The following is a 144179-nucleotide window of genomic DNA, read 5'->3' as shown; positions in this document are numbered from 1 at the left end:
ATAAAATAGCAGGAGTTAACTTTTCCGGGCCAGTCCTGGATCCTGGGAAAAACTGTCAGCTTCAGGGCCATCTGCTTTTTGTCTGATCAGTTGACTGCTCTGGATAACTTTAATCTGAAGTCTCTGATAGGCTGGGATATTCAGTCAGGTGAATGAGGTGCAAGTGTGAGAGATTTTTAAAATGAGAAACATAAATCCTTTTAATTTTGCAGCACAGGGATTAGCTCTTAATACCCAGTATGGTCTTTCAGCAAATCTGGAAGGAATCCTTGTGGAGATAACATTTTCAATGGACCATAGGGCCAGGTTGTAGGTCATGATGTCTGATGCCTTCATCTCCTGGGAGTGCACTATGAAAAAATTGTTCTACAAGTTTTAATTAATTTCATGAGATTGTTATAAATTCTTTGCAATAAGTCAGAAGGTCTCCTTAGTACATTTGTGCATTCTCTGATCCAGCCTCATAGGTCTTCTGATAATGATTTTAAAAGGGACAATGAATGTTTACCACAGGGAGTGGATCTCAAGTTAAGCAATACCAAGGGAAAGGCTTTAGACTAAGGCAGACCAAAAGGTTCAACAATTTTTTCCAATTAAATTTTAACTACTTCTTCAGTTCTTTAAAACCAAAGGACTAGGGATTATAAATGCAATAGGGACGCTGCAACATTGGCCAGGTCTTGCATACCTGGTGTAGAATTTGTCTTGTAAAGTGGGTCCCCCAATTGCGGAGTAGGGGTGATTCTTTCTCAAAGTAGTTTTATAGCTGTTGTGGCTGTAGCTTTTCAACATGGGAATGCTTCTACCCAATGAGAATACATACAAATCATCACTAAGATATTTTTATCCTTGAAATGTAGGCCAATTGGATAAAAATCACTTTCTAAATCTCTAATAGGCCTAACTAGTTTTATTTCTCCCTTGTGTGAAGAGGTTCCCTTACTTTATCCATTTAATTATAGTGACAAAGACTTCACAAGCAGCTACAGAAATTCAAATACTTAAAAGCAAAACTTAGCTCTTTCAAAATTAAGATGGTTTGGTTTACCTAAGCAATCCAATATTTGATGATGTAGAGCACAGGAAATAATTTTAAATAAACATAAATCTTTCTTTTTCCCTTTATAATTTCTTACCAAGAGCACATCAGTAATACAGCAACATATGTCAATTTAACAGAGAGAGAAACCCAGATTTGAATTCTGTATCAGCATACTTTAAAAATTAAGTAAATCTTCGCCCTGGCTGGTACAGCTCAGTGGATTGAGCTCGTCTGAATCGAACCGCGATCGTCTGGGCCTGTGAACCAGGTGATTGTGGTTCGATTCAGGGCACGTGCCTGGGTTGCAGGCCAGCTCCCAGCAGGGGACTTACGAGAGGCAACTGTACATTGATATTTCTCTCCTTCTCTCCTTCCCTTCCCCTCTAAAAATAAATAAATAAATAAAATTAAAAAAAACTTAGGTAAATCTTCTAATTTTGTTAGTTTGACCATACATAAGATTTGTTTCTCAAGTTTTTTGTCTCTATTAAAGTTCTGCAACACACACAAACCTGCAATTTTCTTTTTTTTAAAAAAAATATTTTATTTATTTATTTTAGAGAGGGGAAGGCAGGGAGAAAGAGGGAGAGAAACATCAATGTGTGGTTGCCTCTCATATGCCCCTTGTTGGGGACCTGGCCTGCAACCCAGGCATGTGCCCTGACTGGGGATCGAACCGGTGACTCTCTGGTTTGCAGGCCAGTGCTCAGTCCACTGAGCCACACCAGCCAGGGCCAAGCCTGCAATTTTCATAGAACTTTCAGCTTTTGTCCTTTCTTATTCGAGAACAATTATTTTACTTTAGGACAAAATCACTCTCTTTTCCTTTAACAAAATGTGTTTCCTTTTCTTATACCTTCTTTTATCAAGCATACATATTGTATTCTTTATATGCAATGATCTTCAGTCACTGTAACATCCTAGTCAGGCTTTATCACAAGTACAGTAATCCCTTGGTACTTGTTTATTCATTCCAGAACTCATGATGAGTGCCAAAACCGATGAGTACTGAACAATGAAATATTTTCTCTTGCAGGATGGCATTGTAACTCATACAAGTTCTAGCAAGTGCAGTAAGTCTGGAGCAAGTGCTGAGTGCTTGCGACCAGTACAATGTTCCATGAGTTCTGGAGCCAATAAGTACCAAAATATGAGTGTACCTGGTTCTTAATAGCAGAATTTAAGGTTTCAAGGAACCGAAGGACTTTGGAAACTGTTTGCCAGAAGTTCACCTAGAAACCTTTATCCCATTTATTTCCACAATCAATTTTAGGTAACTTTTAGTAAATAATTTTAGATAATTTCCTAAAGGTTTCACAAGACTGAAAAGTGATTAGCTATTATCTCTAAAGATATACCTGTTGTAATTAAGCCAGCAACCTTAAACCAGCTTTTAGTCACTGAAGATTGATCCTAGATCATGTGCACTTAAAAACAACTGGCTTAACTTCTGTTATCACTCTAATTCATATAAGCATTCATTTATTTTAAGCCCATTGAATAGAGTTTTTTTATAACCTATTTTTAAAATTTCAAACCAATTTTTAGCAATACTAACCAGCAACAGAAATATACCATATCTGTAACACAAATACATAGATATAAATATGCAAATAAACATAGATCTCTTAGCTTTTTTATTTTTTAAAGGTTTTTAAAAATATTATTTATCTTTATAGAGGAAGATAAATATCAATGTATGGTTGCCTCTCATGCTTTCCCTCTTGGGAACTGGCCTGCAACCCAGGCATATGCCCTGACTGGGAATTGAACTGTGATCCTCTGGTTCACAGGCCCACACTCAATCCACTGAACTACACCAGCCAGGGCAGATATCTTAGCTTTTAATTAAAAGGTGCTAGCTTTTTGTGTCCCAGGTAGAATAATACAAAACTCAAAAGAAAAATGATCCAAATGATCCATATTTTACGGCCAAAGCTTTTTATACTGTAAGAATTTCTTTAAAGCTGTTTTTTTAAAAAATTAATTTATAGTCAAAGGATACATTTCATTGTGTCTGAAAAGTTTGAGATCCCAAGGTAAACTTGTTGAAAAACACAAATAAAAGAATATGGAAAGAAAGTGCACACAATAAAGTTGGAAATTTCAGAAATCAAAGAGAGAGGCTGCACAAGGCTTGAGTTTAAAGGGGTCAGACTTTCCCAGAGAGGGAAAGGAAGGTGGTACTGGAGGCAGATCCTGAACACAAAACAGCTGTTACCTGCCTCCCCATCATGGGACAGAGAAGATGGGGAAAGGAAAAAGAGGCCTCAAATGCCATTTAAAATAGAAAGGGGACTGGCTAGCATGAGAATTATTGAGCATGGGTTATCGGTCTAACTTCTTTGGGACTCCCTGTGCTTCTGGACTTCCTTTGCCAGACTGGGGAAGTTCTCCTTTATTATTTTTTCAAATAAGTTTTCACTTTCTTGCTCTTCCTCTTCTCCTTCTGGTACCCCTATGATTTGGATGTTGGAACATTTAAAGATGTCCTGGAGGTTTCTAAGCCTCTCCTCACTTTTTTGAATTCTTGTTTCTTCATTTTTTTCTGTTTGGTTGTTTCTTTCTTCCTTCTGGTCCACACCATTGATTTAAGTCCCAGTTTCCTTCCCACCACTGTTGGTTCCCTGTACATTTTCCTTTATTTCACTTAGCATAGCCTTAATTTTTTTCATCTAATTGGTGACCATATTCAACCAATTCTGTGAGCATCCTGATCACTAGTATTTTGAACTGTGCATCTGATAGGTTGGCTATCTCTTCATTGCTTAGTTGTATTTTTTCTGAAGCTTTGATTTGTTCTTACAGTTGGGCCGTTTTTTTTCTTCTCAGCACTCCTGTCACATAGTAAGGGGTGGAGCCTTAGGTGTTCACCAGGGTGGGGCAACTCATGTAGATGTGTTGTGATGCTGTATGTGGGTCTGAGAGAAAACAATGGTGCTTGCTCTGCTCTCTGTCAGATTTCAGTCACTTATCCCACTTCCCACAAGCAAATTGGGCCCTTCTGGTGCTGATTCCCAGGTGGGTGGGTTTGTGTATGTTCTAGGACCCTGTGGGTCTCTCCAATGAACTCTCCTGTGGGGCTGGGAGTTTTTCCCACTACTGTGTCAACCCCCACAGGTGTTTTCAATCAGTGGTTTGAGGCTTATTTCCCTGCACTGGAGCCCTGGGTTGTGTGATTTGTCTCACTCCCCAGTTGTTCCTCTTGGTTTATCTGCATGCAAATGTGGGACCACCCAGTCCTCAATTCGCCACTTCACCAGGTCCACCAGCCACCACGTTCTCGTGAGTCCTCTCTGCACAGCTGCCCGTGTCCACCCCTCCTACTGGATGAATGTTTCTTATTTGATTCAGTTGTTGGATTTCCATACAGTTCAATTTTCTGTCAGTTGTTTTTTTTTAATTTGTTGTTGTCGTCCTTCTTTTGGTTGTGCGTGGAGGCACAGTGTGTCTACCTACACATCCATCTAAGCCAAAATTCCTATTTCAGTTTTTAGCACTGTAGCATCTACCAACTCCCCAAATCCCATGTCAAGACGCTGTATGTGCATTTCAAGAGAAGTTCGCACGCAGCTTTCAGAAGCCAGAGTGGGCAGTAAAAACCCCATCCCCAAAATATTGGAGATTAGTGCTCTCTGGATTGCAACTTTTGGTCTTAGGGGTCCAAGCACAGAGACAAGCAGCCATTGTTGCTTCACCCCACTGTCAAAGCCCTTTCACCTGTGGCTGAAGCAATTTCCAGGCAATTTAGAGGGCTGGTGAATTCCTCCCCACATCTTTATTTTTCTCTGTTTTCCCTTTTGGGAGCCATACATTAAAGACCTAGGATATTCAAAGCAACAGCACACACAAGAAGTTAAAAAGTAACCACAAATGCCCTAAGATTTTAAGATCTTAAGATCTCAAGTTGATCAGAGACAGCCTATAATAAATTTTAAAAACAAGTAAAGCAAAACAGAACTAATAACAGCAAACCCTGGAGAAAGGGAAGACTCTGGTTTTCAGAATTACTATATTATTAGATTCAAATGTCTAGTTTTCAACCAAAACAAAACACAAGGTATGCAAAGAAACATAAAATTATGGACCATTGAGCCCTGGCTGGTATAGCTCCGTGGATCAAGTGTGGGCCTATAAATCAAAGTGATGCTGATTTGATTCTAAATTAGGGCACATGCCTGGGTTGTAGGCCAGGTCCACAGTAGGGGGAATGTGAGAGGCAACCACACATTGATGTTTCTTTCCTTCTCTTTCTCCTTCCCTTCCCCTCTCTCTAAAAATAAATAAATAAAATCTTTTTTAGAAAGAAAAAAATATGTGGACTATTCAAAGGAAAAAATAAGAAGACAACCTTCCAATGAAAGACCAGATAGCAGACCTACTAGACAAAAGTCTTTGAAAACTCTCTCTCTCTCTGTCTCCTCAAATAGCTAAAGGAAGACATTGAGAATGTCAAGAAAATTATGTATGAACAAAATAGAAATATCAATAAAGAGAATACCTAAAAAATAAATTCTAGAGCTGAAAATTACATGAACTGAAATGAAAAAATTCACTAGAGTCTTTCTAGTATGCAGAACATTCACAGAAATGGCACCTCACAAAGAAGGAAGAACAAGTCAACAGCCTCAAAACTCAGGTGGCTGAAAAAGAAAATGTACCTGCATCCTTGAATGACACTTCTGTCCACATTACCAATCTTTATGGTAAGGCTACCACATGCCATGTGACTGGTGGGATGAAGGTAAATGTTGACTCCTCGATACACTGCCCTCCACATCTAACTCTGGGCCACAGGAGGAAATAGGACCAAGACCCTTGGCCCAGTCAGCTCTCAGAGCCCTTCCCAGCTAAGGAATGAAGATTGGACAGATTGAGGATATCATCCTCAACCCCTCCAACAGAGCCTGCAGGAAAGGGAGTCACCATGGTTGCTATCTGTGAGCAGACTCCTCAAATTATTGTATTCTGTTAATAAATTGCCTTTGCATGAGCATAAAATAATTTTTTACTAGAGAGATCCAAAGGCAGATTTGACCATGCAGAAAAGTGAATCAGAAAACTTGAACAAACTGACAGTAACCAGAGGGGCAGGAGGAGACAAATAATGGGGGAAAATAGGGGAAGGTCCATCAAGGAACATGGATAAAGCCAAAGGAGATAGGTTTCAGGGTGGGAGGCAGGGATGGGTGCGGCGGGGGGCCAAGGTGGGGTGAAAATGGAGACAACTGTATTTGAATAACAATAAAAAAGGCTAGTGCAAAATAAACAAACAACAAAAAAAGAAAACTTGAAGATAGAACAACTGAAGTTACTGAGTCTAAGAAATAGGAAATAAAGATTAAAGAAAAGTGAAGAGCCTAAGGAGACTGTGGGACATCATCAAGCAGACTAACCTATACATTGTGGGAGTATCAGGAGAAAGAGGGGGAAAAGTGTCAAAAATATTTGAAAAAAGAATGTTTTTCATAAAATTTGAAAAATTTTCAGCCATAAGTATAAATGTTGCACAACCTCAATAAACTCCAGGTAAGATAAATTCAAAGAGACCAACACATATGATGATCAAACCATCAAAAGAGAAAGACAAAGAGAATCTTGAAAGTAGCAAGAAAAAAGTGAATCTTCCCATTTAAGGGATCATCTATCATATTTCTCATCAGAAACTTTGGAGGCCAGGAGACAATGGGCTAATACATTCCAAGTGCTAAAAGAAATAAGTGACAACCAATGATCCTGTACATTGCAAAATTATCCTTCAAAACTGAGGGAGAAATCAAGATATCCCCAGATAAATAAAAGCTGAGTGGGTTCATTACCTTAAATTTGCCCTGAAAGAAATGCTAAAGGGGGGAATTCCAGCCAAGATGGAGGCATAGGTGGAAACACTGTACCTCCTTGCACAACCAAGTTTATGAACAACAAATATTTAAAAACCAGAATGCAAGCAAAACAGAGAGAAAATTAAACTGTACTGAAGTCCGACAACAATGAACCATTTATCCAGATCAGTAAGAGGGGCGGAGTCGGCGGGTTGTGCAAGAAAAAGTGGCCAGACCAACCCAGGTGCACAGGCAGCAGTTGGCAGATCTCAGGCATGGGGTGGCAATGGGCAGACTCAGTGAGAGCGCAAGGCGGCTGGCTGACCATGGTCACACATTCATGTGCAGATAAACTAGGTGAAAAAATGAGCAACGAAGGACCCCAGAAAGTATGGCAGACACTGAATGACCAGAGGTTGAGGAGAGGAGATGACCACAGATCAACAAGGTACGAGGGAACAGCGCAGAGGCTGCAGGTCCTCCCCTGGGCCGCACCAGGGCCCTGGCCAGGCTGCCTTGGTCTCTGAGAGCTGAGGGTGGGCAACAATGACCCTGGGAGAGAGCCAGTCACTGGCACCCTCCCTATCCAGCAGGGCACAGATTGGAAAACACCAGGAGAGATCGGTTTGCCTGTAGTGGCAGAGAGAGGAGTGGGCATTGGGAAGCAAACCAGAGAGCTCTGATAACCTGTGGAGTCAGGCTATGGTTGTCGGTTTGGGGAACTGAGTGGCCCTGGCATTCCCAGTAGCCTGAGCCGGTGCTCCCACAGTCTCAGGGAGCTTCGGGATACTGGCAGGGCCCCTGGAAGAGTGACAGTCACCAGCTCCCTCCCCACCTAGCCAGGCACAGCCTGAGAAGCACCGGGAGTCCGGTTGTGGTTACCGGCTTGGAGATCTAGGAGTCACCGTGCATTCCCGGTAGCGTGCATTCCCGATAGCAGGGGACTCAAGCCAGGGCTCCCACAGTCTCAGAGAGCTGTGGGCTACTGGCAGACTGAGAAGCACTGGGAGTCAGGCTGTTACTGCTGGTTTGGAGAACTGAGAGTGCAGGACTTGAGCCTGCGCTCCCACCGTCTCAGGGAGCGTGGGCTACTGGCAGTGCCCCTAAAAGAGCGCCAGTCACCAGCTCCATCCCTGCCCAGCTGGGCTCAGACTGAGAAGCACCAGGAGTCAGGCTGTGGCTGCTGGCTTGAAAGAACTGTGAGTCGCCCTGTGTGTGCAGCCACAGCACTGGGAAAGGTCCAAGCCCAAGTCTGCGAGACCAGGAAAGCCTGGCTGGGAGCGTGTGCCCTCACACCAGGCCAGGGCTGGGAAGCCTGGGGAAAAACCTGCTCTCAGTGGGACATCGGAGAGCGGCGCCAGTCTGGATCTTGGGAGGGCACTGGGGAGACGAGCTGAGTTCACCGAGAAGAGAGAAAGGCCACACTAACAGCCCCTCAGGCTGCTGCAGTTAGTGAGACCAGAAGAAAAGGTTTGACCAGCTGGAAACCAACAAGAGGAGTAGGTGGAAGTGGAGAACACCAAGATACCTGCAGGAGACTGCACCACTGAATCTCACAGGCATCTTACCACAGAAGTTCACACCATAAACCCAGGAACCCAGAACAGACCACTTTAAGAAGCTGAAGCCAACAAGAAGAGCAACACAAACAATGGGAAGACAAAGAAACAACCCCCAAATGAAAGAAAAGGAGGAAGTCTCAGAAAGAACGTTAGATGAAATAGAGGCAAGCCAACTATGAGATATTGAATTCAAAGCACTGGTTATCAGGAAATTCAAAGAGCTCACAATGAGCTACCAAGAAACTACAGGGGAGCTACAATGAACTCTCTGCAAACTATACCAACATGAAAAAGGAAATAGAAACCATCAGTAAAGGCCAAGAGGAAATGAAGAATATAATTTCTGATCAGAGAAGAAAAGGAAATAAAAGGCATCCAAATCGGAAAGAAGGAAACAAAGCTGGCACTGTTTGCAGATGACATGATAGTGTACATGGAAAACCCTATAGCCTCTACCAAAAAACTGCTCAAACTAATAAATGAATTTGGCAGAACAGCAGGATACAAAGTCAATATCCAGAAATCAAAGGCATTTTTGTATGTCAACAATGAAGCAGCAGAAGCAGAAAACAAAGAAAAAATCCCATTAGATATAGCAAAAACAAAAATAAAATATCTGGGAATAAACCTAATCAAGGAGGTAAAAGACCTGTATGCAGAAAACTACACAACACTGAAGAAAGAAATCAAGGAAGACACAAATAAATGGAAACATATACCGTGTTCAAGGATTGGAAGAATTAACATCATTAAAATGTCCATACTACCCAAAGCAATTTACAGATTCAATGCAATACCTATTAAAGTACCAATGGCATATTTCACAGACATAGAACAAACACTTCAAAAATTTATATGGAACCATAAAAGACCCCAAATAGCAGCTGCAATTTTGAGAAAGAAGAACAAAGTAGGAGGGATCACAATACCTGATATCAAACTGTATTACAAGGCCACTGTAATCAAAACAGCCTGGTACTGGCACAAAAACAGGCACATAGACCAATAGAATAGAACAGAGAGCCCAGAAATAAACCCAACTCTCTACAGTCAATTAATATTTGACAAAGGGGGCAATAACATAAAATGGAGTAAAGACAGCCTCTTCAACAAATGGTGTTGGGAGAACTGGACAGCTACATGCAAAAAAAATGAAACTTGAGCACCAACTTACACCATACACCAAAATAAATTCAAGGTGGATAAAAGACTTAAATATAAGCCATGACACCATTAAAGTCCTAGAAAAGAACATTGGCAGGAAATTCTCAGCTACTTCACGCAGCAACATTTTTACTGATGTGTCCCCTAGAGCAAGGGATATAAAGGAAAGAATAAACAAATGGGATCTCATAAAAATTAAAAGCTTCTGCATGGCTAAGGAAAACAGTATCAAGATACAAAGAGAAGCAACAGCTTCTTGGGAAAACATATTTGCCAATGATACCTCAGACAAAGGTTTAATCTCCAAAATATACAAAGAACTCACTCGACTCCACTCAAAGAAGACAAGCAACCCGATTAAAAAATGGGCAAAGGACTTGAACAGACATTTCTCCAAGGAGGACATACAGAGAATCCAGAGACACATGAAAAGATGCTTGATATTGCTAGCTATCAGAGAGAGGCAAATTAAAACCACAATGAGATACCACTTAACACCAGTCAGAATGGCTATCATAAACAAAGTAACAAACAACAAGTGTTGGAGAGGTTGTGGGGGAAAGGGGACTCTAGTTCACTGTTGGTGGGATTGCAGACTGGTACAACCACTATGGAAAACAGTATGGAATTTCTAAGAAAACTAAAAATGAACGTGCCTTTTTACCCAGCAATTCCACTATTAGGAGTATATCCTAAGAACCCTGAAACACCAATCCAAAAGAACCTGGACATATATTGAACCTGGATGTATATTGAACCATCCTATGCACCCCGATGTTCATAGCAGCACAATTCACGATAGCCAAGAGTTGGAAGCAACCTAGATGCCCATTGGTCAATGACTAGATCAAAAAACTATGGTACATTTACACAATGGAATTCTATGCTGCAGAAAGGAAGAAGGAACTACTACCCTTTGCAACATCATGGATGGAACTGGAAAGCATTATGCTGAGTGAAACAAGCCAGGCGGTGAAAGACAAATACCATATGATATCACCGTTAACAGGAATCTAAACAAAACAAACAAGCAAGCAAAATATGACCAATGACACTCAAATACGGAACAGGCTGACAGGGTCCAGAGGGGAGAGGGGAGAGAATCATTGGGGAAAAGGGGATGGACTCACATGAAAAAGTATAAAGGACACATGGACAATAACTAAGGGTCGGGGGCGGAAGTGGGAGGGAGGCGGGGAGCACGGGGGGGCGGTGGGCAGGGTTGGGAATATAAGACAGATAGTTGTACTTGAACAAGAATTAAATAAAAAAATTATTAAAAAAATGAGCAATGACACAGACCACACAAACCAGGGACCCTGTGCCAGGAAATAAAGCCTAAAAGAACCAATTGGAAAAACTTTCAGGGGTCGAGGTGCTGGGAGAGGCTCCCAGGCTCACAGAGAGTTTGTTGGAAAGACCCACAGGGTCCTGGAGGGTGCACAAGCCCACACATCTGGGAACTAGCACCGGAAGGGACCAATTTGCTGGTGGGAAGCAGCAGAGGGAACCGAAATCCAAGAGAGCAGAAAAAAAAAATGCCATTGTCCCTGTCTGACCCCACCCCCACATACAGCGTCACAACCCAGCCACCTGGGTTGCCCCACACTGGTGAACACCTAAGGCTCCCCGCCTCTTACCTAACAGGCGAGAACAGACCAAAACATTATGGCTCCAGCAGAAGAACAGCTCAAAGTCCCAGGGCCAATACTTCTAAATGACCAAGAGATAACTAACCTATCAGATGCACAGTTCAAAATACTGGTGATCAGGATGTTCACAGAACTGGTTGATTTTAGTCACAAATTGGATGAACAAATGAAGGCTTCACTGAAATGAAGTGAATTGAAGTGAAATGAAGCAAAATGCACAGGGAAACAACAGTGATGGGAAGGAAGCTTGGACTCAAATCAATCTAGTGAATTTGAGTCCCAGCTTCCTTCCCATCACTGAATCAGAAGAAAAAAATGACCAGGACTTCCGGCCAAGATGGAGGCATAGGTGGAAACACTGTGCCCCCTTCCACAACTAAATTTAAAGACAGCAAAGTTTTAGAAACAAAAACACAGCCAAAACAGGGGCTGTACAGAAATTGAAAATTGAATTGTATGTATGGAAGTCCGACAACAACAAACCACTCAGCCACACCAGTAAGAGGGGCAGAGTCAGTGGTGGAGTGGGATCAGGCTGGAAAGACCTTTGGTCCCACTGACCCAGGAGTGGAGTCAGAGGCGGTTGGTGAATCCCAGGTGTGGGGTGGCGACAGGCAGACCCAGTGAGGGCGCAGGGCAGCTGGCTGACTGTGGTCACACATTTGCGTGCAGATAAACCAAGCGAAAGAGCGAACAGTGAGACAGACTGCTCAGGCTAGGGCCCCAGGGATGGGGATTAGAGCCTGAAAATGTCAATTGGAAACCATTTTGGGGTCAAGGTGCCGGGAGAGGCTCCCAGGCTCACAGAGAGTTTGTTGGAGAGACCCACAGGGTCCTGGAGAGTACACGGGCCCACATACCCAGGATCCAGAACCAGAGGGACCCAATTTACTTGTGGGAAGCCGCAGAGGGTAGAGAAATCTGAGAGAGAGTGGAGCAGAGCAAAACGCCATTTCTTTCCTTCTCTGACCCCGCCCCCACATACAGCATCACAACCCGGCAACTTGGGTTACCCCACCCTTGTGAACACCTAAGGCTCCGCCCCTCATACATAACAGGTGCAAACAGACCAAACATTATGACTCGAGAACAGCTCAAACCCCAGAGCCTATAATTCTAAATGACCAAGAAATAGCCAAACTTTCAGATGCACAGTTCAAAATACTGGTGATCAGGATGCTCACAGAATTGGTTGATTTTAGCCACAAATTAGAGGAACATATGAAGGCTAAACTGACTGAAATGAACGGAAAAGCACAGGAAACCAATAGTGATGGAAAGGAAACTGGGACTAAAATCAAGGAGTGGACCAGAAGGAAGAAAGAAACAACCAAACAGAAAAGAAGAAACAAGAATTCAAAAAAATGAGGGGAGGCTTAGGAACCTCCAGGACATCTTTAAACGTTCCAATATCCGAATTATAGGGGTATCAGAAGGGGAAGAGGAACAGCCACGAGTGGAAAACTTATTTCAACAAATAATAAAGGAGAACTTCCCCAGTCTGGCAAAGGAAATAGACTTCCAGGAAATCCAGGAAGCTGAGAGTCCCAAAGAAGTTGGACCCAAGAAGGCACATACCAAGGCACATCATAATTGCATTAGCCAAGATTAAAATGAAGGAGAGAATTCTAGAAGCAGCAAGAGATAAGGGGACAGTCACCTACAAAAGACTTCCCATCAGACTGTCAGTGGATTTCTCAAAAGAGACCTTCCAGGCAAGAAGGGGCTGGAAAGAAGTATTCCAAATCATGAAATCCAAAGACCTGCAGCCAAGATTTCTCTATCCAGCAAAGCTTTCATTCAGAATGGAAGGGCAGATAAAGTGCTTCTCAGATAAGATCAAATTCAAGGAGTTCATGATCACCAAGCCCTTACTAAATGTTAAAAGGACTTATCTAGGAAAAAGAAGGTAAAAAATATGAACAGTGAAAGGACAGCAAACTCACAGTTATTAACAACCACACCTAAAACAAAAGCAAACTAAGAGGACAGCTACATCAGGAGCAGAACCATAGAAATGGAGATCACATGGAGAGTTAGCAACAGGGGAGTGGGAGGAGGAGAAGGGGTGAGAAGGTACAGAGACTAAGTGGCATAGACAGTAGGTAGAAAATAGACAGGGGGAGGACAAAAGTAGTATGGAAAATTAGTTATAGTATGGAATATTAGTTATAGTATGGAAAATTAGTTATAGTATGGAATATTAGTTATTTATAGTATAAATAACTAATCACATCACTTTGACTTATAGGCGCACACTCGATCCACTGAGCTATACCAGCCAGGGCTCAATGGTCCATAATTTTATGTTTCTTTGCATGCCTTGTGTTTTGTTTTGGTTGAAAACTAGGCATTTGAATCTAATAATACAGTAATTCTGAAAATATAGAATCTAAAGAACTTGTGACACATTGACATGAACTAAAGGGGGGAAATAGGGGGAGTGGGTGTGCAGGATGGTGGGGAATGAAGGGGGGAAATGGGACAACTGTAATGGCATAATCAATAAAACATATTTAAAAAAAGAAAACATAAATAAAAAGAAATGCCTAAGGGAGTGCTACAGGTTGAAATGAAAGAATGCTAGATAATAACTTGAAGTCAGATGAAGAAATGAAGATCTCAGTATAGGTAAATGCATGCAATTATAAAGCTAGTATTATTGTAATAATGTTATGTAAGTCTTCTTTTTGTTTTTTTCCTTTTTGTATTCCACATGATTTAAGAGACTAATGCATTTTTAAACTATTAGTCTAAAAGCTAGTATTATTGTAGCTTTGGTTTGAAACTCCACATTTTGTTTTCAAAATAACATTGTTTTCAATGTTATTTAAGAGATTAATGCACTTTAAAAATAATTATTTACCTATGGTTTTGGTCACACAATGTGTAAAGATGTAATTTTGTGGCATAAATAACTGATATTGGATGGGGGTGGAGGTATATAGAAGCAGAGTTTTGTATGTTATTAAAGCTGGTATAAATTCATTTTGAATGTTATAACTTTAATCCGTTAAATATAGTTCCCATGGTAATTATTAAGAAAATAGCTAAGCAAAACACAAAAATGGAAGTGAAAAAGTAATTAAAATGTTTCATTGCAAAAAAAGTATTACCTAAACACAAAAGAAGGTAGTAATGCAGGAAATGAAGGATAAAAAAGTTATAAAGCATATAGGCAACACATAGCAAAATGACAGAAGCAAATCTGTACCTATCAGTAACTACTTTAAATGTAAATGGATTAGACTATTTAATCAAAGGACAAAGTTTAAAAAAAAGAGAAGACAGAGTCTGGAAGAATGAATTAAAAAGAACCATAATCCCAATAGACAGCCAAATATGCTGCCTATAAGAGACTAACGTTAAATCCAAATAAACAAGTTGAAAGTGAAAAAAATTTTTCCCCATCATTTATCCCCCATACTCTCTTCCACCTCCATCCACCCCTCCCTCAAGAAAAAAGTCTTTTGCTTCATTCATGATTGTACATATTGAGGAGTTATAGTTATATATGGAGTTATAGTTATATAGTTATATATGGAGTTCTAGTTATATATGGAGATCATACCTATGTAGTACAAAGACATATATCAGATTTAAAGTACAACAAAGTATTTTTAGATATCTACAATTGACTAAAGGGAAATAAAAAACATATATGCACAATTTACAGACAACAGTGTGATATGGCCAGAGGGAAGGGGGTTGGAGATTGAGCAGAAACAGGCAAAGGGGAAGAAAAAAAGAAAGTGAAATATGAAAAAGCAGGTAAAAGGGGAAGAGATATGAAAAAGATATTTCATGCAAATAGTAACTAGAAAAGAACAGGGTGGTTATATTACCATCAGACAAAAATGAGCTTTATGTTTTTTAATGTTTTATTTATTTATTTTTAGACAGAGGGAAGGGAGGGAGAAAAAGAGGGAGCAAAACATCAATGCACGGTTGCCTCTCACAGACCCCTTACTAGGGACCTGGCTGCAACCCAGGCATGTGCCCTGACTGAGAATCAAACCAGCAACCCTTTGGTTCACAGGCCAGCACTTGATTCACTGAGCCACACCAGCCAGGGCACAAAATAAACTTTAAATAAAATTTAAAAAGGTTACAAGAGGAAAAGAGGGGCATTATATATTAATACAAGGTTCAATACAACAAGAAACAACAGTTATAAACATTTATACACTTAATAATAGACCATTAAAATATACAAACCAAAACTTGGAAGAACTTAAAGGAGAAATAGACATTTCTATAGTAATAGTTGGAGATTGAAATACACCACTTCTTTTACCTGATAGAAAAACCAGGCAGAAGTTCAGTAAGGAAAGAGAGGACTTGAACAATACAATAAAGTAACTAGATCAAACAGATATATACAGAGCACTCTACCCAACAATAACAAAATATAGATTTTTCTCATGGGTACATGGGATGCTTTCTAAAACAGAACATATGTTAGGCCACAAATTAATTCTCAATACATTTTTAAAAGATTATAAAAAGTATCTTTCCTGACTACAATGGGATAAAGTTAGAATCAATAATAGAGGGAAAACTAAAAAATTTACAAATGTGTGGAAATTAAACAACACACTTGAATAGGTCAAAAAAGAAATCACAAGGGAAATTAGAAGGGCTCAGGAATGAATAAAAACAAGAATATAACACACCACAATTTCAGGGATGCAGTGAAAGCAGTGGTAGGGGGAAATTTTACAGCTAAAAGCCTATTAAAATAAAAAGAAAATCTCAAATCAACATTGTAACTTTACAATTTAAGGAACTAGAAATTCAGGTGGATTTTCCCATTCAGACTATAAATTTTTGTATCAGCAAGGACAGGGTAGGATATACTGCAATGACAAACAATACCAAAATCTCAGTGCCTAGTATTTTAAAAGGTTATTTCTTGTTTGTCCAAAATTCACTTCAAGTCTGAGAAACTCTCTCAACTCTCATATTTTATATCCGAAATCCAGTCTACTTTGAAAGCATCAATACTCTACATCAACCTGTGCCTCCATGATCATCAAGACAGAAGAAAAAGTGTGAAGAACTGTGCACAGGTTTTTAAATGCTTCTACCTGACAGTGACATATATTACTTCTGGTCACATTTCTTTGGCTATAAAGAAGTCATACATCTACTCCCATTTTCAGTGAGCACAGAAGTAAAATTGTCTTTTGTACCTGTAAAGAGAGGAAAAAAATATTAGTGATCACTAGTGAAGCCTATCATGAAACCCTAACTATAAAATCATTAAAACTTGAAATAATCTGAGTGAACCTGTGTTTCTAACACCAAATCCACCTAAAGAGAATATAATGCACCTCACTGGAAGATTCAAAGGTAAAAACAATGACCATTTGACTCATACTTTACAAGTCACTTTCACAAACATAATCTTTTCCAATACTCATACTCAAACCATGAGTTATACGCTATTATTAATTATAATCATTATTTGTCTTGGGCGGAATTTCTTATGTGTAATATAGCCAGGTTTATTATGAGGCTTTTCTGAGACTTGCTTAAAAAATCTCAAAAGTTAGAAAAGCTTTATTCACATCCTGACTTCCGCCAAGATGGAGGCATAGGTGGAAACACTGTGCCTTCTCCCACAACCAAGTGTGAATACAACAAAGGTTTGGAGAACAAAGACACAGCCAAAAAACAAAATGAACTATATGGAAGTCCGACCACAACTAATCGTTCCACGGGGATGGTAAGAGGGGTGGAGCCAGCAGTGGAGCAGGGTCAGGCAGGAAAGATCCCCCGACCTAGGTGCATAAGTGGCCCGGACCCAGGATGTGGGGCAGACTGACCGTGGTTGCACATTCATGCACAGTGAGACGGACCACGCAGGCCCCAGGGGGCGAGGGCTGATGGTGGTGGCACACTCACGTGCAGTGGGACGAAACACGTGGGCCTGGTGATGGTGGCAGCTGCCGCACCTGTGGGGGCCTCAGCAGGAGACGGCAGACTGGATGCCAGTGCTCCTCTTTGACCCTGCCCCCACATACAGCATCACAACCCAGTGACTGAGTTGCCCTGCTCAGGTGAAGACCTAGGGCTCTGATCCTGATATGTAACAGGCATGAACAGCCCAAAAGATGGCACAAGAAGAACTCAAAGTCCCAGAGCCAATAACTCTCAGCGACCGAGAAATTTCCAGCCTCTCAGAAGCACAATTCAAAACACTGTTTATCAGGATGCTAACAGAACTGGTTGATTATAGTCACAAATTAGAGGAACATATGAAGGCTAAACTAATTGAAATGAAGGGAGATGCACAGGAAACCAATAGCGATGGAAAGGAAACTGAGACTCAAATCAATGGAATGGACCAGAAGGAAGAACAAAACATCCAACCAGAAAGGAATGAAGAAATGAGAATTCAAAAAAATGAGGAGAGGCTTAGGAACCTCCAGGACATCTTTAAACATTCCAACATCCGGATTATAGGGGTACCAGAAGGGGGAAAGAAACAACCACTAGTGGAAAACTTATTTGAACAAATAATAAAGGAGAACTTCCCCAGTCTGGCAAAGGAAATAGACTTCCAGGAAATCCAGGAAGCTCAGAGAGTCCCAAAGAAGGTGGACCCAAGAAGGAACACACCAAGGCACATCATAATTACATTGGCCAAGATTAAAATGAAGGAGAGAATTCTAGAAGCAGCAAGAGATAAGGGGACAGTCACCTACAAAGTAGTGACCATCAGACTGTCAGCGGATTTCTCAAAAGAGACCTTCCAGGCAAGAAGGGGCTGGAAAGAAGTATTCCAAGTCATGAAATCCAAAGACCTATAGCCAAGATTTCTCTATCCAGCAAAGCTTTCATTTATAATGGAAGGACAGATAAAGTGCTTCTCAGATAAGGTCAAGTTCAAGGAGTTCATCATCACCAAGCCCTTATTATATGAAATGCTAAAGGGACTTATATAAGAAAAAGAAGATGAAAAATATGAACAGTGAAAGGACAGCAAACTCACAGTTACTAACAACCACACCTAAAACAAAAGCAAACCAAGAGGACAGCTAGATGAGGGGTGGAACCATAGAAATGAAGATCACATGGAGCATTAGCAACAGGGGAGTGGGAGGAGGAGAAGGGGGGAGAAGGTACAGAAAATAGCATAGACAGTAGGTAGAAAATAGATAAGGGGGGCCGGCAAGAATAGTAGGGGAAATACAGAATCTAAAGAACTTGAGACACGTGGTTATAAACTAAGGGGGGCGGAGAATGGTGGCGGAGGGAGTGTGCAGGTGGAGGAGAATGAAGGGGGGAATAGAACAACTGTAATGGTATAATCAATAAAATATATTAAAAACAAGGCACATCCTTAGGTAGAGATAATAAAGTGGGTATTAAAACATCTAAAAAAAAGAAAAGCTTTATTCATGAATATAGTCTTCTCAAATATTTGTTACTTTGTTTATTTAATTTCTGACTTCATGTAGAGTTGTGTCTGCATGCATGTGTATATGTGTAAGGTGTGAAATATGGAATCCAATTTCATTTTTGTCCATATAAACAAATAATTTTCTAGTTCCATTTACTGAAAAGATTTTAAAATAAACTTTTTTTAAAGATTTTATTTATTTATTTATCTTTAGAGGGGAAGGAGAGAGGGAGAGAAACACCAATGTATGGTTGCCTTTTGTGTGTCCCCTGCTGGTAGTTAGCCTGCAAGGAACTAGCCTGCAACCCAGGCATGTGCCCTGACTGGGAATTGAACCGCGATCGTCTGGTTCGCAGGCCCGCGCTCAATCCACTGAGCTACACCAGCCAGGGCCTTAAAATATACTTTTAAAAAGAAATTTTACTTCTCTATATTTGTCAATTGTTTTTACTGCTCATCTATTCTCTACCTAAGTCAATATAAAGCAGATTCCAGGAGGAAAGCTAAGAGGGTGGCATAGGTAATCACGGCTCACCTCCTCACATAACCACATCAAAATTACAACTAGTCATGGCAGGTGTGGCTCAGTGAATTGAGCACCAGCCTGAAAATTGAAAGGGTGCTAGTTCCATTCCCAGTCAGGGTATATGCCCGGGTTACAGGCCAGGTCCCTGGTTATGGTCATGCAGGAGGCAAGCAATCCATGGTTTTCTCCCATGTCAATGTTTTCTTCCATCTCTTTCTCCCTTCCTTCCCCTCTCTAAAAATAAATTAATGAATGAAATCTTTTAAAAAATTACAACTAAACCACAGAACTGTTATTCAGACCTGCCAGAAATCGAGCTACATGGAAGGTCTACAATTACAGAATTAAAGAAGAAAACACATCTAGACTGGTAGGAGGGGTGGATATGTGAACAGGCTGGTCTTGGACCTATATGTGGTGGGTGAAAATTAGAAGAGATATCTCAGGAGCAAGCAGTCCCAACCCCAAAACAGTCCCCCTAGCCCAGGGTTCCAGTGCCAGGAAAAGAAATCAGCATAACTTCTGGCTGTGCAAATCAGTGGGAATTGAGGCTGTGGAAGACAGAAACTGCTGTGTTCCATGGATATTCCTCTTCAATGGCCCACACATGTACTTACTCAGACTTATTCTCTCTGAGCTCTAGCACTGGGGCAGCAGCTTGAAAGGCACCAGAGGCATACAAGGAGGAACTGAAGTGTCTGGCATCAGGGAGAGAGCTGGGGGCCAGCTTTCTCCCAGACAGAACTGCTAGCAGAGCCCATTGTTACTTTTCTGGACCCTCCTTCAGTAGAGATGGCAAGTTGATACCATATCAATCAACCTGGCTCACATTGTTTGCCCACCCTGGTAATCCCTGAAGTTCCACCCCATCCAACTTTTGGTCCCACCAAAGTAGTTTCCAGTGGCTTTTCCATATAAATGACTTGTCTTGACTCATGCTTCACGTTTTTCTAAATCCTCTAAAAAAATCACAATCTGGCCCCAGCAAGCCCCATATCTCTTGTTAAGTGGCCACAGGCCTCACACTAGCAGTAGCTTGCCTCAGTTCATAGGTTGGCCTCTCTTGAGCACCTCCTAGCTCAGCACAAGTAGTAGCCATCTGCAGATCGCCTTGTAGCTTAAGCCAAGTGGCCCCAGACAGAACACAGGCAGTGGCTGACCTTAGTGTGGACCTATCAGGAAGCCCCAGAGCCTGTGCACACAGTGGACACCTACAGACAACATCAGAGCACCATACCCAACCACTCCACAAGCAACATACTCAAAAGGTAATGTCAGCAAGGACCAGAGTGCTGCTGAAATAAGTCCTGCTCTGTGGAGTGGACTGATCCTCCACAGTTGTCAGAGGTTGGTGGTTAGTGATCACAGCCATCCCTTGCAGCTGACTGGCCTGGGTAAATTCCTCCCACTGACCTGCCAACAGCAATCATGGCTCAACTATAAGAGGAGGGTGTGCACAGCTCAGCCAGTGGATGCACCTCGAGTACCCAGCTTGGTGATAGAGGAGGCTATGCCACTGGACCCTACAGGACACCTACTACATTAGGTCACTTTACCATGTCAGGGAGTCATATCAGCTCAACCTAATACATAAAAACAAACACAGGGAGGCTGCCAAAATGAGAAGACAAAGAAACATAACCCAAATTAAAGAACAGAACAAAAGTCCAGAAAAAGAACTAAACAAAGTGGAGACAAGCAACCTACTAGCTGCAGAGTTCAAAATATAGGTTATAAGGATATTCAACAAACTTAGGGGAAGAGCAGATGAATTCACATGAATCTTCAACAGCATAAAAAAAGACATAGAAACCACAAAAAAGAACCAATCAGAAATGAAGAATAAACTATCTGAAGTGAAGAACAACTTATAGGGAGTCAACAATGGAGTGGATGAAGCTGAGAATCAAGTCAGTGATTTGGAATACAAGAAAGCAAAACACACCCAATCAAAGTAACAACAAGAAAAAAACAATAAAAAAATGAGCATAGTATAAAGAGCCCCTGGGACACCTTCAAGCATGCCAACATTTACATCATAGAGGTGCCAGAAAAAGAAGAGAGCAAGACATTGAAAAACTATTTGAAAAAAATGATGATAGAAAACTTCCCTAACTTGGTGAAGAAAATAGACATACAAGTCCAGGAAGCACAGAGTCCCAAATAAAGTGAACCCAAAGAGGCCCACACCAAGACACACAATAAGTAAAATGCCAAATGTTAAAGACAAACAGAGAATTTTAAAAAGACAAGCAGAATCTTAAAAGAATAAGAGAAAAGCAGTTAGTAACCTACATGGGAGTTCCCATAAGATTGTCAGATGACTTCTCAAAAGAAACTTTGCAGGCTAGAAGGGATTGGCAAGAAATTTTCAAAGCGATGAAAAGCAAGGACCTATAACCAAGATTACTCTATCCAGTAAAGCTATCATTTAGAATTGAAGGGCAGATAAAGAGCTCTGCAGACAAGAAAAACTAAAGGAATTCACGATCACCAAACCATTATTATATAAAATGTTAAAGAGACTTATTTAAGAAAGAGATGAATATTAAAATGTTGAACAATAATATGGCAATAAATACATATCTATCAACAACTGAATCTAAAAAACAAGAGCAAACAAGCAGAACAGAAATAGAATCATAGATACAAGGAACATTTTGATAGTTTTCAGATAGGAGGAGGGTTGGGAGATGGGCAAAAATATGTGAAGGGATTAAGAAGTACAAATGGAGTAATTACTTCTTAGGCTTCCGGCCAAGATGGAGGCATAGGTAGACACACTGTGCCTCCTCACACAACCAAAATAAGGACAACAAAAAATTGAAAAACAAAAAACAACCAGAACTGACAGAAAATTGAGCTGTATGGAAGTCTGACAACCAAGGAGTTAAAGAAGAAACATTCATCCAGAGTGGTATGAGGGGCAGAGATGGGCAGCCATGTGGAGAGGACTCACAGCAAGGCGGTGGCTGGAGGACCAGGGCAGGCAAGGCAGAAGCTGGCTGACGCAACAAGGTGGTGGCTGGTGGAGTGGGCGGTGCTAGATTTGAGTGCAGATAAACAAGGAGGAACAAGGGGGGAGTGAGAGAAATCACACAACCCAGGGCTCCAGTGCAGAAAAATAAAGCCTCAAACCACCTATTGAAAACACCTGTGGGGGTTGACACAGCAGTGGGAAAAACTCCCAGCCCCACAGGAGAGTTCATTGGAGAGACCCACAGGGTCCTAGAACACACACAAACCCACCCACCTGGGAATCAGCACCAGAAGGGCCCAATTTGCTTGTGGGGAGCAGGGGAAATGACTGAACACCAGCAGAAAGCAGAGCAAGCACCATTGTTCCCTCTCGGACTCCTCCCCAGCATACAGCATCACAACACATTTACATGGGTTGCCCCACCCTGGTGAACACCTAAGGCTCCACCCCTTACAGGTGTGTGACAGGTGTGCTGAGACAAAAAAAATGGCCCAATTGGAAGAACAAACCCAAGCTTCAGAAAAATACAACTAAGCAATGAAGAGATAGCCAACCTATCAGATGCACAGTTCAAAACACTGGTGATCAGGATGCTCACAGAATTGGTTAAATGTGGTCACAAATTAGATGAAAAAATCAGGGCTATGCTAAGTGAAATAAAGGAAAACGTACAGGGAACCAATAATGATGGGGAGGAAACTGGGACTCAAATCAATGATGTGGACCAGAAGGAAGGAAGAAACATCCAACCAGAAAAGAATAAAGAAACAAGAATTCAAAAAAGTGAGGAGAGGCTTAGAAACCTCCAGGACATCTTTAAACGTTCCAACATCTGAATCATAGGGGTACCAGAAGGAGAAGAGGAAGAGCAAGAAATCGAAAACTTATTTGAATAAATAATGGAGAACTCCCCAGTCTGGCAAAGGAAATAGACTTCCAGGAAGTCCAGGAAGCTCAGAGAGTCCCAAAGAAGTTGGACCCAAGGAGGAACACACCAAGGCACATCATAATTACACTAGCCAAGCTTAAAGATAAGGAGAGAATCTTAGAGGTAGCAAGAAAAAAGGAGACAGTTACCTTCAAAGGAGTTTCCACGACTGTCAGCTCATTTCTCAAAAGAGACCTTACAGGCTAGAAGGGGTTGGAAAGAAGTATTGCAAGTCATGAAAGGCAAGGACCTACATCCAAGATTACTCTATCCAGCAAAGTTTTCACTTAGAATGGAAGGGCAGATAAAGTGCTTCTCAAATAAGGTCAAGTTCAAGGAGTTCATCATCACCAAGCCCTTGTTATATGAAATGATAAAGGGCCTTATCTAAGAAGAAGAAGATAAAAAATATGAACAGTAAAATGACAACAAACTCACAGTTGTTAACAATCAAACCTAAAACAAAAACAAAAACCAATTAAGCAAACAACTAGAACAGGAACAGAATCACAGAAATGGAGATCACATGGAGGGTTATCAGCAGGGGAGTGGGTGGGGAGAGAAGGGGAAAAGGTGCAGAAAATAAGTAGCATAAATGGTAGGTGGAAAATAGACAGAAGGAGGTTAAGAATAGTATAGGAAATGTAGGAGCCAAAGAACTTATATAAAAGTTCACGACTCATGGACATGAGCTGAAGGGAGGAATGGGGTGGGAGGCGGTGCACAAGATGGAAGGGAATAAAGGGAAAATTGGACAACTGTAATAGCATAATCAATAAAATATATTTTTAAAAACTGAAATAGACTGAAACTAATTTTGAATACACTCCAGAGCTCCTAAATAATTACATCAGACAGATTCTGCTGGTACAATTGCTGTCTAGGTGGGAAGAAGGATTTCTGGTCCTTCCCAGTATTCCTGGGATGTTCTGTCTAAGTCAGTTATTCATTTGTTTTTTGCTGGGAGGTCTTTATTATGAACCAAACTCTGTCCTGTGCACTGGAAATAGGGTGATGAGCAAGAGACAGAACTCTCTGCTTTCATAGAGATTATATACTCTTAGGGGAACCAGACAATAGAAAAACTAAATAAATACATAATATCACTTTTTCAGAGAGCAAACATTTATTTGCTTTGGTTATAAGAAACTAGATCTAACCCTGACCTGTGTGGCTCAGTTGGTTGGGTGTCATCCTGCAAAGAGAATGGTTGCTGGTTCGATTCCCAGTCAGTGTACATGCTTGGATTTTGGATTTGGTCCGGGTCAGGGCACATGTATGAAGCAGCTGGCCGATATTTCTCTCTCACATTGATGTTTTTCTCTCTTTCTTTCTCCCTCTCTTCCCCTCTTTCTATAAATAAATAAAATCTTAAAAAAAGAAAGTAGGACTAGGGGCAGGAGAAAATGTGTCAGAATGAAAAAATCATTGTCTTGGGTAATTACAATAAGTCAAATACAAGGTACAGTTTAGCATTCTATGTATTTCATGAAAGTATACTTCTGTGCATTTAAAAAATTGTTATTATTTTAAATTCTCACCTGAGGGGCTATGTTCACTGATTTCAGGGAGAGAGGAAGGGAGGAGAGAGAGATACAGATAGATATTGGCTGCCTTCTATAAGTGCCCTGACAAGAGATCAAACCCATAATCTAGTTATGTGCCTGACCTGGAATCGAATCCACACCCTTTTGTTGCACAGCGTGATGCTCCAACCAACTGAACTACCTGGCCAGGGCACTCCCGTGTCTTTAAAACAGATGTAGAAAAGTCTAGATGGAATGTAAGGATGTATCACAGACTGAGACATCATTCAACCATTGCTCTGTTGAATGGTTGGACATTGGTATCTTCTATTGGATATTTAGGCTGTTCTAGTGTTTCACTATTAAGAACAATGCTGCATTGCGCAAGCTCATACATCCATCTTTGACTGTACTTTTCAGCTATTTATTTAGGATAAATTCTTGGAAGTGAAAATTTCTGGGCAAAGGGTTTGATGCTTTTTTTGAAAAAATAAAATAATATTCTAAAAGCACCAGGTCTCTCTGTATCTGCGTTGTCCTTATTGTTGGCTACAAAGGAGCACAAGTCTGGCTGATGGGTATTCCGGTTTCCTTGGGCAGAAGGGAAGGACATTTTGCAAAGTGTGCTTTCAGGGCGACACAGAGGGCAACCTCCCACACTTTCACGGCTTGTATTAATGTTTAGAACACACATTCCAGGAGTCAGGTCCTACGCCTATTCAGCTTGCTTTTCATAGTGCTTTAGCCAACACTAGAAAACAACACCTTTGAAATAGGGATCTTTCTGGTTGGGCTAGGAAGCTGTGTAGGGTGGGAGCAGAGACTCTGTGCAGCCTCAAGAGGAAGGCTAAGCAAGCCTGTGTGCTTACTGAGCTCCACCCTCTTCCTCTGAGTCTCTAAGAGATTTCTGCTCCTACTACTTCTCTTTTCATGCTTTTCCTGGCTTTGGTGGTTCGTGAGGCTACAGGGTTCTTGCTGCCTCCAGCCATGGCTCACAGAGTTCTTCTATTAACAGGTGCGCTAGAACCTGGGATGGGCAGTGGAGCAGGGGAGCTTGTGATGAGGAGGAGGGGAACTTTTGAGTCTGTGAGTAGAGAGGGGTGCAGAAAATCTAGGAGTTAGGTTGGAGAGAGACAAAAGGCATTTGGGAAAGTATACGAAATTCATGAGGAAGCAGAGAGTAGACCTAGGCCCAGACAGGGTAATCGTAGAATCTTTCATGAATAACTAAATTTATAGATTTTGCAAGGGGGATTGGCTGGCCCCTTCATTCACAGATGAGGAAACTGAGACCTAGAGAGGTGAAATGACTGCTAAAGGGCGCACCACTCCCACTTTACCTCCAGTTCTATTTTCCAAGGACCTAGGTATAAATGTTTATTGAATGGCAGATGATCAAATGATTTAACTTTGTTTCCTTTTATGCCCATGTTTTGTGGCAAAACAAATGAGCCAAATGAGCCAAAAAAGGGAAAGAAATGCTAGAATCATATAGGAAGGAAGTTGCCAATGGAGAGGCTTTAGGAACTTGGTTATTGGGTCAATCAGCAGGGTGAGAACATAGGGTGGGTCTCAAAGAGAAGCTGAAAGCACCCCACATTGATGGTCATGGGACAGGGGTCAACAAACTATGGCCTATGGGCATAAGGCAAGTGTTCCACCACTGACTTTTGTATAGTGTGTGAGCCTCAGGTCACAGATGAATATTTGAAATAGATTCATGATTGGGAACACTAATTTTGAATCCCAATGAAGGGAAATGTTATCTCCTCCAAAGAATTCCATTTGTGTCATTAGCAAATTTGCATTTAAAAAGTATACTCAATGATTATATTTTGAATTTCCAAAAGGAAAAATTTGTGGAAATGCATTTGCTCTCTTGTTATGTTAAGTACCTATGTAATATACTCTATCTGCCAGTTGGCCCACAAAACCTCAAATATTTACTATCTGGACTTTTACAGAAAAAGTGTGCTGACCTTCAGGCTATCAGAGCTGAGTCTTGAAGGCAGACATCTCCATACTGGTTTAGGGCGAATCCTGGCAGGAAGATGCACACTGCAGGAGGACAAACTGCTTTTTTAGCTATGTTCTTATCTCCTCCTGACACTCACCCCTTTGTTTTCTCCCCAGCCTTAGCCTTATGTCATGGGTTCAACTTGGACACTGAAAATGCAGTGATCTTTCAAGAGAATGAAAGGAGCTTTGGGCAGAGTGTGGTCCAGCTTGAGGGATCCCGGTAAGGGTCACAAGTGGATCTCCTTGTAACATAGGCTTTCCCTCTAAGACCTTACACCTGAAAAAATTGCAATTTCCTTTTTAAATTCATTCATTCACTCATTCATTTATTTATAGAGAGGGGAAGAGAAAGAGGAAGAGAGAGAGAGAAGCATCAATGTGTAGGTTGCCTCTGGCGAGCTCCCCACTGGGGACCTGGCCTGCAACCCAGACGTGTGCCCTAACTGGGAATCAAGCTGGTGACCCTTTGGTTTGCAGGCCAAAGGCATTCAATCCATGTAGCCACACTAACCAGGGCCTTTCCCTCCTTCTTTAATTTTGTTTTGTTTTTCTTGATTTATTTTTGAATAGTTAATACAATTACAAGGTTCTAAATTCAAAAGATACCAGAGTGTGATAGTGAAAAATTCTCCACACTTCGTTCCCCAGTACCCATCCCAGGAGGGTTTTTAAATTTAAAATTTGATTATTATTATTTTTAAAGTATATTTGATTGATTATGCTATTACAGTTGTCCCATTTTCCTCCCCTCTATCCCCCTCCACCCTGTACCCCCATCCGTCTAGCATTCTGCCCCATTAGTTCATGTCCATGGGCACTCCCTTGTAGGTAAATACTGCTTTTCTCTTGCTGCTTTAAGATTCTCTCTTTTGTTTAACCTTTAGCATTTTAATTATGATGTGTCTTGGAGTGGGCCTCTTTGCATCCATCTTGTTTGAGACTCTCTGTTCTTCCTGAAATTGTATGTCTATTTCTTCAGCAAATTAAGGACATTTTCTTTCATTACGTTTTTTCAAATAGATTTTCAATTTCTTGCTCTTTCGCTTCTCCTTCTGGCACCCTTAAGATGTGACTGTTGGAAAACTTGAAGTTGTCCCAGAAGCTGCCTACACTATTGGGTTTTTTTTTTGAAAGATTTTATTTATTTTTAGAGAGGGGAAGGGAGGTAGAAAGAGAGGGAGAGAAACATCACGTGTGGTTGCCTGTTGCATAACCTCTACTGGGGACCTGGCCTGCAATCCAGGCATGTGCCCTAGACTGGAAATCAAATGAGCAACCCTTTGCTTCACAAGCCAGTGCTCAACCCACTGAGCCACACTGGCCAGGGCATATCCTCAATTTTTGAGTCTTTTTCCTTCGTGTTGTTCTGATTGGTTGTTTTTTGCTCCCTTATGTTCCAAATCATTGATTTGATTCTCAGCTTCATCCACTCTCCTGCTGTTTGCCTGTAAATTGTTCTTTCAATTAATGTATCCTTTTTTCTGCTGTTGAAGTCCTCAATATATTCCTTGAGCATCCTTATAAACAGTGTTTTGAGCTCTGCATCTAACAGATTGCTTAGATTCCATTTTGTTTAGCTCTTTTTCTGGAGTTTTGATCTGTTCTTTCATTTGTGTCATGCTTCTTTTTCTCCTCATTTTGGCAGCCTCCCTATGTGTTTTTTTAATGTATTAGGTAGGGCTCCTAATGTGTGTTATGACTCCTTGTCTTGGTAGCATGGTAATATAGTAGGTGTCCTGTGGACTCCAGTGGCACAGCCTCCCCTATCACCAAGCTGGGTAGGAAAGGTGTGCCCTCTGTGTGGGACGAGTACACTCTCCTCTTGTAGTTGAGCCTTGGTTGCTGTTGGAAGGTCAATGGGAGGGATTTACCCAGTTCATTCAGCTCAAGGACTGTCTGTGCCCACTGACCACCAACCTCTGCCCTCTGTGGAGGATGAGCTGTATAAGGGCTGGGTGGTGGTGCTCTGCTGTGGTCTGTAGCTGTCCACTGGTTGCACAGGCTCTGAGGTTTTTCTAGGTCGTTCAGGCCAAGGTCAGCTCTGACCTATGTTTTGCCAGGGTCACCCTGCCTGAGCTAGAAAGCAACCTGAGATGGCTGCTATTTGTGCTGAGCTTGGAGATTCCCATGCAAAACCAAACTGTGAATCTAGGCTGGGTGTTGCTAGTGCCCTGCCTGGGGCCACTTAGAAAGAGGTGCTGGGGCTGGGGAATCAATGAGGTTGGCTATTCCTTGTTTGAGAGAATTTAGGAAGTTGTGAAGCATGAGCCAAGACCAGCCACTCGTATGGAAAAGTCTCTTTTAACAACTTGAGTGGGCCTGTAATTTGGGTGGGATGGAGTCTGAGAAGATCTCCAGGGCAGAGCAGTGTTAGTAGCCAGGTTCATGGAATCTCAGATATGGCACCCGTCTGCCAGCTCTGTGGCTCATGTGGGGAGGGTTCAGAAAAGAGGCAATGACCTTTCTGCCTGGAGAAAACTCTTCCCCAGCTCTTACCTTGATGCCAGATGTTCACTTCTGCCATGTATAATACTGGTGCATTTCAAGCTGCTACTGCAGTGCTAGAGCTCAGAGGGAGTGAGTCGGAGTAGGTGAGTTTGTGTGCAGGTTCTTAAAGAGGAACTGCTTGGGACTCCAGAAGTTTTATTCACTATCTGTGTCCCTACTGGTTTTTGCAGCCAGAAGTTTTTGGGGACTTATCTTCTTGTCACAGGAACCCTGGGCTGGGGGCCCTGGTGTGGGGCTGGGATTCTTGCTCTCGAGATGTCCCTCCCTAATTTTTTTCCACCACACATCGGTGTGACCAGTCTATTCCACATATCTGTCACTCCTACCAGTTTGGATGGATGTGGTTTCTTTTTTAAAAAATATATATTTTATTGATTATGCTATTAAAGTTGTCCCATTTCCCCCCCTTCATTCCCCTCCACCCTGCACACCCTCTCCCACTCACATTCCCCCCTTTAGTTCATGTCCTTGTGTCTTAAGTTCTCTAGCTTTTACATTTCCCATACTTTTCTTTCCCTCCCCTGTCTATTTTCTGCCTGCCATCTATGCTACTTATTCTCCATACCTTTTCCCCCTCTCCCCTCCTCCCACTCCTCTGTTGCTAACCCTCCATGTGATCTCCATTTCTGTGATTCTCTTCCTATTCTAGTTGTTTGCTTAGTTTGTTTTTATTTTAGGCATGGTTGTTAATAATTGTAAGTTTGCTGTCATTTTACTATACATGTTTTTTATCTTCTTTTTCTTAAATAAGTCCCTTTAACATTTCGTAAAAAAATGGGTTTGGTGATGATAAACTCCTTGAACTTGACCTTATCTGAGAAGCACTTTATCTGCCCCTCCATTCTAAATGAAAGGTTTGCTGGATAGAGCAATCTTGAATATAGGTCCCTGCCTTTCATGACTTCAAATACTTCTTTCCATCCCCTTCTTGCCTGCAAGGTCTCTTTTGAGAAATCAGCTGACAGTCGGATGGGAACTCCTTTGTAGGTGACTGTCCCCTTATCTCTTGCTGCTTTTAGGATTCTTTCCTTCATTTTACCTTGGGTAATGTGATGATGATGTGCCTTGGTGTGTTCCTCCTTGGGTCCAACTTCTTTGGGACTGTCTGAGCTTCCTGGACTTCCTGGAAGTCTAATTCCTTTGCCAGACTGGGGAAGTTCTCCTTTATTATTTGCTCAAATAAGTTTTCCACTTGTTGCTCTTCCTCTTCCCCTCCCCCTTCTGGTACCCCTATAATTTGAATGTTGGAATGTTTATAGATGTCCTGGAGGTTCCTAAGCCTCTCCTCAGTTTTTTTTTTTTGAATTCTTCGTTCTTCATTCTGTTCTGGTCGAAAGTTCCTTTCTTCCTTCTTGTCCACTCGATTGATTTGAGTCCCAGTTTCCTTCCCACCACTGTTGGTTTCCTGTGCATTTCCCTTCATTTCATTTAGTTTAGCATTCATTTGTTCCTCTAATTTGTGACTAAAATCAACCAGTTCTGTGAACATCCTGATCACCAGTATTTTGAACTGTGCATCCGATAGGTTGGCTATATTTTTGTTGCTTAGAAGTATTGGCTCTGGGACTTTGAGCTGTTCTTCTGCTGGAGCCATGTTTGGTCTGTTCTCGCCTGTTAGGTATGAGGGGTGGAGCCTTAGGTGTTCACCAGTGTGGGGCCACCCAGGTTGCTGGGTTGTGATGCTGTATGTGGGGGTGGGGTCTGAGAGGGAAGTATCGCACTTTGCTCCACTCTCTGTTGCACCTCAGTCTCTTCTGCAGCTTCCCCCAAGCAAACTGGGCCATTCTGGTGCTCATTCCCATGTGGGTGGGCTTGTGTGCATTCTAGGACTCTGTGGGTCTCTCCAACAAACTTTCCTGTGAGGCTGGGAGTCTCTCCCTGAACCTCAACCCCCACATGTATTTTCAATCAGTGTTTTGAGGCTTTATTTCCCAGCGCTAGGACCCTGGGTTGTGCAATCTGTCTCTGCCCCCAGTTATCTGCATGTGAATGTGGGACAGCTGCCTGGTCAGCCAGCCACCTTTCGCACGGTGCCCTGCTTCTCAATTGCTGCCTCGCTGGGTCTGCCTGTTGCTACCCCACGCCTGGGGTTGGCCAGCCACCACATAGGTGTCCAGGGTCTGCCAGGTGCTGTCTTGCGTGCCCGGGGTGCCTTGTGCGCCCAGTGTCACTGCTTCCAGTGCCTGGACCTCTCTCGCCCAACTCCGCCCCATCAACCGGTCTGGATGGATGTGTCTATTTTAACTCCTTGGTTGTCAGACTTCCATACAGTTCAATTTTCTCTCAGTTTTGGTTGTCATTTTGTTTCTAAATTGTTGTTCTTATTTTGGTTGTTCAAGGAAGTACAGTGTGTCTACCTATGGTTTCTTGGCTGGAAGTCCTGGCTGTGGTTTCTTTGATTCCACAATTGTCCACTCCATTTAACTTGATTTCTGGTGGGTCTAAGTATTTGCTGTTTTATAATTTAGTTGTAATTTGATATGGTTTTGCAAGGAGGGAAGCTGTGGTTTACCTATGCTGCCATCTTGACTACAAATCTGGCTGGTTTGTTCTGAGCCTTGTAAACTTTAAAGACTATGTATTCATTACCAATGCCCTATGTAAATGCTGGAGTTTCTTTCTTATCAGAAGGGGCATTTGCCCAATAAAAGTCATGTTCACCATCTTTACAGTTTCTGGTATCGCGGGTCAGCATGAGTGTACTTCCTACAGTCCTGATAGATCCTCTCGAAAAATTCAGAAGTGTGCTCATCTGGTCTTTGTTGAACAGCCAGTATCACATTCAGACTCTTGCTTGGGGACTGTCTTCTTAAGTCCTTCTAGAATACAATTTCTGTAATGTTCCAGGTGGACTAGGCTCCTACCATTTGGGTTCCAGTCAGGCTGTATCAAGGGAATTGCCAGAGCTGAGTTGGGGATCCTATTGGGATTCTCTTGGTGGATATGTTGGGCCTCATCATTAGTCATCTCTCATCTGCAGTTAACAAGATATTTAGGAGAGCCTGTACATCTGCCCAGTTTGGAAGATGAGTGGCAAAAATGTAGGCGATAAGATCTGCCATTTTTTTGTGGATCTTCCCTATGAGGGGGTGGAATTCTTCCAATTTAGTAAGTCTGAAGTGGAGAACAGATTATGGGCCCAAGTGTAGCTAGTGGGCTGGTCTTCCTGATTTACTACACCTACAGGATATTGCCTCAAGGCAAAATGCCTTGCTCTGGATATGGATGCTTTCTGTCCAAAATGGGTGTCCTGATGGGTCTTTGAGGGGGAGACCAATCCCTCGTCATACTGGGTGGAGCTGTTGGCTCTGTGGTCTTTTACATTAAGGGCAGCTCTCAAAGTCGGTGGTGATGAGGAAGCTCCTCCTGCCAACAACCCTGGGTTCCCTGGGTTCAGAACATTGATGAGGTTTATCTCCTCGGTCTCCTTTTCTTTCTGTGTCTTACTCTCAAGAAGAGGTTTTCAGCCTCCTCTGTTCTCTGTACCATCAAGCAATTTTCTGTCTCTGGCAAAATCTTATGATATGATGACACACATGCATTGACATAATGAATTTCATCCCATCTATTCAACTGTTGGCAATACTGTTTCAACTGAATGATGGTATGATAACTTAGGGAGCCATACATGGGCCACATTTCCTCACAATCCAAAACATAGACAGGCCACACAGTATTACAATAATATATCAGTACCTCCTTGGATATTGTATAATGACAGTACATGCTCCAGTCTGTCTGCCAAAATCCTACCCAGTGGGTTCCCTCTAGGAGCCAGCACAGAACTTTCCTTACAGGCCTGGGCATACAGGCCAAAAGGTATAACCAAAGAAATCCAAGAAACCTGAGAGCATAAAAAGAAAACCAGTATTCATGATGCCATTATTTCAAAGAGTACAAGCAAATCTGCCAACCAGTCTCACAAACTGTGGTCCTCACACAATGGCTTCTCCAAAGCAGTTCTCACCTGGACCTCATTTCATGGCCTTTTCACAGGCCTGTTTCATTTTTCACCAGCCAGGTGTGTTTGGGTGGCCAACACCTTGGGTAGACATGCAGAAAAATTCCTGGAGACTGGGAAACCCCACAGTCCCACTCTGGGTTAACCAGCCACAGGCAGGTAGGATCCCACCAGAGTTACCATTGCTGTTACTGAACAGCAAGTGGGGCCCTGCTGCCCATCATCACCCTGTAGACAAAATTCTGGAGGTAAAGGTTTGGTAATAAAGGAAAGGAGTCTTTATTCAAAAGCTACACAACTGTGGAATAACCACTTTCCACATGCATTAGTCACTTAAGCCTTTGACTTGAGGCTAAACTCTGTAACACTTTAGTTACAGCTTCAATCATTTAAAACTATCATTTAAGACTAAACTATTTAACAACTGAGTTCTATAATTCCCCCTGTAAGTTTTTAGTTATTTTACTTCTATAAGATTAGTTTACCAACTAAAACAACATAAGATACAAAAGCTACCCAATTTTGGAAGAAGAGCCAGGCTTCTGTCTCAGAGCTCATCCCCTCTAGAACACCCAAGGGAGACTAGCCCTGCCACCCTCTGCCAGGCTAGCCCAATCCTAGGCTGTGCCTGGAATTTCTTCTCCCACCCAAATTCCATCCAAAATACCATTAGTTGGGAAACACAGGGAGCTGTAGCATGATCATCCAGGCATCCTTGAGGAAGAGAGCCCGAGAGCCAGTCTCTGCTCTCTTTCTATTTTAAGTCTCTGGCCCAACATTTCATGTGCTCTGGAGGCAATCAGCTTCTCAGTCTCATCCTAGACTGTTTACAGTTGCCTCCTCCTATGGCCCCTCTCTACTCCTCCCCAGAGGTCTGATCAGATTTTTCTGTATCCTCACCCTCCTGCCTGCTCTATGGCTGTATTGCGGGGAGGGCTCAGAAAAGGGGCAATGAATGTCCTCTTCCCACCTTTCTGTCTGGGAGAAAGCTATCCTCCATCTCTTGCCTTAATGCCAGACTCTTCAGTTCCTCTCTGCATGCCACTGGTGCCTTTCAAGCTGCCACCCCTGTGCTAGAGCTCAGAGGGAGTGAGTCTAAGTCTGTGTGTGGGTTCTTTAAGAGGAGCTGCTTGGGACTCCAGGAGTTTCTTCCACTGACTCAATCCCTGCTGGGTTTTTCAGGCAGAAGTTTTGGGGACTTATCTTCTTGGCATTGGGACCCTGGGCTGGGGGGCCTGGTTGAGGCCGAGACTCCTCAGTTCCTCAGTCTCAAGATATCCCTCCTGAATTTTTATCCACCACATGTGGATGTGGGACCAGCCTGTTCTCCATCTTCTCCCCTCCTGTCAGTCTGGATGGATGTGGTTTCTTTAATTCTGTGGTTGTCAGACTTCCATTCAACCTGATTTCTGACAGTTCTGAATGATGGTTTGATATTTTAGTTGTAATTTTGATGTGGTTGTGCTGTGTTTACCTATGCTGCTATCTTGACCTGAAGAGTCAGATCAAAAGTTTTTATCTTTACCTGGCTGGTGTAGCTCAGTGGATTGAGCGCGGGCCTGTGAACCACACGATCTCGGTTCAATTCCCAGTCAGGGCACATGCCTGGGTTGCAGGCCAGTTCCCAGCAGGGGACTCACGAGAGGCAACCATACATTGATATTTCTCTTCTTCTCTTCCTCTATAAAAATAAATAAATAAAATATTAAAAAGTTTTTATCTTTAAATTACAGTTTACGTGTAATATTCTTTTGTATTAGTTTCAGGTGTATAGCAAGTGGGTAGATAATCATATAATCACTTTTACAAAGTCTTCCCCCTGGTATTTCCAGTGCCCACCTAGCACTGTACATAGTTATTACCATATTATTGACTATGTCCCTATGTACTTTACATTTCTGTGACTATTCTGTAACTACCAATTTGTACTTCTTAATCCTTTTGCCTTTTTCTCTCATCTGGTCAATCCCCATCCCCTCTGGCAACCATTAGTTTATTCTCTGTATCTATTAATGAGTCTGTTTCTGTTTTGCTTGTTCATTTATTTTGTTCTTTAGATTCCACATGTAAGTGTAATCATATGGTATTTGTCTTTCTCTGACTGACTTATTTCACTTAGCATAATACCCTCTAGGTCCATCCATGCTGTTGCAAATGTTAAGATTTCATTCTTTTTTATGGACAAATAATATTCTATCGTATGGGCACTTGGGCTACTTTCATATCTTGGCTGTGGTAAGTATATAATGCTGCAATGAGCACAGAGGTGCATATATTCTCTTGAATTAGCATTTTGGGTTTATTCAAATATATATTCAGAAGTAGAATCACTGGGTCATAAGCCAATTCCATTTTTAATTTTTTGAGGACCCTCCATACTGTTTTCAGCAGCTCTATCAATTTACATTCCCACCAATAGTGCACGAGTGTTCTCTTTTCTCCACATCCTCGCTAACACTTGTTTGTTGATTTATTGCATTTCTCTGATGATTAGTGACATTGGGAATCTTTTTCTCTTAGTTTTCCTTTCTAAAAATATTTTATTTATTTATTTTAGACAGAGGGGAAGGGAGGGAGAAAGGGGGAGAGAAACATCAATGTGTGGTTGCCTCTTGCACATCCCCCACTGGGGATATAGCCTGCAACCCAGGCATGTGCTCTGACTGGGAATTGAACCCGTGACCCCATGGTTTGCAGGCCAGTGCGTAATCCGCTGAGCCACACCATCCAGAGGGAGAATCTTTCCATATGTCTATTGGCCATCTATATGTCTTCTTTGGAGAAGTGACTATTCAGGTCCTCTGCTCACTTTTAAATTGGATTTTAATTTTTTTTGGTGTTGAGTTGTATGAGTTCTTTATACATTTTGGATATTAACCCTAGAGATGTACCATTGGCAAGTATATTCTCTCTTTAAGTAGGTTGTCTTTTCGTTTTGCTGACTTTTTAAAAATTTCTTTTAAAAAATTCTCACCTGAAGACATTTTTTCTTTGTTTTTAGAGAAAGGAAGGGAAAGAAAGAGAAACATCTCTCTAACATCTCTAATCAATGTTAGAGAGAAATCTCAGTTGGTTACCTCCTGTATGCACCAAGACCGGGGATTTTGCAAGCCCAGACTAGGGATCAGACCTGCATCCAGTATGTGCCCTGCCTGGGAATTGAACCCACAATCTTTTCATTATAGGATGACACTCCAACCAATTGAGCCACACCAGCCAGGGCTTATTGATGGTTTCCTTTGCTGTGTGAAAAAGTTTTTAATTTGATGTGGTCCCATTTGTTTATATTTTTCTTTTGTTTCCCTTCCCTGAGAACTACATCAGAAAACATACTGCTACAAGAAGTGTTCAAGATTTTACTGCTTATGCCCTGGCTGGTATAGCTCAGTGGATTGTGCACAGGCCTGCGAACCAATCCAATCGTGGATCGATTCCCAGTCAGGGCACATGCCTGGGTTGCAGGCCAGTTCCCGGCAGGGGACTCACAAGAGGCAACCATACATTGATATTTCTCTCCCTCTCTCCTTCCCTTCTCCTCTAAAGATAAATAAATAAAATCTTTAAAAAAAGATTTTACTGCTTATGATTTCTTCTAGGACTTTATGATCTTGAGTCTAACATTTAAATCTTTAATCCATTTTGAGTTTATTCTTGTGTATGGTGAGAATTGGTGGTCTAGTTTCAGTTTTTGCGTGTATGTGTCCAATTTTCCCAATGTGATTTATTGAAGAGATTGTTTTTATCCTTTTGTATGTTCTTGCCTCTTTGTCAAATATTAATTGACTATATAGACATGGGTTTCTGTTCTGTTTTATTGATGTATATATCTGTTTATTTTTAAAGTTAAATTATTTTATTGTTTTTCAATTACAGTTGCCTGTATTTTCTCTCCCCTCCCCCTCCCCCCTCCAAACCCACGTCATATATCTGTTTTTATGCCCGTATCATACTGGTTTTCTTTTTTGCTCTTGTCGAATAATGTTTCATTGAAATTTTTTTTGTATTTATTAAATAGCTGGGTATTCCATTGCACCACTGTTGCTCTCATGAGGGTGGCAGCCCACAGACTGGTCAGTCCTCAGTATCTCTGTAATGGTCCCAGAGAGTTCTCTAGCTGAAGATCAGTGCTGAATCTGTTGGGCAATGTTGACAATCTCATCAAAAGTGATATTTCCATGATTCTTAATGTTCTTTTTGTTTGTTTGGTTTTTGTTTTGCTTCTTTCTATCTCATGGTGGTTCTTTGAGGGCTCTGATGATCAAGGAAGAGCCTGAAGGTACCATCTCAATCTGAGCCTGTCTGTTCTGAATGGTTAGTTTCACTGGTAACCCCCAGGCCCATGTAATCATGGGTTGCTTTGGCAATGTCATCACCAATCTTTTTTGGAGACCAACTCAGGGGGCTGATCTTGGGGTAGACATGGCACCAACTTTCCCACCAGTGCACCTCAGGTATATGACTTTGATCTCAATGGAGTTCAACTTCAGTGGCATGGTGGAGGCCGCTGGTGTTGGATGAACCTGGATTTGGGAAGCCTGAAGAGTTATACCTAAGTTCCTCTGAGCCAAAAGTAGTACCATGCTGTTTTTACTATAGCCTTGTAGTATAGTTTGATAACAGGTACCATGATACCTCTAACTTTGTTCTTCTTAATTGGGGTCTTTTGTGCTTCTATATACATTTTTGGATTATTTATTCTAGTTCTGTGAAATGTGCCACTAGTATTTTTATAGGGTTTCTTGTGTGTTCTTCCAGAGACATTCTATGCTGGATATATCTCCACACTTCCGTAATCCACCTCTTGTACATAATTTGTAGCCCACATTATACTCAAAGTATGGCCTGCTGCCAGTTTTTGTAAATACATTTTATTGATCCCCCCTCCCCAACTCATCGTTTATTGTTTATGGCTGCTTTGGAGCTACAATGACAGAATTGAGAGGCAATGAGAGAGATTATATGGCTTGCAAAACCCAAAATATTTATGTTTACAAAAAACATATTTATGGATATAGTATTCCTTTCAAGTTAGAGTTTGCTGGCCTCTGCTCTATACCAACCATCTTTTGTGTTTTTCTTTTTAAAATTATTTATTTAATCCTTATTGTATTTTTCCATTACAATTTAGTCCCCTTATACCCACCTCCCCACAGCAATCACCACACTGTTGTCCATGTCCATGAGTCCTTTTCAATTTGCTCAGTCTCTCTACCCCTAACCTCCCCCAACTGTGTCCCCAACTCCCCCACTAGATATCATTTGCTCTCCATCATGAGTCTGTCTGTTTTGCTTGTTAGTTCAGTTCATTAGATTCTACGTGAGTGAAATCATATGGTATTTGTGTTTCTCTGACTGGCTTATTTCACTCAGCGTAATGTTCTACAGGTCCATCTGTACTGTTGCAAGGGGTAAAATTATCTTTTTTATGGCCAAGTAGAATTCCAGTGTGTAAATGTCCCATAGTTGTTTTATCCACTCATCTGCTAATGGACACTGGGGCTGCTTCCATACCTTGGTGATTGTAAATAACGCTGCAGTGAACATAGGGATCTTATGTTCTTTCAAATTAGTGTTTTGGGTTTCTTTGGGTATACTCCCAGGAGTGGGAATCACTGGGTCAAAAAGCAGATCCATTTTTAATTTTTCGAGGTATCTCCATACTGCTTTCCACAATGGCTGTACCAGTCTGCCCCCAAAAGTGTAAAAGGGTTCCCCTTTCTCCACATCCTTGCCAACACTTGTTGTTTGTTAATTTATTGATGATAGCCACTTTGATAGGCACGAGAGAGGGTATCTGATTGTGGTTTTAATTTTCTCTGATAATTAGTGATGTTGAGCATTTTTCATATGTCTATTGGCCATTTGTATGTTCTCTTTGGAGAAGTGTCTATTCAGGTTCTTTGCCCATATTTTAATTTTGTTGTTTCTTTTTTGGAGTTGTGTTTGTAAATACTTTATAAATTTTGACAACTGCTTATCAGATGTATCAGTGAATATGTTCTCCCATTCTGTGGGTTGTCTTTTAATTTCGTTGTTTTTCCTTTGCTGCAAAAAAACCTGTTAGTTTGATGTATTCTCATTTGTTTATTTTTCTGTTGTTTCCCTTGCCTGGGGAGATATATTTGACAAAAAATTTGTCTGAGATTTTGCTGCCTCTTTTCTTCTAGAATTTTTATAGTTTCTGATCTAACATTTAAGTCTTTGACTCATTTTGAATTTATTCTTCATGCGTAGTGTAAGAAGGTGGCCTCATTTTATTTTTCTGCAAATATCTGTCCAATTTTCCCAATACCATTTATTGACTAAACTATCTTTAGCCCATTGTATGTGTTTGCTTCCTCTGTCAAATATTAATTAACTATAAAAATGTGGGTATATTTCTGGGCTCTCTATTCAGTACCATTGATCTATGTGTGTGTTTTTATGACAGTACCAGGCTGTTTTAAATAGTATAGTCTTGCCCTGGCTGGTATAGCTCAGTGGATTGAGCACAGGCCTGCGAACCAGAGGATCACGGTTCGATTCCCAGTCAGGGCACATGCATGGGTTGCAGGCCGGTTCCCTGCAGGCCAACTCCCAGCAGGGGACGCACAAAAGGCAACCATACATTGATGTTTCTCTCCCTCTCCCCTTCCCCTCTAAAGGTAAATAAATAAATAAAAATCTTTTAAAAAAACTAAAAAAAAATAGTATGGTCTTGTAGTATGGTTTGATATTAGGTAGTGTGATTCCTCAACTTTTTTCTCTTTTCTCAGGATTGTTGTTGCTATGTGGGGCCTTTTGTGGTTCCATATGAATTTTTGAAATATTTGTTCTAGTTCTATGAAATATATCACTGGAGTCTTGATAAAAAGTGCATTGAATCTATAGATTGCTTTGGGTAGTATGGACATTTTAATGATGTTAATTCTTCCTATCCATGAACATGGTGCTTCTGCTTATTTCTATCTTCTTCAGTTTCTTTGTTCAGTGTCTTATAATTTTACAAGTAGAGGTCTTTTACATCCTTAGTTAGGTTTATTCCTAGGTATTTTATTCTTTCTTAAGCAATTTTGAATGGGATTATTTTCTTTTTTTTTCTCAAGCAAAAATGGATGCTTTTATTTATTTTTTTAAAAATCACTTTATTGTTGTTCATTTACAGTTGTCTGCATTTTCTGCCCACCACTCACCCCTACCTCAGCCAATCCACCTCCCTTCCTTGCTTCCACCCTTCCCTTTGGTTTTGTCCATGTGTTCTTTATAGTAGTTCCTGAAAACCCTTTCCCTTACTGTTCCCTCCCTTCTCCCCTCTGGCTATTGTTAGATTGTTCTTAATTTCAGTGTCTCTGGTTATATTTTGTTTGCTTTTTTCTCTTGTTGATTATGTTCCAGTTAAAGGTGAGATCATATGATATTTGTTTCTCATCACTTGGCTTATTTCACTTAGCATAATGCTCTCCGGTTCCATCCATATTGTCACAAAGGGTAGAAGGAATTGTTTTCTTAATTTCCCTTTCTGTTAGTTCATTATTGGCATACAAAAATGCAAATGATTTCTGGATATTAATTTTGTATCCTGCTACTTTGCTGAATTCATTGATCAGATCTATTAGTTTCTTGGTGGAATCTTTGGGGTTCCCTATGTACAGTATCCTGTCATCTGCAAATAAGGACAGTTTTACTTCTACTTTTCCAATGTGGATTCCTTTGATTTCTTCTTCTTGTCTCTTTGGCTAGGACTTTCAGTACAATGGTGAATAAGAGAAGTGAAAGTGGATATTGCTGTCTTGTTCCTGATATTAAGTGAAATGCCTGTGGTTTTTGCCCATTGAGTATGATGGTGGCAGTGGGTGTGTCATATGTTGCCTTTATTATGTTTAGGTATGTCCCCTCTACCCACCTTGCTGAGAGTTTTTTTCATAAATGAGTGCTAGATTTTATCAAAAGCTTTTTCTTCATCTATTGATGTAATCATGTGGTTTTATCCTTCATTTTGTTTATGTGATGAATAACATCTATTGATTTGTGAATGTTGTACCATCCTTGCATTTCCAGAATAAATTGCACTTGATCATGGTGCATGATCTTTCTCATGCGTTGCTGTATTCAGTTTGCTAATGTGTTGAGGATTTTAGCATCTATGTTCATCAGTGATATTGCCTATGATTTTTTTAAAATAAATATTTATTTATTTATCTTTAGAGGGGAAAGGAAGGAGAGAAAGAGAGAAATATCAATGTATGGTTGCCTCTCATGAGTCCCCCACTGGGAACTGGCCTGCAACCCAGGCATGTGCCCTGACTGGGATATTGCCTATGATTTTTTTCTTTGTAGTGTCTTTATCTGGTTTTGGAATTAGGACAATGCTGGCCTAGTAAAATGAGTTTGGGAGCCTTCTCTCCTCTTGAACTTTATAACTAATTTGAGAGGAGAGGTGTTAGCTCTTCTTGAAATGTTTGGTAAAATTTGCCTGTGAAGTGATCTGGTCCAGGGCTTTTGTTTGTTGGGAGTTTTTTGTACTGCTTCAAATTCATTAGGTGTAATCCATCTATTTAGATTCTCTGATTCTTCCTGGTTTATTGTTGGAAGATTATATGTTTCTAGGAATTTATCCATTTTTTCCAGGTTTTCCCGTTTGTGGGCATGTAATTGTTCATAACATTTCCTTATTTATTTATTTATTTATTTATTTATTTATTTATTTGAATGAAAGTGCTCAGACTTGGCTTTCATTCTTTCTTTTTTTAAAGATTTTATTTATTTATTTTTAGAGGGGAAAGGAAGGCTAGAAAGAGAAATATCAATGTATGGTTGCCTCTGGTGTGTCCCCTGCTGGGAACTGGCCTGCAACCCAGGCATGTGCCCTGACTGGGAATCGAACCTCGAACTTGTGGTTCTCAGGCCCGCACTCAATCCACTGAGCTACACCAGCCAGGGCCCTCTTTTAAAAAGTATATTTTCTTAATTATGGTATTACAGTTTTTCCATATTTTTCTCCTTTTTATCTACCTCTGATAAAGGGGTATCTGTGCTCCCTCCCATCAGCATTCCTCCAACTTAATTCATGTCCATAGGCCATACATATAAATTCTTTGGCTTCTCCATTCCCTATACTATTCTTAACCTTCTACTGTCTATTTCATACTGCCAATTATACTTCTTATCCTCTGTACTCTTCCCCCCTGGCACATCCCACCCTATCCCTGCCAATAACCCTACATGTTATCTCCATATCTGTGATTGTGTTCTAGTTGTTTTCTTAGTTTGTTCTTTGCTTGTTTGTTTGTTTTTTAGGCTCAGTTGTTGATAGTTGTATGTTGCCATTTTACTGCTCATAGTTTTGATCTTCTTCTTTTTCTTAGATAAGTCCCTTTAACATTTCACATAATAAGGGCTTGGTAATGATGGACTCCCTTAACTTGACCTTATTGGGAAGCATTTTATCTGCTCTTCCATTCTAAATGATGGCTTTGCTGGATAGAGTGATCTTAGTGCAGGTTCTTGCTTTTCATCACTTTGAATACTTCTTGCCAGTCCTTTCTTGCATGCAAGGTTTCTTTTGAGAAATCAACTGGTAGTCTCATGGGAACTCCTCTGTAGATAATGCTCTCCTTTTCTTCTCCTGCTTTTAAGATTCTCTCCTTATCTTTAATTTTGGGTAATTTAATTATGATATATCTTCGTGTGTTCTTTCTTGGGTCCAATTTCTTTGGGACTCTCAGCTTCCTAGACTTGTATGTCTATGTCCTTTGCTAGAATGGGGAAGTTTTCCTTTATTATTTTTTCAAATGCATTTTCAATTTCTTGCGCTTCCTCTTCCCTTTCTGGCACCCCTATGATTCTGATGTTGGAATGTTTGAAGTCGTCCCAGAGGTTCCTAAGCTTCTCCTCATTTTTTTGACTTCTTGTTTCTTCATTCTGTTCTGGTTGAATGTTTATTTCTTCCTATTGTTCCAAATCATTGATCTGAGTACCAGCTTCCTTCCCTTCATTGTTTATTCCCTATATATTTTGCTGTATTTCACTTTGTATAGCCTTCACTTCTTCCTTTATTTTTTTATCTATATTCAATCATTTCTTTAAGCAATCTGATTATCACTGTTTTGAACTCTGCATCTGATAGTTTGGCTATCTTCTCATCATTTAGTTCTTTTTCTGGAGTTTTGATCTGTTCTTTCATTTGGGCCACAATTCTTTGTCTCAGTGCACTTGTTATGTTGTAAGGGGCAGAGTCTTAGGTATTCACCAGGGCAGGGCAATCCACTTTGCTGCATTGTGGGGCTGTATGTGAGGGAGACATCAAAGAGGGAACACTGTTGCCTGCTCAGCTCTCACCCTCCTTTCAGTCACTTCCCCTGTTACCCACAGGCAAAATGGGTCCTCTGGTGCTGATTCCCCATGTGGGTGGGTTTGTGTACATTCTAGGAACCTGTGGGCCTCTTCAACAAACTCTCCTGTGAGACTGGGAATTTTTCCCACTGCTGTGACTCCCACAGATTTTTATAGACAGATTTTTATAGGTTTTTGAGGCTTTATTTTCCAGTGCTGGAACCCCAGGGTGTGCAGTCTGTCTTGCTCCCTAGTTATTCCTCCCAACTTATCTGCACACAAATGGGACTACCTGGTCCACCAGCTACTGCCTTGCTGTGTGTCCTCTCTGCCCCTCTTACCAGTCTGGATGAACATTTCTTCTTACTCTTTGGTTGTAGAACTTCTATACAGTTTGATTTTCTGCCAGTTCTGGTTTGTTTTTTTGTTTTTAAATTTGTTGTTGTCCTTCTTTTGCTTGTGCGAGGAAGCAAAGTGTATGTACCTATGTGTCCATCTTTGCCAGAAGTCTGTTCATAATGTTTTCTTATAATCCTTTGCATTTCTTCGGTGTCAGTTATTTTTTCTCCTCTTTCATTTCTGATTTTATTTGTTGGTTCTTATTTCTTTTTCTTCATGAGTCTGGTTAAAGGTTTATTAATCTTGTTTATCTTTCGAAAAACAGCTCTTGGATTCACTGATCTTTTGTATAATTTTTTAAGACTGTGTTTCATTTATTTCTGCTGTGATCTTAATTATTTCTTTTTTCCTATTCACTTTTGGTTTTGTTTTTTGTTCCTTTTCAAGTTCTTTGAAGTGTGAAGTTAGATAGTTTATTTGAGCCTTTTCTTTTTTCTTTTTGGAATAGGCTTGCTTATTGTTTTTTGAGCTCTTTTTTGGTAATGCTATGAATTTCCCTCTTAGTATTGCTTTCCCAGTGTCTCACAGATTTTGAATTGTTGTGTCCTCATTTTCATTTGTTTTAAGGTATATTTTGATTTCTTCCTTGATCTCATTGTTGACCCATTCATTGTTTAATAACATGTTATTTAGCTTCCATGTCTTTGTGTGTTTTTCATTGTTCTTTTTGTGGTTTATTTCTAGTTCATAGCATTGTGGTCAGAGAAGATGCTTGATATGATTTCTTTTTTTAGGATATAATTTCATTAATTTTTATTGTTGTTTAAGTATAGTAGTTTCCATTTTCTCCCCACTACTCCCCCCAATCCCAGCCATCCCCACTTCCCACCCTTGATCCTTGATTTTGTCCATGTGTCCTTTATTGATATTCCTGAAAACCCTTTCCCCCTCCCCCCCATTATCCCCTCCCACTTCTCTTCTGGTTACTGTCAGTTTGTTCTTAATTTCAATGTCTCTGTTTATATTTTGCTTGGATGTTTGTTTTTTTATTAGGTTCTACTTATAGGTGAGATCATATGGTATTTGTCCTTCACCTCCTGGCTTATTTCACTTAGCATAATGCTCTCTAGTTCCATCCATGCATTCAATCTTCTCACATTTATTGAGACTTATTTTGTGTCCTGGCAGGGGTCTTTCCTAGAAAATGTTTCATGTGCACTTGAAAAGTATGTATATTCTGCTGCATTGGGGCGAAATGCTCTGAAGATATCAATTACATTCATTTGACCTATTGTGTTGTTTAAGGCTGCTGTCTCCTTGTTGATTTGCTGCCTGGAAGATCTACCCATTGAAGTCAATGTGGTGTTAAAATCCCCAACTATGACTGTTTTTCTGTTGATCTCTCCTTTTATGTCTATCAAGATTTACTTTACATATGTAGGTGTTCCTATGTTGGGTGCATAAATGTTTACTAGGATCACTGTATTTTACTGTATAATACACTCCCATGAATAATGGGCACCCATGTTTTTGGCCCAAATTTTCAGGAAAGAAAACTTTTGTTTTATTTTTATAATTCAGTTATTTATTTATGTATAGAGAGTTCTTTTTTTGTATTATAAATGAATATTAACATTTATTTTTGAACATATTATGATAAAAGAAATTTTATGTAACAAATAATTACAAAACAAAAGAACAGATACAAGGTGTTTCGGATACTACCCATGTATATATAACACGCATCCTTATTTTTCCCTAAAAAATAGGGAGGAATGTGGGCGAAAAAGTGCGCAGTATACATGGCAAAATATGGTATATCCTCTTGTTGGATTTTTACCTTTATTATTATGTAGTGTTCTTCTTTGTCTCTTACTATAGCGTTGGTTTTACAGTCTATTTTGTTAGATATAAGTACTGCTACCCCAGCTTTTTTTCTTTTCCATTTGCATGAGATTTCTTTTTCCAACTTCTTACTCTTAGTCTGTGTGTATCTTTTGACCTGAGATGGTCTCCTAGAGGTAGCATATATATGAGTCTGGTTTTCTTATTCATTCAGCTACCCTCTGTCTTTTGGTAAGAGCATTTAAGCCATTTACATTTAAGATGATTATCAACAGGTATGTACTTAGTGCCATTTTATTGTTAGACTGTTTTCCTCTTTTTGCTTTCTCGTTTTCTTCTTCTTTTTCTTATAGCAAGCCCTTTAACATTTGTTACAGTACTGGTTTGCTGTTAACAAACTCCTTTAGCTATTTTTTTTTTTTTGGAGTGGGAAGCTCCTTATTCCTCCTTTGATTATAAATGATAGCCTTGTTGGGTAAAGTAGTGTGGGTTGTAGGCCCTTGATTTTCATCACCTTGAATATTTCATGCCACTCCTCTCTGGCCTGAAATGTTTCTGATGAGTAATCAGATGGAAGTCTAATTTGTGCTCCATTGTAGCTAACTACCTGCTTTTCTCTTGTGGCTTTTAGAATTCTCTCCTTACCTCTAAGCTTTGTCATTTTAATTAGGACGTGTCTCAGTGTTGGGCTCTTTGGGTCCAACTTGTTTGGGACTCTTTAACATTCCTAGACCTCTGCAACATTTTCTTCACCAGATTAGGGAAGTTTTCAGTAATTATTTATTCAGATAGGTTCTCAGCCCCTTTCTCACTGTCTTCTTTTGGTGTTCCCATGATGTGGATGTTGTTATGCTTGAAGTTGTCAAAGATGTTTCTTAAGCTCTGCTCATTTTTTTAAAATTCTCTTTTCTTTTTGCTGTTCTGCCTGATTTTTTTTCTACCTTGTCTTCTGAAACACTGATTTGGTCCACTGCTGCATCTAACCTACTGTTTATTCCTGTCAGTGTATTATTAATCAGATATTGCACTCTTTATTTCTAACTGATCCCTTTTTTTAATGGTTTCTATGTCTTTTTTCATGCTGTTGAGTATCCTTATAATCATTGCTCTAAACTCTATCTGATAAATTGCTTACCTCCATTTCATCTAGTTCTTTTGGAAAATTCTCTTGTTCTTTCATTTGGGGCCTGTTTCTTTGTCTTCCCACCTTGGCTGCTTTTTTGTATTTTCTGCCTTATATGTTAAGCTAATCACTCTGTAATCAGCAGTCAGGCAAAAGCACCACAGGATGGGGCAGAGTAATTCTTGTGGGAGGGGCCATTGCTTCTCTTCAGGCAGATGCTGTTCTGAGGCGAGTGCTATGCCTGAGAGATGGCTCCTGCAGCATGGGGGATGATTCAGCACATGGACCCTGGTAGCTGTTACCTCAGTTCTCTCCCCAGAGCCACCAACCCCAGACTCTCCTCAAGCATCTCTAGTCCACTCTGCCCTCCCTTTAACATTACCCAGGATAAGTCGCTGCAAAGGAAATTTTGTGCTTTGGCCCTTCAAGAGGCTCTCTGTGTCTCCAGCCATCTCTCCCTGGCTGCCAGAAACCCTGCTGCTTTTCACAACTGGATGTTATCTGAGTTCATTTCCAGCTCTGGAGCTGGGGAGCCCCAGCCACTGAAATATCCCTCTGCAGCTGCCACCTGTGGGAGCCAAGCCAGCCCTCTCACATCTCCTCTGCACTCCCTACCGGTCACATTGCGGTGAAGCGTTTTCTTCTGTCTGTCTGTGGTTATAGGGCTTTTCTCCAGTTAGTGTTCAGTTGGTTATTCAAGATGATGTCTCTACAATTTAGTTGTAATTCCAGATTGGTTCTAAGAGGAGGTTAGTGTAGCTTCCACTTACTCCTCCACCACCTTGGATCCTCCATTTTTTTCTTAATAGAACATGGCAATTGTACCAGATAAGTACATAAAGAGCTTACTCACTTTTTATGCTTGCATCATATTCTATTATTTGAAAGTACTATAATTCATATTTGTGCAGTATTACCTTTAAATGTCTTCTTAATGGGCATTAGATTGCTTCCACACTTTTTCTATATGAACAGTGCTGTCATTTTACACATGGGTAAATATATTTGGAAGTAATCCCTAGAACTAGGATTGCTAGATCAAAGGGCACATATGTGTATGTAATTTTAGTAGATTTTTCCAGATTTCCCTCTATAGAGGTGGCAACAATTTACACTCACACCAGAAATTTATGGAAACATTTCATGCCCATTTTCCAATCTAACATGTTATCAAACTCACTGATCTTTGCAAATTGAATAAGTGAGAAATGGCATCTCAGTTTAGCTTTAAATTACATTTTTTAATAAATGAGAAATTATTTGCTTTTCTGTGAACACTTCCTTTTTATCTGTTGCTCATTTTTCTATTGGATTATTTTTTTCTTTATTAGTTTGTAGGAGGTATGACTATATTGAGAAAAGTAACCTGGAGTATGAGTTGCTAATCTCTTTCCCACTAGTTTATCATTTGTATTTTAACTTCGCTTATGGTAGTTTTTTGCAGACAGAAATTTATTTAAAATGACTGTGTGATTGAATTTAACCATGTTTATTTATTTACTAATTTTCTTGATGTTTGATCTTATTTATTTGTTACTCTTAGAAAATCTCATTTTTTTCCAATTTTTTAATTTAATTATTTTTCAAGTACAGTTTTCTGTCTATTACTCCCATCCCATCCCACCTCCCATCCTCCCCCCTCCCTCCCATTTCCACCCTTCTCAGTTGTTGTCCATATATCCTTTATATAGGTTCCTCTAAATCCCTCCCTTATTTCCCCTGAAATTCCCTCCCCTCTCCCCTCTGGTCACTGTCAGCCTGTTCTCTATTTCAGTGTCTTTGGTTATATTTTGCTTGCTTGTTTGTTTTGCTGTTTAGCTTCCCATTAGAGGTAGAAAATCTCATTTTTTGTATGTATTTTTAAAATTTAATTATTGTTCAAGTACAGTTTTCTGTCTTATATTCCCAACCCTGCCTCCTAAGTGCTCCCCACCTCCCTCCCGTTTCCACCCCCACCTTAGTTATTGTCCATGTGTCCTTTATACTTGTTCCTGTGAGTCCTCCCCGTTTTCCCCTGTGATTCTCTCCCTTCTCCCCTCTGGTCCCTGTCAGCCTGTTCTGTATTTCAGTGTCTTTGGTCATATTTTGCTTGCTTGTTTGTTTTGTTGGTTAGGTTCCTATTAAAGGTGAGATCATATGGTATTTGTCTTTCACCACCTGGCTTATTTCACTCAGCATAATGCTTTCCAGTTCCATCCATGCTGTTGCAAAGGGTAGTAGCTCCTTCTTTATTTCTGCAGCATAGAATTCCATTGTGTAAATGTACCATAGTTTTTTTATCCATTCATTTACTGATGGGCATCTAGGTTGCTTCCAACTCTTGGCTATTGTAAATTGTGTTGCAATGAACATTGGTGTGCATAGGTTCTTTTGGATTGGTGTTTCAGGGTTCTTAGGATACAGTCCCAGCAGTGGAATTGCTGGGTCAAAAGGCATGTTCATTTTTAGTTTTCTTAGAAAGTTCCATACTGTTTTCCATAATGGTTGTACCAGTCTGCAATCCCACCAACAGTGAACCAGGGTCCCCTTTTTGCCACAACCTCTCCAGCATTTGTTGTTTGTTGCTTTGTTTATGATGGCCATTCTGACTGGTGTAAAGTGGTATCTCATTGTGGTTTTAATTTGCATCTCTCTGATAGCTAGCGATATTAAGCAACTTTTCATGTGTCTCTGGATCCTCTGTATGTCCTCCTTGGAGAAGTGTCTGTTCAAGTTTTTTGCCCATTTTTTAATTGGGTTGTTCATCTTCTTTGAGTGGAGTTGTATGAGTTCTTTGTATATTTTGGAGATTAAACCTTTGTCTAAGGTATCATTGGCAAATATGTTTTCCCAAACAGTTGCTTCTCTTTTTATCTTAATAGTGTTTTCCTTAGCCATGCAGAAGCTTTTAATTTTGATGAGATCCCATTTGTTTATTCTTTCCTTTATATTTCTTGCTCTAGGGGACACATCAGTAAACATATTGCTGCATGAAATATCTGAGATTTGCCTGCCAATGTTCTCCTCGATAAAATCTCATTTTTGACTGTACTCAGACTTAGTTGTGGAAGCTTTTAGAGAGAACAGCTTATGTTCTCTTGGCAATGTGTTTCTGGCATTTTTCTTTGGCTTCTTTCATCCTTTTCACCAGAAATTTATCATATTCAGTGGCCTCTTATTTATTTTTCTTAGTACATTGTTTCTTCACAGCAATTGCTGATGTATGAGTTGCAGGGCACATGAAGTAATAAGATGCTGAATTTTGGGTGTTTTGGTCCAAAGTTTCTTACCTTCTTTGTTTAGGGACTTTCTCAAAATGTATTGGTGGACATCATCTTCTTTAGAGAGATTGACAAGTTTGTGGATTCTGCTAGCTCTTTTGTCCCCCAGACAATGAGGGACAATAATATCAGTGAGACCAGAGATATCTTTCCCTTCAATTTTTTTACACTCACCAAGTTGAGAACACTGAAATTGGCATCCACAATGCAACCCTGAACAGATTTGTGCTTTTTCTCTCTGGTTCTCCTTGGTCTATAACAGAAATTCCCTTTGCTCAGTAGCAGGTAGACATGGTCATGGTCAAAAAACCCTGCTTCATGGTGAAACATTGTTTGTCATTCCTACCACTGATTCAAGTGACATAACCCATTCATTCTCCACCCAAGAGCATGTACAGAAACTTCTGTGGTCATATGCTTGTCATAAAAGGTACAAAGTTTGTATTCATTGTCCACTCCAGTGAGTTTCCAGCAGCCAGTGGCTTCATCCTGAAGCAGCTGACCACCTCTGAGGTATCACAAAAAATAGTAAATTTAATCATTTTTAAATGACCTCTTTGTTTTTGTAACTGAGCAAACTGGGGCTTGGGCACTTGGTGCCTTCAATCTATGTGACTCAACAATTTGTGTGGAAGGAAACAGGTTTTCATTAACAGGGTTCCACCCTTGGGGTGTGGGTGTTGAGTGCACTCTTTCTCAGGTCCCTCCCCTCTCACAAACCCAAAACTTCCCTTGTTCCCTAAAAGGCTGAAAGCAAAAATCATGCCCAGAAGTTCCCCATATCCTTATCTGTCCATCATCCGGTCATGCAAACAGAATTTCATCCTCTCTAAATGTGCACTTGTGGGTTTCAGAGTCACCATCCTATCACAGCAGCTCTCTTCTTCAGGATCTGGGGTACGCTGTTCTCAGCCTCTATGTGGTAGTTCAGGGAAACATGTGCCGTGTTATACTGGGTCATGACAGAGTCCAGAGAGACACATGTCCCAAGAGAGTGACTTCTCTGTATGTTCTTCAGAGAAACAGAAGTCTGCAGCTTAGCATTCCTGGTCACAGTTCAGCTCCAAGTATCTCTCATGTGTCTGTTCTTGGCTTGGTGGTCCCTGCAGCCTCATCTCTGCCACCCTTTTCTGCTTGACACACTTTCAGACAGACTTCCAGGCAGGCAGACGTTGTGGCTGCCTTCTTTCTAGATCTCCTCTGCAGACCTCCTCTGATACTGTGGCTCTCTCTTGACCTTTGCTCCATTCTAATTTAAATGCTCAGCTTGGAACTTCCTTTGTGATCTGATCCTTTCTATGGTGTGTTAGTGTCCACCATTTTTGTCAGTTCTCCAGTGTCTTTGATCCTCTTTTGGCTGCCATCTTTAGTCAGGGCAAGAGTTCCCAGTGATGCACAGGTATCTGGGGAGGACATCTACCCTCTATGCTATGTTACGAGTCACTGCACATTCTCATAGTCATGTATACAACTCTGCAGCTTCTGATATCTTCCTTTCGGGAAGGCATGGCTATTAACTTGCCTTTGTTATGCAATGTTACTTAAACACTGTACCTTCTGCTCTCCCTGCCTGTAATTCCTCCTGTAGGCAGAATTCTGAGGGTGTTCTCCTATTATCAGAAGATCCACGTTCTGTACCCTATTACATTTTGTGTCATTCTTGGAGGGATCCTTTCCACTCTAAGGTTTTAAAATTTCCCCCTTTTTTTTGTTTGTTGAGTTTTCCTCCTGTTTCTTAGAGTTGGAGAGTCTGTGTGAGGTTCTCCCATTTTCCTTTGGGTGGCTGATCTTCTGTAGTCTCCTTTTCTTTCCACATGCCACTTTCTCTTATTCCTGTGCTAATCTGTTCCCACTTCTCTCCATAGGGTGGTGGTTGGAGCTCCCCAGGAGATAAAGGCTGCCAACCAAACAGGAGGCCTCTATGTCTGTGACTATAGCACGGCAACCTGTGGGCCCATCCAACTGCAGGGTGAGTCACTGGCTCTCCCTAACCCAGGGCAAGGGTTCCACTGTGCATATACCTGGACTTGCCAGGCATTCCTTTTGTTCTGTGGAGTCAGTGGTGATGGCTCCAGGGTCCAGCTCCCTAGTCTCTATGTTGTAGGTAGACTCTACCCCAGACACCCTCAGGTACCCCCTTCATGTTCTTTTCCCATGACCTTGGTGCCCTCTTGACCTGTTAGACCGCTGTGTCTCCCAGCTTGAGGTGACCCCAGTTCACCTTTTACATGTGCCTTTTATCTTCCTGAATGTAACTATGCACATATCTGTCCTTTTAGTACCTCCGGAGGCTGTGAACATGTCCTTGGGTCTGTCTCTGGCATTTGCCACCAACCCTTTCCGGTTGCTGGTGAGTTGCTCTTGGCTCATGGGAAAGTCTTAAGGGGAGGCACAGACATCTGGGACTGTTGGGGTTAGGATGGAGAATGGAGATGCTGGGGTAAAAAAGATAAGAAGCAGTGACAGTCCCCCCTACCTACATCCTGCCCTCTAGGCCTGCGGTCCCACCCTACACAAAACTTGCAAGGAGAACGTCTATGCAAATGGCTTATGCTTCCTGTTTGGATCCAACCTACTGCAGCCACCCCAGAGATTCCCAAAGGCCTTCAGAGGTAGGCTGTGTTTGGCATAGAGTACAGATGGGGAGCAGAATACCAGAAGGCAGGGGCAGGCCTGGGCTGGGGACCCCTTAGGTGCAGAAGGTTCTGATAGAGAGAGAGACTTGGGGGAGGTGCTAGGGTCTTGCACTTTAAGAAAAGTCCTGACGTAGCCCATCATCTTTGTGAGATGATGTTTCAACCATTGTCCTTAGAGTAAGTGCCTTAGTCTCCTGACCATAGCCTTTGAAGCTTAAATGATGAAGCCCCTGCCCACCTCTCCAATTTCTCTCCCATCCCTTCTATCTCAGTTGTTGCACTGTAGCCACTCTGGTTGTCTTTCTTCTCCAAGAACTATATAAAACTGTTTCTGCCTCAGGGCCTTTGCACTTATTGTTCCTTCAGTCTGGCATGCTCTTCCTTGAGATCTCAGCTGTCAATGCATTATTGTCATCTCAGCTCAAATGTCTTGTCTTCAAAGAGGCCTTCCCTGAGTGGCCCTTCTAATCATTGCCACCTTTGCTCCCTACCACATTGCCCTACTTTACAATTCTTATATCAACATTTCCATATTTTATATGTTTATTGTCTATCCTTTCTCCTGGAAAGATAGGCTCCATGATAGCAGGAATATTGCCTAGCTTATTCACTGTTCTCTGCTTTTCTACCTATTGCTGCATAATAAACTGCCCCTGAACTTAAGTGCTAAAAACAAGAAGATTAATTATCTTGCAGTTTCCATGAATCAGGAATCTGGGCATGTCTTAGTGGGTACCTCTGTCTCAGGGTCTCTCATGAGATAGAAGTTGTAAGACTAAAGCTGTGGTTTCATCTGAAGGCCAGACTGGGGAAAAATCTACTTCCAAGCTCACTTTCAAGATAGTTGGACCAAGCTTTGGTCCTCACTGGCTGTTGGTTAGAGGCTTTCCTTAGTTGTTTGTCACCTGGGCCTCCCGAGAAAGTAGCTCACACCACAGCAGCCAGCTTCCCTCAGGGTAGGTGAACAAAGAGTGAGAGAGAGGAGAAAGCAGGCATTCAAGACAGAGGTCACAGCCTTTTTATAATCTAATCTCAGAGGTAACAGTTCATTACTTCTGCTTCCTTTAAAGTGAGTCAAAATTCCAGCTAAAACTCAAGAGGAGGGGACTGTGCAAGGGTATTATCTTGATGGTTTTCCCCAAACATTGTTGATTGAAGGAGAGTGAGTGAGTTAATGGATCTTTTTTAAAGCTGCTTTCTGCCAGTGATTTCTTTAACTGATTGGCCCTCTTTTTGCTTGTCTCCAAGTTGGAACTGAGGGCAGAAATGTCTTCCTTTTACAGTTTTTCCCCCCTAAGCTCTGTTCCTTTGCCCTTCACTCTCAACGCATAACTGTATCTCCTTCTTCACAGAGAACACCAGGGTTGCCAGACACAAATTGTCTCCACTTCCAGTGATTCTCTCATCTGGGCTTCAGAGGTTCTCTCACATCAACTCAGCATCAACTCTGGGGCTCATATCTTCAATCACTCATTCTCTTCAGGAGCTCAAACTTCTCTCAATCCTTTAAAATTTTTTTTATTGTTGTTTGAGTATAGTTGTCTCCATTTTCCCTTCACTGCTCTCCCCTGCCCCACCCACCCCCACCTCCCACCCTTAATCCTTACTCCCTTTGGCTTTGTCTATGGGCCCTTTATGCATGTTCCCTTATGACCCTTTCCCTTCTTTCCCTCTTGATCCCCTTCCCCCCTCACCTCTGGTTACTGTCTGTTCTCACACTCCTTTGAATGTAAACTTGATCATGCTACCCGTATCAACCATTAAAATTGATACCAATTGAAATAAACCTCTCTTTTCCTGGTCTCCACTCCATTTTCTGCCATTGCTCCTTCCTTTCACCAAAATTCTTGAAAGAGTTCTCTCCCCTTGACTCCATCTCCCCCATGTCATGATCTTTACCCTTTGACATCTAGCTCCTACCCACCCATTGTACAGACCTGGCTCTTGCAAATGTCACTGTGACCCTGAATGAAGAATATGTTTTATGTCTTCATGTTCACTCACCTTTCAGAGATGACCTGTGGATCTTCCTCCCCAAACACCTCAGCCTTAGATATCTATTTCCTTCCCTTCTTTTTTTAAAATCCTCACCTGAGGATATGTTTATTGATTTTAGAGAGAGGGGGAGGGAGGGTGGAAAGGGGAGAAAGAGAGAGAGGGAGAAAGAGAGAGAGAGAGAGAGATTGATTGTCTCTCATACATGTCTGGAACAGGGATCAAACCCACAACCCAGATATGCGCCCTGACCAGGTATTGAACCTGCAGCCTTTTGGTGTACAGGACAATGCTCCAACCAACCCAGGTACTTGGCCAGGGCCCTTCATTTCTTCTTGCTTTACCCCACTCCAAAGGGCTTCTGCTAAACATCACCATCAGGCCATCCTTCTCTGCCTTCCCTGCCTCCCTAGGGGCACCAGGTTACAACTTCTCTTCTTTCCATATGTTTTTCCTGTCTGATTGCATTCAGTTCTGTGGCTGCAGCTCCCACCCCCACATTTCTCCCTTCAGTCCTCACTCTCAGGAGTTCAAGACTCTTCTTTTAAAAAATATTTTTATGATACAGATCATATATTATAGAATTGTACACCTGAAATCTATGTGATTTTATTGACCAATGTCACCTCAATAAATTCAATAAAAATATTTTTGTTTCTTTTAACCTTTTCTAAAAAGTTTTTTCTTTTATTTATTTTTAGAGAAAGGGGAAGAGGGGGAGAAACAGAGGGAGAAAAACATCAATGTGTGGTTGCCTCTCATGCTCCCCCATATGGGGACTTGGCCAGCAACCCAGGCATGTGCCCTGACTGGGAATTGAACTGACAAGCCTTTGGTTCACAGTTCAGCACTCAATCCACTGAGCCACACCAGCCAGGGCTAATTTTTTTTTTCCTTTTAGATGCACGTGATTCAAAGTTCAATAGACACTAAGAACAGACTATAAAAATCTATCCCCCTTGGGTTCCCCAGCTTTTTGTTTCCTTTCTGGGAGTCAGTTACTGTTACCAGTTTCTTGTGCCTTCTTCTGGAGATACTCCATGTATTAAAAATATATACAAATCTATATTTTTCACTTTGTGCCACATGGTAGCATGCTATACTCACTGTACTGTACCTTGATTATTTTATCATATCTTTGAGATTTAAAAATGCTTCTTCTGGCTAATCTTAATATATTTTTCATATAAACCTTAGAGTCTGATTGTTTATTTTTAAAAAGCCAATACTTTTCTGGGTAATTTTATTTTATTTTTCAATGTCATACAGTGAAATTGGCCATTTTCCTTCTTTTTAAAGATTTTTAAAAAATATTTTATTTATTTATTAAATTTTTAGATTGGGAAAGGGAGAGAAAGAAACATCCATGTGTGGTTGTCTCTTGCTTACCTCGTACTGGGGACCTGGCCCCCAACCCAGGCATGTGCCTGACAGGAATTGAATTAGCGACCCTTTGGTTCACAGTCTGGCATTCAGTTCACTGAGTCACACCAGTCAGAGCCATTTTTCTTTCTTTTTAAAAAAATTTATTTGTTTTTCAGTTACTGTTGATATGAAATATATTAGTTTCAGGTGTACAACATAGTGATTAGGCATTTATATACCTTATGAAGTGGTCACCCCAATAAGTCTATTACCCATTGGACACCGTACATATTTATTGTAACTGTTCCCTTAGTCAAATTATTGACTATGTTTCATCCCCATGATTATTTTTTAGTGTACAGTTTCATGAATTTTAGGATATATATTGATTTGTGTAAGTAACAACATGAATAGGATGCAAAAGAGTTCTATTACCTCCTGCTCTGGCCAGTTGGCTCAGCTGATTGGAGCATCATCCTGTTGCACCAAAATGTTGCAGATTCAATCCCCAGTCAGGGCACACACCTGGGTTGCAGGTTTATCCCTGGTTGGGGTATGTACAGGAGGCAACTGATCAATATTTCTTTTTCTCTCTCATCCTTTCTCTCTCTCCAAAAATCAACAAACCAGGGTAAAGTTTGTTGTCCTCAGGCAAGGGTAAGAAAAAAGGGCTTTATTACCCTTCTAAAAAAAACACCATATACTATGCTTTTATAATCAGTTGCCTCCTTCCTTTCACCCCTAGCCCCTGGCACTTGCTGATCTGTTCTCCATCACTATATAATTTGTCTTTTCAAGAATTCTACATAAGTGAAATTTTAATCTTTTGAGTTTTCATTTGGGATTCATCCATATTGTTATGTGTGTCACTAGTTTTTTTTTTATTGCTGAGTACTATTCCATTGCATGGATTTACTATAGTCTCATTCACCGATTCATCTATTCACCCACTGAAGGATGTTTGGGTTATTTGCAATGTTTCACAATCATGAATAAAGCTGCTAAAAGTCTTCACTGCTATGGAAATCTTTCTAAAATCCAAACAGATTATCTTATTCCCTTTTCTAAGAACCTGCAGTGGCTCCTCACTGCCTAAGGGATAAAGTCAAACTATTTTTTGAGTAGAGAGGCTCTTTCCAACTGTTCCCTGCTTCATGTCATAGCCTTGTCCCCATCACCACATCACCATCCTATGGATTTACCCTGGTCATTTCATTTTCATTCCTGCATTCTACCAGAATTCTTTCAGGCACATCTCCTTTGTATCAGTCAGGGTCTCTACTGGAACAGATGGCACACTCTGTTTAAGATAATTTGAAGATGTTTTATTCACAAAGGGACTAATTATAAAGGTGTGGTAGGGCCTAAGGGAACTACAGGAGACAGAGCAGGAACCCAGGGCCAGCAGCATCAGAGTTGTTACCAACCCTAATCTGATAAGACATGGAGAGGGAAAAGTCAGCAGAATCCAGAGGAGAGAAAGTTGTGTGGAGCAGGCCTCCCTGAGAGGGGTGGTGATCTTCTGTTGAGGGATACAGCTGGCCTAGAACAACCTCTCAGGTAGGAAGCCAAAAAGAGAATACTCTGATCTCACTTTCTCTAGTCTCCTGTTGAGGCTCCTAATTGGGCAAATCCAACTAGAAGCCAGAGGGTGAAAAAGCCATCTTGGTGGGGACCATGTGGGCCAACCTCACAGGCTGCAGAGCAGAGTGGGGAAAGGTAGAAACTGGATTTTCCGAGGGCAGAAGGGAAAATATCCAGCATACCTTTATATGTGATATTCCTTGTTTTCCCTGTAATTTAGTTCTCTCTTTGTACTACTGGCAAATTATTTCTCATTCTTCATGAGGTAGCTCTAATATCACCACATTCCCTGACTCTCTTGGGCAGAATTAACCAATTTTTTTCCATACCAATTTGTCCACCTTTGTATTTAACTTGGAGCGTGGGTTGAATCTGTTTACCTTTTAATTTTATTGTTCAGCAGATAACTGACATGCAAAGCATGAACCTGGAGGCTCTAGTACTTAATCAGTTCATGCTCTTTTTCCTTTCTCCCAGGTTGCCCTCAGCGAGATAGTGACATTGCCTTCTTGATCGATGGCTCTAGTAGCATCATCTCACGTGACTTTCAGAAGATGAAGGAGTTTGTCTCAACTGTGATGAATCAGTTCTCAAAGTCCAAAACCTTGGTGAGGGTCAATGGATAGGTTAGGGAATAGCCCATATAAGGCTGTCAAGGACATAGCAACCAGGCTGCCATTTCTCCCTTCTACTTCAGTTACAGACTTTAACAAGTTACCAGTTGATCATAGTTTTCTTTCATGATTTTCTTTCTTGCTCTGTCTGGATACAGCCACAGTATTCTTCCAGCTCTCTGTAAATTGGGCAGCTCTGACTGATAGCAGTTGGCATGGGAGATGAAACCCAAGTATCATCTCTGAGTTCTAATACTGAGAGGTGAGAGCTGATGGCAGATCTTTTCCTGCTGAGGCAGAAGGAGGGAGGGCAGTGTAGAATATGGAGGAATTTGGAGATTAGAGTGTTTTAAGACTTCTGTAGGTCTTCCTGGGAGATAGCTAAGGGGTTGGAGAAGCATCTTCTTCAGTATAATGCCAGGTGCCTCTTCCCAGTTCTCTTTGATGCAGTACTCTGAAGAGTTCCAGACTCATTTCACCTTTAAAGATTTCAAGGATAACCCTAACCCTAGACAACTGGTGACACCAATAATACAGCTGTATGGGAAGACACACACTGCCACGGGAATCCGTAAAGTTGTGTAAGCTCCTCCCTCTTTGCTTAGGGTATAAGAAGGAAGTAATATTTTTAGCCAGATTTTTGAAGGATGGGGGGAGTTGTTCAGACAGGGATGGAGTAAGGGATATTTCTGGTTGAGGGAATAGCATGAGTAAAGGTGTGGAGGAAGAACTATTCGTGACAAAAGAAATTGTAAGTAAAGGTGGGCATAAAGGGGGTAAGTGAGAATGCTAGAGGGAAGCTAGAACAACCAGTTGAGTCCAGGTCACTGTAAAAAACTTAAAAGCCAGAGGGAATCCACTGAAGGTTTTAAGTAGTAGGGAGATGAAACCACACCTTGTTTTGGAAAGTTCATTCCAATTCCTGCAAATGTTTGTGTAAAGGCAAGGGTCAGGGTTGGGATAAAAGTGCAGGAAGATGAGCTAGACAGCTGTTGTATCAAACCAGGAGAGGTTTGATGAGAGCCCAAGTCAGCTTATTTAAAAATAGATACATATATACTTTTTAATTTAAAAGGAATAATACTCAGTTAAAAAAACCAACCTATGCAAAAGTATATAAAGGCAAAGTGAAGGTGTTTTTCCCCTCCACTCTTCTCCCCTCTCCTGCTGCCTTTCCAGATTTGGGGAAGCCACATCTCAGTGTTCCTCTCTGGGAAGCCCAAGCCTGTCCCAGACAGTGCCCTGCTGCATCTGCATCTGTGACTGCTGACACTCCCTCTACAGCATTAGCAGTATCTCCATCTGCTCCCATTTGACTTTTCCCTTCTCTTCCCTGGACAGAAGAGAACTGTTTAACAGCAACAGTGGAGCCCGGGAGAATGCCTTTAAGATCCTAGTTGTCATCACAGATGGAGAAAAGTATGGTGATCCCTTGCAGTACAAGGATGTCATCCCTGAGGCAGACAGAGAGGGTGTCATTCGCTACGTCATTGGGGTAGGAAATGTGGCTTTCTGGCCTGATGTTTCTGTGGAGGGTTTCTGCTTAGATATACCCTCCCTTTGATTAGCAAATATCAATAAAATCATAGTGAGATGACAGTCACTTCTAGTCCATTTGTGTGTGTATCAGCTAACTATTGTCACAATGATGAGGTATAACAAACTAACCCAAAATTCAGTGGTTTAAAACAATAAGTTTCTGTAGGTCAACTGGGTAATTTTTCTGATCTCAGCTGGGTTCACTTATGCATCTGCAACCAGTGGCAGGTTGGTTGGCAGCCCTGCTTATCCTGATCGGGCTCTCTCCAGTTCTGAGGGTTGCCAGCTCTGTCTGTTGGACAGAAATACTGGGAGCAGCAGGCTTAAGTAACTTTGCTCTTCTGCCCTGTGTCTTCACCATGAGGACATCCCCAGTGGGCTAGCCTGGACATGTCCTCATGGTAAAGGCAGAGGAATAAACGAGCAAGTGGAAGTGTTGCAAGCACTTTTTCAAGCCTCTGTTTGCATCACATTTAATAACATGAGAAACATGTGGCTGAACCCAGAGACAATGAATGGGGTAGGTTACTCTGCCAAGAATAGAAAGGCTTGGGAAAGTTTGGGGGAAATGGCTTGGATACAAGAATGGGTGAAGGGTTGGAGTCAGCAATGTAATCAAACTATCACAGTGCCTTGTGTGACACAGAAAAAGGTGCATTACTTGGCAAGTAGTAAACCCCTTCACATGAAGAAAAAGGCGTCCTTTCCTTTGGAGAAAGGTCAGCCTACACCAGGATACATGGCACAGCAAATGGACCAACAGCTGGATTTCAGTCCCCAGTTGCTCTCTTGACAGAATTCCTTGCACAGCGTATGAACTGCTCTACTATCACTGGCAGCCCTGTCCCAAGGGCCAGACAGTGTCTGATTCAGCCTATGTTCCTTGACAACAGGTGGGAGATGCCTTCAACAGCTTTAAATCCCGAGAAGAGCTTAATACCATTGCATCCAAGCCAGCTCGTGATCATGTGTTCCGGGTGAATAACTTTGAAGCCCTGAAGACCATTCAGAACCAGCTTCAGGAGAAGATCTTTGCAATTGAGGGTGAGCTAAGGTTCTGTACTTCTGAAACAGCCCCAGAGGCAGCTTCTCATTCCAAAACACATATTCCTCTCTAGAAACTAGAACCTCCTAATCCTTAGCATCCTGACCTTCAGCATCAGCTCTCTTACTACTTCTGCCATGTCCCAGGAACTCTGGCTTCACTTGGTCTGTACCTTGGAATAGAAGGATTTAGGCTTTTATCTCTAATTTTGCAACTCTTGGCCACAGGCTGAAAAATTGGAGGGTAGGGAAGCCAAATCCCACACAGTATTTTTCTAAAAATTTGGATATGTTGTCAGCATTGTTTGGTTCACTGCTGTTTTTCTAGGGCCTAGTATAGTACCTGGTGCATAGAGTATCCTTGATAAAAATTTTTTGAATAAAATAATTTTAAAATTGGGGGAAAGTTCATATACAAACTGGATTTATGGCTTCTCTTGACCAGGTGGAAGATTATACACCTTGAGGACCACATTCCTACTGGCAAAAAGTGGCTGGGGCCACAGCCACTATCCCTTTAAAAGGAGCATATGCTTTCTAGTTCAGCATAGCTCTCACCTGAGCCTTCTTTTTGTCTGTCCATCATAACATGTGTATGTGGTTTTTTAAAAGGAATGTGAAACTATTTATTGACTACCATTTACCAATATTTCCAATAAAGTAAAGAATATACAGTTGGGTAACATTTTGTTTATTACAAAGTTATTATTTTTCCTGGCTTCTGCTAAACCAGCACCCTAAATGCTGAGATTGTGCCGACAGGTAAAGAATGAGTTGGGGTAAAGAGAAAACATGCAGGTCAAGACCTTAGATTACAAAGTTTGTGTAGCCATTAATTCCAGCAGGTCTTTTTTAAAAAATATTTTATTTATCTTTAGAGGGGAAGGGAAGGATAGAAATATCAATGTATGGTTGCCTCTCGTGAGTCCCCTGCTGGGGACTGGCCCGCAACCCAGGCATGTGCCCTGACTGGGAATCGAACCATGATGGTGTGGTTCACAGGCCCGCGCTCAATCCACTGAGCTACACCAGCCAGGGCTTAATTCCAGCAGGTCTTAAATTGCCAGTGTCTCTAACCATCTGATTAGGTTTTCATGAACAAATTCTTACACAATTCATGAACCCTGACTTTTTAGTCAACATAGCACAGGGATTTCAAAATCAGTGTCAAAGCCTCTTAGTTTTTTAGCAGCATGTCTTTTCTTCTTTGATGTGCAGTCATCAGATTCACTGTGGATAAAGATTTTCTTTTTTTTTGGACCATCTTTTTCTTTACTAGCTTTCTGAGAATTAAGAAATGCTTCAGTTAACTCTGGACAATCTAAATTTTCTTCAGCTTCTCCAGTATTGTAAGCATCTGTGAATCCCTTCCATTACGTGAAATGTTCCATTCACTAAAGTGTCAGTTCAATACTTTTTCTACTACTAATTCATAGGCTCTGCCTCTCTAACTTTTTAAAACTTTTTCCATTTTGTTTCTTTCCCATTTTTTGCAATGTAGGTTTATTGGAGGCCATTAAAAAAAAAATCCTCACCCGAAGACAAGCTTATTGATTTTAGAGAGAAAGGGAGGCAGAGAGAGAAAGAAACATCATGTGAGAGAGAAACATGGATCTGTTGCCTCCCATAAATGCCACCACTAGGATCAAACCCACAACCTAGGTGTGCACCGTGACCAGTGAACCAATGGTGCAACCTTTCTGTGTACCAGAGGATGAGCCACACTGGCCAGGGCTGCAATGTAGTTTTATTGGAGACCACATTTTTTTTTCTTTTATTGATTCTAGAGAGAGAGGAAGGGAGGGAGAAAGAGAGGAAGAGAAACATGATTGGTTGCTTCTTGCAACCACCGGACCAGGGACTAACTGCACCCATGCATGTGTCATGACTAGAATTGAACTGGATACCTTTCGGTTTGCCGATGTTGCCCTGCCAGATGATCTACACCTATCAGAGCTGGAAGCCATTTATTATGGCACACTTGAAGAGCTACTATTCGCCACCTCTGAGCTGCTTCTGTTCCCATCACGTCTAGGGGTCTGCATGCCTTCAGCTCCAGCCATGTCCGAGGGAGAGGGGGCTAGGGACTGGCCATGGTAGCATTTGAATTTCCAGTGCCTGTTCTAGGCTCTTCTGCCTTCTTTAATGTAGAATGTTCTCCTCCTCACAGGTACTCAAACAGGAAGTACCAGCTCCTTTGAGTATGAAATGTCTCAGGAAGGCTTCAGTGCTTCCATAACTTCTGTGAGTGGTCCTCGTTAAATTGTGGGGGTGGTAAGAAGAAGGGGGAGAAGAGCCACAGGGTTGGAGGTTCTTCTCTGTGATGGGTATTTTTGGGAGGCACATTTTTGGTGGGCATCAATGGCTCTTTCTTGCTTTTTTGTCATTTCTGTTCTCCTTCTTCTTCTTCTTTTTTTTAACTTGCGATATAATGGATGTATGACATGATACTAACTTCAGGTGTACAACATAATGATTTAAAAAATATATATATTCTCTACAGTCAATTAATATTCGACAAAGGGGGCAGTATCATAAAATGGGGTAAAGATAGCCTCTTCAACAAATGGTGTTGGGAGAACTGGACAGCTACATGCAAAAAAATGAAACTCGAGCACCAACTTACATCATACACCAAAATAAATTCAAGGTGGATAAAAGACTTAAATATAAGCCATGACACCATTAAAGTCCTAGAGGAGAACATTGGCAGGAAAATCTCAGATATTTCACGCAGCAACATTTTTACTGATATGTCCCCTAGAGCAAGGACTATAAAGGAAAGAATAAACAAATGGGATCTCATCAAAATAAAAAGCTTCTGCGCAGCTAAAGAAAACAGCATTAAAATAAAAAGACAACCAACTGTATGGGAAAACATATTTGCCAATGATACCTCAGACAAAGGTTTAATCTCCAAAATATACAAAGAACTCACACGACTTCACTCTAAGAAGACAACTAACCCAATTAAAAAATGGGGAAAGGACTTGAACAGACACTTCTGCAAGGAGGACATACAGAGGATCCAGAGACACATGAAAAGATGCTCAATATCACTAGCTATCAGAGAGATGCAAATTAAAACTACAATGAGATACCACTTTACACCGGTGAGAATGGCTATCATAAACAAAGCAATAAACAACAAATGTTGGAGAGGGTGTGGGGAAAAGGGGACTCTGGTCCACTGTTGGTGGGATTGCAGACTGGTACAACCATTATGGAAAACAGTATGGAATTTTCTCAGAAAACTAAAATTGGACTTGCCTTTTGACCCAGCAATTCCACTGCTGGGATTGTATCCTAAGAACCCTAAAACACCAATCCCAAAGAACCTATGCACCCCAATGTTCATAGCAGCACAATTTACAATAGCCAAGAGTTGGAAGCAACCTAGGTGCCCGTCAGTAAATGAATGGATCAAAAAACTATGGTACATATACACAATGGAATTTTATGCTGCAGAAAGAAAGAAGGAGCTCCTACCTTTTGCAACAACATGGATGGAACTGGAAAGCATTATGCTGAGTGAAATAAGCCAGGTGTTGAAGGACAAATACCATATGATCTCACCTCTAACAGGAAGCTAAACAACAAAGCAAACAAGCAAGCAAAATATAACCAAAGACACTGAAATAGAGAACAGGCTGACAGTGACCGGAGGGGAGAGGGGAGGGAATTTCAGGGGAAATAAGGGAGGGATTTAGAGGAACCTATATAAAGGATACATGGACAACAACTGAGAAGGGTGGAAATGGGAGGGAGGGGGGAGGATGGGGGGTGGGATGGGATGGGAGTAATAGACAGAAAACTGTACTTGAAAAATAATTAAATAAAAAAATATATATATATATATATCACCACAGTAAGTCTAGTTAACATCTGTTACCACACATAGTTACAATTGTTTTCTTGGGAGAAGAACTTTTAAGATTTATTCTCTTAGCAATTTTCAAGTATACAATAGAGTATTATTAACTATATTCACCATGCTGTACATTACATTCCCAAGATTTATTTATTTAAAACCAGAAGTTTGTACTTTTTGACAACCTTTACCCATTTGGTCCACTTCCCACCCCTTTCCCTTGGCAACCATCAGTTTGTTCTCTGTATCTATGAGTCTGTTTGTTTGTTTGTTTTATTTTCTGTATAAGTGAGATCTTACAGTATTTGTTTTTGTCTGTCTGATTTATTTCACAAAGAACAATGCCATCAAATTCATCCATGGTTTTGCAAATGACAGGATTTCCTTCTTTTTTATGGTTGAATAATATTCCACCACGTATACCATATTTTCTTTATCCATTCATCCACTGATGGACACTTAGGATGCTTGTGCATCTTGGCTATGGTAAATAATGCTGTAGAAAACATGGGGTACACATATATTTTTTGAGTTAGTGTTTCCATTTCCTTCAGATAAATACCTAGATGTGGAATTGCTAGATCATATGGTAATTCTTTTTAAAATTTTTTGTGAAACCTTGATATAGTTTTTTATAATGGTTGTACCAATACATTCACACAACAGTGCACAAGGGTTTTATTTTCTCCACATCCTCACCAATGTTTGTTGTTGTTGTTTTTTAAGATTTTATTTATTTATTTTTAGACAGAGGAAGGGAGGGAGAGAGGGAGAGAAACATCAATATGTGGTTGCCTCTTGTGCACCCCACTTCTGGGGACCTGGCCTGCAACCCAGGCATGTGCCCTGACTGGAAATAGAACCAGTGACCCTTTGGTTCACAGGCTGGTGCTCAATTCACTGAGCCACACCAGCCAGGGCTTTTTCTTGGTCTTTTTGATGGTAGCTATTCTAAAAGGTATGAGGTGATAGGTCATTGTGGTTTTGATTTTTGTTGAGTGATGTTGAGTACTTCTTTCATGTACCTCTTGGCCATCTGTATGCTTTTTTGGAAAAATGTCTATTCAGCTCCTCTGCCTAATTTTTAATCAGGTTGTTTGTTCTCTTGCTATTGAGTTGTATGAGTCCTTTATGTATTTTGAATATTAACCCATTATCAGACCTATGATTGAAATATATATTCTCCTATTCCATCAGTTGCCTTTTCATTTTGTTGGTTGTTTCCTTTGTTGTGCACAAGCTTTTTAGTTTGATGTATTTCTAGTTGCTTATTTTTGTTTTTGGTGTCAAATCAAAAAAAAAATCATTGCCAAGATTGATGTCAAGCTTACTGCTTATATATTTTCTTCCTGTAGTTTTATAATTTTAGGTCTCATGTTCAAATATCTAATCCATTTCGAATTGATTTTTGTGTATGGTGTAAGATAGTGTGCCAGTTTCTTTCATTCTGTTTTTTTTTTGTGTGTGTGGCTATCCAGTTTTCCCAACACTATTTGTTGAAGAAAGACGCTGTCTTTTTTTTCTATTGAATATTATTGGTGTCTTTGTTGTAAAATAGTTGATCCACCTATGCATGGGTTTATTTCTGGGCTCTCTATTCTGTTCTATTTGTCTATGTGTCTGTTTTTATGTCAATACCATACTATTTCGATTACTATAGCTTTGCAATATAGTTTGAAATCAGGAAGTGTAATGCCTCTAGCTTTGTTCTTCCTTCTCAGAATTGTTTTAAGTTATTTGAGTTTTTCTGTGGTTCCATACAAATTTTAGGATTGTTTGTTCTATTTCTGTAAAAAATGCCATTGCACTTTTGATGGGGATGGCATTGAAACTACAGATTGCTCAATCCTCTTCTATTCTCTTTCCCAGAATGGTCTCTTGCTAGGTGCTGTGGGGAGCTTTGACTGGGCTGGTGGAGCTTTTCTGCAAATGTCAGAAGATAAAATCACCTTCATCAACACAACCGGGGTAGATTCAGACATGAACGATGCTTACTTGGGTAAGTGGTGAGGGCAGGGTTACTCTAAAGAAGGGTCAGGATGTGGTATGACTCAACCAGCCAAGATGTCGTTGGATCTTTCATTGGCCCTTAGGATAGCTTTAAAAACAGAAATTTCAAAATTCCATTTTAACTATGTTAACAAAGAGGAATATAGTATGAGGTCAAATTACTTCAACCTACCAACATAGGGATGCCCCTGCTAAAGGGGCAGGTCTGCTAGAGGGGGGCAGGGTCTGCAGGGAAAAAGCACTTCTCTTGGGTCACCACCTTTAGGTTATGCTGCTGAAGTCATCTTGAAGAAACAGGTCCAAACCCTGGTTCTGGGAGCACCTCGATATCAGCACACTGGCCTTGTTGTGATGTTCAGACAGAAGGCTGGCACCTGGGAGACCAACACTGTTATCAAGGGCAGCCAGGTGAGTGTAGAGCATGTGGATTATAAATGTGCAAATAGAGGCAAGCTGGGGGCTGAGAGACTCCAGGATGGGAATTGTCACGTTTCATGAGTGGCAAAATTTTATAAAGGAGCCTTCAGAGGGCTTTGAGCTGGAGAGTCACAGGCTCAACTTTGCATTTGAGAATATTCTAACAACAGTAAATAATAACACTTGGCCTGTACAAAGCTCTCTATGAATCTACCTGTATATATAGTTGGTACTTGACAGTACATAATCAATATGGACCTGTTAGTTATTAAAATATTGAAATAATTTCATATCTGTCAGTAAATAGCTATTTCCATGAGTTGGCCCCTACCTTGCACACTTGCCTCTTCTCCAGTACTCTGGAATTCCCCAGCAACTATGAAGTCAGGCAGGGCACCCCAGGGGACCTGTATGACCTATTCCAGCTAAGTCCCTGGTCAATGCCCAAGCAATCTTAACAGTTCAATGTTTTAAATATCACCCCTGCAAAAAGCAGTGTGGTTGCATCTTATGTGGGGCATCTTATGTGGTGCGTGAGGAAAAAATATTTGGTCAAAATCATCCTTGTAAATTCCTGAAATAGGACTATTCCCACGATGCTGTGCCTGCAGTTCTCTGTGTGTTCGCTTAATTTTCATCTGTGCTTCTCTTTGGTCTGCAATTAATGAAATGAATCATATGTGGGTGAAACCAGTTTACTCTGATACCTGAACAATCGTGTCATAATTCTTTATCAATAGTCAAATGCTTCATATGCTCTTTAAAGGTTTTGCCAAGACATATTGACAATTGATGGTGTCAGTGCCTGGCACATATAAGGGGTGGGATAGGGGAGAATGTGTAGGGGAATTCCAGAAATTCAAGTGTGGATGTGTTGCTACTTTTTTGTTTTGTGTGTGACCCAGAATCACATGGGGAAGGCTGGCTGGTAAACTTCTCTACCACAAACAAGTATTAAACATGTAAATTATAATCAAGGATGATAAATACTTAAAGTGGAACATTCTGAGTGTCATGAGAGCAAATGGGAGGGGCACCTACATAAGAGCATTAGGGAAGGATTCCTGAAGGAAGTAATAGTTAAGGTGGAAGGACTAGAGAAATAGTGAGGAAAGAAAATGGTCAGAAGAAGGGCAAAATGTGGATTCAGGGTCTTTGTGTATGGGAATGGGGGAGGGTATGGGAGAAAACACTGGAAAGGAGGATAGGAAACAGATTCATCTCGAATTTATCCACTCCCTCCATTTCTATCGCCATTAGCCTGGTCCAGAGCATCATCATCCGTCTTTTCTGTGGATCTAGCTGTAGCCTTCTTACTGGTCTCCCAAAGTCCCAGGTTGCCTGCCTATAATCCACAGAGTGAGCATATACATTCTAAATGACAGTTTAAGGCCCTTTGTTGACTACAGATCCAGCAAAGATTTTAAAAATCTCAACAAAATACAGTTGATTCTTCAACAATATGGGTTTGAACTGCAAAGGTCCACTTTTTTTTTTCTTCAGGGGTGGGCAAAAGCAGGTTTACAGTTGTGAGTACCTGAAACAAGAGTTTATTTTTGTATATTATTTATTAATTATTGTATTATTTTCCATATGAGAAACCGTAGATACTTTTGCTCCATCCCGTATTCTGGAAATTTTTTTGAGATTTGCAACAGTTAAAAAAAATTCACAGATAAACTGCACAGCCTAGAAATATTGAAAAAAATTAAGAAAAAGATGTCATAAATACATATACCATAAAACATATAATGCATGAAATATTTATTAACTGGTTGTGTTATTGGTGAGGCTCTGATCATCAGTAGGCTATTAATAGTTAAGTTGGGGGGAGTCAAAAGTTATATGGGGATTTCATTTACATGGGTGTGGGGTAGATTGAAATCCCTGCCTTGTTCAAGAGTCAACCATATTAACAAATTGACTCTGACAGTCCATAAAAAGGATAATAATACATCATGACCAAGTGTGGTTTATCTTAGGAATGTAGGGCTTGTTCAACAATATTGCAGAAATGAACAAACTGACTCTAAAGTTCAAATGGAAATGCAAGGGACCCAGAATAGCCAAAATAATTTTGAAAGAGAAAAGGATGAAATGGGAGGACTTGCAATTCCCAGTTTCAAAACTTAACTACTGTTGACTTAAAGATAATGTCAGTTAGGTGTTTTGTCACCAAAAAGGACTTATTTGGGAAAAAGAAAGGATTGCAACTCAGCGCAGACATGCAGACATGGCAAGCCATGTGCTTACTCTGGCCTGCCTGACAAGACAGAGGGGTATTTATAGAAGGGAAAAGAAGTTAAGGGAAAGAGAAGTCAAAACCTTTGATCTTTATTATAACCAGAGTTGTTCTAGTCAAGTTCTCATGATTACATAGAGTGCGAGAACTTTCACAAGCCTTAGCTCCTTCCATAGACCCTCCCAGCTGATTATGTTTGCTTAAGGTTTCAATTAGTCTTAATCACTACAAAGTTACAATAATCAAGACCTATGGTACTGGCATGAGGATAGACCTATCGATCAATGGAATGAACTGAGAGTACAGAAATATATGAATGTTTCTGACAAAGATACCAAGTTAATTCAGTGGGGAGTATAATTTTTTCAACATACGATGCTGGGATAATTGGATATCTCATGAAAAAGAATAAATGTGGACTCCTACTTCACAATATACAAAAATTAACTCAAAATGGATGGGAGATCTAAATGTAAGAACTAAACTATAAACCTCTTAGGAGTCATAGAGTCTACTTCTAGGTATATGATTCCCCCATAATGAAAACACGTGTTCAAAGGAAAAGTTATAAACGAATTTTCATAGCAGTATTTTTCACAGTAATCAAAAGGTAGAAAGAGCTCTGGCTACTGTGGCCCAGTGTATTGAATGCCGGACTGCAAACCAAAGGATTGCTGGCTCAATTCCCAGTCAAGGCACATACCTGGGTTGTAGGCCAGGTCCCCAGTAGGGGGGCTGGCGAGAGGCAACCACACATTGATGTTTCTCTCCTTCTCTGTCTCCCTCCCTTCCCTTCTCTAAAAATAAATAAATAAAATCTTTTTTTTGAAAAGATAGAAAGAATCTAAGCATAAACCAACTCATGAATAGATAAACAAAATGTGGTATGCTATATACAATGGAATACCATTTTTAAGTATATTTTATTGATTATATTACCACAATTGCCCCATTTTTTCCTCTTTATCTCCTTTCATACTGTACCCTTCTTCTTTAGGGCATTCCCAGCCCTGCCACTTAGTTCATGTCCATGGATCATACATATGAGTTCTTTGGCGGCTGCTTTTCCTAAACTATTCCTAACCTCATCTATTTTGTATCTACCGATTATGCTTCTTATTTCTTGTACCTTTTCCCCCATTCTCCTCTCCCCTTCCCCTCTGATGACCCTCCATGTAATCTCCATTTCCATGATTCTGTGATCATGCTCTAGTTGTTTGCTTTTTTTTTTTTAGGCTTAGTGGTTGAGAGTTACGAGTTTATTGTCATTTTACTGTTCATAGTTTTGATCTTCTTCTTTTTCTTAGGCAAGTCCCTTTAACATTTTATATAATAATGGTTTGATAATGATGAACTTTTTAAATTTGACCTTATTTGGGAGGCATTTTTTCTGCCCTTCCACTCTAAATGAAAGCTTTGCATAGAGCAATCTTGGATGTAGGTCCTTGACTTTTATGACTGAATACTTCTTTCCAGACCCTTCTTGCCTGCAAGGTTTTTTTTTTTTTGAGAAAACAGCTGATAGTCTTATGGGCACTCCTTTGTAGGTAACTCTCTCCTTTTCTCTTACTGCTTTTAGGATTCTCTCCTTATCTTTAATATTGGGTGATTTAATTATGATAGTATCTTGGTGTATTTCTCCTTGGGTCTAATTTCTTTGGGACTCTCTGAACTTCCTGGATTTCCTGAAAGTCTATTTCCTTTGCCATATTGGGGAAGTTTTCTTTCATTATTTGTTCAAATAAGTTTTCAATATCTTGCTCTTCCTCTTCTCCTGTGGTACTCCTATGATTCAGGTGTTGGAATGTTTAAAGTTGTCCCAGAAGTTCCTAAGCCTCTCCTCATTTTTCTGAATTCTTGTTTCTTCATTCTGTTCTGGTGTAATGTTTATTTCTTCCTATTGTTTCAAATCATTGATTTGAGTCGCAGTTTCCTTCCCTTCACTGTTGGTTCTTTGTATATTTTTCTATATTTCACTTTGTACAGCCTTCCCTTCTTCCTTTATTTTGCATCCATATTAAATCATTTTTGTGAGCATCCTGATTACCACTGTTTTGAACTCTGCATCTGATAGTTTGGCTATCTCCTCATTGCTTAGTTCTTTTTCTGGAGTTTTGATCCGCTTTTTCATTTGGGCCACATTTCTTTGTCTCAGCACACCCGTTCCATTCTAAGGGGAGGAGCCTTAGGTATTTGCCAGGGCAGTGCAACTTACTTCACTGCTTTGTGACACTGTATGTGGGGGAGGGGTCAGGGAGGGAACAATGCCACTTGCTCAGCTCTTGCCCTGCTTTCAGTCACTTTCCCCACTACCCACAGGTGAATTGCACCCATCTGGTGCTGATTCTTGAATGAGTGGGTTTGTGTACATTCTAGGACCCTGTGGACCCCTCCAAAGAACTCTCCTGTGAGGCTGGCAGTTTCTCCCACTTGCTGCAACCACCACAGGTTTTTATAGCCAGAGGTTTTGAGGTGTTATTTTCCAGTGCTGGAACCATGGGTTACACAGTCTGTCTTCCTTCCCAGTTGTTCCTTCCAGTTTATTCACATGCTAATGTGTGACCACCTGGTCTACTAAACACGACTTTGCCATGCATCCTCTCTGCCCTGGCTGCCTGTATCTATCCCTCCTACCAGTCTGAATGAATGTTTCTCCTTTTACTCCTTGGTTGTCAGACTTCCATACAGTTTGATTTTCTGGAAGTTCTGGTTGTTTTTTTGTTTTTAAATTGGTTGTTGTCCTCTTTTGGTTGTGTAAGGAGGTAAAGTGTATCTGCCTATGCCTCCATCTTGGCCGGAAGTCTTCAATCCTTCTGTTATTGATTTTAGAAAGAGAGGACAAGAAAGAGATGAAGAGAGAGAGAGAGAGAGAGAGAGAGAGAGAGAGAGAGAGAGGGAGAAGAGGAAAGTGGGAGAGAGAGAAAGAAGAGAGAGAGAGAAAGAGGAACATTGACATGAGAGAGAAACATCAATTGGTTGCCTCTTGCACACACCCTGACTGTGATCAAACCCACTACCTAGGTATATCTCCTGACTGGGAATCAAACTCACAACTTTTTTGTGTATGAGACGATCCTCCAACTAACTAAGCCACTTGGCCAGGGCTGAATTTTTTCTTGTTTCTTGAAGTAGGCTTGTATTGACATAAATTTCCCTCTTAGAACTGCTTTGGCTGTGTTTCATAAATATTTCGGTTGTTGTGTCTTCATCTTCATTTGTTTCAAAGTGTTTTTTGTTCTTCCTTGATCTCATAGTTAACTCCTTCATTGTTTAGTAACATGTTATTTAAACTCCACGTGTTTGTGTATATTTTAGTTTTCTTTTTGTAATTAATTTCTAGTTTCATGCCATTGCGATAGAAGAAGATGCTTGACATAATTTCAATCTTAAATTTATCAAGTCTTGTCTTGTGGCTTAACATGTGTTCTATCCTGAAAAATGTTCCGTGTTCACCTGAAAAGAATTTATATTCTCCTGCTTCTGGGTTAAATATTCTAAAATGTCTATTAAGACCACCTAGCTTAATATGTCATTTAAGGCCATGGTTTCCCTATTGATTTTCTGCCTGGATGATCCATCCATTGATGTCAGTGGGGTGTTAAAGTCCATTACAATTACTGTGTTACTGTTGATATTTTCCTTTATGTTCATCAATGTTTGCTTTATATATTTTGATGCTCATACATTGGCTGCTTAGAGGTTTATAATAGTTATATCTTCTCACTGGAATTATCTACTTATCATTATGAAAAGTCCTACTTTGTCTATTGCTACAAGCTTTGTTTTAATGTATATTTTTGTTTGATGTAAGTATTTCTACCCCAGCTTTAACAAATTTTATTTTCATGAAGTATCTTTTTCTATACCTTTACTTTGTGTGTCTTTCGATCTGAAGTGGGTCTCTTGTAGGCAGCATATGTATGAGCCTTGTCTTTTTTTTCTGTCTATTCCATCATGCTGTGTATTTTGATCAGGACATTTAGTTCATTTACATTTAAAGTAATTACTGATATGTACACAGTTATTGCCATTTTATTCATTGTTTTCTGATTGTCTTTGTAGTTCTCTGTTCCTTTTCTACTCTCTTGCTTACTTCTTTTGTGTGTTGATAAATTTCTATAGTGTCATGTTTGGATTCCTTTCTCTTATTTTTGTATATTTCTTATAGATTTTTGGTTTGTGGTTATCATGTGGTTTTCACTTATACCAAGCTATATTTATAGCAGTCTTTTTTAAGCTGATGGTCATTGAGGTTCAAACACATTCTCAAATGACTATAATTTTTACTCAACCTTTATGTTTGGCATGAGTTTTAATTTCTTGTGTGTTTATCTCTTAATTTATTGTTGTACATTCACATGATCTTCCTACTTTTATCTTTTAACCTTTGTGCTAGTTTTATAGTTTGTAGATCAACTGCTTTTACTAAATTTTTGCCTTTGTGCATGAGAACTTTTTCATACTTTTGATCTTTTCTTAATGAAGTCCTTTTAATATTTCTTGTAATACTTGGTTGGTTGTGGTGAACTTTTTAAGCTTTTTTTTGCCTGGGAAACTCTTTCTTTCTCCTTTGATTCTAAATGATAGCTTTGTTGGGTAGAGTAACCTTGGTTGTAGGTCCTTGCTTTTCCTTACCTTAAATATTTTGTGCCACTCCCTTCTGGCCTGCAAAGTTAGTTTTGAGAAATCAGTTGACAGTCTTATGGGAGCTTCCTTCAACATGATATTATACATTGAGAACCCTGTAGGTTCCACCAAAAAACTACTAGACCTAATAAATGAATTCAACAAAGTAGCAAGATTCAAAATCAATATTCAGAAATTGATGACATATCTATACACCAATAATGAACTATCAGAAAAAAAAACTAAGAAAACAATCCTACTTACTATTGCAACACAAAAAATGAGGTACATAGGAACAACTTTAACCAAGGAGTTAAAAGACCTGAATTCAGAAAACTATAGGGCATTGAAGAAAGAAACTGAGGAAGACACAAAAAAGTTGAAGCATATACTGTGTTCATGGACTGGAAGAATTAACATCATTAAAATGTTTGTATTACTCAAAGCAATCTATAGATTCAATGCAACTCTTATCAAGATACCAATGGCATATTTCACAGATCTAGAACAGATATTGGCAAAGGATCTAAACAGACACTTCTCCAAGCAGAACATACAGAGGGCCCATACACATATGAAAGGATGCTAAGCATCACTAACCATCAGGTAGATGCAAATTAAAACCACAATGAGATACCACTTCACACCAGTCAGAGTGGCCATCATAAATAAATTAACAAATAATAAGTGTTGGCAAGGATGTAGAGAACTGGGAACCCTAGTCCACTGCTGGTAGGAATGCATATTGATGCAATCACTCTGGGAAACAGTATGGAGTTTCCTCACAAAATTAAAAATGGAACTGCCTTTTGACCCAGCTATTCTACTTCTGGGAATATACCCCCCCAAATCATGAAACACCAATTCAAAAGAACATATGCACCCCTATGTTCATAGCAGCATTATTTACAATAGCAAAGATTTGGAAACAGCCTAGGTGCTCATTGGTAGATGAGTGGATTAAAAAAATGAGGTACATTTACACAGTGGAATACTATATAGTAAAAAAAAGAATTCTACCTTTTATAATAGCATGAATGGAACTGGAGACTAAATGCTAAGTGAAATAAGCCAGTCAATGAAAGACAAATACCATGGACTTCCAACCAAGACGCAGGCATAGGTGGAAACACTGTGCCTCCTTGCACAACCAAAATTAAGGAAACAAAGATTTAGAAACAAAAACACAACCAGAATAGACAGAAAATTGAACTGTATGGAAATCCGACAACCATTCATCCAGACCGGTAAGAGGGGTAGAGTCAGCGGCCTGCAGAGAGGGGCTTCAGCATGAAAAGGCAGTAGCTGGCAGAGCCGGGTGTGCAGGGAGGAAATGAGCAGACCCGATGAGGTGTGCAAGGCGGCTGGCTGACCAAGGTCACACATTCGCATGCACATAAACCAGGCAAAAACAGGCAGCGAGACAGACCTCGCAATCCAAGGCCCCAGCGATGGGAAATAAAGCCTAGAAGCACTGATTGCAAAGGTGCCAGAAGAGACTCCCAGCCTCACAGGAGAATTTGTTGGAGAGATCTACAGGCTCCTAGATTATACACAAGCCCACCCACCTGGTAACCAGCATCAGAAGGACTCAATTTGCTTGTGGGAAGCAGCAGAGGGGACTGAAATCTGAGAGTGGAGCAAGCGCCATTGTTCCCTCTTGGACCCCACTCCCACATACAGCATCACAACCCAGTGACTGGGTTGCCCTGCTCTGGTGAACACCTAAGGTTCTGCCCCTCATACGTAACAAGGATGACCTGACCAAAAAAATTATGGCTTAAAGTGAAGAACAAGTCAAAGCCAATACTTTTAAGTGACCAAGAGAGAGCCAACTTATCAGATGCACAGCTCAAAACACTGGTGATCAGGATGATCACAGAACTGGTTGATTTAGGTTGCAAATTAGATGAAAAAATGAAGGCTACACTAAGTGAAATGAAGGAAAATGCACAGGAAACCGATAGTGATAGAAAGATAACTGGGACTCAAATCAAGGAGTGGATCAGAAAGAAGAAAGAAACAACAAAACAGAAAAGAATGAAGAAACAAGAATTCAAAAAAAATGAGGAGAGGCCTAGGAACCTCTAGGACATCTTTAAACATTTCAACATGCAAATTATAGGGGTACCTGAGGGGGAAGAGGAAGAGCAACAAGTGGAAAACTTATTTGAACAAATAATAAAGGAGAACTCCCCCAATCTGGCAAAGGAAATATACTTCCAGGAAGTCCAGGAAGCTCAGAGAGTCCCAAAGAAGTTGGACCCAAGGAGGAACACACCAAGGCACATCATAATTACATTAGCCAAGGTAAAAATGAAGGAAAGAATCCTAGAAGCAGCAAGAGATAAGGGGATAGTCACCTACAAAGGAGTTCTCATCAGACTGTCAGCTGATTTCTCAAAAGAGACTTTAGAGGCAAGAAGGGGCTGGAAAGAAATATTCCAAGTCATGAAAGGCAAGGACCTACATCCAAAATTATTCTATCCAGCAAAACTTTCATTTAGAATGGAAGAACAGATAAAGTGCTTCTCAGATAAGGTCAAATCCAAGGAGTTCATCATCACCAAGCCCTTATTCTATGAAATGTTAAAGGGACTTATGTAAGAAAAAGAAGAGAAAAGATATGAACGGTGAAAGGATAGCAAACTCACAGTTATTAACAACCACACCTAAAATAAAAGCAAACTAAGCGGACAGCTAGATCAGGAGTGGAGCCACAGAAATGGAGATCACATGGAGGGTTAGTAACAGGGGAGTGGGAGGAGGAGAGAGGGGGAGAAGGTACAGAGACTAAGTAGCATAGATGGTAGGTAGAAAATAGACAGGGGGGAGGGAAAGATTAGTATGGGAAATATAGAATCTAAAGAACTTGTGACACATGGACATAAACTAAAGGGGGGGAATGGTAGGGGAGAGGTGTGCAGGGTGGAGGGGAATGAAGATGGGGGAAATGGGACAACTGTAATAGCATAATCAATAAAATATATAAAAAAAGAAAGACAAATACCATATAGTCTCACTTATAACTGGAATCTAATGAACAAAATAAATGAACAAGCAAAATAGATCAGAGGTACAGAAACATGGAACAGACTGATGGCTGGCTGTAGGAGGGCAGTGGGTTGGTGGGAACTGGTTGAAAGAAGGTGAAGGGATTAGGCAGAGGACACATATGCATGACCCATAAACATGAAAAACAGTGTGGGGATTGACTGTGGGAATGGGGGGTGGGTTGGGGGAGGGGACAAAGGGAAAAATTGGGACAACTGTAATAGCATAAACAATTAAAAAGACTAAAAAAAAGAAACCTTAACTCTCACTTGAAAAAAAATAACACTACAATAGTTGTGGAAGAAAACAGTAGAAAATCTTCATGACCTTGTGTTATACAAAGTATTCTTACATATAGCACTATAAACATGGTCTATAAAGGAAAAAATGATAAATAAGACTTTATGAAAATGAAAAGATTTTTCTCTGTGAAAGCCACTATTAAGAGAATGAACACATGGACAATAACTAAGATGGGGGCGGAGATGGGAGGGGGGTGGGGAGCACTGGGGGGGCAGGGCTGGGAATACAAGAAAGAAAACTGTACTTGAACAAAAGTTAAATAAAAAAAGAGAATGAACAGATAAAGAAAATATTTGTAAATTGCCTTTTTAAAATTATGTATCTGACAAAGAACCTATCTAGAATATATAAAAGACTCTTAAAACTCAACAATAAGAAGCAATCTAAAAAATAATCAAAATATTTGAACAGACACCTCACCAAAAAATATATATGGATGGCAGAAAAGCACATGAGCACATGTTCCATGCTATTAATCATTAAGGAGATTCAATTAAAACTGCAGTAAGATACATGTATTAGAATGGTTGACATAAAAAATAAACTGGCAATATCAAGTACTGCCAAGGACATGTAGGAACTAAAGCTCTCAAACATTGCTTAGAATGGAAAATGGCATGCCTATTTTGGAAAACAGTCTGTCAATATCTTATAAAGTTCAATATGCAGTTACCATACCAATAATCCTTCTCTTAGGTATTTATTATTTACATAGGAGAAATAAGAACAGATGTTTACATGAAAACCTGTATGTGAGTGTTTCTAGTGGCTCTATTCATAATCACCTAAAACTAAAAGCAATTTCAGTGTCACTTGACTGAGGAATGGCTGAACAAACTGTGGTACATAACAATGGAATAAAAAAGAATGGATTACTGATACATACCACGCCATGAATGAATTTTTTTGAAAATCATTTTTAAATGATTTTATTTATTTATTTTAGACAGAGGAGAAGGGAGGGAGAAAGAGAGGGAGAGAAACATCAATGTGAGAGAGAAACATGAATCGGCTCCCCCCTGCATACTCCCCAACCTGGAGCCAAATCTACAACCCAGGCATATGCCCTGACCAAGAATCAGACTGGCAGCCTTTTGCTTTGCAGAATGAAGCCCAAACAACTGAACCACACCAGTCAGGGCACCATGTATGAATCTTAAATGCATTATTCTAGTGAAACAAGCCATACCCAAAAGGCTACATATTCTATAATTCCATTTATATAATGTAATAGAAAAGGCAAAACTATAGGGACAGAAAAGAGATCAGTGGTTTCCATGCGCTGGTGATTGAAGGAAGAGGTTGATTACAGTGAGGCATAAGAATATTTTTGGGTGATGAAATCATTCTATATCTTGGCCATGGTGATTGTAACATGACTATGTGTTTTGTCAAAACTCATAAAACTATAATAAAAATATTAAATTTTTAAAACATATTTATTTATTTATTTATTTATTTATTTATTTATTTTTAGACAGAGGGGGAGGGAGGGAGAAGGAGGAAGAGAAGCATCAATGTGTGATTGCCTCTCACATGCCCCTCACTGGGGACCTGGCCTGCAACTCAGGCATGAGCCCTGACTAGGAATTGAACTGACAACCCCTTGGTTCTCAGGGCAGCACTCAATCTATTGAGCCACACCAGCCAGGGCAGAATATTGAATTTTGCTGTTAAGTAAATTATACCCCAATAAACCTGACCTAAAAACAAAAAAATCCTATTGACTTCAGGATGATGCTTAAATGCTCTTGTTGGCCTGTCAGCGAGGCCTTTCTCAATGCTGTTTGGGGCAGAAGTCAGATTGCAGTGAGCCACGTCTTGACATCCCCTGCAGTTTTCTTTCCTAGATCTTGCCCCAGTTTGAATTTGCTGTAAACATACATCTCCCTGTTTATCTGGTACTGTTCCCTCTGTTCTACCCTGCTGCACCAAGCACCCTGGAAGGCTCTATCTCCAAACCCTTGTCTTTTGAATGAATGAATGAATGACTAAATTCACAAATTCTGTGGGCAAATTCTACATATTGATGTTGAACATAGTTCTGTTTTTTTAACACATCTTTGAAGTTCTTTTAAAAGGTGGACATTAAGCCCTGGCTGGTGTAGCTCAGTGGATTGAGCACGGGCCTGCGAACCACACGATCGCGGTTCGATTCCCAGTCAGGGCACATGCCTGGGTTGCAGGCCAGTTCTCAGCAGGGGACTCATGAGAGGCAACCATACATTGATATTTCTCTCCTTCTCTCCTTCCTTTCCCCTCTAAAGATAAATAAATAAAATCTTTAAAAAAGGTGGACATTATTTTTTCATCACACAAAAATATTTCTGTAGTAATAGTTATTTTTAATCCATGTCAGTTGTTCCTTATTAGCCAGACTGCCAGCTTTGATTTTTTTACCCACCCCCCACCCAAAGACTTTTATGTATTGAAAAGATACCCTGTTAGCTCTTCCAAGGCTTTTCTGTCTGTAGTTTTCAATCCAACTTCTTCTTTGCTATCTTTTTTTAAATGTTTTATTTATTTATTTGTAAAGACAGGGGAAGGGAGGGAGAAAGAGAGGGAGAGAAACATCAATGTGCGGTTGCCTCTCACATGGCCCCTGTGGGGATCTGGCCAGACACCCAGGCATGTGCCCTGACTGGAAATTGAACCGGAGACCCTTTGGTTCACAGCCCACACTCAATCCATGGAGCTACACCAGCCAGGCTCTTCTTTGCTATCATAATAATCTTCCTGCAACACCATTTGAGGTAAAATCCTCATTCACTGCCCATCAGCTGTATAATATGCGCCGCTCTCTGTTAGCACATTCAAATGAGATTTCATCATGAATCATATACAGGATCACATCTGCTATAAAGGGCTTTCCCCAGCAGGCATCGTTTTTTCTTCACAGGGAGAAAACTCCCACACTCTGCTTTAGTTGGGAAGAGGTATGTGATCCTGGCCTCGTCTCTTTCAGATTGGCTCCTACTTTGGGGCCTCCCTGTGCTCCGTGGACGTGGACAGAGATGGCAGCTCCGACCTGGTCCTCATTGGGGCTCCCTATTACTACGAGCCGGCCCGGGGGGGCCAGGTGTCTGTGTGCCCCTTGCCCCGCGGGGTGAGTGGCTGATGACCAGACCTGGGCTGGGTGGGGCTGGGTGTGGGGTGGAGGGGTTGCCCAGGTTGAGGGGTTGCATTGGTTCTGTTCTGCAGAGAGCTAGGTGGCAGTGTGAGGTCATTCTCCGTGGGGAGCAGGGCCACCCCTGGGGACGCTTCGGGACAGCCCTGACTGTGCTGGGGGATGTGAATGGGGACAGGCTGACAGATGTGGCCATCGGAGCCCCGGGAGAACAGGAGAACCAGGGTGCTGTCTACCTGTTTCATGGGACCTCAGGACTGGGCATCAGCCCCTCCTACAGCCAGGTAAGACCTCATCACTGTCCCTGTCATGACAGTAACCTCTTTACTGATCTGTCCCTTTCTAATTAAATCTTCCCACAGCTGCCAGATTCATTCTCCCATTACTCCTTTCAGAACCTTCAAAAATAAATAACACACTTCACATAAACCTCAAAAACTGCTCAACTCTAGATTAATATTACCACAACTGCAGGAGGTGCCTAGGGGCACCAGTATCTGTGGTAGACAGATGAGGAGATTAGGCATAGGGGTGATAAATGGCAAGCTGGAAGTGTAGGGATTTGGCATTCCTTTTTTCTGAATCACAGACTTGGTAAGGTAACCATAAATCCTGGTTTGCCTACATCTGTCCTGGATTTAGACTGAAAGTCTTCCATCTCAGGAAACCCTTATAGTTGGTCACCCTACCAGGACTGCATGCCTCATGGGGTTGTGACTTGTTTAGTCACACAGGGCTCCTCTCTCAGGAAATTTAGAAAACTTTCAAATTTACAAGAAAAGTTGAAGGAATTGAACAGTGAACGTCCATATACTTACAACCTAGAATCTACAATGAACATTTTCCTAGATTTACTTGATCACATATCCATTCTTTTTATACAGTCCATCTTATTTTTAATGCATTTCAAAGTAAGTTGCAACATCAGTCCACTTCACCTGCAAATATTTCAGCATGTACATGGTTAACTAGAATTCGGTATTTGCTTGCTGTTATTATTTTTATTTTTAATATATTTTATTGATTATGCTATTACAGTTGTCCCATTTTCCCCTTCACTTCCCTTCACCCTGCACACCCTCTCTCACCCACATTCTCCCATTTTAGTTCATGTCCATGTGTCATACTTATAAGTTCTTTAGCTTTTACATTTCCCATACTATTCTTTCCCTCCCGTCTATTTTCTACCTACCATCTATGCTACTTATTCTCTGTACCTTTTCCCCCTCTCTCCTCCTCCCACTCCCCTGTTGCTAACCCTCCATGTGATCTCCATTTCTGTGGTTCTGTTCCTGTTTTAGTTGTCTGCTTAGTTTGTTTTTCTTTTTGTTTTAGGTGTGGTTGTTAACAGTTGTGAGTTTGCTGTCATTTTACTATGCATGTCTTTCATCTTCTTTTTCTTAAATAAGTCCCTTTAACATTTCATAGAATAAGGGCTTGGTAATGATGAACTCCTTGAACTTGACCTTATCTCAGAAGCACTTTATCTGTCCTTCCATTCTAAATGAAAGCTTTGCTGGATAGAATAATTTTGGTTGTAGGTCCTTGCCTTTCATGACTTGGAATACTTCTTTCCAGCCCCTTCTTGCCTGCAAGGTCTCTTTTGAGAAATTAGCTGACAGTCAGATGGGAACTCCTTTGTAGGTGACTATCCCCTTATCTCTTGCTGCTTCTAGGATTCTTTCCTTCATTTTTACCTTGGCTAATGTAATTATGATGTGCCTTGATGTGTTCCTCCTTGGGTCCAACTTCTTTGGGACTCTCTGAGCTTCCTGGACTTCCCGGAAGTCTAATTCCTTTGCCAGATTGGGGGAGTTCTCCTTCATTATTTGTTCAAATAAGTTTTCCACTTGTTGCTCTTCCTCTTCCCCCTCAGGTACCCCTATAATTCGGATGTTGGAACGTTTAAAGATGTCCTGGAGGTTCCTAAGCCTCTCCTCATTTTTTTTGAATTCTTGTTTCTTCATTCTTTTTTGTTTTGTTGTTTCTTTCTTCCTTCTGGTCCACTCCATTGATTTGAGTCCCAGTTTACTTCCCATCATTATTGGTTCCCGGTGCATTTTCCTTCATTTCACTTAGTGTAGCCTTCATTTTTTCATCTAATTTGCAACCTAAATCAACCAGTTCTGTGAGCATCCTGATCACCAGTGCGTTGAACTGTGCATCTGATAGGTTGGCTATCTTTTTGTGGCTTAGTTGTATTTGTTTTGGAGCTTTGATCTGTTTTGTTATTTGGGTCCTTTTTTTTGTCTTGACCTGCCTGTTACATAGTGAGGGGCAGAGCCTCGAATGTTCATCAGGGCAGTGCAACCCAATCACTGGGTTTTGACGCTGTTTTGGGGGGAGGTGTCTAAGAGGGAACAATGGCTCTTGCTCCACTCTCTGCTGGATTTCAGTCCCTTTTGCTGCTCCCCCCAAGAAAACTGGGCCCTCCTGGTGCTGATTTACATGTGGGTGGGTTTGTGTATGTTTTAGGATCCTGTGGACCTCTCCAGTGAACTCTCCTGTGAGGCTGTGAGTCTATTCCAGCACCTCAACCCCCACAGGTGTTTTCAATTGGTGTTTTGAGGCTTTATTTCCCCGAGCTGGAGTGTTGGGTTGTGCAGTCTGTCTCACTCCTTAGTTTCACCTGGTTTATCTGCACCCAAATGCGGGACCACCTGGTCCACCAGCTGCTTTGTGTGCCATGCCCCTCCACAATCCGCCACCTTGCTGGGTCCACCCACTGCTGCTCTATGCCCTGGGTCCGCCAGCCACTGCTTTTTTTTGAGATGACCCCTCTCCACTTGGCTGCCAATTCTACCCCTCCTACCAGTCTGCATGAATGTGTCTATTTTAACTCCTTGGTTGTCAGACTTCCATACAGTTCAATTTTCTGTCAGTACTGGTTGTTTTTTGTTTCTAAATTTTTGTTGTCCTTATTTTGTTTGTGTGAGGAGGCACAGTGTTTCTACCTAGGCCTCCATCTTAGCCTGAAGTCTGCTTGCTGTTATTTTTAAGATAAAATTTACAGACAGGAAATGCAGAAATCTTTAGCCATTCAAAGATTTTTGACAAATGCATACATGTGTTGCAACTCGCTCTCCCATCAAGATCCAGAACATCATTATCACTTCAGAAAGTTCTCTCTTGTCCCTTCCCATATTTTGACCAACTTCATTCCAGAAGAAACTACTATACTGATTATTTTCTACCACAGATTAGATTTGCCTGTGCTAGAACAAGGTAGGCCCCAGTATTTTTTACAGGCTCATTAGTTGTTGCCAAGGCTAAGAACAGCTGCCTTACCAATGGAGCCTCTTTTCACAATTGTGTATTATAATTATGTCTCTTTGGTACCTGTTGCTTCTCTTTGTAAACGGAATTTGAAGCCTGTGGTTTTACTTTATTTTTATTACAAAAGCTTTACATACTTGTATAAATGTATAAATCTAAAGTGAACCATGAAAGCCCCACTTCCCCTTATCTGTACCATAACTTACCCTACAAAGGAGGACAAGGTTAGGGGGAGTATAGTTTATGTGTCTGCACACACACACACACACACACACACATACACACATACATATGCACACATACCTTGTAGACTTTGGAATTAACAACGAATGCAAAATGGATTCATGCTATCCTGTTGTTCTATTGTTTGCATTTTTTACTTTTTTCCCCCAATGATTGTGGCTGGAAGGGGGTGCTCAGTGTTTGGACAAGCAAATAGACTATGGCTTTCCCAATTTCCACACTATACATAATTTCAAAACAAAACTTCATGCCAATGGAATACAATAATTTCTTTCTCAAAAAATTTGATTTATGATGCACATGCTGTAAACACACAAATCTTAATGAACTTTTACATATCTGTGAACCCAAATAAACACCACTTAAAATTAAGATATAGTGAATTTCCAGTATCCCATGCTTCCTTTCAATTGACAAGATCACTTTAAAAATCATGGTTAAATATAGATGATATAAAATTCACCATCTTAACCACCTTAAAGTATATAGTTGAGTGGCATTAAGTACATGACAAAAATACAAAATTTCTTTTTATTTTGCTGTTATTCTTACACATAGACTAGAGAGTCAAAATTGTTCTTAAAGGCTGATTATGAAAAACAATGATTTCCATACCTACACTATGGTTTCATCTATATTTCCCCTTAATTTGAGGAAGCCACTTTCAATGATTTTCCATACTTGACATGACTTTTTTGCTGCTTTTTGATTTCTGTTTTGGCATTGACTTCTCACCATGGGAGGTGAGGACTGAGTCCTTTCAGACCCCTCTGCCACACATATTCACACACCTTCCACTCCTCCCCCTACTCCTTATATTTAAGTAATAATTTTGGGTTAGATCAATATTCAGTGTTTGCCCTATCCTGACCATATAAATGAGATTCAGCTGAGTCAAACTGCATGCTTTTGCTATGCTACTTCTTTTCTGTAAACTATTTGTTTTCCCTCAAAAACCCAGGTAATTAATGGAAACTTTGGCCACCTCAAAACTGTGGCCTAATGCTGAACACTTGCCCTAATTTCTTGAGAAATTGTAGAAAATGGCACTTGACTGAAGTCCAGACAATCTCTCCTTGAGTCACCCTGGGCAACTGAGTTACACACTTCCCTTTCTTTCCCATTTCCTTTCTCCCCTCCTCTTTTCTACTAGAGAATTACAGGCTCCCAGCTGTCACGCACACTCCAGTATTTTGGTCAGTCACTGAGTGGGGGCCAGGACCTCACAATGGATGGATTGGTAGACCTGGCTGTCGGGGCCCAGAGACATGTACTGCTGCTCAGGTGAGACTCTGTTTCTGAGCACACTAGGTTATCTTCCCTTTAAGGAGCAATTTCACTGTCTGAAGACCCTTGGTGGCCCTTTGGTGTCTCTACAGGTCCCAACCTGTGCTGAATGTTGATGTGACCATGGTCTTCACACCCAGGGAATTGGCGAGGAGTGTGTTTGAGTGTCAGGAACATGTGGTGAGAGGCCAAAATGCTGGGGAGGTCAGAGTCTGCCTCCATGTCCTCAAGAGCACAAAGGACCGGTTGAGACAAGGTGAGCCCGGTGGGTAAATCTCAACAGGTTAAATGACTGGGGAAATTAACAGGTAGCCCAGCTTTCTCAGCATTTTTGGCAGTTCAGAACAAAGTGCTCACAGGCTCCAACAGCCTTCTCAAAGCTTGGCTGGAGTAAGCAGCTGATTCCCTACCTGGGTGGGGAGGCACAGCAAGCCCCATCGAACAAGTAAGCATGTGGCACTCCCTTCCTCTCTTCAGTTCTCCAGGTAACCAAGGGCCTCCCACCTATGAATTAACTGGGGCCGTTTTTTAAAACTGGGAACTCATTTAAGGGAGAGTTGGCATTGATGAAGCTAAACACAAATTCACAAAGCATTCAGACATGCATTTTATCAAAACGAACTTGCCTTCTTCCTTTGTTTCTACTCTTAAGGAGTGACTTTGTGCTTGGGGGTAGAGGAATAGTACTGGTACTACTAGAGAGAAATAGGAGGAGATCATAAAAGTAGGTTTCTAGCAGTAATTTTAATGAGTTGAGGAGACAGCAGTCAGAATTTGGGGCAGCCAGCTTGAATAGAGATTGAGAGCAGTCTTGATACGTAGAGGATTGCTGAGAAAGAACCCCCAAATTTACATAGACATTCCTTTCAAGGCATTGGCTGACTCTTAAGTTATACACATGTGAGCCAACACTCCAAGGAACAGTTGAAGAGAGCAACTGTAGAGCTAGAGTTGAGCAGAAATTCAGCAGCTGCCCATTGCTGGGGAAACAGAGATTTGGGAGGGGCCTCTGTTAGCAACTTAGTCTTTCTATTGGGACAATGTCCATTGAGTCCAGCAACCAGAAGAAACAATAGACAATAAAAAAAGACTCACAGGTGCTTCATAAATTAGAGATATCAAGTAGGAATTTAAAAAATAACTCTAATTATTGTCTTTAAGAAAAAAGAGGCAGGGTGGGCTGGGATGGGGGTAAAAGGTGGGAAACTGTACTTGAACAACAATTAAAATAAAAAAAAATAAAAAAAGAGGAAATGATGAAGAACTTCAGAAAAGACTTGAAATTCATAAAATAGAGTCAAATGGAGACTCTGGCACTGAGAAACACACTAACAAATTAAAATTTCAATAAACAGATTTAATAGCAGATTAGAAGCAGAACAGAGAATTAGTGAACTGGAAGGTAAAGCAATTTAAAACATCCAGATTAATATACAGAGAGCAAAAGATGAAAGCAACAGAAAGAAACCATTAGAGGCATATGGGACATGGTGAAAGATCTAATAAACATGTTATTGGAATTTCCAAGAGAAGAGAGGAGAGAATAAGAAAGAAGCAACAGTTAAAGAAGTAATGGTGAACAATTTTCTAAAACTGATGAAAGACATCAAAATTCTCTACCATATCAAAGCAGGATAAATATATAGGAAACCATACCATGGTATATTACACTGGTGTACACACATTCTACGTTGTACTATACCAAAGTACAAACTGCTGAAGACCAAAGGCAATGAAAAAAAAGTTAAAGGCAGCCAGAATAATTATTTATTTTTTTCTGGGACTTAATTTTCCAATATGTAACAGAATAGTTACCATTTATTGAGCACTTACTATGTGGCACTGCACTAAGTGCTTTACAGACACCATTTCATTTCATTTTCACCACTGTGAAAGTACAGTTATTGCCCCCAGTTCAAAAACAAGAAATTGGGACTCAGAGAGGTCTTAGCTGCCCAAAGTTGTATAACTGTGGGCAGAGGAGCTGGGCTTCAAACCGCTGCCTGCCTGACTCCAAAGCCAGGCTTCTCACCACTGTGATGCCCTGCCTCTTCAGGAGAGATCCAGAGCATTGTCACATATGACCTGGCTCTGGACCCAAGTCGCCAACATCCTCGGGCCATTTTTGATGAGACAAAGAACAGCACACGCAGACAGACGCAGGACTTGAGGCTGAATCAGAAATGTGAGACACTGAAGCTATGGTTACCGGTAAGCAGGGGGTAGCCATACTCCTGGGTCCTCCAAGTATGGGGTGGGCTTAAGGAGCTGAGAAGGTAGACCCCACAAACCACCACTATCTCTCAGGATTGTGTAGAGGACTCAGTGACCCCCATTATCCTGCGCCTCAACTTCTCTCTGGTGGGGCAGCCTTTGCCCTCTTTTGGGAACCTCCGGCCAGTTCTAGCTGTGGATGCCCAGAGACTCTTCACAGCTTTGGTGAGTCTTGCAGGGGCATGGATGGGACCAGAGGCCAAGATTGTTGAAACTCATTTTATATTTTATTGTTTCATTTCACATCATTTTATTATCTCTTTTCATTAATGTTTTATCATATTCTATTTTTTGCAGTTTCCTTTTGAGAAGAATTGTGGCAATGACAGTGTCTGTCAAGATGACCTCAGCATCACCTTCAACTTTAAGAAGTGAGTGTCCTTTTCTCATTGCTACCTCCAAGCCTACACCAAGACCTGGTGCCCCGGTATTCTCTTGGCCTCTGAAGGAGCCTGACATGGCACAGAGAAGCTGCTTTGGAGGCATTTGTGTGTCTTCCCCATCCACCGTCTTCTCTCTCCAAGTGTCTAAGCCTCCTTCTCAATAGAGCAGACTTCTCACAAGGAAGTCCTCATCTCATATCCTGGCTTGTTCTCCCCAAAGTCTAGACACCCTGGTCGTGGGTGGTCCCCGGGATTTCAATGTGATGCTGACTGTGAGAAACCAAGGCGAGGACTCCTACAGGACTGAGGTCTCCTTTTTCTACCCACCTGGCTTGTCCTATCGGGCAGTGTCAGGGATCCAGGTAGCTAAATTCTTCTCAGGCTCCATCTGATTTTGCTTTCTCGGTCCCCATGGCTGGTGGTTGACATCCTCACCTTTGCCTCCCTTGCCTTCCAGAACCAGCCCTCATGGCGATCCTGGCGTGTGAACTGCGAGTCTTCCCCTTCCACCAAAGGGCCTGAGACTTTGCATAGCAGCACCTGCAGCATAAACCACCCCCTCTTCCCAGGCAACTCAGAGGTCAGGCTGAGGATTCCTTCTCACCTTTTCTCCTTTGTCTTCTGAGTTCTTCTCTTCTTCTAAGTAGAGTTTCCTTTTTTTAAAAAAAAATATTGATTAATTTTTAGATAGAGGGGAAGGGAGGGAGAAAGAGAGGGGGAGAAACATCAATGCGTGGTGGCCTCTCATGTGCCCCCTACTGGGGACCTGGCCAGCAACCCAGGCACGTGCGCTGATTGGGAATGAAACCGGCTTTACAGGCCAGTTTACAGGCCGGTGCTCAATTCACTGAGCCACACCAGCCAGGGCAGAGTTTCCTCTATTTTTTTTTTTTTGAGAAAGAGCTTTATTGAGGTATAATTCATATACTATGCAATCCACCCATTTAAAGTATACAAATTCAGAAGCTCTTAGGTTGTTCACAGAGTTGTACATCCATTACTATGATCAATTTTAGAATATTTTCTTACCCCAAGAAATGACCTGCTCCCCATAGCTATCAGGCACAGTCCTCCTATTTCTCTCAGCCCTAGGCAACCACAAACCTACTTTCTGTCTCTAGAGTCACCTATTCTGAATATTTCATATAAATGGAATCATATTTATATGTGTGGTTCTTTGTGTTGGGCTTTTCACTCTGCATCCTGTTTTCAAGTTTCATCCATATTGAAGAACTTCATTCCTTTTTACTGCTGAGTAATATTCTGTTTTATGGATGCACTGCATATTATTTATTCATTCTTCAGTTAATGAATATTTGGGTTGTTTCTTCTTTCCTATTCTTGTTAGTCTCTCTTTTCTCCAACTCCAGGTCACCTTTAATATCATATTGGATGTGGACTCTTATGCTTCCCTTGGACACAGACTACTTCTCAAGGCCAATGTGAGCAGGTATTGCTGTCCTTGGCCTCCCACAGGTATCCTCCACTTTGCAGTCACAGCCCTTTGCCCAGGGTGAACAGCTGCCCTCTCCCCACTGGACTTTGGTTCTTCCTTTGGCTCATTCATTCAATAAACACTGAATGAACACTCACATGTGCCAGGCATTGTGCCCAGTGCTTGTGGGACATGGATGGACAAGACAGCCATGGTTACTGCCCTCACAGTGGTTATAATTTAGTGGCAGACAGACAGGAAAGCTGGCATTTACAATGCAGCATGAAATGAACTATGTACTGATTCTTGAGATCTTGGTGTTCAGAGAAGATTCCCGAAGAAGATATGTTTAGGCTGTGAGTTTGCCAAATAAAGACATACATTGAGGATAGGCATGAAGACAGAGTGACAGAAGAGTGGACCAACCAAAGCCTGGAGACTGGAAAAATCAGACTGTGTTTAAATGTGGCCTGAGCACATGATGTAGGATTTAAGGAGTTGGTGAGAGATTGTCAGTGTCATGAACTGACTAATGGGTTTTATTAGGAAATTTGCAGTTTAACCAGGGTGTGACATGGTCACATTTGCATGGTAGAAAGATCACTCTCCAGGAGTGCTGGGATTTGGGGTGGGAGCATTTTTCAGGGACCAGGGAGAAGAAGGCACCACAGATATCCAGGTGAGTAGAGATGGGCCTGGACTAGGTAGAGACAGTGAGTAGAAAATAGTGGTGTTTAGGATTTACAAACACCAGAACCTGGTTGTTGGTTTGAGGTGGAGGGAGGAGAAAAGGGAGAAGAAAAGAGCTCTTTGTTTCACTTCAGTGAGAACAACATGCCGAGGACCAACAAAACTGAATTCCAGCTGGAGCTGCCTGTGAAATATACTGTCTACATGGTGGTCACCAGGTGCTGGCTTTTGGGGCTGGACATGGCCCACGATGTATATGTGTGTGAGTCTGTGCACATGTGTGCTGTGTGTGTCTGAGGATATACATGCATGGGTGTTTGTGTGTGTGTATGTGTGTTTGTATGGCCCAAACTGGCACACACATTGCCCCCTGCACACCATCCTGCTCACATACTCTCCGGGCTGGCATTACTCATGTGTCTGTTTATTCCCTTATACACTTAGCCTGAGACTCCTTTTCCAGAACACTCCTGATGTTCTGTCACCTCCTGCCCCTTCTTTATACCTCTAGCCATGAGGACTCCACCAAATATCTCAACTTCACAGCTTCAGAGAAGACCAGCCATGTTATAAAGCATCAGTATCAGGTGGGGAGATGGGGCCGGGAAGGGAAACCAATGTGCTGGAGTGCAGAAATGAATGGGAAGCATGCATCAGATGCCTGCTGTGTGCAAGGTTCCGTTCCAGGCTCACTCTCTATACACCCACAAAGCACTCAAGCATGCACATACATGTGTGCATACAGTCATGCCCTGGTATCCATGGGGGATTAGTTCCAGGACTCTTCCCCTATTACCAAAATCTGTGAATGCTCAAGTCCCTGAGATATAATGGTATTGTACAGTATTTACATATTACCCATACACATCTGCCTGTATACTTTAAACCATCTCTAGGTTACTTATAATACCTAGTACAATGTAAATGCTATGTAAATAGTTGTTAGACTGTCTTGCTTAGGGAATAATGACAAGAAAAAAGTCTGTACATGTTAGGCAACTGTTATAGGCCTAACTACATAGTACATGGCAGCAACAATGTAACATTTTTTTTCTGAACATCTTCCACCAACACTTGGTTTAATCTGAGGATGCAGAACATGTATGTTCACTCATTTTATCTTCATAATAACTCTGTGGCAGAGGCACTGTCATTATCCCATTTACAGATGAAGAAATGGGCTCAAAGATGTTAAAAACACATGCCCACAGTAACCAACAGTAAGTGGATGATCCAACACTTAGGACCAGCCTATCTGGCCCTTGTATGTGTGTTTAATTGCTAAACTTGACTGCCTCCCAGAAAGCATCAAGTGGCAGGGGACCTGGGTCTGTGAGGCCTTACTCAGGTGTCCTGGGTTGTCAGGAGTGGGAGGCTGATTGTAGCTACAGAAAAGGCCAGAGCCCTGATACCAGCCCCCCAACCCCTTGCAGTTCAAGAACCTGGGGCAGAGGAGCCTCCCCATCAGTGTGGCCTTCTTGATTCCCATCCAGCTGAACAAGGTGACTGTGTGGGATCAACTGCAGTTCATCTTCTCCCAGGTAAGCCCAGCTGAGCCTGAGGATTAGGCTCAACTCTTCCCTCCACAGGTCTTTCCTAAAGTCTGTTGGAATTTGGAGCCATTTCTGACCCTCTTCTGGACCCAGGACTTCTCACCCTCCTTCAGGGTGGGCCCAGGAAATTTCACTTCTCTCCATGGTGTTGCTCTTTCCTCAGAACCTATCCAGTGCCTGCCACACTGAGGAGAGGGTTCCTCCTCACTCTGACTTCGTGGCTGAGCTTAAGAAGACCCCAGTGCTGGTAAGAATAAGTGTAACTACAGCTTCAGGGCTACCTGCAGACTCAGCATTGTGCCCTTGTTGGTGCCCAACACTGTCTCTCAAGTGAGTGGGAGGAGTGCATGGAGTGTTTTCTGCATCCAGCTTTCTTAGTCATCATTCCTCTCTCCTCCTTTCCCCAGAACTGCTCCATTGCTGTCTGTCAGAGAATCCAGTGTGACATCCAGTCCTTTAGCGGCCAGGAAGAATTCAATGTCACCCTCAAAGGCAACCTCTCATTTGACTGGTATATCAAAGTATGTGGGGCCCTGAGGCTCACCCAGTCTAGATGTGATACTGCAGGGGGCACATGGCTCTAGCTCCCATCCTCTCTGCCCCACAGACTTCACATAACTACCTTCAGGTTGTGAGCACAGCAGAGATCCTGTTTAATGACTCCACATATGCCCTGCTTCCAGGACAGGAGGCATTTGTGAGAGCCCAGGTATCTGTCTCAGGCACAGAGGGACTATTGGAAGGAGGAGGGGAGGCTGGGAATTGTGCAGATGTCTGTGTTGAGAGAGAAAGAGAGATTGAAAGAGATGAGGTGGAGGAGGGGGGAGTGAGGGCTAAGGTTGGGGACATAAGGAAGGGTTGGTTATTAGGTTCAGAGTGTGTACAAAATCTGGCTGGGGAAGCCCCAGAAATCCAGAGTCTATCTCTCTTGATGCACCTCTCTTCCCCTCTCCCTGCCTCAGACAGAGACCAAAGTGGAGCCATATGAAGTACATGACCCTGTACCGCTTATTGTGGGCAGCTCTGTGGGGGGGCTGGTGCTCCTTGCCCTCATCGCCACTGGACTGTATAAGGTATTCACTTGAGGCTCTCTTCCTGCTTGCTCCTGTCCCCCTTGCCACTTCTCACTCAGCAGCTTCACTGTTGGACTTGACTCCCAGCAGTGCTGCCAGCTTTTTGACCTGTGGCCTTAGTTTAGAGCCTTAGTTATAGAGCCCTAGTTTCTTCAGCTGTAAAATGAGCATTTAAATACCCATTTTATGAAGGTAATTGAGTTAATATATGCAGAGCACTTAGAGTGCTCCCTAGTACAGAATGACCACTATATGAGGATGAGTTCTCCTTCTTCTTCTTACATTTTATATTTCTTTCTTTCCTGGCCTCAAAATTGATGCCATCTCCCTCCCTGCTCCACTTTCCCCAGGTCCCTTCTACATTCTGCCATGTTATTCTTCGTATCTCTTGGTCTCTCTTTCCCCCCTCCTAGCCTGCATGGCCCTCATTTACTCCCCTGGCTTCAGTGGTCTTTACTCCTCTATCCCTGCTCCCACAGCTTGGCTTCTTCAAACGGCAGTACAAGGACATGATGAATGAAGCTGCTCCAGAAGCTGCTCCACCCCAATAACAGTTCCTTCTTCATGAAGTGGCCTCTTCTGAAGCACGCAGGACCTTGGCTAGACCAACATGCAGGTTGCTAGACAGACACATCTGTCCAGTAGGAGGCTGGGGTGGTGATGTCTCACTCAGGAAAGACCTGCTTAGTTTTTAATTTCCATTTGTGTGTGTGTGCATGTGAGTGTATGAAGGTCATGTGCGTGATTCAGATGTCTCTTCCATGGGTGGGCAGGTGGCTTCAGCAAATGCTCTCAGGCATAGGGAATTGCTTGGACTTGATTATGTTTGAGTGAAGGTGCCATTCAGCCTTCCTCCAGGACAGAGGTTATGGTAGCTCTTGTGGGTAAATTTAAAGGGAAAGCAACAGATGCCCTCCCTGCTGAAGGATGTGAGAACTCCCTTTGTGGGTGTGCACATAGACCTGCAGAAACTTGTAGAGCTGGGACCAAGACCTTGTGGAGATGCCATGCTGGAACCAGGATCTGGTCAGACAACAGGAGCCTCTCCAAACCCATTCCACACTAGAGCTAAATATGTCCATTGAGAAATGATACACTTCCCTTTGCCTATTCACTTATTATTTTAACATTACTTTCATTTTTTGAATTGATAAACCTATTCATAGTACAAAAGTGAAAAGATGTGCAAGGCTGTGTGGTAAAAAGTCTCCCACCCTGGTCACCGCAGTCATTTGTCATTTTGAAAGGGCAGTAAAGTCTATGTGTTTTCAGGTCTCCTTCACAAAGACATATGCAAACACATACACACACACACCTTTTACACAAATGATAGCACACATTTTTATGCTGTTCTGCATTTTGCTTTTTTCATTACTATAGCTCAGATATTTTTTCATAAAGATGTAATGTACATCTTCATTCTTTTATTCAGCTCAATAGTATTCTATTGTGTGGATGAATCATAATATTCAGTCTCCTTTTGAGATATTATTTCCAATCTCTTGTGATTAAAACAATGCTGAATTAATAAATTGAATACATGTCATTTTTTACATATGTGTAAAGATCATTTATAGGGTATATTCCCAGATGTTTGGATTCTCCCTCAAGCAAACCCAAAATAAAAATTTGAGTGAAAGTATTTTTAAATATGTTTTATTGGCTATGCCATTACAGCTGTCCCATTTCCTCCCTTCATTCCCCTCCACCCTGCATATCCTCTCCCCCATCATTCCCCCCCTTAGTTCATGTCCATGGGTCACAAGTTCTTTAGATTCTATATTTCCCCTACTATTCTTGCCCTCCCCCTATCTATTTTCTACCTACCGTCTATACTGCTTATTCTCTGTACCTTCTCCTCCTCCCACTCCCCTGTTGCTAACCCTCCATGTTATCTCTATTTCTATGGTTCTGCTCCTGATCTAGCTGTCTGCTTCATTTGCTTTTTTTTTTTTTTTGGTGTGGTTGTTAATAACTGTAAGTTTGCTGTCCTTTCATTGTTCATATTTTTTAGCTTCTTTTTCTTAGATAAGTCCCTTTAACATTTCATATAATAAGGGCTTGGTGATGACGAACTTTTTTACCTTGACCTTATCTGAGAAGCACTTTATCTGTCCTTCCATTCTGAATGAAAGCTTTGCTGGATAGAGCAATCTTGGCTGTAGGTCTTCAGATTTCATAACTTGGAATAGTTCTTTTCAGCCCCTTCTTGCCTGTAAGGTCTCTTTTGAGAAATCAGCCAACAGTGTGATGGGTACTCCTTTGTAGGTGACTATCCCCTTATGTCTTGCTGCTTCTAGGATTCTCTCCTTCATTTTAACATCGGGTAATGTAATTATGATGTGCCTTGGTGTGTTCCTTCTGGGGTCCACCTTCTTTGGGACTCTCTGAGCTTCCTGGACTTCCTGGAAGTCTATTTCCCTTACCAGACTGGGGAAGTTCTCCTTCATTATTTGTCCAAAGAAGTTTTCCACTTGTTGCTCTTCCTCTTTCCCTTCTGGTACCCCTATAATCCGGATGTTGGAATGTTTAAAGATGTCCTGGAGGTTCCTAAGCCTCTCCTCATTTTTTTTGAATTCTTGTCAATTTATTCTTTTCTGTTTGGTCATTTTTTTCTTCCTTCTGGTCCACTCGATTGATTTTAGTCCCAGTCCCCTTCCCATCACTATTGTTTCCCTGTGAATTTTGCTTCATTTCACTTAGTGAAGCCTTCATTTCTTCATCTAATTTGTGACTAAAATCAACCAGTTCTGTGAGCATCCTGATCAGCAGTGTTTTGAACTGTGCAAGAGATAGGTTTGCTATCTCTTGGTCACTTAGAAGTATTGGCTCTGGGGCTTTGAGCTGTTCTTCTTCTTGAGCCATAATGTTTTGGTCTGTTTGCACCTGTTAGGTATGAGGGGCAGAGCCTTCGGTGTTCACCAGGGTGGGGCCACTCAGGTTACTGGGTTGTGATGCTGTATGCGGGGGTGGGGTCAGAGAGGGGCAATGGTGTTTGCTCTATTCTCTCTCGTACCTCAGTCCTTGCTGCCATTTCCCACAAGCAATTGGGCCCTTCTGGTGCTAGTTCTCAGATGTGTGGGATTTTGCACCCTCCAGGACCCTGTGGGTCTCTCCAATGAACTCTCTCTGAGCCTGGGAACCTCTCCCAGCACCTCAATCCCTGAAAGTTTTTCCAATTGGTGCTTTTAGGCTTCCAAATTGGTGCTGTGGCCCTGGTTTGCAAGGTCTGTCTCACTGCATGCTCCTTTGCTTGGTTTATCTGCGTGTGCGCATGTGTGACTGCAGTCAGCCAGCCGCCTTGCGCCTTCGCTGGGTCTGCCTGTTGCTACCCCCACCTGGGGTCTGCCAACCACTGGGTCTGTCCAGCTGCTTTTTCCTGCTGCAACCCCTCTCTGCCAGCCGCTGACTCTGCCCCTTTTACTGGTCTGGATGAATGGTTTGTTGTTGTCAGACTTTGGTACAATTCAATTTTCTCTCTGTTTTGGTTGCATTCTGGTTTCTAAATCTTTGTTGTTCATAAACTTGGTTGTGCGAGGAGGTACAGTGTTTCCACCTATGCCTCCATCTTGGCTGGAAGTCTGAGTGAAAGTATTTTTTCAGTTGCATCAGGAAATACCAATAAACAATAGAAATCTTATAACTAAGGATTTATGGAAGAAGCTACTTTAGGACTGGTAGGAAGGGCAGAGACACAGAAAGTGCTGGGCCCACTCCAACAGGTGGCAGCTGAGATTCTGGAGGGATATCTCTGGTACAAAGGTTCCTCCTAAGGAGCATGAGATCTCAACCTCATACTGAACTCCCCAGCCCAGAGCACCAGAGCCAGAAAGAGGCACCCACATAACATCTGGCTGTGAAAATCAGTGCAGATACTGTCTGCCAAGGAGAGATACGAGTCTCCTAAAGATACAGGTACCTCTTAAAGGGCCAAAGCATGAAATCTTTTTGACAGACACTCACCCTGGGCTCCAGCAGAGGGAGAGTAAAGCAGACTGGAGTTGTCTAAGGAGAGAGTGGGGTTTGTGGCTCTGGGGAGGGAGTGGAGGTGACAGCTGCCAGAACCCTCATGCTGAGTCCCTCTCCTACACTGTGGATGCTACCTTTCTTGGGTGAAGCACTCTCCTTCTTATAGCATCAACTTGGGGGAAAGCAATAGCCCATCATCTGGACTTCCTGTTACCCCACCCTACAGAGCTCATGCCCTGCTGAGGAGTCAGCTGCCTGGGCTGGGGTATAGAGGTCTGTGAAGACTCAAGGGGTGTCAGTGACTGAGTTGTGTAACTTTGTGGCAAGAGCCATTCCTCTCACTTTCCAGTGAACTTGACTGGCACCTCCCCCTCACAAAAGATCCTCTAGTCCCACCCTCCAGGCTCCAGGTAGCCTCACCCTCTCAAGCCCTGGTGGCCCTTCTCTGCCATGGTGTGGGCAGAATCTTGGACAGACTGAGCTGTGTGGCTCTGGGACAGGGCTCATTTTTCCCTTGTACACCTGACCGGTGCAGACCCTCCCTTCACATGGCTAAGTCTTGGTCTGCTTGGGCCTGATAAACTCTGTTGGCCTCACCCTAATGACTTCCTGAGGTCTACCCCACCACAAAGGTCTGTGGGCACATGGCAGGGAGTATCTAGACTTGGTATTCCCTGGGACATTTGCTGAGGGGCTTCAGACCAAGCATTGACAATGAGTTTGAACCTGTGTCAATCTGGTGAACACCACTTGCCCCTATCTGGTGACTCACTGAGAACCTATCTCATGCAACTTGAGTACCACCAGAGGCTCTTTCAATGACTGGGTTTATCAGGCAGACAGCAGGTGGAGTCAGGTTGTGGTGCATTGGGACTTTTGCTGACCTACTTCTGGGCCTGGTGCCAGTAAAAGCTTGGTCCTTCCCATGCACACTCAGGCCCAGATGAGGCAGCCACAAACTGTGGATTGCTTTTTAGCTCCAAACAGGTTGCCCAAGGTCTGTCACAGGCAACATCTGACATTGGCCTGCACCAGAGTCCCTCCTAAGAGGCCCCAGAATCAACACACAAAATGGCCATTTTCAACATCAGAGCAATGATTCAATTAGCTTCACAAATGGCATATCCAAAGGGAGATCTTGGCAGGCACTAGATCCTGCTGTGGTGAATTCAGCTTCATTTCATCAGCACCTGCACAGCAACTCGTACACTGTGATTTGGGTCAATCCTCACCATCAGAAAGCCTAAGGGTTGACTCACCACCCCATACTAGCAGGCCAATAGCAATTAAGACTCAATTACAGCCCCGGCTGGTCTAGCTGAGTGGATTGAGTGTGGGACTGTGAACCAAAGGGTTGCCACTGTGATTCCCAGTCAGGAAACATGCCTGGGTTGTGGGCCAGGTCCTCAGTAGTGGGCATGTGAGAGGCAACCACACATTGATGTTTCACTCCCTCTCTTTCTTCTTTCCTGACCCCTCTCCAAAAATAAATAAATATTTAAAAAAAGACTCAATTACAACAGGAGGTCCACATAACCCATACAAGGGATATTCCTGGAGCACCCAGCTCTGGTAATTGAGGAGACTGCACCACTGGGTCTCACAGGACACCTACTACATAAGGCCACCCTACCAAGACTGGGAGACATAGCAGATATATGTAATACATAGAAACAAAATACAAAGATGCAGTCAAAATTGGGAGACAAAGAAACATGCCTCAAATGAGAGAACAAGAGAAATATTCAGAAAAAGAGCCAAATGAAATGGAGGCAAGTAATTTACCAGATAGAGTTTAAAAGAATGGTTATAAAGATTCTCAAGGAACTTAGTGAGAACTTGAACAGATAGCAAGCATAAAAGGAAATATAGAAACCATGAAAAAGAACCAGTCAGAACTAAGAATACAATATCTGAAATGAAGAATACGCTAGACAGAATAAACAGTAGTTTGGATGAAGCAGAAAACCAAACCAGCATTTGGAAGATATGGTAGCAGAAAACACCCAGTCAGAGCAGCCAAAAGAAAATAGAATTTTGTACAAAAAAATATGGCCCAAATGAAAGAACAGATCAAAGCTTCAGAAAAAAAATACAACTACGTAGTGAAGAGATAGCCAACCAATCAGATGTACAATTCAAAACACTGGTAATCAGGATGCTCACAGAAATGGGTGAGTATGCTCACAAAATATAGGAAAAAGTGAAGGCAATGAAAAATGAAATAAAGGAAAATATACAGGAAACCAAGAGTGATGGGAAGGAAATCGGGACTCAAATCAATGGTTTTTTGGAACAAAAGGAAGAAATAAACATTAATTGGAACACAATAAAGAAACAAAAATTAAAAAAAAAATGAGGAGAGAGTCTTAGAAACTTCTGAGACCTTAAACATTCCATCTTCTAAATCATAGGAGTGTCAGAATGAGGAGCAGAAGTGCAAGAAATTGAAAACTCATTTGAAAAAATAATGGAGAACTTCCCCAGTCTGGCAAAGGAAACAGACTTCCAGGAAGTCCAGGAAGCTCAGAGTCCCAAAGAAGTTGGACCCAAGGAAGCACACACCAAGGTGCATCATAATTACATTACCCAAGATTAAAGATAAGGAGAGAATCTTAAAAGCAGCCAGAGGAAAGGAGAGAGTTACTTACAAAAGAGTTCCCATAAGACTATCAGCTGAGTTCTCAAAAGAAACTTTGCAGGCAAGAAGGGACTGGAAAGAAGTATTCCAAGTCATGAAAGGCAAGTACCTATATCCAAGATTACTCTATCCAGCAAAGCTATAATTTAGAATGGAAGGACAGATAAAGTTTGTCCCAGATAAAGTCAAGTTAAAGGAGTTCATCATCACCAAGCCCTTATTATATCAAATGTTAAAGGGACTGATCTAAGAAAGTGAAGATTAAAAACTATGAACAGTAAACTGACAACTGACAATTAACTAAACCTAAAACAAAAACAAAAACAAAAACTCAGCAAACAACTAGAACAGGAACAGAATCACAGAAATGGAGATCACATGGAGGGTTATTAGTGGGAGAGGGTAGACTGGGGGAGAAAAGGTATAGAGAATAAGAAGCATAATTGATAGGCACAAAATAGACAGGGGGAGGTTAAGAATAGTATAGGAAATGGAGAAGCCAAAGAAGTTATATGTATAACCCATGAACATGTACTAAGGGAGGAAGGAATGTTGAAGGGTTGGAGAATGATGAAGAAAGGAGGGGAATAAAAGGGAGAAAAAAATTGGGACAACTGTAATTGCATAATCATAAAATATACTTAAAAATAAATTGAAGCACATACCATGTTCATGGATTGGAAGAATTAATATCATTAAAATGTTCATACTACCTAAAGCAATATATAGATTCAATGCAATCCCTATCAAAATACCAATGACATATTTCACATATATTGAACATGTATCTCAAAATTTTACATGGAATCATAAATGACAAGAAATAGCCTCAGCAATGTTGAAAAATAAGAACAAAGTAGAGGGGAATACAATACCTGATATCAAATTATACTACAAGGCCACTGTGATCAAAACAGTCTGGCACTGCCATAAGAACACACACACAAATCAATGGAATAGAATAGAGAGCCTAGAAAAAAACCCATGTCTCTATGGTCAGTTATTATTTGGCAATGGGGGTGGGAGCACAAAATGGAATAAAAAATAGCCTCTTCAATAAATAGTGTTGGGACACCTGTACAAGTACATGCAAAAAAAAATGAAACTAGACTACCAACCTACACCATACACTAAAAGAAACTCAAGATGGACAAAAGACTTAAATGTAAGTCTTTCATGAAACCATAAAGGTCCTTACAGAACAAATAGGCTGTAAAATGTTAGATATCCCACACAACAATATCTTCACCAATAAATCTACTAAGACAAGGGATATAAAGAAAAGAATAAACAAATGGGACTACATCAAATTAAAAAGCTTCTGCACAGCTGAAGAAAATCTCAGCAAGGTGAAAAGGGAACTAACTGTGTGGGAAAACATATTTATCAATAATGACTCAGACAAGGGTTTGATCTCCAAAATACATAAAGAACTCACGTGACTCTATTATAAAAATACAAACAACCCAATAAAAATTGGCAAAGGACCTAAACAGACACTTCACCAAGGGGGACATACAGAGGGCCCAGAGGCATATGAAAGGATGCTCAGCATCACTAGCCATCAGAGAGATGCAAATTAAAACCATTATGAGGTACCACTTCACATCAGTGAGAATGGCCATCATTAACAAATCAACAAACAACAAATGCTGGAAAGGATGTGTGGAAAAGGGAACCCTGATGCACTGTTGGTGGGAATGCAGACTGATGCAGCTACTGTGGAAAACAGTATGAAATTTTCTAAAAAAATTAAAGATGGAACAGCCTTTTAATTCAGTGATCCTACTGCTGGGATTATACCCTAAGAATCCTGAAACACTAACTCAAAAGAACCTATGCACCCCAATGTTCATAGTAGCATTACTTACAATAGCCAAGTGCTTCAAACAGTCTAAGTGCCCATCAGTAAATGACTGGATCAAAAAACTGATACATTTAAACAATGGAATACTACACAGTAGAAAGAAACAAAGAACTACCATTTGTGACAGAATGGATGGAACTGGAGAGTGTATGCTAAGTGAAGTAAGCTAGGCAGTGAAAGACAAACACCATATGATCTCACCTATAAGTGGAACCTATGAACAAAACAAACAAATAAGTAAAAGAGAACCAGAGACACGGAAATAAGGAACCAACTGGTAGTGACCAGAGCTGAAAGGGGAGGGGGATAATGGGAGATAGAAGAGGCAGTGTTTAGTCACGAAACATATATAAAGGACCATGGTAATGTACAACAGTGTGGGGATTGACTGAGTGAGCAGGGGGTGAGCGGGTCAGGGGAAAGAAATGGTAGAAAATTGGGACAACTATAATGGAACAATAAAAAAGAAAGAAAGAAAAAGAGAGGATCCAAATAAATAAAATAATATGTGAAGAGAAGAAGTAACAGCTACCTACACAGAAATACAAGGGATTATATGAAATTATGAACTATTATATGCTAAGAAATTGGACAATCTGGTTGCAATAGATAAATTCCTAGAAACATACAATCTCCCAAAGTTGAATCTGAAACAATAAGAAAATTTGAATAGACTGTTACAACAAATGAAATTAAAGCAGTAATCAAAATACTCCCAACATTAGGTTAAATAGTTTTTTTGCGGAGTCTAGGATTTTCTACATAGACTATCGTGTCATCTGCAAACCATGACAGTTTTGCATCCTCCTTTCTAATTTGGATGCCTTTTATTTCTTTTTCTTGTCTGATCACTGTGGCTAGGACTTCCAATACTATGATGAATAGAAGTAGTGAAAATGGACATCCTTGTCTTGTCCCTGATCTTAGTGAGAAAGATTTTAGTTTTTGCCCAATGAGTATGATGTTGGCTATAGATTTCTCATATAAGGCCTTTATTATGTTGAGGTATGCTCCCTCTACTCCCACTTTGTTGAGTGTCTTGTCATAAATGGGTTCTGTACCTTATCAAATGCCCTTTCTGCATCTATTGATATGATCATGTGATTTTTGTCTTTCATTTTGTTAATGTACTGCATTGCACTTATTAATTTGTGAATATTGTACCGTCCTTGCTTCCCTGGAATGAGTCCTACTTGATCATGGTGTATGATCTTTTTAATATATTGTTGGATGTGGTCTGACAATATTTTATTGAGGATTTTAGCATCTATGTTCATCAGTGATATTGGCTGATAGTTTTCTTTCTTTGTTGTATCTTTATCTGTTTTGGGGATTAGGATGATGCTGGCTTCATAAAAAACTGTCTTGGAGTCTTCCCTCTTCTTGGATATTTTGGAATAGTCTCAGAAGGATAGGGGTTAGGTCTTCCATAAATGTCTTGTAAAATTATCCTTTGAAACCATCAGGTCCGGGGCCAGGGATATAAAGAAAGAAAATGGGATTTCATCGAAATAAAACGCTTCTGCATGGCTAAAGTAAACATCAGCAAAATGAAAAGGGAACCAACTGTATGGGAAAATATATTTGCCTCTGATAACTTGGACAAGGGTTTGATCTCCAAAATACATAAAGAACTCACATGACTCCATTCCAGGAATACAAATAACCCAATTAAGAAATCAGCAAAAAACCCGAACAGACACTTCTCCAAGGAAAACATACAGAGGACTCAGAGACATATGAAAGACTAGTGATGACTAGACATCACTAGTCATCAGAGAGATGCAAATTAAAACCACAGTGAGATACCACTTCACACCGGTCAGAATGGCCATCATAACCAAATCAACAAACAACAAATACCGGTGAAGTTGTGGAGAAAAGGGAACCCTAGTCCACTCTTGGTGGGACTGCAGACTGGTGTAGCCACTGTGGAAAACAATATGGAATTTCCTCAGAAAACTAAAAATGGTACTGCCTTTTGACCTGGCAATTCCACTGTTAGGATTATACCCAAAGAATCTTGAAACACCAATTCAAAAGAACCTGTGTACCCCAATATTTACAGCAGCACAATTTATAATAGCCAAGTGCTTCAAACAGTCTAAGTGCCCATCAGTAAATGACTGGATCAAAAAACTGATACATTTAAACAATGGAATACTACGCAGTAGAAAGAAACAAAGAACTCCTACCATTTGTGACAGCATGGATGGAACTGGAGAGTGTATGCTAAGTGAAGTAAGCTAGGCAGTGAAAGACAAACACCATATGATCTCACCTATAAGCAGAACCTAATCAACAAAAACAAACAAGCAAGCAAAATATAAACAGAGACAGTAGAATAAAGAACAAACTGACAGTAACCAGTGGGGAGGGAAGAGGTGGATAACAGGGGAAAGAAGAGGAAGGGTCATCAAGGAACATGTATAAAGGATTCATGGACAAAGCCAAAAGGGGGTAGGATTGAGGGTGGGAGTTGGGGTGGGTGAGGTGGGAAGGAAGGGATGGGGAAAATGGAGAAACTGTATTTGAACAACAATAAAAGAAACTTTATGAAACCCTGGGCAATATGTGAATAAAAGGATGTGACTGTGTTCCAATAAAACTTTATGGACTGAAAAAAAACCCAAATGTACATATTAAAATTTTTGACAAAATTCCTCCCCACCCCCCAAAAAATACTCCTAACAAACCAAAGTCCTGAACCAGATGGCTTCACACATGAATTTTACAGAATATTTAAGAAGAACTAGCACCTTTTCTCCTGAAATTATTTAAAAAAATTAATAGAAGACCAGACTCCGAAGCCAGCATTATCCTAATTCCAAACGAGATAAGGACAAAGAAAATTATAGCCAATATCCTTGATGAACATAGATGCTAATATTCTCAACAAAATACTAGCAAACTGAATCCAGCAATACATTAAAAAGTTCATACACTATGATAAAGTGGGCTTTATTCCAGTGATTCAAGCTTGGTACAATATCCATTGATCAATAAATGTGATACACAGCATAAACAAAATGAAGGATAAAAAACACATGATTATATTAATAGATGCAGAAAAGCATTTGATAAGACCCTTTTATGACAAAAACTCTCAGCAAAGTGGAAATAGAAGAAACATAATAAAGGCCATATGTGACAAACTCATAGCCAACATCATACTCAATGGGCAAAAAGGGGAAAAATACCATATGATCTCACCTTTAACTGGAACATGATTAACAAAAATTTTTAAAAAGCAAACAAAATTTAACCAGAGTCATTGAAATTAAGAACAATCTAACAATAGCCAGAGGGGTGGAGGAAGAGGACAGTGGGGAGCAGGGTTTTCAGGAACCCATATAAAGGACACATGGACAAAACCAAGGGGGAGGGTGGAAACAAGGGAGGGAGGTGGGTTTGGAGGGGGTGAGGGGGAGGAGTGGGGAGAAAATACAGACAACTGTAATTTAAAAACAATAAAATAATTTTAAAAAGAGATTGTGAACAAGACAGGAATGTCTTTTTTCAGCACTCTTATTTAGCAGTAATATTGGAAGTCTTAGCCTCAGCAATCAGACAAGAAGATGAAATAAAAGGCATCCAAATTAGAAAGAAAGACAAAAACTGTCATTATTTGTCACTAGATGACATGATACTATACATAATCTCAGAGATTTTACCACAAAACTACCAGAACTGATAAATGAATTAAGTAAAGGAATAGGATTCAAATTAAATATCCAGTGACTTCTGGCCAAGATGGAAGCATAGGTAGATACATTTGCCTCCTCCCACAACCAAAAGAAGGACAAAAAGAAATTTAAAAACAAAAGATAACCAGAACTGCCAGAAAATAGAACTGTATGGAAGTCTGACAACTGAGAGGTTAAAGAAGAAACATTCATCCAGACCATTGGGAGGGGTTAAGATGGACAACAAAGGTGGAGAGGACTTGCAGCAAGGCAGCATCTGGAGGACTGGGGTGGGCAAGGCGGTGGCTGGCAGAGCAGGCAGTCTCACATTTGCACATGGATAAACCAGAAGGAACAACTTCTGGAAAACCAGAAGTGAGATAGACCACACAACCCAGAGTTTCAGTGTGGGGAAACAAAGCCACAAAATCTCTGAATGAAAAAACCTGTGGGGGTTGAGGTGGCAGGAGAAACTCCAGCTTCACAGAAGAGTTCGTTGGAGAGACGCACAGGGTCCTAGAACATACACAAAATCCCCATCTGGGGATCAGCACCAGAAGGACCCAACTTGCTTGTGGGTAGTAGAGGAAGTGACTAAAAGCCAGCCAAGAGCTGAGAAAGTGGGATTGTTCCCTCTCGAAACCCTGCCTGACATACATCACCAAAATGCAGTGATGTGGGTTGCCCTACTCTGGCAAATACCTAAGACCCCTTACTACAAAACAGGCACACTGAAACAAAAAAAAAAAAATATGGCCCAATTAAAAAAAAAAAACAGATCAAAGCTTCAGAAAAAAATACAACTAAGTGATAAAGAGATAGCCAACCTATCTGATGCAGAGTTCAAACACTGGTAATCAGGATGCTCACAGAAATGGTTGAGTATGGTCACAAAATAGAGAAAAGAATGAAGGCTGTGAAAAGTGAAATAAAGGAAGATGTACAGAGAACCAATAGTGATGGGAAGGAAACTGGGACTGAAATCAACAATTTGGAACAAAAGGAAGGAATAATCATTCAACCAGAACAGAATAAAGAAACAAGAATTCAAAAAAATGAGGAGAGGCTTAGGAACCTATGGGACAACTTTAAATGTTCCAACATTGGAATCATAGAGGTGCCAGAAGGAGAAGAGGAAGAGCAAGAAATTGAAAACTCATTTGAAAAAAATAATGAAGGAGAACTTCTCTAATTTGGCAAAAGAAATGGACTTTCAGGAAGTCCAGGAAGCTCAGAGAGGCCAAAAGAAATTGGACCCAAGAAGAAGCACACACCAAGACACATCATAATGAACTTACCCAAGATTAAAGATAAGGAGAGAATCTTAAAAGCAGCAAGAGGAAAGAAGAGAGTTACCTACAAAGGAGTGCCCATAAGGCTATCAGGTTATTTCTCAAAAGAAACTTTACAGGCAAGAAGGGGCTGGAGAGAAGTATTTGAAGTCATGAAAAGGAAGGACCTACATCCAAGTTTACTCTCTCCAGCAGAGCTATCATTTAGAATGGAAGGACAGATAAAGTGCTTCCCAGATAAGGTCAAATTAAAGGAGTTCATCATTACCAAGCCTTATTATATGAAATGTTAAAGGGACTTATTTAAGAAAAAGAAGATAAAAAACGACGAACAGTAAAATGACAGAAACTCACAACTATCAACAACCGAACCTAAAAAAACAAAAACAAAAATTAACTAAGCAATCGACTGGAACAGGAACATATTCACAGAAATAGAGATTACATGGAGGGTTATAAATAGGGAGAGGAGGAGAGGAGGAGAGGAAATGGGGAAAAAGGTACAGGGAATAAGAAGCATAAATGGTAGGTTTCAAAATAGATAGAGGGAGGTTAAGAATAGTATAGGAAATGGAGAAGCCAGAGAACTTCTGTGCATGAGCCATGAACATGTACTAGGGTGGGGGAATGATGGTTGGAGGTAGGGTACAGGGGAGAGGGGAATAAAGGGGAGAAAAAATGAGACAACTGTAATAACATAATCAATAAAATATATTTTAAAAAGATGGAGGCATAGGTAGAAACACTTTATCTCCCTGTAAAACCATGAAAAGAATTACAACCAAGATCTCATAACAAACAGCACCCAGAAATGTCAGAATATTGAACTGCATGGAAGTCTGACAACTGGGGTTTAAAGAATCCACAATCATTCAGATGGGTTGGAGAGATGTGTATGAGGAGACATGGCAGAGAGGAGAGATGTGATGTGGGGCTGAGAGACAGTGGGAGCAGTGGAAAAGGCATGGGTGGTCCCAAATTCGTGTGTAGTGGATAAAAATTGGGAGGGATACCTTGGGAGAGAGCCATTCCAGCCCTAGGCCAGACCACACAGCCCAGCGTTCCAGCACTAAGAAGATAAATCCCCAAAACCTGCTGTAAAAACCTGTGGGGTTTGGGGCAGCAGAAGAGACTGCCAAATGTTCAGAAAACTTCACTTAAAGGGCCTGCACTTTCTTAAAACATGCAAACCCACAAACTCTGCTATTTGACATCAGGGCAACAGCTGGAAAGGTACCAGTCACATACAGGGAGTGGGTGAAGTGACTGGAAGTGGGATGAGTGCTAGGCAAGCCCCCAGAAGACAGGCACAGGCACAGTCCCCTCTCCAAGCTCTCCCCCCCCCCACAGAGTCACAAAGCAGTGAAGCAGTTTGCCCCACACTAGCGATTACCTAAGGCTCTACCCCACACTATTTACAGTTGCCTTTTACAAAGAGTCAAAGCAGTTCCACCTAATACACAGAAACAAACACAGGGAGGCTGCCAAATTGGGGGGGACAAATAGATGTGGCCCAGATGAAAGAACAGAACAAAGCTCAGAAAAAGAACTAAGTGAAATGGAGATAGCCAACCAATCAGATGCAGAGTGCAAAACACTGTTGATCAAAATGCTTAAAGAGCTCATTGAGTATGGCAACAACATAAAGGAAGAAATGAAGGTTAGACTAAGTAAAATAAAGAAAAACCTACAGGGAACCAACAGTAAAATCTAGGAAGCCAGGATTCAAATAAAAGATTGTAACATGAGGAAGAAATAAACATTCAACTAGAACAGCAAGAAGAAAAAAATTAAAAAAATGAGGATTAGACTTCTGGCCAAGATGGAGGCATAGGTAGACACACTGTACCTCCTCACACAACCAAAAGAACAATAATTTAAAAACAAAAAACAACCAGAACTGAGAGAAAATTGAACTGTATGGAAGTCTGACAACAAAGGAGTTAAAGAAACATTCGTCCAGACTGGTAGAAGGGGCAGAGATGGGCAGCTGGGCAAAGAAGACTCACAGCAAGGCAGTGCCTGGAGGACCCAGCTAGGCAGTGGACTGCGGAGTGGGGCAGGCAAAGCTGAAGCTGACAGACCCAGCGAGGGGGCAGCTGGTGGAGTGAGTGGTCCCACATTCTCAAACAGATAAACCGGGAGAGACAATTGGGGAGGAAAACAGACCACACAGCCCAGGGCTCCAGCATGGGAAAGTGAAGCCTCAAACCACTGATTGAAAACACCTGTGGGGGTTGAGGCGGCAGTGGGAGAAACTCCCAGCCTCATGGGAGAATTACTTGGAGAGACCCACAGGGTCTTAGAACATACACTAGCCTGCCCACCAGAATCAACACTAGAAGGGCCCAATATGCATGTGGGTAGTAGGGGAAGTGACTGAGGTCTGACAGAGAGCAGAGCAAGTGCCATTGTTCCTTCTCAAACCCCTTCCTCACATACAGTGTCACAATGCAGCGATGTGGGTTACTTCGCCCTGGTGAATACCTAAAGCTTCATCCCTTACTATGTAACAGGCACATCAAGACAGAAAAAATAGCCCAAATGAAAGATTAGATAAAAGCTTCAGAAAAAAATACAACTAAGCAATTAAGAGATAGCCAACCTATCAGATGCACAGTTCAAAATACTGGTGATCAGAGTGCTCACAGAATTGGTTGAATATGGTCACAAATTAGATGAAAAAATGAAGGCTATGCTAAGTGAAATAAAGAAAAATGTACAGAGAACCAACAGTGATGGGAAGAAAACTGGGACTCAAATCAATGGTGTGGACCAGAAAGGAGAAAGAAACATCCAACCAGAAAAGAATGAAGAAACAAGAATTCAGAAAAGTGAGGAGAGGCTTAGGCACCTCCAGGATATCTTTAAACATTCCAACATCTGATTCAGAGGGGTACCAGAAGGGGAAGAGGAAGAGCAACAAGTGGAAAAGTTATTTGAACAAATAATGAAGGAGAACTTCCCCAATCTGGCAAAGGAAATAGACTTCCAGGAAGTCCAGGAAGCTCAGAGAGTCCCAAAGAAGGTGGACCCAAGGAGGAACACACCAAGGCACATCGTAATTACATTACCCAAGATTAAAAATAAGGAGAGGATCCTAGAAGCAGCAAGAGAAAAGAAGACAGTTACCTACAAAGGAGTTCCCATAAGACTGTCAGCTGATTTTTCAAAGGAAACCTTGCAGTCAAGAAGGGGCTGGGAAAAAATATTCCAAGTCATGAAAGGCAAGGGCCTACATCCAAGATTGCTCTATCCAGCAAAGCTTTCATTTAGAATGGAAGGACAGATTAAGTGCTTCTCAGATAAGGTCAAGTTAAAGGAGTTCATCATCACCAAGCCCTTATTATATGAAATATTAAAGGGATTTATCTAGGAAAAAGAAGATAAGCCCTGGCTGGTGTAGCTCAGTGGATGGAGCGCGGGCCTGCGAACCAGATGATCGCAGTTTGATTCCCAGTCAGGGCACATGCCTGGGTTGTGGGCAGGTTCCCAGCAGGGGACCCAAGAGACGCAACCATGCATTGATATTTCTCTCCCTCTCTCCTTCCCTTCCCCTCTAAAGATAAATAAATAAAATCTTTAAAAAAGAAGGTAAAAATATGAACCGTAAAATGACAGCAAATTCAGTTATTAACAACAACACCTAAAATAAACACAAAAGCAAACTAAGCTAACAATAGAACAGGGACAGAACCACAGAAATGGAGATCACATGGAGGGTTATCAGTGGGGAGAGGAGTGGGGAGAATGAGAGAAAAGGTGCAGGGAATAAGAAGCATAAGTGGTAGGTACAAAATTGACAGGAGGAGATTAAGAATAGTATGGCAAGTGGAGAAGCTGAAGAATTTTTATGTATGACCCATGGACATGAACATTCTCCCCAACCTTAGTGGGGGAATGATGGTGGGAGATGGGGGTACAGGGCAGAGGGAATAAAGGGGAGAAAAAATGAGACAACTGTAATAGCATAATCAATAAAACATTAAAAAATAAAAGTTTAATAAACTGCAATTACTGCTTTAGTAATAAAAAGTAATATCTTGTTAGGCATAAAAAATGGAACTGTGTTATGACCCAGTGATTCCAATTCTTGAATATATCCGAAGAAACCTGAAACACTAATTTGAAAGAATATATGTACTCTTATGTTCATTGTAGTGTTATTTACTATAGCCAAGATTTGGAAGCAGCCCAAGTGCCTGTCAGTAGATGAGTGGACATAAAACATTGGGTATATTTACACAATGGAACACTATTTGGCCATAAAAAAAGAAGAAAATCTTACTTTTGCAATAGCATGGATGGACCTTGAGGATATTATGCTAAGTGCAATGGGCCAGTCAGAGAAAGACAAATACCATATGATTTCACTTGTATGTAGAATCTAATGAACAAAACAAACAAATGAAATAGAAACAGACTGATACAGAAACCAGACTGACAACTGTCAGATGGGTGGGTGGTTGGTGAAGGGATTTTGCAAAAAAAAATCTCATAGCCCTGGCTGGTGCAGTTCAGTGGATTGAGAGTTGGCTGTGAACCAAAGGATCGCTGGTTCGATTCCCAGTCTGGGCACATGCCTGGTTTGTGGGCCAGAACCCCAGGTGGGGCCATGTTAGGGGCAACCACACATTGATGTTTTTCTCCCTCTCTTTCTCCCTTCCCCTCTCTCTAAAAATAAATAAAATCTTTTTAAAAAGCTCATAGACAAATATAATAGTATGATTACCAGACAGATGGGGGTGGGGCAGTAGAAGAGGGTAAAGGGAGGATACACAGTAATGAAAGAAAACTGAACTTTGGGTGGTGAACACACAATACAACATACAGATAATGTATTATAGAATTGTACACCTAAAACATATGTAATTTTATTAACTAGTGTCACACCAACAAATTCAAAACAATGAAATACCAATATGGAAGGGACAGAAACTCGGGAAGAGAAGGCAGCCGGTAAAGGGCGTATTATGAAAAGAAGCACTGCTTGAGCATCTGCAGTGGAAGCCCACTGGGGAGTTCTGGGAAAGAGAGTACCACATACACCTCTGTCATTTCCCACTGGAGGAGAGAAGGAATTAAGGAATATATACAACATTTCCACATAATTATTGGCTGAGAGCTGCTCTGTGGAGAGAGGTTGGGCATTGATTCCCTGGTCTGCCCTGAATGTGGGAAGAGTGGATCCTGGTGGTCAAAGATAATGATACAGGTACTTCCAGTGGGAAGTCTGGCAGGTGAGTATATCCCCCTGGTAAGGCTCACAGGGATCTAAGCAGGGCACCTACAGCACCTGCTACCAAGGGTGGTTTCAGATAAAGTTGAGAGCTATTTCTATCGAGGCCTCTCTCCCCACTGCCCATATCCCATATTTTTGTCAGTGCAGTAACCATGACTCTGGGCTGGGTGTGCATCCTGTCTAATTTTCACACCAGTCCTGATAAATCGGCTCCACTTGCTATTTAATAGCATCTGAATTTCACTTATGAGGAAACTGAGGCTTAGAGGTCATAACGATTGCTTGAGTTCATACAGATGAAAAGAAAATGACGTTTTGATTCAAACCTGACTCTGTCTCCAACGCTTTTCCCTCCTACTCCCCTGATGATCTCAGGGGAATGGCCCTGCAGCAGGCACAAAGGAGGTATGGGGAGAGAGTGGCTGTTATTTAGCTGTTATTTTAGGTGAACCTAATATAGGTGAAACTGCTGACATGTTTATTGGCAAAAATGGAAATTTCCTGTGGTTCGCTGAAACAAGAAAACCATGGCTTAAATGAACATTAGTTCCAATTGTGATAGGAAGGAGGGGAGGGATACCTGACACAAGTCAGAGAGCAGCACAGATTAGTCCAGGAGAATGGGCAGGAGCTTGGGCATGTGACTTTGTAAGCCAGAGTGAGGAGTTTTACTTATATTCAAAGTGCTATAAAATGTTATCCATCAGATGGTGACTATGAAACTTTGAGTTGCAACAGCTCATGTCACCTTTCAATAGTTTTACACAGTTTCCTCTCATAACTTTAAAATCCATTTAAAATGTTTTTCCACACTGGCTGGTGTTGCTCAGTGGACTGAGCACCTGACTGTGAAGCCAAGGATTGCTGTTGGTTTGTTTCCCAGTTGGTGCACAGGCCTGGGTTTCGGGCCAGGTCCCCAGTAGGGGGCGCATGAGAGGCAACCACACATTAATTTTTCTCTCCCTTTCTTTCTCCCTCCTTTCCCCTCCCTCTAAAAATATATAAATAAAGTCTTTTATTTTTTTAATTTTACTTATTTATTTTTAGAGAGAGGGGAAGGGAAGGAGAAAGAGTGGGAGAGAAATATCACTGTGTGGTTGCCTCTCTCGTGTCCCCTACTGGGGACCTGGCCTGCAACCCAGGCATGTGCCCTGACTGGGAATTGAACCGGCAATCCTTTGCTTCACGGGCCCACACTCAGTCCTCTGAGCTACACCAGCCAGGGCTAAATAAAACCTTTTTAAAAATAAAATGTTTTTCTTCTGTTTTAAGTTGAAAGATAAAAGAACTCAGAACTCCTGAGCTCAGATCTCCAGAACTCCTTTTTTAAGAGTGTATTTTGTTGATTATGCTATTCTAGTTTTCCCATTTTTTTCTCTGCTTTATCCCCCTTCACCCTGCAACTCCCCACCCTCCTGCATCCCCCTCTCATTTAGTTCATGTCCATGGGTTGAACATGTATGTTCTTTGGCTTCTCCATTTCCTATACTATTCTTGACCTCCCCCTGTCTATTTTGTCCCTACCAATTATGCTTCTTATTCCATGTACCTTTTCTCCCCCATTCTCCCCCTCACCCTCCCCACTGATAACCCCCCCATGTGATCTCCATTTCTCTGATTCTGTTCCTGTTCTAGTTGTTTGCTGAGTTTTTGTTTTTGTTTTTTAGGTTCAGTTGTTGATAATTGTCAATTGTCATCTTACTGTTCATAGTTTTTGATCCTCTTTTTCTTAGATAAGTCCCTTTAACATTCCATATAGCAAGGGCTTGGTGATGATGAACTCCTTTAACTTGACCTTATCTGGGAAGCACTTTATCTGCCCTTCCAGTCTAAATGAAAGCTTTGCTGTGTAGAATAATTTTGGATGTAGGTCCTTGCCTTTCATTACTTTGAACACCTGTTTCCAGCCCCTTCTTGCCTGTAAGATTTCTTCTGAGAAATCAGCTAATAGTCTTATGGGTACTTCTTTGTAGGAAACTCTCTCCTTTCCTCTCACTGCTTTTAAATTCTCTCCTTGTCTTTAATCTTGGGTAAGTTAATTATGATGTGTCTTGGTGTGCTTCTTCTTAGATCTAATTTCTTTGGGACTTTCTGAGCTTCCCGGACTTCCTGGAAGTCTATTCCTTCATTATTTGTTCAAATAAGTTTTCAATTTCTTGCTCTTTCTCTTCTCCTGGCATTCCTATGATTCGGGTATTGGAATGATTAAAGTTGTTCCAGAGGCTCCTCAGCTACTCCTCATTTTTTTTAATTTTTGTTTTTTCATTCTGTTCCAATGGGATGTTTATTTCTTCCTTTTGTTCCAAATCATTTATTTTATTCCCAATTTCCTTCCCTTCACTGTTGGTTCCCTGTATTTATCATTTTTTTCACTTTGTATAGCCTTCATTTCCTCTTTCCTTTTGCAACCAAGCTCAATCAATTCTGTGAGCATCCTGAAAACCAGTATTTTGAACTTGCCGCAGATAGGTTGTCTACCTCTCTGTTGCTTAGTTCTTTTTTTGGAGTTTTGATCTGTTCCTTCATTTGAGCCATATTTCTTTGTCTCAGTGCACCTGTTACATTTTCAGGGGCAGAGCCTGAGGTATTCTCCATGACGGGGTTACCTTCTCTGCTGCATTGTGGTGATGTATGTGGGGGAGGGGTCAGAGAGGGAACAATGCCATTTGCTCCATTTTCTTCCCACTTTCCATCATTTCTCTAGCTTTCCACAAGTGGATTGTGCCCTTTCAGGTGCTGATTTCTAAGTGGGTGGGTTTGTGTATATTCTAGGACCCCATGGGCCTCTCCAGTGAATTCTCCTGTGAGACTGGGAGTTTCTCCTGCCACCACAACCCCACAGGTTTTATAGCCAGAGGTTTTTAGGTTTTAGTTTCCCACAGTGAAGCCCTGGATTCCATGGTCTGTCTCACTCCTCAGTTGTTTTTCCTGGCTTATCTGTGCATGAATATGGAACTACCTGGTCAACTAGCCCTCGCCTCGTCCACATGGCCTGCCACTTTACCGCACATCCTTTCTGTCCCAGCTGCCCAGGTAGGAGACACCCCTTCTACCAGTCTGGATGAATGTTTCTTTAACTCCTTGGTTGTTGGACTTCCACACTGTTTGGTTCTCTGGCAGTTCTGGTAGTTTTTTGTTCTTAAATTGGTTGTTATCCTTCTTTTGGTTGTGCAAGGAAGCAAAGCATTTCTACCTGTGCCTCCATCTTGGTCAGATCTTCTCCAGAAGTCCTTAATTGACCCAGGAAAGGAGAAGGCCTCTGAGTCTGCAGGCACCTGTTCTTGGATAGGCAGTTAAGGTCCTGAGGGCTCAGAGTCCACATGGGCATCTTTGAATTGGAGGCTTGTTTTGAGTTCAGCCAGATAGGAGCGTTATAATGGATTAGAAAGGAAATTAATTTTAGTGACAAATTAACCTAGATGAGCACACAGTTACTGAGAAGGCCACAAATCTGTACTGATAAGCAGCCAAACCCAGGAAAGTCTGCCCTGGCTTTTACTTTTTGAGATCCCTTGCTTCAGAACAAGTAAATCCCCTCAGTCTCCAGTCTCTTTATCTTACTTAGAAATAGGTTCTTATCTGGGCCACCATGGTAGACTGTTATATTTATGACCACCAATAAATGTGCCTCCCTCCATCCTGTTCCTTTGCAATGTGACATTACTACTCCTCCCACCTAGTGGTGGGGACTGCTCCCTGCCTGCTTGAATCAGGGCCAGTTTCATGGCTTGCTTTGACCAGTGGAATGTGGTAGGAGGGTCAGAAGGTCCACAACTTCTGCTCTTGTCCTCTCACAACCCTGTGACTACCATGCTGAGACCCATCTAGCCCAGTGATTTTCAGTCTTTTTCATTGCATGGCACACATCGACTAATTACTAAAATTCCGTGGCATACCAAAAGGTTTTTTTGTCAGATTGACAAAAAATAAGTATAATTTTGATTCATTTACAACAAATGGCTATTGTTGTGCTGGCTGGGTTTTTTTTTTTTTTTTTTTACACTCTAAGGGAAAAGAGCCCAGTGCCTCTGGCTAAATAGTCAGGTATTGCATGTTTTAAGAATCGTGCCACACACAGGTTGGAAATCGCTGCTCTAGCCCATTGGTGAATGTGCAGCCACACGAGGAGACAATTGAGGCCTCCTGCTGACAGCCAGCAGAACTGCATGCATAAGGTCATCAAGGACCTTCTAGCCCAGGCAAACCCTTCAAAAAGAACTGCCCAGATTATCACCTCACAGAACTATGAGAAATAATAAATTGTTTCAATTCAGTGATTTGTTATGCTGCAATAGATAACATACAGCCCCCCAGTCAAAGAGGACATTTCCATTTGCTTTGCACCTAGGGATAGTCATATAGCTAGGCTCTGGCTCGTAGGATGCGAGTAGAGTCAGTGAAAAACATTAGAGTTGGGTTCTCTGAGAGAAGGAGTGTCCTCCTTTTCTCCTCACCCTCTTTGCACTAGCTTGAGTGTAGTTGTCACAGGACCTTGCAGACAGATGAGAGCAACATCCAAGAAGGCCAGAGTAAGACAGAAGGAGCCTGGGTTCTGACTCTGTAGAGCCACTCCATATTCATACATAAGTAGGCAACAGAAATAGACACTGATCTCATTTTAGACATTGGTATTCCAAACTTCTGATACAGCAGCTGTCCCTGTATTGTAACTAATACCACTACCTTCCCAAAGGTTCTATTTGCCTACTTGGTGCAAGGAACTAAACTTGTGGTAGAGCCTGAAGGTTTCTTGATGATGTTGCTACCCAAACTCCTAGCAGTTCAATCCCCTTTTTCTTATCACAAGTCATGACATAGCTGGCACCCAAAATCGGGGGGCCAGGAGTGTTTGCCTCCATCCATCCTTGGGATAGTTACAAGATTAAGTTATGCTTTCTCCATCTGTAGGGCCTTCCTGATGAGTCCACTTGGTTTTAGTCTTCAAGGATTTATCCTTAACCTCTGAGAGCATCATAGGGAGGGTCTTATCCCTCTATCCCTTTCCTCCTGGGAGCAAAATGACCAGAGAAATTTGGGGGTGAGGTGGGGCATTGTCCTTTAAAGACAGAAAAGTGAGACAGATTGCATGTAGCAAAGGGAGGGGCAGAAACTTTCTGGAAGACATGTTCAGGCCCTTTGGGTGGGTGTGAGGTGGATATGGATGGAGAAATCCAAGGGTTGCTGCACACCAGATTTTTGTTCTCAGCTTCCCATGGGGAAAAACCCGAGACAGACCATAAATCATTCAGTTCCATTTAGCTCTGGCAATTCAGACATGGATCAAATCAGCTTCTGTCCTAGTTTCTTTACCCACCTTCCACTCCCCCAAATATATGGCAGATCAGATGCAGCCCCTCCAGCCCCACCACCCTGCAGGATTCTTGTTCAGTCAGCACCTCTGGGCAGAAACGTATTAAGTCAGGAATGCCAGCAGTGGTAAAGGCTGACTGTTCTCCAAACATCCCCAGACCTTGTCTTGGCCTTTGACCTCTTGCCACAGGCTCAGTCTGGCTCTGAACACCCTAGGGGTACCAGATGAACAGAGCTAGATGTGACTGACTCATGAACCCACTGGGCTGAGGAGATGGGTAACTTGGGTGTCTACCCCTTCCTTGCTTATATCATCCTCCCTCAGCTGCCATCCTTTTTCTAGAAATGTCATTTATGATTCACTGAAATGGGTCTATGAGTTGTACACACTCTGTGGTCCTGGCTGGATCTTCAGTGCCCTCATCTGTAAAATGGGTGGGTTGAATTAAGGATACGTCTTGTTCTATACTTTTATGATCCAAGTCATCCTTTCCAAAGGTGAGGTATCTTACCTTAATTTTTCTCTGAAGTATCATGAAAGTATCTTGGGCACTTGAGAGAAGACATAAAGTCTTATTTATCCAATGTTCTTGTCTCGTGCACCTTCACCCACCAAATGTGGAACCCCAGTCTGAGGAAAAGGACTAATGGCAAGGCCAGAATTCAAGGCACCTTCAAAACCAGAGGCCACTGGTACCCATGCTGCCCATTAGACAAGCCCTGAGTGTCTCAGACTTCTGGCTTTGTAATGGGGTGCAGAGTCAGGGGGGTCTCTGAAATAGAGACCCAGCAAATTTCCCCAGCCCATGGTTGGGGGACAGGGGAAATGAATGATACAGTGATTAAGATAACTTGCATTACAGTAACTAGTGGATAGCTGTGCTGGCACCCCAGACAAAAGGTTTACATAACTTTCAGAGCATTCAGTGGCTTGTGACATAGTCAGTGATGGTGGTCCATTGAGATGTCTCCTGGGTCACAGGAGACTCTAGCCTGACTAAAGATGGCAGCTAAAGGAAGGTAAAAGATATAGGGGAACTGACAAAAGTAGCTCATTAAGGAAGGACCAGATATGAGGTCACATAGGAAGTTCTGGGTCAGCATTTAAAACAAGGGCAGGCAGACATGAAGTAGCAGCCATGCAGTTTGAAAGGGGGTAGAAGGGGGCCACCCCATTGGACATGGTCAATAGTGAGTGGCAGCCATAAGGAAGAAGCCATGGGAGCCATGGGAGCCATGGAGTAGGGGGCTTTGGCCCTGAGGTCTGGTGTGTAAGGAGAGGCCACACAGTTTTGTATTAAGAGCTGGAGTAAGAAAGAGGAGACCCACTGGGAAACCTTCCTGGAGAACACAGCAGCAGAGTTGATGGAACTAGAAATTGTGGGGACTTGCCTAACCAAGCACATTTTAGTGGGAGACCCCTGGAATGCTGAGCTGTGGACTTCCACTTTTTTGAAAGATAGTACCTGTGATGGGTGTATTCTGAAACTTGCCTGGGTTGGCAAAGAGGGGCAGAATTATTTGTTTGGTGGGTATTTTAAAGGAAATGGTACTTAGTGGCAGCAATTCACCTTTTTTCTGAATCTGTATAACCTGAAAATAACAACCCTTTCCTTTTTCACCAAACTCTTGCATTAGGAGTCATGCTTCTTGTTGGCAGGCAATCAAACCCCACAGCTGTTCCAAAGCAGCACAGGTGGGGTTTTGTAACAGCTTGCGCCATTCCTGGTTTATTGTTTATCCTCTCCAGAGTCTGAGCCACTTCTTTTTTGTCTTACCGGGGTTTTCTGTCACCATTTCCTTCTTAGAATTTACTGCAGCCCCACCTCACCTTCTTTTCTCTTTCAAAGTTTCTTTGCCTCTAAGTATTTCAGGGACTTTCTCAGCCATATGGTGTCTGAGGTCTTCAGGGCTGCTCGTCTCTAGGCAATAGTGTTGCCCACCTCCCCATGCCAGGACCGTAAGCCCCCAACTCCCACCATGCTGGCACAGCCAGGGCCACCAACAGCCTCTGTTGCCAGATCTAGGGACTTTCTTATTTATGACTTCACTTGACATCTGGTGACCTGCGACACTGCTCCCACTTCTCTCTCTGGCCTCCCCTTCCAAGATGCCCTTCTTGCTCCTGGGCTTCTCTCTGTTCACACACTCTTTCCTTCTTAATTTCCATAGATGCCTGCTCTGCTACCAACATCGACATTTCCCTAGGACTCACCAAGGCAGTTCTTTCTCCTTCTTCACACTCCCACCAGGATCTCATCCAGCACTTTTGCTGATGGTTCCAAAACTCATCCCTAACCCAGACTTTTCTCCTGAGATCCAGCCCCACACACCCAATTGCCTCCCAGAGCCCTTCAGTCTTCTCTTACCTAATGCAAAACTCATCACAACACAGCAATGATAACAGCCAGGAATTAAAGGTCTTATACACTCTTCTAAATATTTCACATTTACTGACTCAACCTTCCCAGCAACAATAGAAGGTGCATACTTTTATTATCATCCCAGTTTTGCAGATGATCAAACTGAGGCATAGAAAGGTTGAAAGAATCTTAGCTCTTAAATACTACATTTTAATCTTCTCAAAACCAAAGTTAGTCTAACCCACCTCCCCTCCCCTTCTCTGATGCTCTATAGCTCAGGGACCGGCACTCCTGTCCTCCGTTCAGCAACCAGTCACCTTCTGGTCCACTGCCATGGCCACTATCTCACTCCACAGGTCCCCATCATCTCCCTCCTCATCAGCCCCTCTTTCTAGCTTACTAAAATATAAATTCGAGGGACAATGCTTCCCTGCATCTTCAGAATAAAATCGCATGCCTTAAAAAGGGTTTCTGGGCCTAGGGCCAGCTTCCCCTTCTTTTCTTCCCCCATGACACTGACCTCATTTTTTGCTACTTCCCACCTCCCACTCTCTGGTTTTCATCTCAGATTTTCCCAAAGTTCCTCCTATATCATGCTTCTTCCACATTTGCCCATTCCTTCTGAAATATACTCCCCTGTAGGGGAGACCTGTAGTCAGGTGCCTTCAAGATTTAGCTCAAGTGTGACCTTCTCAAGGATGCCTTGACTAAACCACCCCTCTCAGCTTGGGTAATGTTCTCTGTGGCCAATGTGTTTTTCCTCATAGCAAAGTCATGCTATTTACACATTTGCCTTCTCCACTGACCCCACAGTTGGGCCTTGTGGTTTGTGTTTCCTCTGCAGAGAGAGGGTGTGCAAAATTGGCCTGACATTAGGCTTGTTGAATAAATGGTGAATAAATGAGTGAATACCCATCCTGTGCTCCTCCAAAGGCCCAGATGCTTGAAGACCCCTTGGCCCTGAGGTTTCCAGGCCAGAAGTGGAGGGTTCCCATCAGAGTCTGCATTAGGGCCTTAAGCCTACCCTGACTTCTCCCCTTCCCTCTCTTGAGGTCAAGGGAACCTTCAGCCAGTACAACAAGGAAAACTGGGAGAGGTGGGGCAGAGCAAGGACTGGCATCCATACAAGTCTAGATTGTTGAGCCAAAAGAGGCAAGTCAAGTCCTCTCTGGTCAGAGAGACTCCTGGGTGGCAGTGTGGATGCCTCAGCCCCTTTCTCTGCATATTTTAGTCATATTCTCCACCCTCCACTTCTGAGTCATTCTGACAACTTCCCTGTCTAACAACAGCCTCTTGACCGCATCTCTGCTCACTTGTTCCCTTGGCATCTTGGAACATCCAGCCTCCCCCCAGAGCCCAGGGGCTTTGGAAGCCCATGTCTGACCTCCTAGTCATGACCAGAACCAGGACATCCCTTCTTCTGTTGATGGGTAAGCCGGGGGCCCTGATGAAAGGGGATGAAGGGATTGGAATCCAGGCAAGGAGAGAGCTGAGAATGCACATATTTGGGATTCAGACATTAGGGGAGGGATCTAGAGTTTGAGATCTGGAGTTTGTGGAGAGAGAGGAGGTTGAGGAATGAATTTGAAGGAAGTTTACAAGATTCTGCAAGAGAGGCCAGTTTCCTGGACAATCCACAGATTTCTCAAGTAGGCAAAACAAGTTAACTTTGTGCTCTGTCCACAGTGCCCCTTTGGCCCCAAGTTTTCCTGGATTCTCCCTCTTAGGAGCCCCAGAGTAGGGGTGGGGTAGGGGCTTTAGAGCTAGGGTGTTGCTTGGCAGAAATGGAGAATTAAAACTTGCTAGTAGGCCACTGGGCGAAGAGCTGTCTCTGGACCATCTGAAAGAGAGAAACAAAGCTGAAGGAGGTCCAAGCCCCGGAGTCCAGGAGACCTGGACACATTGTGATGCTGGGCCTGCAGGGGAGACTAGGGGTTGAGCCCAGGGAGATAGGGAAGAAGAAAGACCCTTTTCCAAAGCTTCTCTCCTCAACCTCTTCTCCAGCCTTGGCTTCCTCTCTCTGCTTCAACTTGGACACCGACAAGCCAACAACCTTCCTCATGGACAGTGCTGGGTTTGGACACACTGTGGTCCAGTATGCCAACTCCTGGTGAGGACCAAGTGGTGATTGACCTTTGGCTCTCATCAACTCTCTTCCTGTGCAGGGTTCTGTTCCTCCCTCCTGTTATTCATACGCTTTTTCTTTCTGTGTGATAGGGCAATTCCTCCAAGGTTATGAAGCATTGAACTGAAAGCAAAAGCTGTCTTACCATCTCAATGATCACAGCTAACATTTATTGAGCATTTACTAGGTGCCATGCACTGTGCCATACTTTATGTGGATATTGATTTAGTGCTCAATTCAACAATTTTTGAACATGTACTATATGTCTCAGAAGCCATGCATATTCCAAGAATAAAACAGACAAAAATCCCTCCCATGCAGAACTTTAGTTGTTATTAATCTCCGCTTGACAGATGAGGAAACTGAGGCAGAGAGATGAGGCAAATTTGCTGGAGTGGCAGTCTGGCTGTAGTGTCCACAGCATAGTGGTTAGACAATTATATAATTTATGAAGTGATCCCCCTGCTAATTCTAGTACCCACCTGGCACCTTACAATATTATTGACTATATTCCCTGTGCTGTACTTTACATCACTATGATTATTCTATAACTACCAATTTGTACTTCTCAATTTCTTCACCTTTTTCAGCCAGCTCCCTCATCTCCCTCTCATCTGGCAACCCTCTGTTCATTTTATCTATGAGTCTGTTTCTGTTTTGTTTGTTTGTTTTGTTCACTAGATTCCATAGATAAGTGTAATCATATGGTATTTGTCTTTGTAGTGTCTGCACTCTTTGCAGTGCTCTTTGTCTCTCCCCAGGGTGGTAGTTGGAGCCCCCCAAGAAATAAAGGCCATCAACCAAACAGGAGGCCTCTACCAGTGTGCCTATAGCACAGCTACCTGTCAGCCCATCGACCTGCAGGGTGAGTTACTGCTCCTCCCTGAGACCAAGCTCCAAACTCCCATGCTCTGCAGGGTCTGTGGGGAGCACAAGGGACCCATTTTCTAGCTTCAGCTCTGTCTGTAAATCCTTACACTCAGGCAGGCTTCCTGACCCCCTGCAGGCCTCCCCACACATTGCATCCTTGTTCCCCTAGTAAATCCATCAAGACCTGGAAACCCTGTTCATGTGCCAGACCTCCTTGTCTCCTGAGGATGAGCTGAGCTCTGCCCAGACATACACAGCCTCCTCTGTCCTGAGGGTGACCACGCACATATATGTCCCTTTAGTCCCCCCAGAAGCTGTGAACATGTCCCTGGGCCTATCCCTGACAGCTGCCACCAACCCCTCTCAGCTGCTGGTGAGTTGCCCTGGGTCACAGGAGCATCCTGGGGGAAGAAGTGGGGACCTGGGACTGCTGGAGCTGGGGCTCTTGTAGAAGGTGGAGGTGCTGGAATGGGGTGGGTGGAACAGAGGCAGAGGCATCCCCTCCCACTAACCTCCTCTGTCCCCAGGCCTGTGGCCCCACTGTGCACCATGCATGCAAGGAGAACATATACTTGACTGGGTCCTGCTTTCTGTTTGCCTCCTCTTCCTGGAAGGCCCAGAGACTCCCAGCTGCCCTGCAGGGTGAGTGTTTGGGCTACTGGGTCTTTAGAGGAGCCCACACACATCTGACTGGGAATGCAGTGGGGCCAGAGACACTCTTACCAGAGCAGATAAGGAAGAGGGAAAACATTTTTACTGGGTTATGGAGTGGTTCAAACACAGGCTGGGGAGTCACGGCCTGCTTTACTGTCTCACTGGAAGACCTTTCCTCTGCCCTTACCCTCCCTGAGCCTCAGTTCCTTCACATCTCACGTGGGTATAACAGCACATCCAACACTGAGAGTAACATTAGATGTTCTATGGCCAGGGGTTAGCACAATGCCTGCCATGTGGTGAGGGCTCAGTTAATGCCAACTGCTATTATTTTTAGAGAGAAGGGAATTTATTTTCACCTAGTGTATGCTGGGTGAAAATTGGTTTGTGCAGCAGCCTGGGAAAGGGTGATGAGGGTAGGCAGTGTGAATGTGTATGTTTCACATGTACACACACATGCAGGTTGAGTCGTAGGGCCTGGTTTCCCCAGGGCTCATGGGAACGGGAGTGGAACAGTGAGTTCTTCAGACCTGGCCCACAGCAGACTGAGGCCCCTCCCTGGTTTCACATTCACACTCAGGCCCTTGGGGAAATGACATCTGGCCACTGAACGAAGTGCCCCATTTAACACCTTCAAGGTTGTAAACTTTACCCACATGCACTTGGGCTTTCTTGAGAACATCAGGGTCACCACTCTCTCTGCTGGCAGGCCTCTGAGGCAGAAAGGGAGATGACAGCTGGGAGAGCTTGTCTTCTGAGGACAGATTCTGTATCCACCTAGGAGGGGAGTGGGATCCTGTATTTAAGCTGAGAACAGAATGGGACCAGTGTGTGGCTATCGTGAGGAGTAATGTTAAAATTACTCAAAAAGCTTTGCACAGTGGCAGTATCATAGCCAATGATGTTTAGCCAAGGCTCAATTATTGCTAATTGAAAACTTTTCCCAATACCTCACCATGATAATTTGAAATATAGTCAGCATGGACAATTAAAAATTTTTAAGGTTTTTAAAAATACTTATTCTTAGAGGGAGGGGAGTGAGAAAGAGAGGGAAAGAAATGTTAATTCAACACACTCCTAAGTGGGAACTTGACCAGCAACCCAAGCATGAGCCCTGATAGGGATTCGAACTGGTGACTTTTTGGTTTCTAACCCAGCATTCAATCCGCTGAGCAACACCAGCCAGGGCAGTATTGGCAATTTTTTGACAGTCCTATGGAGACTGAATAAAAAAAAAGTAACAAAACTTCAGTTCAGCACTAACCAATGAGGAGAGACCCCAGCCTGGGGCTAGAACAGTGGAGATGTTGTGGAAAGAGGAGTGGGGGCGGGGGGGGGGCATGGGGAGAGGTAGAGACCGCTGAGATAGAAGTGGGGAAGCAGCTTCTTACCATCTGGATTGGAGGAACTTTCACTTTTTTTTTATCAACCAGGCTGGCTGTGCAGGTGTGAGCAGGTGAATCACTGATGTAGCCTCTTTAGAGACTTTAGGAAACTTAGGGACCACGTTTTGGGCAGAGGCTAGAAAGGGGCGAGTTCTTGTCATCAGGAGGCTGAGGTCCTGGGCTCTGGGAGTGTCCCTCAGAAGACTGGTGCTGCCTCCTTCTGCAGAGTGCCCAACGCAGGAGCAGGACATCGTCTTTCTGATTGACGGCTCAGGCAGCATTTCTTCCAGAGATTTTGTCAAGATGCTGAGCTTCGTGAAGGCTGTGATGAGCCAGTTCCAGAGACCCAGCACCCAGGTGTGCCCTCGAAGCAGGGAAGGGGAGCGCACAGGAGCCTCTGGGGAGACTTGCAGGAGGCTCCCCTGGAGTTCCATGGAGTGGCCTTGGTGCCAGCCCCACCCACTTCTCCTAGTTCTCCCTGATGCAGTTCTCCAGCAAGTTCCGGGTTCACTTCACTTTCAAAGACTTCACGCACATCTCAGACCCACTAAGCCTGTTGAATTTTGTGAATCAGCTGAGAGGGTACACGCACACGGCCACAGCCATCAGGATGGTCATGTGAGTGCTGACTTCTTCCTGTTCCTTCCCTACGGTGTCTGGTTTTCCTCTGTGTCTCATCTGACTCCATGAAAAAGGGAGAGATGGGACTGATTTTTTCACCTGTGGGCTCTTTGCCAAGCTGGGAGCCTCTTAGCAGGACCAGGGCCTTCCAGAGGAAGGGTCACCTCTTCATGCTCACAAAGGCATCAGGGGCTGGCAACACCTCTGTTCAGTGGCCTCTGGACCCTCTTCTTCCCTGACAGAAAAGAACTCTTCAGTGCCACAAGTGGGGCCCGAAAGGATGCCTCCAAGATCCTCATTGTGATCACTGATGGGCAGAAAGAAGGAGACCCCCTGGATTATAGGGATGTCATCCCTATGGCCGAGGCAGCAGGCATCATTCGCTATGCAGTTGGGGTAGGATGTGGTGATGCCCTCCCACAGCTTCCTCTTAAGGCAACTTCCCTTTCAAGGACAGAAACCCCCGACCCCGCCCTGCCCTGCCCCCCCCCCCCCGCCACCCCCACTCTCTCAGCTTCTACTACATTCACGATGAAAACTGTTTTAGCCTGGGGACTCTGATTCCTTTCCCTAAACTTCTTGCTGTTTTCTGAGCTCATTTTTCTCTCCTGTACACTGGGTCTAATAATATTGACCTTGCAGTGTTATTGGAGGACATCAGCACCCACAAAGTGGTAGGCATATTAGATTTGTGATTATTTTCATTGTACTCAATGATTTTGTTGGGGACAGGTGGGATTGGCGTTTCAAAAGGAACATTCCTGGAAAGAATTAAACGACATTGCATCAAGGCCCTCCAATGAACATATATTTAAAGTGGAGAACTTTGATGCTTTGAGAGACATTCAAAACAAACTAAAAGAGAAGATCTTTGCCATTGAGGGTAAGTCAGAGACGGAAGTACTCACTTTGGAAATCCTCTTTCGGTAAGTGCCTTTTCTTCTTGAAACTTGGATCTCCAGGTCATGGGCACTAACCCCTCCCTTGGGGTATTAGTCTACAATATTAGATCCTCTTAAAGCTAAGGTGTCCTAAGACCCCGCAAAGCCTGTCTTCCCCCCTGTAACCCAAGTGTAATGGCTTCCCCTAGGTACACAGACAACAAGCAGTAGTACCTTTGAATTGGAGATGTCCCAGGAGGGCTTCAGTGCTGTGTTTATACCCGTGAGTGTGGTCTTTTCAAGGCTGCTGGTGAGGGAAGCAACAGGGAGGGAAAGTGCAGGTGGATGTCATGTGAGTGAATGCAGTTGGTGGCAGGGATTGCTTTGGAATTGCTGTTTCTTCTCGTTTCCCCTGCTCAGCCCCAGAATCCTTTCTCCACAGGATGGACCAGTTCTGGGGGCCGTGGGGAGCTTCAGCTGGTCTGGAGGTGCCTTTGTGTACCCCCCAAATGCGAGCCCCACATTCGTCAACATGTCTCAGGAGAATGTGGACATGAGGGACTCTTACCTGGGTGAGAAAAGGCTTTGGTTGTGAGGACAGGTGGGACATGAGCTGCCTGGGAGGGGCAGCTTGGGGGGCAGGAGGGTGCAAGCCTTTGTGCTGAGGTCCGTCCCCCTCAGGTTACTCCACCGAGCTGGCCCTTTGGAAGGGGGTGCAGAGCTTGGTCCTGGGGGCCCCCCGCCATCAGCACACCGGGAAGGTTGACATCTTTACCCAGGTGTCTGGGAAGTGGAAGCCGAAGGCTGAAGTCACAGGGACCCAGGTTGGGCGTGGAGGAACGTGAGGGAGGCAGGGTCTCCAGGGGTGGAGAGGGAGGAGATGAAGGGGTTTGGGGCTTGTGCCTGGGGAGAGGCGGAACTTGGCCCAGAGGGGAGCCCCTCTGGTGGGGGCAGACAGGGTGACTTCAGTCTCTGCCTTCCAGATTGGCTCCTACTTTGGGGCCTCCCTGTGCTCCGTGGATGTGGACAGAGATGGCAACTCTGACCTGGTCCTCATCGGGGCTCCCCATTATTATGAACCGGCCCGGGGGGGCCAGGTGTCTGTGTGCCCCTTGCCCCACGGGGTGAGTGGCTGATGACCAGACCTGGGCTGGGCGGGGCTGGGTGTGGGGTGGAGGGGTTGCCCAGGTTGAGGGGTTGCATTGGTTCTGTTCTGCAGAGAGCTAGGTGGCAGTGTGAGGTCATTCTCCATGGGGAGCAGGGCCACCCCTGGGGGCGCTTCGGGACAGCCCTGACCGTGCTGGGGGACGTGAATGGGGACAGGCTGATGGACGTGGCCATCGGGGCCCCGGGAGAACAGGAGAACCAGGGTGCTGTCTACCTGTTTCATGGGACCTCAGGACTGGGCATCAGCCCCTCCCACAGCCAGGTGAGGCCCTGTGGCAGATCCCATCACTACCACCACCTTCTCCTTGCTTCTCCTGCTCTTCCACACTGCCACCTAGAAAATTCTCTGTTATCACAGCTTACCTCCTTTGCCCACCACTGGCCATCTTAGAGGCAGCAAACAAAATCTATGGGGTTCTAGAAATGGAAGTACTGACTGGTACATTTTCTGCTTTGTATAGAGACTTGATACTTGAGTAGGTTCTCCACCCAGGGCTTTTAATTCCCCAGCAGCTTTACAAGGTACAAAGGCCAGGCATTAGCAAACACATTTGAGAGATGAAACCTGGGGCCTAGAGAAGATAAGTGCCTTGACTTGTCCAAAGTTTGAAGTGGGTCAGGAATGGTGATGAGAGGCTCCAGTCTTCTGACTTCTAACCCACCGGCCCAGACTCTTGGTGGCTCCCTGTTGCCTATCAGTTTAGGTCTGGTTGCTCAGCCTGCCTGTCCACTCACCCGTGCATCTCCCGGGGTGCTGCATGACTCCATTCCCTGCTGCCATCGGTAACCCTGCCAAATGCCCATCTAGGCAGGAGCCTTCACCCAGTGGGGCAGGGTTCCCTGAGAAGAGAGGGCTGCTTCCCTTGGCAGAAGTCAAGGAGGCCCCAGTTCAAACACAAAGGATCTGAGTAGACATTTCTCCAAAGCTGATCTACAAAGGACCAATATGCACATGAAAAGATGTGGAACATCATAAGTCATCAGTCTTCAGCAAATTGAATCCACGGTGAGATGCCGCTTCACACCCACTAGGATGGCTAGAGTACCAAAGACAGATAATAACAAGGTGGAGATGTGGAGCATTTGGAGCCCTCGCATACCGCTAGTGGGAAGGTGAAATGGCACAGCTGCTTTGGAAAACAGTCCTCTAAAGGTTAAACGTTGGAGTTACTGTATGACCCAGCGATTCCACCCAAGGGAAGTGAAAACATAGGCTCACTCAAAAGGTTGCACACGGAATGTCCTAATAGCGCTATTCGTAATCACCAAAAGGTGGAAACACAACACAACTATCCATCTACTAATGAACAGAGAGATAAAATGGGGTACAGCCACACAATGGAATATTCTCCAACATAAAAAGAAATGAGGAACTGACACATGCTACAACACAGATCAAACTTGAAAACATTATGCTGAGTGAAAGAAGCCAGGCGTGCAGACCACTAATGGTAAGACTCCACTTATACTAGACCTGCAGGTGAGGCCAATCCATAGAGACGGGGAGTAGATCAGTGGTTGTCAGAGGGTGGGGGTGGAGGGGAAGGACGGGCAAAGGCGTGACCGCTAAAGAGAAGAAGGTTCCTTTTTGGGGGTGGCGGAAATGTTCTCAGATTGCTTTGTCCATGGCTGCACAACTCTGTGAAATCCTGAACAACAGTGAGGCGTATACTTCGAATGAGTAAATCGTACAGTATGTGGATTATATCTCAGAAAGTTGTTAGAAAAACAGGCACAGGAGATCCCTGAAGTTCTGTCTCTTCCCAGCTCTGTGATCTTGGTCGTTACTCAGCTGTCTGTGCTGTTTCCGCACCTGTAAAATGGTGGTGATAATAAACCTTATTGGGTTGCTGCTGGGAGGATTAAATGAGTTAGTACATACATGTACATATAGCACACACATAGCACATATATATATGCATATGTGCCTGGCCATAATAGGTGTTACATCATAATCAATTGCTGCTGATACCGTTTCACACGTGAATGGGGTTTTCAAGAACTTGGAACTCTAGGAAGAGGGCAAAGGGCTTTGTTCAGCATCAACAAAGAGAATCCGACAGTTGCCACAAAACTGCGTTCAGTGCACAGCGACTTCTTTAATTCCCCCTGCTGCACCGGCTAAGAGGCACATCTCTGTAGACCCTTGACTGCTATTAGCTCCTGGGTTGTACATACCCACGGGTCCTGATTCCAAGAGAAGGCCTTTCCAGATCATGGCCAGTCATGGTTTTCCTTCTGCACTACAAGCCGTATGACACCGCACACTTGACTGGGAGAGTCTTGCCTTGTTCCCCAGGCTCCTGGGCACCAACGTGAGGATATGGTGGGGAAATTAGTTTTCCTGAGGTCAAAGCCATTTGACTGTGTCTGTGCTGTTTCTATACCCCCTTTTTCTCTCTATACTCCCTTGGGCATTGATAACTTTCTGTTTTATTTCATTATTACTGCTCTTAATGCCTGCCAGTCCCAACAATGCCCAAAGACTTACAGGGCACGCCCTCCGAGGGAGGACTGCTCATCACAAGAGCGATGGAAATAAAAGGGACCCAGAGGGGAGGCAGGGGCCTGGAGCCCAGAGTCTGTTTGTGGGAGTAGCCACCCCATCCCAATTGATCCCTCCTTGTGCTCTAAAGACACAGGGAGCAAAAAGGGGCCTTGGGCATGGGGTTGGAGGATCAGGTTTCAGGTCTGGACTTGGCCCTTTAAAGGCTGCCTGGCCTTGGCATTGTCTGAGAAGAGGAAGGTGGGACTGGATGGGCTCTGAGGTCCCTTTCTGTCCTGATACTCCTTGTCATCAGTACTTAACTGTGAGCACATCGCAGGTGCTGTTCTAAGAACTATAGGAATTCATTCATTTGCTACTAACAACTGAACCCTGAGGTATTATTATCCTCGTGTGAAAGGTGAGGAAAATGAGGCCCAGAAAGACTGAATCCCAGGCTCAAGGCCTCACTCATGGCTTGTAATGGAAGAACCAGAATTGGAACCTGACACTAGATGAATGAGCAAATGAAATTCAGGTCACCAGGCCAGTCTTTCCACCTCCACGGCTTCTCCTGTGTCTTAGGAATCTTTCTTTTTCTCTCATCCTCATTGCCCCACCCCACCTCCTCTTTTTCAGGCACTTTTCTTGGTGATCTCGTTTCACTACTCACCCCTTTGGTCTCCCACATTCCTACTTCCCCATTATTCCTCTTGTTGCTGACTTCCAACCTCTCCCTCTCACCCCCCGCAAACTGGCTTGCCTTTCCCTCTCTGTCCAGAGGATCACGGGGTCCCAGTTCTCCCCCAGACTCCAGCATTTTGGACAGTCGCTGAGTGGCGGTCAAGATCTCACCCTGGACGGACTTGTGGACCTGGCCGTGGGGGCCCAGGGGCGTGCACTGCTGCTCAGGTGAGAACCCCCTTGCCCGGACACTCTCCAGATGGTCCCGAGCTCTACCTAGGACACCAGACTCCACACTCCCATCCAAGGTTGCCCTCCTGAGAGACCAAGGGCTTGTCCTCAGCTCTTCATTCTGCCCACAGGACCAGACCTGTGCTGAGGGTGTGGATGAACATCTACATAACACCTGCAGAGATTGCCAGGTCTGTGTATGAGTGTCAGGAGCACACATCCTCTGTCCAGGAACTGGGTGATGCCAATGTCTGCCTTCATGTGTATGAAAGTCCCAAGACCCGGCTGGGTGAGTTCTCCTCTCTGGCTCAGGACAACCTGATCCCTGGTGTCCACCAGCTCAGGACTCCTGTCTCCTGCCATGCCCTTCTGCCCACCTGGGCAGTTCCTGGTTCTCTCGGCCCTCCCCATCCCCTACTTTCCCCTGTAGGTGACCTCAAAAGCTCTGTGACCTTTGACTTGACCCTGGACCCTGGCCGTCTGAATCCCCGTGCCATTTTCAAGGAGACAAGCAGTTGGAGTCTCACTCGTGTCAGAGTTCTTGGGCTGGGACAGCATTGTGAGGATGTGAAGTTGCTCCTTCCGGTGAGGGGGTCTGGGAGTCCTGGGGATGGAGGGGATTCTGAGGCTGGCAGTGGGCTGGGCGGGGAAAGGACAGGCATGTTCTGGTCCTGCTGCTGGCTCAGCACCAACACGGCACCTTGTGTGCAGGAGGGGCTTAACATTTGTTAGCCAACTGAGTGAGTGGATTGGCAGGTGAGTGAATAAAGTGATGGATGGGTTGGCTGCACCTGCCAGAAACCACACAGCTGGATTTCAGGAAAGAGCATGGCTGTTTCAGAGAACTACCGGGCAGTGGGCTGGGATTCTTTTGTCGAGTTGTTCCTTTGAGAGAGACCCTGTCCTGGGTGCCAGGGACACAGCAGACGACAAAACAGTGCATGCCCAGGGGAAGTGTTGGAGAGATGGCAAAAACAATCGAGCTTCTAGATAAGAGGCATCAGGTAGTGATGAATGCTGGGAAGAACGGCAAAGCCAAGGGGAGAAGAGAGGGGTGTCCAGAGACCTCTGGGAGCAGGTGAAGTTTGAGAAGACCCTGAATGGATTGAGCCTGTGTGAGGCTGGGAAAAGGGGAGCTGAGGCAGAAGACAACCACAGCAGAGGTTCTCGTGGCAGGATCAGTGATAAGTGTTTAACGAGTACAGGTAGGTGTCATTGTGACCCCATTTTACAGATGAGGAGACAGGACACGGCTAGTGATTGTGAGGATTCTGCCTTCCTTAGCCACCTGCTCTCTTCAATGTCTGTCTCTTCAAAGGCTTGTGTAGAAGACTCAGTGACCCCCATCACCTTGCGTCTCAATTTCTCCCTGGTGGGCAACCCCATCTCTTCCTTTGGAGACCTGCAGCCTATGCTGGCTATGGATGTCCCCAGATACTACACAGCCTCTGTGAGTCCTGGGGTCGGGCTCTGCAGGAGGGAGTGGAGGCATGGACTCTAGACCTTGGAGAAAACCCTGCTTTGCCTTCCTTCTCAGCTCCCCTTTGAGAAGAACTGTGGAGCTGACCACATCTGCCAAGATGACCTGGGCATCTCCTTTGGTTTCTCGGGGTGAGCTTCCACCTCCGTAGACCTGCCCTGGTCTCCCAGCCCTACCTCCTGGAATCTAAAGCTCCTGCTTGGCTGTCCCTAACACTTCTATCCTGTGCTCAGAAACCAGACACCCTACCTCTCATGTTTCCCCACCTCCCCACTCTGTGTTTTAGCCCCAGACCATTTCTAGCCCTAGTCACAGAATCATCTCCTGCCCTCTACCCCAACACCTAGCTTGAAGACCCTGGTGGTGGGCAGTAACCTAGAGCTGAACATGGAAGTGAAGGTGTGGAACGATGGGGAGGATTCCTATGGAACCACAGTTACCTTCTCCTACCCACCAGGGCTGTCCTATCGACGTGTGACAAAGAGCCAGGTATTATTGCCCCTGGGGAAGGCAGTAGCTTATGGCTGGAGATCAGCAGAGACTCCTGTGCTGGGTTAAAGCTCTGGCTGGGGCTGCCATTGCTTAGCAGCCTCTCATAAAGCAAGAGGTCTGGGCCGATCTGGCTGGACAGACAGGCTTGTGCTAGCCAGGGCTTGCTTCAGCTCATGTTGTGTTCAGTTCTGGGCAACACATTTTTAAGCACACTGACGGTCAGGAATGAGCTCCCAGGAAGCTGCTGAGGTGGAGAGAGAGGGGACCCTGCCTTAAATTTCTTTGTATTCTACATCATATCAATATTCTTCTTTGAAAGGAAAACATGTCTTGGCCTTCAATTTTTTTAAAACACTGTCCCATTAAATTTATCAGTTACTCTAGCAGGGGCATTCGACCTTTTGGTGTCTCTGTGCCACACTGGAAGAAGAGTTGTCTTGGGCCACACCTTAAATACATTGCGACACATAATCACAAAAAAATCTCATAATGCTTTAAGTAAATTTATGATTCTGTGTTGGGCCACATTCACCTCCATTCATTCTGGCCTGTGTGGGGCCTGTGGGCCACAGGTTGGACACCCCCGTGAGTCTAGCTCTGTGTTGGCATACCTTTTCTATTACGGGCGAAAAAATAAATATTTCAGCTTGTGTGGGCCACACAGTGTCTTTCACATCTACTCAGCTCTGCTGCTGTAGAGTGAAAGCCGCCATTAACAATTTGTAAATGAATGAGCGTGGCTGCATTCCAATGAAACTGTACCCGCAAAAAATTGGTGATGGGCTATTGTTTAGTGATCCCCGCTCCAGAAGACAGGACTAGGACCATGGCAGTCAAAGTGAAACAGATTTTTAACAAGAATTTTATGAAAGTTTAAACATTTTCAAAAGTAGAGAGTACATCAACACATCTCTCCAAACCTTCTCTCCCAGATTCATCAGTCACCAACGTTTTGCTACATGTATTTCATCTGGCTTTTCCCCCTCTTTGCTCAAGTGTTTTGACACAAACCCCAGATATCACATCAGTCCTCCCTGTTTTCCCCCAATGGTTCTGGACAGTCCCCACATCCTACACGGCCCAGTGCCAATATCACACCCAATGAAATGAATGAGTCCTTGGTACTTAGACCATAATAAACTTTCTCTAATTGACTCAAAAGTATCTTTTACACCTGATTTATTTAAACCAGCATATAAATGAGGCCTGCACATTACATTCGGTGGGTTGGCCTCTTACACCTCTCTTTGGCTAGTGCTACCAAAGGGGTCGTATTTTGATTAATTTTGAAGGAATGCACTAGAAGTGGCAAGGCCTGGCTGCATGAGGGGTGAGTGCCCTATCATTGGAAGTGCTTCTAGACATATCAACCCAATGCAATGTGTGCAACTTTGTTGGCTATTTACTTCACCAACAAGCTGTAAAATAATAGTTTTGGAGACAAAATATGGAAGACTGAACATGACCTGGATATTAGCTGATGTTAAGGAGTTATTGCTAATTTTGCTGCGTGTGATCTGTTGAGTCTTGTGGTCATGTCAAAAATGCCCTTGTCTGTTGGTGGTATTAAGTGGAAGTATTTCTGAATGAAATGGTGCAATATTCAACATGTGCTTTAAGTTGCCCAGAAAAAAAAGTGGAGGANCCGGGTGGGAGTATGGGTGTGTGTATGTCCTGTTACCATGAATTCTATAATCCCCGTATGGTTCATCTTCATGAGAGATAAGAATAAGTAAGATCACGCATTGTCTATGCCAGCCAGGGTGGGTGTGAGAGGCATCAGACTGATGTTTCTGTCTCCTGTTGATGTTTCTCTCCCTCTCTTTCTCCTTCCCTTCCCCTCTTCCTAAAAGATGAATTAAAACAAAAGTAGAAAATGTCGGTAATTTAAGCTGAGTGATAGGTACATGGGGGTTGATTCATCCAGCCTCTCTACTTTTTAGTATGTTTGCACATTTCCATGATAGAAAGCCTTTTGAACATAACAATAAATAAAAAGAGGGAGACTTTAATAAATCTGAAATCTCTACATTAGGAAGAAGTGTGACCCGATAGTGTCTAAGTTCTAAGGATTTTTTGAAAACATGACCTCAGAGTAGATTCCAGGAAACTGTCACAACTTTATGGAGTGTCTTTGGAACAGGAATACTGACAAATGCTCACCTGCCTATTTCCACCTGCCTGTGCTTAGAGCCAGCTGCAGTCACGCTCCCTGCAACTGACCTGTGACAGCGCCCCAGCCAGAGGCCAGGACAGCTGGAGCACCCGCTGCAGCATCAAACACCTTATCTTCCGTGGGGGTGCTCAGGTCAGCTTTATGTCCCACTGCCCTGCCCCCACCCCGTCTCACTGCTCGGTGACCTCCACACTTCCAACCCCCCTGCCTGCCTCTTCCTCAGATCACCTTCATAGCCACCTTTGACGTCTCCCCCAAGGCCATGCTGGGAGACCGCCTGCTTCTGATGGCCAATGTGAGCAGGTGAGCAGGGCCAGGTGAGCAGGGCCAGGTGAGCAGGCCCAGGCGAGCAGGCCCAGGCTTGGGCAACAGCCCCTGGAGCCCAGCCTCCTCTTCAGGAGCACTTGGCAATGGCTCCTCCTCTTTCCCCAGTGAGAATAACTCCCCCAGGACCAGCAAGACCACCTTCCAGCTGGAGCTCCCGGTGAAGTATGCTGTCTACACCGTGATCAGCAGGTGCCACACCAAGACCTGAAAACGGTCTTCTCCATCATTCTGGTGGGGCTCAGGGAGATTTTCCATCCCTGCAGCCCTTGAACATCTGGGACATTTAGGTTTTATCACTACCTTTTCAATCATTAGGTGATAACTCTAGTATCATCGAGAGTTATTGTGGGCTAGCTGTGACAATAATAAGAGTGATATCATCGTTACACTCTATATTTAATAGAGGTTACAGTTCTCAGAATCCTTTCTGCAAAGCCCCAAGATTGTCCTGGATTGCATAAGAGATATGAGAGATGTCTCTGTCTTCAAGGTTTTTACAGACTTACTGGGGAGCAAGGTCATTCTGCAGCCTGAGGTGGGTAAGGCCTCCTGTCAGGGGAGGCCTCAGTTAAACATTGAAGGGTTCAGTGGCTTTGGACTTGGCCCGTGGCATTTGGGTGGGACAGCTCTTCATCGCAAAGAACAGATTGACAACTTGCAGGGCTTTCAGAGCCACTCCCCCTCCCTTTGCCAGTCTCTTCGGGAGGACAGGGAGGAATAACGTGCCCGCTTCAGAGGTGGAGTGTCAAGGACGAGCTTAAGATGCTGCCTGGACAGGTGGATGAGAGGTAGCTGAGGCGTTTGAAACTGAGAGTCAAGTGTGTGCGCAGACGCCTTCCTCGTAGTTGCTATGCTTCAGGCACAGTGCTGTGGTTGCTTTCCGTGAGCGCGTTTGACATCAACAAAGACTTACTGAGCCTCCATCTATTATGTGTAATCTAAACCAGACATCAACCCCTGCCCTTGTGGGATGTATGCACTCCCGACATGTAATAGCCCCACGTGACTTTGCCTGGGAATAGTCCCCCACTACTTGCACATCTGTGCCTCGTTGGATATCCTCCTGCCCAGAGCTTCACACTGTCATTCACACCTACACACTGAGGTCTCTTGGCAGCCCAGGCAGTTACATGCTCTGAGCCTGTTTCCTGGAGCTTGCACTGGGGTTAGCACACCTTGCAGGGCACTCACAGGGAGAGCACACCATGTCTAGGCATGTGTGGCCCTGCGGCTCAGCTGTCCTCTGCAGGTGTGACTCTATGGGAAGATGCATTCAGAGGGGCGCCCAGGATGAGCCTGGGCATCTTGGGGAGCCCTTTGGCAGAGCCAGATGCGACTTCAGAATAGGAGTGGTGGTCTAGACTTTGGACTGCCAGGCAAAGGACAGGGGCCCAGGGAATAAGGAGGGGCAGAGGTGGAATCAGCCACCCATGTAAGGGACCATGTTGTCCACCAGGTCTCCAGGCACGGGCCTTGGCAGGCCTGAGGAGGCGTTGTTACACTGAGATACAGCAAAGAGCCTGCTGTGGGCCCTCCCTCCCTCACTTCTAAGCCCCAGGTACAGAAAGCCAAGGAAACAGTAGAGTAGGGCCCCAAGGAAGGCCCCTGGGAGACCAGACAGGTGCAGTGACCAGCAGATACTTGTCAGCAGTGTCAGCCTGAGTCTCCCCAAACCTGTGCTGTGTCCCACACGCCCAGCCACACCCTCCACACCCATGAAGGCCTGGGAGGAGAGCAGGCACAGAGAGGGTGGGCAGGCCCTGGCTGCCACTCCCCAGTGAGTCAGTGGCCTAAGTCTCAGTCCCTTTCACTGCACCCCCTGATCAACCCCAGCTGGCAGTTTCCTCTGTGGGCAGCTTCTGCAAGCATCTTGCACCCAGCTTGAAGCTCAGCCCTGCTCCCTAAATCTTCCCAGTACCCCAAGTCAGACACAGACCTCATTCCAGGGTACCCCAAGGCCCCATGACCACATGTCCTGTCGTGCTCTCAGGTGGAGCCTCCTCAGGAGGCCCCTGTAGGCTTCAAATCCACCCATGCATCTTCTCTCCCCAGCCATGAGGAATCCACCAAGTATCTCAACTTCTCTGCCTCTGAGGAGAAGGGAAGCAGCCTGGCCCAGCACAGATACCAGGCGAGTAAGAGCATGGTGTCTCCAGAGAGATGACGACTCAGGAGCATGGGCTGGGGCCCTGGCCCAGAATCCCGAGACGGGGGAGGGATGTAGCATTTGGCATGGTCTTGGCCCTCACTGCTCTCTGTGCAGGTGAACAACCTGGGACAGAGAGACCTGCCTGTCAGCATCAGCTTCTTGGTGCCTGTGGAGCTGAACCAGGTGACTGTGTGGACAGAGTTGAAGGTCCTCCACCCCCAGGTACTCAAGGACTGTTCATGGCTCCTTCCCTAAACCCCCTTACCTGGATTTCTTGTGACTCTCCTGCATCTCTGATGTCCCCACTGAGATGCTTGCTTTCTGTGTCTTCCCAGAACCCATCTATTCAGTGTTCTGCAGAGAGAATGGTGCCCACAGAGTCCAACTTCCTCACCTACATTCAGAAGAATCATGTGCTGGTGAGGAGGGCTCTGGCTGTCCCCCACTTTAAGCCACACCTCAGAGGAATCTAACTCAGGAGTCCATGTGACATTCAGAAGGATGTCTGCCAAACAGCTGTCCTGCGTTCACATGTGGCTGCTCCCCTAAACCAGGCAGTTTAATGCTACCCTCTGCCTTCAAACCCATCTCTCTGGCCTGATGCTATTTCTCGGTCCCTAGGACTGCTCCATTGCTGACTGCCTGAAGTTCCTCTGTGACATCCCCTCCTTTGGCATCCAGGAGGAGCTGGACTTCATCCTGATGGGCAACCTCAGCTTCAGCTGGGTCAGCCAGGTGTGTAGGCCCAACAGCACAGCCCCACCCCTGGACTCAGGTGGTACCTGTTATGCCTGTGCCCATCCCCCATCAAGCTAGGACATTTCTCTGACTCTGAGCTTCCCCCAGAGCTAGTTCCCCAGCTCTCCTGCTCTCTTTTACAGACATTGCAGAAGAAGGTATCAGTCGTGAGTGTGGCTGCAATCACGTTCAACAGATCTGTGTATTCCCAGCTTCCAGGACAGGAGGAGTTTTTGAGAGCCCAGGTAGTGACTGTGGTAGACAGTAGCCTGGTTGGTGAGAGGGCTTCTGGTGTTAAATCTGTGTTGCTGGTTTGGGGGCTCAGAAGCCCAGGGAGAGGAAGGGTGAAGGTCCCTAGGTGAGACAATTGTCCCTAAACCTATGAGTGCATCTTTATGTCATCCCTTGGAGTTTGGCTTGGGAAAGGAGGGGAGAGATTAAATGTTAGAGAACCTGGGTAGAGCCTGAGGCTGCCAGAGTCCTGATATTTTTTGATGGGGTCACCTCTGCTCCAGATGGAGTTGGTGTTGGAGAAGCATGAGGTCCACAACCCCACACTCCTCATTGTGGGCAGCTCTGTGGGAGGGCTGCTGCTACTGGCTCTCTTCACAGCCGTACTGTACAAGGTGAGTTTTCATCCTACTCTTCATACCACCAGTATTTGATTTCAGTCTTTGTGGTATAAGGAAAATTGCCTTGGGCGCGGGCCTGCGACTCAGACGATCGCCGGTTGGATTCTCAGTCAGGGCACATGCCTGGGTTGCAGGCCAGTTCCCTGCAGGGCAACTCCCAGCAGGGGACGCATGAAAGGCAACCATACATTGATGTTTCTCTCCCTCTCTCCTTCCCTTCCCCTCTAAAGATAAAATAAATAAAATCTTAAAAAAAAAGAAAAATTGCCTTGGAATTGTGCACACATTTTTGGTAGTTTACTGCATGTGAGAGATCAGCAGTCCCCAACCATCCCCCATGTTTGTGCTTCCTATCTGATTCTCAGACCTCCTCTAGTCTGTCTCCCTTTCTTTCCCTCTCTTCTCTGATTTTCTGCACTTTTCCCTTGACAGCAAATTAAAACATAAAATAGCACTGCCCTGGGTTTGGTATTGACACCACCACAGATTCATTCTGTGACTGTAGGCGAGTGCTTGGTCTACACTGGGTCTTGGTTTCTTGTTCTTAAGATAATTCTATCCAGCTCACAGAACTGTGTAAAGTCTAAATGTCACAATGTGTGTGAAGTTATTACTGCACCTGTTGAACACAGTAGGGGTTCCAGAAATGATGAATCTCTCCCCTTCCCCATAATCTCTTTTTCCCTCTTCCACTGGACTTCATGGTTTCTCCCTCCTTCCTCCTCTACAGGTTGGCTTCTTCAGACGTCAGTACAAGGAGATGATGGAGGAAGCAAGTGGACAAGCTGCCCCAGAAAATGGGACATCAGATCCCCAAGGTGGCCAATAAAAAACTATCTCCTACTCTCTTTAGGACCTGCTCTGCCCCCAGAGGTTTCCTGGCCTTTTTACTCTCACCCATATAACGCTTGAGAGGAGAGAAAATGTTCCATATGAGGAAGGCTGGGATCAGGCTGCTTTCCCCTCTTTGGGAGGCTGCAATTTATTTTCAAAGTGTCTCTGCCTGGGAAGGGCCATTTGTCTTGTCAGGGTTCCAACTGGAAACTCTAGGAGAGGATCCTTGGCATGCTCCTCCACCTCCTGCACCTAGAGTACTTGACTTGAAATTTTTACCTGGATATACATAGACAATAGTCTCAGGCTCTATTCTCCTTTCCTCCATTAGCCACCATGATCTTTCTAAAACACAGTATTGAACAAGCCACTCATTCCTCAACCATCTTCAGTGGCTCCCCATTAATCACAGGATAACATTTGAACTATTCAGTCCAGTTCCATTTCTAGAAGGTGGACTTTGAAGCACATAGGAGATGTTCTGTGCCTTTCTGTCATCCCTCATTTCTAGTAAAATACTGTCAGTATCAGCTTTTAGCTTTATCTTGGGAATCTCAGTCCAAATTCCCCAAGTAGAGTTGGGAATAAAATGCCTTCACATTAGAATCTGTAAACATGGCTTTTAGCATTGGCTGGCATTGCTGGCCATGAGAGAAGAGTGGCCCCCTCCCCTAGGAGGGGCATTACCCCAATGTTACATTGGCTCACCCAGCTTCAGGATCTCTCAGAGATTAAAAGAGGCTGAAGCCACTTCCACTTTTTGAGGCTCTAAAGATAGGAAATTAATAAATGCTGGAACATGATTATAAAAAATGTGCATTTTAAATATTCGCATTAACAAAGTAACACATTGCACAAAAAGATGTATGTGCCTTTATTGGGAAACATGTCAAAAGTCTGAAATTAATATCCAGTGTGGAGGTGAGTTCTGGAAATGACACCCATGATGTGCCCTAATCACAGTAAACCCTGGTCAGCCCTGAAGCCTGGGGCCAGCACAAGACAGTTAAACAGATTAGGGGTGATAAACATCCCTTATTGGTGGTAACCTGTGTTGCGACCCTCCAAGGCTGGGCAGGTCCATGCTATTTGTGCAGACAGAATAATATTCATGGAGTCTTTGGGGTGTCTGACATGCCCTTGTTCACAGGTGGGTGAGCCATGCATGCTGCAAGCTACATGTCTATCTGCATGTCTTATGTCATGGCTCTTACTCCCCAGCATGGCACCTATCGTGGCACTTGTCCCCTTGCATGTGTCTCATAATGATCACCTCCAGCAGGGAGTCCCTACCTGTTTAAGTACTAGAGGGGAAAAAAGCTGGAAAACTGCCAGAACATTACAGAACATAACATAATTCTGTGCATGCGAGCCCACTTCATGTCATGGGAACAGTTGATTGGACCCAGTCTCAAGGATGTGAGAACACTAGTTATCAGGCCCCTCCAAGGCTATGGGAACATTACTTCCCTTAGTTACCCAGACAACTGGGTGAGGAAGCCAGACTGCCTCCACTTACCCTACATAACCTGACCTCTTAATGTGCTCGCTTCATTCTCCGGGGTGTCATTGATGGGAAATGATAGGGCTGTTGGGAAGGGGATGGCAGGGAGAAGGGGCAGCCCTCAGTGGCTACTTTTCCAGCTAGAAAGGTCAGTGGAGTGAACCAATACGCAGATGTTTCTTACAGATCTGAGATGTGTTGACATTGTTTGCATATGGTTAGTGATTGGAGAGCAATCTGAAGTCTTATATCATGGACCTGATGCCTCCAATAAGGCCACTCTTACTACTGTGCCAGCCATCTTGGCATAAAGCTCTGGGTAGTTCCTGACACTGAGCTGGAAGTCAACACATCCCTGCCCTGGAGAGATCCCTCTGTTGCTACCATCCCAAAGGTACTCAAGCCATGTGGATATTTTAATTAGAAAAAAAGGAAAGGGACGCAGTTGATCACGTAATTTGAGGAAATGCTGGAAAAGTGGTGCTTTGCCTCCACCCAGATCCACCATCTAAGGATCCAAGCTCCTTTTGTACTTCGAAGCTCTGGAGTCTCCAGAAGGCCGATTATCATACAATAGCCTCAAGTAGGGCTCCAGGCTAGATATTATAAGAATGTGACTTTAGAGTATTATTTCTCAAAATGTGTTCCACAAACCACTGGTAGTTGCCTACTATCTCCTAAGTGCTAGGTTTTAGAAAGGGAAAAAAAAGAACAAGAGCCCTGGCTGGGTGGCTCATTTGGTTAGAGCATCGTCCTATACACCAAAAGGTTGCAGGTTTGATCCCAGGTTGGAGCACGTACAGGTGGCAACTGATTGATGCTTCTCTTTCTGTCTCACTTGCTCTCACTCTAAAAAATCAATAATCTTATTCTCAGGTGAGGACTAAAAAAAAAAAAACCCAGCAAGAAATAGAGGGATCCAAGATGCTGAATTCACCTCCCAAGGACACACCAAACCTACAGCTATCTATGGATGGTTTCCCTCTGAAAAAAATCTGAAAAGTAGACAAACTGCTCCTTCATGACCGCAGATAAAAGAGCCACATCAGAGACATGCTGCTGCCCAAAAGACCCCAACAGTGTGGTGTCTCCACACTGCTAGAGGAGCAATAGGTTTGTGCCCTGCATCAGGCCCCCACCCTTGGGATCTGCAATGAAGAGATGAGCTCAAAAATATCTGGCTTAGAAAACCAATGGGGCTGATGTCTCAGAGGCCCCCAAAATTATAGGGAAGTAAGATTGTCCTTTCAGGGGACTTACCTGTGGTCTCACTTTCTCCAGGACCCAGCGCAAAAGCAGAAGTTTGAAAAGCACTTAGGCTACATGTGAAGGAGGCTCATTTGTTAAACTTAAAGCATCTGCTGAACCAGGACACAGTTGATACTCTTCTGAGACAAAGGTGCTGGTAGATGCCATTTTTTATACTCTCCACCTGCCCTCCTGACACAGGCAGGCAAGCTGAGACCTGGTACCCTCTCACTGCCTTGCTAGAGAAAATGGGGATGTGTGGTTGTGACACTTTCCCACTGCCTTGCTGAAACCAGAGCGTGTAGATTGTTGTAGCACTTTCCTGCTCCCTTGCCAGTGTTGGTGGGTAAGGGCAATTACAGCACTTCCCCATTCTGTGGCTGGCACCTAAGAGCACAAGTGATTACAACATTCTATGGCTCCCTCCCTGAGGCTAGCAGGCAGGAGAAGAGACACTCCAGCTGCAACACTGAAACCTGAGGGTGTGTGCAGTCAAGGCATTATTCTGCTATCTTTCTGGAGACTGCAAATTTACCCCACCCCCACCCCGCACTCTCTGGCTACTTTGCTAAAATCAGTGGGCATATGCAGCCCGCACAGGAGGTGCCCCTTGATCACCTGCCCCTGGTGGCTGATGGGGCTGGGGCTCCCAGGCTCCACAGAATGGTAATAATCAGGAAGGCTGTTCTTGCCAGGCTACCAAACAGCAGACTGAAACACTCCCAGACCTCCCCATGAAGAAAGCTTATTGACTCACTCTGGAGCTTCAGCCTGAGGGAAAGGCTTCCTGTTTCCCAGACATCTAGAGGCACAGAGGTGCTCCCAGGGGATATACCATATTCCCTAGGGAGTGCAGGGAGATACCATATTGCACACCACCTTGGCCTTGCTACAGTTTGATGATACCTCCCAGAAAGGAGCTTACAGACTCATCTGGAGCCCAGTTTTTGCAACCATCACCCAGGGGATACCTCCAGATGTCCTGGTCTGGAGGCTAGCAGGGTTCCTGATTGAAGCCTCACAGAAGTGAGCTATTGCCTGAGGGTCTAGCTTCCACTCAGCCTGGAACTATGCACTAAATGAGATCCCTCCCCTTGGAATACTGACAAGTCTTGCTTGGCACATTTTCAATAAGGGGGACCTATTAAGAATAAATCAAGCTGTTTAGACAATCAAAAAGCTTGGAGAGATAACCAAGAGCTAGAAAAAAGTTGAATGACAAATTTCATCACCTGTACAAGGCCACTTCAAGACAGAGGAGTAGCTGTTTCACCTAACACATAGAAACAATCTTGGATAGCCACACCAAGACATAATATAATTAAAACATCAAAAGTTAAAGGTAGAGGATCATAAAAGGATTAAGAGAAACACAACTTGTTACATGCAAGGGGAACCCCATAGTGCTATAGAAGATTTTTTCAGGCAAAAGACATTTTATCCTCACCAGAGGACATTTTTCATTGCTCTTTTAGAGAGAAGGGATGGGAGAGAGAAACATCAATTGGTTGCCTTCTCATATGAATCCTGACCGGGTATGGGCCCTGACTGGGATTCAAACCCATAAGCCTTTGATCTGTAGGGGAGGAGCACTGGTTGGAGCATTGCCATGCTCCAACCAACTGAGCCACACTGGCCAGGGCTCAGCAAAAATTTTGAAAGTCAGAAGGAGTGGCATTACAAATTCGAAGTGATGAAAGGAGAAAACCTCCACTAAGACTATTCTACCTAGAAAAATTGCCATTCAGAACTGAAGGAGACATAGTTTTCCAGACAAGCAAAAGCTAAAGGAGTTAATCACCATTAAACCAGCCATACAAGAAATGTTAGAGGAACTTCTTTAAGGCAAAAAAAAAAAGGCACTAATTAAAGACAAAGAAAACATGCAAAAGTAAATTCTCTCTGGTAAAGGTAATATGTAGTAAAAGTAGTGAAATAATCACTTATAAAGCTAGTTTAAAGGTTACAAGACAAAAGTAGTAAAACTAACTAAATCTACAATAATTACTCAAAAGATATATAAAGAGATGTAAAATGTGACATCAAAAACATAAAACTTGAAGAGGGAGAGTAAAAAGATAGAGCTTTAAGGTGTGCTCAAATTTAAATTGCTGTCAACTAAAAATAAAATAGCCTGAGTGTCCATCAATGGATAAATAAAGAAAATGTAGTATATACACACACTCACACACACAATCTAATATCGCTTAACCATGAAAAAGAACAAAATCTTGCCTTTTATGACAACATAGATGAACCTGGAGGGCAGTGTGCTAAGTGAAATATACCAGTCAGGGGAAGATAAATACTGCATGATTTCATTTATATTGAAATTTTTAAAAAAAGACAAAACTGACTCATAAAAAGAATAGAATGGTGTTTTCCAGGAAGACAGGGGTTGGGGACAAACTGGGTGATGGGAATTAAGAGGTAAAAACTTCCAGATACAAAGTAAATAAGTCATGGGGAAGTAATATACAGCATGGGGAATAAGGTCAATAACAAT

At 42.7% G+C, this 144179-nt stretch overlaps 2 protein-coding genes and 1 non-coding gene across 5 annotated transcripts; all 3 read left to right on the top strand.

Moving 5' to 3' along the window:
* Positions 1 to 25524: 25524 nt before the first annotated feature.
* Positions 25525 to 93511, top strand: ITGAM (integrin subunit alpha M). 2 transcript variants are annotated; one of them, XM_037033644.1, is made up of 30 exons: positions 25525 to 25628; positions 26747 to 26852; positions 51845 to 51948; positions 52259 to 52329; positions 52474 to 52591; positions 58037 to 58167; positions 58609 to 58754; positions 59515 to 59668; positions 60606 to 60756; positions 62927 to 63000; positions 66497 to 66626; positions 66903 to 67045; positions 80245 to 80385; positions 80481 to 80690; positions 85079 to 85209; positions 85305 to 85468; positions 87269 to 87423; positions 87520 to 87651; positions 87784 to 87857; positions 88090 to 88231; positions 88327 to 88449; positions 89240 to 89319; positions 90129 to 90212; positions 90506 to 90581; positions 91428 to 91535; positions 91711 to 91794; positions 91955 to 92068; positions 92155 to 92256; positions 92510 to 92620; positions 93100 to 93511. In XM_037033644.1, exons 1-30 carry the CDS (start codon positions 25544 to 25546, stop codon positions 93169 to 93171), a joined length of 3516 nt encoding a protein of 1171 aa, XP_036889539.1. In that variant the 5' UTR covers positions 25525 to 25543; the 3' UTR covers positions 93172 to 93511. The 2 variants fall into 2 exon arrangements, with proteins under 2 accessions (XP_036889539.1, XP_036889540.1); XM_037033645.1 differs by lacking the exons at positions 52259 to 52329; positions 52474 to 52591.
* Positions 93512 to 120280: 26769 nt separating this feature from the next.
* Positions 120281 to 139734, top strand: ITGAX (integrin subunit alpha X). 2 transcript variants are annotated; one of them, XM_037033648.1, is made up of 30 exons: positions 120281 to 120420; positions 120998 to 121100; positions 121877 to 121980; positions 122288 to 122358; positions 122513 to 122627; positions 124251 to 124381; positions 124497 to 124642; positions 124888 to 125041; positions 125378 to 125528; positions 125736 to 125809; positions 125969 to 126098; positions 126208 to 126350; positions 126510 to 126650; positions 126746 to 126955; positions 129960 to 130090; positions 130225 to 130382; positions 130524 to 130678; positions 131412 to 131543; positions 131631 to 131704; positions 131921 to 132062; positions 134257 to 134373; positions 134465 to 134544; positions 134674 to 134757; positions 136621 to 136699; positions 136832 to 136939; positions 137053 to 137136; positions 137339 to 137452; positions 137599 to 137700; positions 137971 to 138081; positions 138818 to 139734. In XM_037033648.1, exons 1-30 carry the CDS (start codon positions 120366 to 120368, stop codon positions 138914 to 138916), a joined length of 3498 nt encoding a protein of 1165 aa, XP_036889543.1. In that variant the 5' UTR covers positions 120281 to 120365; the 3' UTR covers positions 138917 to 139734. The 2 variants fall into 2 exon arrangements, with proteins under 2 accessions (XP_036889543.1, XP_036889541.1); XM_037033646.1 differs by having other exon boundaries at positions 120995 to 121100.
* LOC118978282 (U4 spliceosomal RNA) lies at positions 123509 to 123654 on the top strand. Its single transcript, XR_005064682.1, has one exon. It is a non-coding gene; the product is annotated as a U4 spliceosomal RNA (small nuclear RNA).
* Positions 139735 to 144179: the final 4445 nt, after the last annotated feature.

The sequence above is a fragment of the Sturnira hondurensis genome, unplaced genomic scaffold (genome assembly GCF_014824575.4).
Source record: "Sturnira hondurensis isolate 20B ecotype Veracruz unplaced genomic scaffold, ASM1482457v3 Scaffold0021756, whole genome shotgun sequence".
Taxonomy (NCBI): Eukaryota; Metazoa; Chordata; class Mammalia; order Chiroptera; family Phyllostomidae; genus Sturnira; species Sturnira hondurensis.
This window is presented reverse-complemented; position numbering and strand designations above follow the sequence as displayed.

Bases quoted from the DNA above. Each gene is read 5' to 3' on its own strand.
- ITGAX (XM_037033646.1), top strand. From the start codon at position 120,366: ATGTCTGACCTCCTAGTCATGACCAGAACCAGGACATCCCTTCTTCTG. The intron at 125,042-125,377 runs GTAGGATGTGGT...TGTTGGGGACAG, and splicing joins TCATTCGCTATGCAGTTGGG to GTGGGATTGGCGTTTCAAAA. The intron at 131,544-131,630 runs GTGAGTCCTGGG...CTTCCTTCTCAG, and splicing joins CCAGATACTACACAGCCTCT to CTCCCCTTTGAGAAGAACTG.
- ITGAM (XM_037033644.1), top strand. From the start codon at position 25,544: ATGCTTTTCCTGGCTTTGGTGGTTCGTGAGGCTACAGGGTTCTTGCTG. The intron at 51,949-52,258 runs GTGAGTCACTGG...CTGTCCTTTTAG, and splicing joins TGGGCCCATCCAACTGCAGG to TACCTCCGGAGGCTGTGAAC. The intron at 88,450-89,239 runs GTCAGGCTGAGG...CTCCAACTCCAG, and splicing joins TCTTCCCAGGCAACTCAGAG to GTCACCTTTAATATCATATT.